A 144,179-nucleotide genomic window follows, 5' to 3' on the forward strand; every position below is an offset into this window, starting at 1 on the left:
TTGGGGGATATCCAACATGTTGCACAAATCGAGAATTTTCTTGATTTGTGCAACGGGTTGGATATACCCCCAACCTGGTTGAGGAGTATATCCAACATGTTGCACAAATCGAGAATTTTCTTGATTTGTGCAACAGATTGGATATACCCCCAACGTATTGCTTGAGCAACAGGTTGGGGGTATAATATACTCCTCAACCTGTTGCTTGAGCAACAGGTTGGGGGATATACCCCCAACCTGTTGCTCAAGCAACAGGTTGGGGGGTATATCCGACATGTTGCACTTATCAAGCAACAGGTTGGGGGGTATATCCGACATGTTGCACAAATCAAGAATATATCCCCCAACCTGTTGCTCAAGCAACAGGTTGGGGGGTATATCCGACGTGTTGAACAAATCAAGAATTTTCTCGATTTGTGCAACAGGTCGGATATACCCCCCAACCTGTTGCTCAAATCGAGAAAAATCATAAAATTTTGATTGTATTTTAGGGTTAGGGTTTAGGGTTTAGTATTTAGGGTTAAGGATTTAGGGCTTAGGATTTAAGATTTAGTGTTTAGGGTTTAGTGTTTATGATTATATTTTTAGGGTTTAGGGTTTACGATTCCGGGTTTAGGGTTTAGGGTTAAAAATATAGGGTTTAGGGTTTAGCTTTTAGGGTTTATGATTATTGTTTTAGGGTTTAGGATTTAGGTTTTGAGGTTTAGTATATAAGATCATGAGCTTAGAGTGTAGAATCTAGGGTTTAGAATTGAAAATTAGGTTTTAGAATTTAAGTTATAGGGATTAGGATTTAAGGTTTAGGGATTATAACTATTATATAAGTTTAAGAGCTTAGATTATATAACCTAAGATTTAGGAAACTTTAGGATTTAAGATTTAGGGTGTAAGATTTAATATATATAGACTATATAAAATATGCATTCTAAAGTATTTAGTTTAGATATATATAGACTATATGTTATGCTTTCCAAAGTGTTTTGTTTATAGGTACGATACATTGCAAAGGCTTTACTTTAAGTAAGTATAAGTCTACCTAGTCAAAGTATCCTACTGATAAGGGACAAGCACATAGGCTAAAAGCACACCGATTCATATTTTTTTACATTCATGCTACATGGTGTATCAAAAGGTACGATCCTTTGCAAAGGCTTTACTTTAAGTAGTTACAAGCCTACCTACTCAAAGTATCCTACTGATTAGGAACAAGTACATAGGCTAAAAGCACACCGATTCGAAGAAGTGATGTATGCACACACTGATTAGGAACAAGTGCATGGTGTATGAGAAGAAATGAAAAAGTATTTGATAAGAAATATTCGAAGAAATATATATTCCATATCATGGACATTCTAAGAAATATGTATTCCATATCATGGATACCATGGATATCTGGTGCTTGCTAAAGTAAAAAAAATGATATGGATGCAATGATACTGTAGTCTTCTAGATTCTATGGTTTTAAATACTTACCTTACAAATACATTATCTAATTTTGCATTCTTTTGACTAACTAACAAGTATTATACACATGAAATCATGGATATCTGATGGTTACTAAAGTAAAAAAATGATATGGATGCAATGATAGTGTAGTCTTCTAGATTCTATGGTTTTAAATACCTACCTTACAAATACATTATCTAATTTTTCATTTTTCGACTAACTAACAAGTATTATACACATGGAATAAAAGCATACATGCTAAAAGTAAGTGTATAAATTTTAATATTTTCTTAATTTTAAAATTAATTTAATTCTTTTATTGACTACTTTTTAAAATTGAAAGATTATTAGTATATAATCTACATAATTTTAAATGTTATTAATGTATAATATTAATTATTTATATATTTATTTAAATTTATATAATAATTAATTTATATTTATATTAGTTTTTAAGCTAATAATGTATAGAAGAGCAATATATTTACTAATTCTTCATTGTTTTAAGACTAAGTATTATATAAAGCACGTATGCTAGAAGATCTCCTTTCAACTTTTTTCTTAAATTAATGTATTTATATATTTATTTATATAATAATTATATAATATTTATATTAATTTATAGATTAATAATATATATTTTTAGCAAAATTATATTTTAACATTAGTTAATAAAAATTTATTATATTATGGGGTAAAAATATTATAAATGGATTTCTTATATTAATAAAGTGTAGTGAGAAGAGTTTTTTGAAAAGATTTATGATTAAATTTTGTTTTGAAGTTGTTGCATACGCAATAGGTAGGACATTTGAGTGGTTTTGAGGTTGATAGAGATATTTGTAATAAAGTGTAGTGAGAAGAGTTTTTTGGAGGATTTGTGATAAAATTTTGTTTTGAAGTTGTTGCGTACGCAATAGGTAGGGAGGTTTGAGTGCTTTTGAGGTTGAGAGAGAAATGTGTTATAGATTGTTTTTTTTTTTTAAGGAGTTTTTTGGAGAGATTTATGATTGAATTTTGTTTTGGAGTTGTTGCGTACGCAATAGGTAGGGAGGTTTGAGTGGCTTTGAGGATGAGAGAGAAATTTGTAATAGATTGTTTTTTTTGGTTGATGAGTTTTTTTGAGAGATTTATGATTAAATTTTGTTTTGAAGTTGTTGCGTATGCAATAGGTAGGGTTTGAGTATTAAGTTTTGTTTTGAAGTTATTGCATACGCAATAGGTAGGGAGGGATTGTGAGAGTTTGAGTTAAAGAGAAAAATTTGTGGAAAAAAAGAATTAATGCTTAAAATGGTTTTTAAAGTTGTTGCGTACACACAAGTTTTTGAGAAAAAGATCGGATTTGAAAAAAAATTCAAATTTATAAAAACTTGATTCTTAGAAGTTCTTGCATACGCAATAGGTTAGAAATGAACTCACCTCTTGCAACATTTTGAAAATTTTTGCGAATCCTGCAACAGGTTGATGAGAGGAGAGAAGCGTGGAGTGTAAACGAATGATCTTTGAATGAAAGAGAGAATGAAGAATGTTCTACTTATAGTGAACCTAAAAGAACTAAAAAAACCTTAAAAACTAAAAAAAGCTGACTTGACCTAAAAGCTATCCATTTCCTATAAAACTCTACTTCTCCTCATTCTATCTCACAACTCTCTTATTCTCTCTCACAACTCTCCTGGAGCTCCACCACCTCTCCACTCAGGTACTCCCTCCCTCCCTCTTCTCCAACTTCCTCTCTCCCCTCCCCTTCCCCTCCCTGCCCCTCTCCTCCCGCTTCTCCTCTCCCTTCCCTTCCCTTCCCCTTCCCCTCTCCTCCCTCCCCAAGGCCCCTCCCCTTCCTGCTCCCTCCTCCTTCCCTCCTCCTGCCCCCTTCCTTCCCTTCCCCCTGCCGCTTTTCGTCGCTCCCCCTTCCTCTGCCCCCCTCCCTCCACCCTCCCCCTCCCTGTCGTCCGCCCCCCTTCCCTCCCCTCCGCCCTACCCACGCCCCCTCCTTCCCTACCCGGTCCCCTGCCGTCGACCCCTCCGCCCCCTTCCCTCCCCTTCCCTCTGCCCTCCCCCCGCCCCTGCCCCCTGCCGTCGACCCCTCCGCCCCCCCTTCCCTCCGCCCTCCCCACGCCCCCCCCTTCCCTACCCGGTCCCCTGCCGTCGACCCTTCCGCCCCCTTCCCTCCCCTTCCCTCCGCCCTCCCCCCGCCCCTGCCCCCTGCCGTCGACCCCTCCGCCCCCCCTTCCCTCTGCCCTCCCCACGCCCCCCCCCACGCGCCCACCCCCTGCCGTCGACGGAAGGGGGCGGGCGCGTGGGGGGGACGTGGGGAGGGCGAAGGGGAGGGAGGGGCGGGCGCGCGGGGGGGGGACGTGGGGAGGGCGGAGGGGAGGGGGGGCCGGGCACGCGGGGGGGACGTGGGAAGGGCGGAGGGGAGGGGGGCGGGCGCGTGGGGGGGGGCGGGGGGTGGGGGGCTAGGGGGCGGAGGGAAGGGGGAGGGGGTGTGGGGGGAGCGTGGGAAGGGGAGGGGGGGCCAGGGCCGGGGAGGGGAGGGAGGCGATGCCCCCCCCACCTGTTGCGTGCGCAACAGGTGGGGGGGGGATCGCCCCCCTCCCCTCCCCGGCCCTCGCCTGCCCCCTGCCCCCCCTCCCTTGCCACTCCCCCCGCCCCCCCCTTCCCTGGCCCCTCCCCTCCTCACCACACGTCCAAGGGGAGGCGGGCGAAGGGCGTGGGGGGGGGGCGTGGGGGGCGAGGGGGGGCGGGGCGAGGGGGGGCGAAGGGAAGGGGGGGTTGGGGGGAGCGCGGGAAGGGGAGGGGGGGCGAGGGGCGAGGGGGCGGGCGAGGGCCAGGGAGGGGAGGGGGGCGATGCCCCCCTCACCTGTTGCGTGTGCAACAGGTGGGGATCCGCCCCCCTCCCCTCGCCACTCCCCCCGCCCCCTTCCCTCCGCCCGCCCCCCCTCGCTCCCCCTTCCCTTGCCCCTCCCCTTCCCTCACCACACGTCCTCGCCTCCCCCTTCCCTTGCCCATCCCCTTCACACGTGTGGTGAAGGGCGTGGGGGGGGCGTGGGGGTAGGGGGGCGAGGGGGGGCGGGCGGAGGGCGTGGGGGGCATGGCGGGGTAGGGGGCGAGGGGGGGCGGGCGGAGGGCATGGGGGGGAGGGGCAAGGGGGAGTGGGGCGGGGATGGGGGAGGAGAGGAGGGGGGGCGGGCGAGGGCAAGGGGAGGGGGAAGGGGAGGGGGAAGGGCAAGCGGGCGAGGGGGCGGGCGAGGGCGAGGGAGGAGGGGCAAGGGGGAGGGGGGCGAGGGGAGAGGCGGCGGGCGAGGGGAGGGGGAAGGGGAGGGGGGGCGTGGGGAGGGCAGGGTCGCCCCCTCACCTGTTGCGCACACAACAGGTGGGGATCCCCCACCTATTGCATGCACAACAGGTGCGGGGAGGGCAAGGGGAAGGGCAAGGGGAAGGGAAGGGGGTGCGTGGGGAGGGAAGGGGACAGGCGGAGGGAAGAGGTGGGCGTGGGAGGGCGAGGGGCAGGTAGGGAGACATCGCAAGGTGGCCGGCACATCGCAAGGTGGCGGGGTGGTGATTGTGGAGAGGGAAAGGGGCGTGGGGCAAGGGGAGGGAGGGAGCGCAGGTGGGGAGGGGGAGGGGCTCACTTGTTGCAGGGCAGCAATGCCCCTTCGCCTCCCCTCCCCGCCCGAGCCCCCTCCGTCTCTTCCTTGTCCCACGCCCCCTCCTCGTCCCCACCGTCGTCCCCTCCGGTCCCGTCCCCTCCCACCCCCCCTTTCTCGCACTTTCCTGCGTCCTTTAAAATAAAATAATTAAAAGAGAAAAAAAATTATTTTAAAAATTAAAAATAAATAAAACTTAAAAGAATATTTAATTAAAAATTTATTTAATATTTTGAGTTTGAAAATCATTGTATTTCTCATTTTATATTTTTGATTGTTTTTCAGAAAACTATAGCTTCCATGGCTTCCGGTTTTGGTTCCAAGGTGTCTTTCAAATACCTTGAACATGCTTAGTATTTTATGGAGTGCAAATCAAAGTATTTTTTGGTGATCACTTCAGAGAACATATCAAGCCCAAAATATTCTGCAGAGGCAGTAAGAAATGGTGGCATGGTATCAAACATCAATATTAAAGAAAACAATTTGATAGAAATTGTGTGCCAAGGAAAGAATGACGAGGTGGTTTACAAGTTACGAGTTACTCCGAAGCACTTCTTGAAGCCATTACCAGATTCAATTGAGGGATCCCAAGAATTACTTAATGCCTTAGAAGCATTGAAGAAAATGTGGGATGCATTTCCAAGTGGTGGTGTTGAACCTTCAACAGCACCAATATTTGTGGCGGTAACTCTGGTAACTCCAACAAGTGTAACTATAGTATCTCCAACTGTACCTATGCCATCGACTGCTGCAACTACAGGAACAAGAAGGAGTGATCGTGGAGTAGACTCAAGTGCTATAGCTATTCCCAGAAAGAGAGCAAAAATAACTCCTACTCCACGTGGAGATCGCTCAAGTGCAGGCTATTTAAAACCAGGCGAAAAATTGGATAGCGATGAAGAGAAAGATCAGCAAGAAGAAGATACAAGTCTCGAAGACTTTTCTATAAGTGTGGCGGACTTACATCCTCCAAAGGATGAGGGATACATTTGGGGATTTTCACAATTCAGCGTGGCCACAATGCTTATTGATCGAGCTTCATTGTTCACAAATCAAAGAAAGCTCGATAAGATATTTGCACGCAAATTGTATGAAGATACAAGGAAAACAAGAACTCCCGTTGCCACTAATATCACTCTTCGTCCTATGGCGTTTAAGAGACTTCAAGAAGATGATCCTACATTGCCTAATGTCACATTTCAAAAGCACGTGGATTTTCTTGATGCTTTTGAGAACTTTAGAAGGAGTGACTTTATTCGTGGAGAGGCTTTGTACCAAAGCCGATATGGGAGTGACATCGAGAAGAGATACATGCTGGCAAAGAATAGATTCTTAGAAAGATGCAGGTTTGAGCCCATTGATGGGCAACACTTTTGTGAGGCTTGCAGGATCGCCCTTGATGAGGGAAGAAAAGGAAACTTGCCACAGATTGATTGGATGGAAAAGTTTCAACGGGTCATTTGTCATATATGCATATTTAATGATGACTCAAAGTACATTCTAGAATCAGAGAGGCTGAATTCTGCTCCATTTAGGTTGAAAAAAAGCTCTTCTCCTTCTGAGATCTTGATAAAGGCAAGGGAGTTATGGATGGGCTGTGGAAAGCCACAAACAGTGAAGGGCAGGAGACCTACATCGGAGTACATGGCAAAGAGGACTCAGTTCTATAGATGCTTGAAAGGTGTTGTAAGCAATACGCAAGGCATACCAGGTAATAAGGTTGAGGCAAAGGATTTGAACACCGCCGTTGCAAGATACAGGGATGTTACCTGCATTGTCTTCCGTGAGGACTCAGTGTTTCAGAGCATCGTGGATGTTTGCCAAGCATATGAAACAGGAAAGATATCCTTTGAGGCACCAGAGCACATTGCAACTCAGAGGAAAGAAATAAAGAAACCGATGTCTATTGTTTGGTGGAGAGCTTTAAGGTTTGTTCCAGATGCAATAACAGAAGAAGTATGCAAGAAGATCCTAAGTGGTGACTGCTTCTTTGGAAAGAAGAGCAAGCATAGCAACTTAGATGAAGTGGTCACCCGAATGATTCAAAGTGAGGCTGCTCTCTCGGCACTATTATTTTTATTGAAATCTGATGATGAGTTAGCTGGCAAGTCAATTGATGTGGATAAGAAGAAAGCACTTAGCCTAGGTCAACTCCTTGATAAGACATGGGCTAGAAAGTGGTTGGCTTCAATGGATGCAGATGCCACACCATCAAAGGATCTAAGAGCTAAAATGCCAAAGGTTGTTGAGACAGAATATATGGACATTAAGAAAAAGGCCTTGCAGTCCAGTACCCAAGGTAGAGCAATTGGTGGTTTAGATGATGGTTCTCCATTCAGCTTCTCTTATGATATCCTGCTATCAGAGAATGATACAAAATTTGCACACATCAATGGCATTGATACGGAGCATTTCATAACAATGAGCGGTCATGCTTGGGAGAAGCCATGCGTATTTTTCATAGATGAATTGCAAGACCTTGCAGTGTCACGGATAGTTGAACTTGTGCAGTTTATTGTTGAAGGTCCTATGGCAGATAAGAAAAAATCAACGTTGGTCCTGTTTGTGACAGAATCACAAAGGGATGCCCTATATGCGAGTTTGACATCTTCATTTGGGTATTTACTTTCAAAAGTATACCATGGTATAGTCCTGCGTAATTATATGATTGTCTTGGAAGGCACTGCCATTCAAGTCTTGCAGCCTTTCTTAATGTGCTTCTTATCAAAGGGTGGTGGTTATCTAATCCAAACTCCTTTAAGGACTCTCGAGCTTTATTACTTTGAGGACCATAAGGTTAAGCTTGATGCAGCAATGGTGGATTATAGAAAGCCGATGGATCCTGATGTGATACTAGAGATGACAAAGAATTTATTGAATGATGGGTGGGAAGTAGCATTGTATCGAATGGGTTTTGCTGCTGAGAAATTGCTACGCCAAGGTAAAAATGTAAATGTCATTGATACCCCCCATCAAATTGAGTTCTTTGACACATATTACAATTGCACTACTTTCTTTGAGGAGGAAAATGTCAAAGAAGAGGGTAGTGAGTCTGAGGGTGATGATTCTAGCTCAGGTGATGATGAGGATGAAAGCTCTGCATCCGATGACTTACGGCAAGAAGAAATCCGCACAAAGAATAAGGGTGATCAATTGTCAACTAGAGTCAAGGAGGTTCCACTCATCATACAGGAAGGTTCGCGGCAGCAAGAAGTTACAGTAGTATAGCACGTCACAGGTAAAGGTAAGGCTAAAGAGGTGGAAGCACTTCCCTTAAAATTAAAAGTGAGGAAGGCACCCTTGATCTTGGATGAAGGACAGGCAAGTGGATCGATCTTGGGTGAAGGACAGGCAAGTCGATCAAGCAAGGAAGCCTTACTCAAAGAAGGTATGGACGAGGCAAAGCATGACCAGGAGGAGTTACCAAGAGGCATAGATGGTTCTTCAACCATGACCTTACAGACTCCAGAGCAGCCTACTAGTCAGGAACCTAGTAGCCAGGTCCCTACTTACCAAGAACTTGGTCATGAGACTCTAGAGCAGCCTACTAGTCAGGTGCTTGGAACTGAAGAGCAAACTAGTAAGGACCTTGCTACTGAGACTCCAGTCTTAGAGCAGCCTATTAGTCAGGACCCCGGTAGTCAAGGGCCTGGCATTGAGGACATTGGTACTGAGTAACATGTTGGCTAACGGCTTTGTAATCACAAGTTTTGAGCTTCTATGTAAAGCTAATATCTAATAAAAACTTTACTACTTTTTTGATTTCTTTGCTCTCATTATTGTGTATAAAGATTGTTTATGAGGGCCATTTTATACTTAACGGTGTTTTTTAATACCAAGTGTGGTGTATATGTACACTACTTACACATAAAAGGATTTATCTACACTACCTTTCTAAGGGCTTTATGTACACCACCTTTCTAAAAGAAATGGTCATAAAGGTGTGTGCACACCACTTATACATAAAGGTGTTTATTTACACCACCTTTCCAAGAGAATTGGTCATCTATTATTGGTCATCTATTGATGTTCTTAGGTGATTATGAAGATGTTTATGTAGACCACTTTGTAAGAGAATTGGTCATCTATTATTGGTCATGTATTGATGTTCTTAGATGATAGTTGCTCAATTCACAAGAAGTTATGAAGATGTTTATGTAGACCACTTTGTAAGAGATTTTTGTGAAGTTATGAAGATGTTTATGTAGACCACCTTTGTAAGAGATTTGGTTATGCATTGAAGTTCTTAGTACTTAATCATTAAATCTTTTGTTTTGAGTTGGCAAATCTAGTTCAAAATCATTAAATCTTTTGTTTTGAGTTGGCAAATCTAGTTCAAAATCATTAAATCTTTTGTTTTGAGTTGGCAAATCTTTTGTTTTGAGTTGGCAAATCTAGTTAAAAATCAAATCTTTTGTTTTGAGTTGGCAAATCTAGTTAAAAAACAACATTACTAGTATATTCAAAATTTTTGGACTGTTTTTTAGTCCATTTCTCAAATTGGACTTTACACAAGTCCAAAAATTTTGAATAGTGTGTTAAAAGAGATCCCACCACGGAGGTACCTACGGATTGTGTAGAGACCAACATGTGTAAATATCTCTCAATGGAATGAAGCTCCCACTCTTTGGGGTTCAGTGTTCAAGCTCACTATTGTGTTCATATGATTGATCTCCATTGTGTCCATGCTCTCTTACACTTTTGTGTTCTAGTATGCCCTTACCCTTGCACTCCTTACCCTTGTATTCTAGGCTCCTTCTCTCTCCTCCTCCTCCTCCTCCTCCTCCTCCCTCGTCCTCCCTCCTCTTCCCTCCCCCTCCTCCTCCTCCTCCTCCTCCTCCCTCCTCCTCCCTCTCCCTCCTCCCTCCTCCTCCTCCTCCTCACCCCCCCCTCCTCCCTCCTCCCTCCTTCCTCCTCCCTTGTTCCTCCTCCTCAACCCTTACCCCTCAAAGTAGCGAAGGAGACTAGCTCTCCACTCCTCAACCCTGGACTCCTCCTAAACCTTGCAACCCTCTTTGAACCCTAGAACTCCTAAATAGCTCTCTCAACCTTGTCCCCTTTCCAACCCTACAACCTTCTTCTAGACCCTTGAGCTACCGTGGAGACGAGAGACTCCATCCATCATTATGATCAAGCTACTTTCTCACCCAAGCATGCATGAGATATGTTTTCCATGCTTTAGCCTACATCTCTCATCGGAATACAACCTGAGGACCTATGCTACAATGAGCAACAACACGATTATCGGTGACCAACACCCTCGGAACCTGCACTTGGGAGAAACATTGACAACATTTTGGTGCCACTATCGGGAGGTTAACGCTTAAAGCAAAAGCGGAGCACATATTTGCATGTGTGAAAAAGAACCCCCTTCGAAAAACCATTCAAGAACTGCGCCGTCACACTCCATACTACACTCCAGTTTCTACACCACCACATTTTGAACTCCATGCCACCGCACTTCGACCTCCACCCCCGACCCTGTACACTGCACACCTGCCTCGCCACACTGTCGCACTCCGGCCTCGCCATGATGTTACACTCCAACCTCCGCGCTGCCACAATCCAGCCTCCACACCACTGCACTCCGGCGTCCGCACCCAACCTTGGACATTGCACACTTTCCTCGCCACTGCCACACGCCGTGCTGCCATCGTGCACTACATCCCCACTGCTCGGCATGCACTACTCTTGCAATGTGCCATGCCACCTCGAACTTTTCTCCCACCACCATTCAGAATCGGTGTCGTTGTCGATAATAGAGAGAGAGGGTAAGAGGAGAGATAAAGAGAGGAGAGAGAGATATAGAGAATAGAGAGAGGAGTGGTAGAGAGAGAGAGAGAGAGACGAGAGAGAGATTCTAACCTTAGTTTCATAGCAATTGACCACATCAGATTAGTTTGACTTCTTCCCCAAAAAAAAAGAGGGATCTAACTCATAGGTAGATAGGGACGTTAGATTAGGATAGTCTATTATTATTTTATTTTATTTTTAAAAAAAAAAAGAGAGAGAGGGCCTTCATGGAAAAATTACCTTCAAGGGCCTGCATCTTTGCCATTTGTAGGCCAAATGGCACCTGGTTTGAACCCAAATTTCACGCACGCAATGATCTATATCAAAATAAAATTTTCAAGTCATTTTACCATTGTTTTGGGTCTCAGTAGTCACCAGTATGTAGACATTGATTTCAACCCATCGATTGCATATTTTTTGCCATTTTTGGGCTACGAAGTTCAAAATCAATTGCGGATTTCAAAGTCATATGCGCTTACTTGAAAGATACAATTAAGCATTGTGTATGCACCTCAAACCTGGACGAAGACTAGCACCTGCATACTTTTGCGAACTTTCTTCTACACTCGACGCTCAACCTCTCACCATTGACAAGCATGGATTGAAGAAGAAATAGAAAACGACGATTTGCATCCTGAAGATTACTTCTATCAACAACACAACTGCAACAAAACAACAATGGTAGAAGACACTTTGGCAAATTGGAAATGCCAAAGTACAATGGACAAGGGGATCCTATCAGATTCCTTCAATGCTTTGACACACAGCATGTTGTGCTGGAGGTGATCAATCAAATGAAACAAAAGACGCCCAGTTTCCAATGATCTTAATGAATGAGGCCCCGGAATGGTACCTTGAACTTCTCGTGGAAGAAATAGCCACATGGGCAATGCTATCCAAGTAGTTCAAAAGAAGGCTCCAAACAGAAAGGCTACAAGATGACCTTGCATTGCAACTAGGAAATACAAAAATGCATAAGAAAGGAAAGGTCAGAACATACTTAGAAAAAATGAAAAGATTAATAGCAAAATGTGTTCCCTGTCTAGACGACAAGTACCTCATAGCATAGTTCATCTCTAGACTGAAAAATTCCATTCACAAGGACATGAAAAAATTCAGCAGGTATGTGCATTTTAGCGATGCTCATAAAGCTACAATCGACATTAAGGATGGCATGACCGATTCAGACATCGATAGTGATGACTATAAATCAAGTCATCGCGTGCCGACAAGAAATCTTCGAATAAGGGAAGCACTTACACCAAGGATCGCACCATAAAGGACAAAGTGGAAGCCAAAGAGTAAAGGACAAAATGATGCAAGCCATAGAGCAAAAGTTGTGCATCTCTTAGCCACCATAGTACCCACAAAGAGAGAATGTATGGTGCCCACAATGTATGGCAAACCACATGGCCAATGAGTGCCCAATCCTGAGGAACAAATTCAACCCACTAGAAGTGGCTCAACCCCCATGGTTATGGTGTGCCATTTGTAATATTGCAAGCCATGATGTAAATACCTATTTCTACAATATAAGGGTAGCACAACCCTGAACCCAACAGTACCAATAGCCACCAATCCCAGTATATATAGGCAGCCAACACTAGCACCTAATGCACAAGTGCTACGGCTCAACCCCATCTCCAGCAATTCTAGTGCAACAACTCCAACCTAAAGAGTTGGAACCTCACTATGAGTATGAAACAAAATACCCTATGTATTGCATGGATGGTGCCAAATGACTCATTCCGGTATATGCTAATCAAGTAAGGCCAACCACATATTGAACACCCATCAAGTGTTTCGGTTGTGGTAAAAACCATCGCATAGCAAAATGCCCACACAAGGGTAACTCCGTTACATTTCAACTTGTGTGCAGAGAATGTGGAGTTGGGCATACATGCATGGACTACCCACTCAGAGCAAATCCTCACCCAACCAATGAAGTAAGACCTGATGTACCCCTGGGATAATTAGTGTAGAAAATCACAGTGTTGCTATACAAAGTGTGGTATGACACAACCAGTCTTAGTCATAACAAGAGAACAAAAAGAACCAGCATGGCAATTTCCATTCAAAAAGCAAAGATCCCTCTAGCAAAGCAAGCCTTGCCAATCCCACAACTCAGTGAGGCCATGCCCAGCACATCTACGGATAGTGCCATCCAAGAAGCAAAGGAAGCCTACCCCAATGCTGAAATTGAAAAAGCTTGTTATCAAGGCTTCTGGCAACATTGGATGTGTTGTTATATAGTTATCTATTGTGGCCAATGCCTATATCCAATTCCTGATGTCACTTTGCATATCCCCTTCTATGGGTTTTAGTACATTTGCAGGTAAAGGGGATGCATGACTGGTGGCTGTGGTGGAAGAAGTGTCTTCAATATTTTTGGGAATAGCGGGTTTGATTTCCCCTGTTCCCAAATTGATCGATAGCAGTTTCTCTGTTTTGGATTGTGATTTGATCAGTGCTCGAATCATGGAGTACCAAAGCTTTGTGAAGCCATGGTCTTCCCAAAAATATCTGACATGCTATGGATCCCTTGGGAAGATCCAAGATAATAAACTAGAGAGTGAATCTAACTCCAGCAATTTTAGTTGGCACATTTTCAATGATGACTAGTGGCTTCATTTTAGTGTGGTCGGCTAGGCAGATGTTGAATATAGCCTTCTGCATTAGAGGTAGGGCCCATTCTTCATAAAGATCTCTTGCTAAAATGTTTACAGCAACTCCACTCTCCACTATTGCAAGGTATTGCTAAAGGCTTTATGCTCCAGTGGAATGGCTACATTTTTTATGTCATCCCTAGCATTGAAATTTCCTGAAATGGCCTTTTCTTCTTCTTCAAGTGGGGGGAAGTATTGTGAAGATTCTATCCATCCCTTGGAACTCTCCCACATTGTAGGGAAATTTCTCAATAAGGTTCCAATTGGCATCATGATGGGCTAGCTTATCAAGGTGGCTAGTGCGGTATCATCCAATTGCGGATGTTTTGTCTATTTCTCCATTACCCTTTGGAAGGTGTTGGGACTAATCACTGTGTCAATGTTGGGTGATGAGGGTGCTCTAACATCTACTGCTGCTATCTTGCCTGCCGTGGATACCCAAGTGATCCAACTAGAACCACCAATCTGGGATGATGAATTAGAAGAGATGGAAGTGCCAATTTTCATGGCAAGTGTCGAGTGGGACAGTGATCCTAGAGAGGCCATAATTGAACGTTACAGTGCAGACTTTGATTGGGACATAGAAACAGAAGCCGAGAATGCCACATTGTAAGGTCAAGTATTTGACAATGACTTAGCAATCCTACAGGGACTCATGGCCATAAAATACCCCAAGATAAACCCTGTAGCACTAGAAAATAGCAATTAATCATGGAAAAAGAAGAAGGGTGTGCAACACCAAAAGGCCAAGATAAAGCACTTTAATGAATTCGAAAGAATGTAGACCAAAGTGGTGGAATTGTCTTTGACTAGACCCACAAAAGCACCTGAGTCCCCAAATTTTCAATGGGATCCTAAAGGGCTTGAAGGTGCATGTATGGCCAAAGAACTGCTCCTTGAAAGTGAGGCTCCTATTGAAAATCCATCACTAGTCACACAAAGTAAAAAATTTTGCAAGTTCAAACCCAATGTGAGAATTAATAGTGAAATGGTGAATGCTAACAAAAAATAATAGCAAGTGGACACAATTGAATTGGACCAAACATCTTCCACAACATCCAGTGGAGCTAATAGCTAAGCAAGCACCTCAAAATACCATGAAGGCCTAAGGGAGGTTCTAGATTACGTCAAAAACCACACCAGGGGAGAAGCAACAATAGCAATGCCCAGGCTAGTCAAGGAATTAGAGCTCATAGGAACAGAGAATATTGGGGATACACTAGTGTATGAAGAACCAGCCAAGACAAGAAAATTGAATCTTGCCTTGGATGGAGAAGAAGAAAAGGCTATATATATCGGCGAGCAGCTCACTCTAGAAGAACAAAAAGAATTAAAAGCATTGCTGGTGGAATATAGAGATTGCATGGCTTGGTCCTACAAGGAAATGAAAGGGATTTCTTCTAAAGTTATAGTACATACCATACCAATTAGGGAAGAATCCAAACCTAAGGTATGTGGACCCTACACAACAAATCCCAAATATGGCACCCATGTCTATGAAGAACTAGAAAAGTTATTGGATGCCAGTTTCATTTATGAGATCGAGCATATCGATTGGGTGTCACCAATTGTGATTGTTCCTAAGAAAAATAAGAAGCTCGGAATATGCATGAATCTTAAGAATATTAATGCAGCAACAATCAGAGATCACTACACCCTACCATTGACTGAAACAATTTTAGAAAGTGTAGCCGGGTCTAAAGCATATAGCTTCTTGGATGGGTTTAGCAGGTACAAACAAGTCCAAATTGCTCCCAAATCAAGCAAAGACAGCAATTGCCATTGAATGGGGCATTTTTGCATACAAAGGCATGCCATTTGGCCTATGCAATGCCCCATCCACTTTTCAAAGTGTCATGTACACCGCCTTCAAGGAATTTCACAACAAGTTCTTACAAGTCTTCCTCGGCGACTTATGCATACACTCGGGCAAAAAGGATTACTTGCAATGCCTTGAAAATGTACTGAAGAAATGCAGGGAGTATGTAATCTCTTTGAATCCTCTAAAATGTTGATTCCTGGTCACACATGGAGTAGTCTTGCGACATAGAGTCTCTCGATATGGGATTGCAACTAACATGGACAAAATAAAGATCATCATGGAACTTCCCCCCCCACTAAATGCAAAAGGTGTCCAAGTTTTCATGAGCCATGCTGGATACTATAGAAGGTTCATACTTAGGTATGCCATGATTATAAGACCCCTATATAAGCTCCTAGTCAACTTCATCTGGATAGACGAATGTGAACAAGAATTCAAAACCCTCAAGTGGAGATTTATCACAGCCTTTGTCCTAATGGCACCAAATTGGGACAGAATTTCATGTATATACTGATAATTCCAACTATGCACTAGGGAGTGTGTTATGTCAACCTGGAAAACACAACAATGGCTACCCAGTATACTTTGCAAGCAGGCAACTAGATGATGCAGAGGTGTATTATGTACCACAACAGAAAGAGAAGCTTTGGCAATGATCTACAGTGTGAAGAAATCTTGACACTATCTTACTGGCTACTGGCTTCATCTTCTACACATATCATCAAGCCTTATTATATCTTGTGAATCAGCCATGCACCACGGCCGGATCACTCGATGTCTTCTACTACTATGCAAGAATTCAATTTCAAAATCATGGTGAGAAAAGGAGCTCAACATTTCATTGCCGATCACATGTCACTATTGAGGATAGGAGAAGAGGCAGAAGGAATAGAAGATGACCTACCAGATGCCACATTATTTCAAATTAATGATGTGCCTAACTGCAAACATTATTGGGTACTTAATGGCAGGAAGGTCACCCCTGAAATGAAAGTAGTGGATGCAAGAAAACTAATTCTAAAAGCTGCACAGACTAGCTCTCCACTGCTCAACCCTGGACTCCTCCTAACCTCTCAGGCTGCTTGCTCCTCCTACGCCTCTTCCTCCTCCTCCCTCATGCCTCTCACCCTTTCCTTCTCTTCTCTTGGGCTGCTCTTCTCTCCTCTCCTCTTCCTTTCTTGCCAAGTTGCTCGTTCCTCCTCCTCCTCCTCCTCCCTCCTCGTCCTTCTTCTCTCCTCTCTGGTTGCTTGCTCCTGGACCTCCTCCTCCCCCTCCCCCTCCCTCCCCTCCCTCCTCATCCCTCCCTCCTCCCTCCCTCCCTCCTCCTCCTCCCTCTCTCCTCCCCTTCTCTCGGGCTGCTTGTTCCTCTTTTGTTCCAGCCTTGTATTGCAACAAATAATGTCCTTACTTTTAAGTCACCCTATGGAGGTGAGATCCCATTTCTTCTAGGAATTTACCCATGGTGGGCCTACATCCAACCTTGCTTCCCTTATGGTTGCGAAAAACTACTTCAATCTTAGAAACCTTTTATTGGATTTAAAATGAATGTCAAAGGACTTCCCTATGGTGATGGGAAGACTAAAATTCCAGGCTATAGGTAAGTGCTAAGATAAACTGGCAAAGGTGAGACATTTCCCCTCATAGGCCCTCTCATCCACCACCCCTCCTCTAATACATAAAACCAAAACTCACAACCTTGCAATTACACCAAATGAACTCACTCAAAACCTCAGGGTCTAGGTCTGAATAAGGCCTAATTAAGATACAACTCATCCCACAACTTGTACTCAAACCCGACTAGAGGATAAACTTGATGAGACTTGTCAAACCTCCCCCCATGAAGTTCCAGTCCCCCCCTAGCACACAACGAGTACCCACCATTTTAAAATGCAAAAGACTTCAGCACTCTCCACTCTCTTGCGGTTTGTTAGGGGGATACAAACTAGCAGCTTTGAATTCAAAGCCTTCATGAGGTCTTCATAAACTACAAACACAAAAAAATAGCCTCTCATTCATCCATAATAGTTTCTTAGAGCTAAAAGACTTTAAAATAAGAATCATGTGCCATAGTAAGGGTAGTTCGCAAACACCTTGTACCCTAGCTAGTGAGACAAGCAAACCAAAAGCTATCATTTTTGCCACTTTTGAGTTCTTGAAAGAGCACAATCTTGGGTTTTGTCTTTTGACCATCGATAGACATCCTTGTTGCTTCATTTTGTCACAACAACTCCTTAAGTTGCTATATAAAATAGACTCCTTATATTGGATCCCTTGTGGTCCTCTACACACCAAACCCAAATTACTGTGATATAGAGACTTATAGACATCTTTAAAAAAGTTAAAGCGATTTACTTTTTGGAACTTCCACCCTTGGCCACATCCTTGATGTGCTTTGAAATACTATGGTCCTTCCTTTCTCTTCATGTGTTTGCTTGTAGTGATTGGCGCCAAGCATCTCCGCCGCCTAAGGTTTGCCATGGGTAGGAAGCTCTTGTGGTACTTGGCCCTCTTGGACACTTGAAACCACCATGATCTTTGCTAAGGACCCTGCCTAGGGTGTGGAGTCTCAAACACCTTAGTTAGGATTGAGAGATATTCACATGTGGAGGAAACCTTTGGAGGAATTAATAGGGATCCCGACTCCATCGTGGATTCATAGATCCCATATACATCTCAAAACGATAAAGCAGGTCTTTCATCGGGTCTGTTTTTTCCTTCACCACGAGCCATGTTCAATTAAAAACTAGCCTTTTTTCCATGGCTTTTGTCCAAGGCTCCAAGTGTGGTGAGAAGTTCATTGGCTTATTAGGGATTCCCTTTGGAAGTTTGTCACCTGATTCGATTTGAGTTGGTAGAGACTCTTGAGCATAGCATGCACTAATAATCACCTCCATGTGCATCTCTTTTGATGATCCCCCCATGTGTGATGTCATTTTCCCGAGTGCAAGGGAGGTTTTGGCTCGTTTTTTGGGATAGTTTTTGGTGAAGTGCCCCACATTTGTACATATAAAGAAAGCATCTAGGAAGGGACCAAATGTAACCTATTGAGCAATTGACAATCCATTCGAGAATTTGACCTTGATGAAATCTAGCACTTGCTAGATCCAATCCCCAAGGATCCAAATCGTCTTGCATCCCATGGTCAAACATGCAAACAGGGAACTAAGAATCAATTTACCCAAAATGTTGGCTAGATGTTCCACAGATTCACCAAGCCAAGGTGGGAGATTTGAGAAGTCAATCCATATGGGGCAGTTGTGGTATAGGAATTCATTAACACTAGAAGCTAGGCTCCATGGCATCACTAGCTCGCATTCATATGCCATGAACTGATCAAGTTCGTCCATAGATGGGATGTGGCCCGTGAAGAAAGAACAAATAGATACCACCTTTTGACAGGTGTACAAGTTTTGACTTGATGTCCTCCACTTGAAGCTCGCATGAAGAAACATGTTTCAGCTTTTGTGTAGCACCTCCTTCTTGTGACGCACCACCTCTGCATGTAGGATCTTCTTGGCATCCTCATAAGTAGTAGCAAAAAGCCAATGTCTAATTTTTTGGCCAACATCTTAGCATACAAGTGGGAGACCTGTGACTCACCATCTTAGCATACAAGTGGGAGTACTGTGACTCACCATCCTCCTACTCAAAAGTTGCAGCCACTCCTCCCTCCACCTTTTTTAAGGCCATCACATGCTTCTAACTCTTTGCACTCATACCACCTTCCTCAATGGTGAACAAAACCATAGTGTCAATTCGGCATCTCTTCAAACATACCCCAACCCCCATCCATGCAATTGAGCATGCAAGGCTAGATCCTACCTCACTCATCACTTGCATTAGGTTGTTAGCCACTAGCACATGTCCTTGTAATGTTTGTGATCTAGTCTAAGGCCAAAAATAACTAAAACATGAAAAAAAAAGGACTTTTGAAATTGAAACAAGGTGGCAAAATAACTATGGACCTACTTTAAAAAAGAAAGAGTAATTGAGGGAGTCCTCAAGAAAGGCAACCTTTAATGCCCATTATAACTACCTTTTAAAAAGGCCAATGGTTCTCCTTTAATGAAATGAAGAGTTATTGAGGTAGTACTAAAGAAAGCCAACCTTTAATGCCCATTCAAGAGTTATGGGTTACAGACCAACAAAATACTAAATACTAACCACAATTTTTAAAAGTACATGTTGACCAAATATAAAGGAAAAGGACGGCCAACCTAGATTAGCCGAAAATGTCCCCATCATTCCATAGACCCTTAGCACGGCCGATAACATCCTCAATGATCATAATCATTATCACCAAGTCTCTCTCTCTCTCTCTCTCTCTCTCTCTCTCTCTCTCTCTCTCTCTCTCTCTCTCTCTCTCTCTCTCTCTCTCTCTCTCTCTATCATCCGAACTCGATCACACTCCCTAGAAGTGGAGAAAAAAGCATGGGAAGGAGTATCAAGGGAACAAAGGCTCTGCCAGCTATGCAACTTAGATGAAGTGGAAAATGAGGCACATGTTCTTTTGACATGTCTGCGATATGAGCATCTAAGAGAAGATTTCAGCAATGTCACGCAGCATCACAATAGTTTGGAGAGCTTGCTTTCCCATCCTCACCTCGCAGCCTTGGGCAATTACATTACCAAGGTCCTTGCATACCGTGACCAATGTATTACATAGGTAGCAACATGCTAGCTGTCCACTCCACCCTTCTTCAAAGAAGGAGACTTTTTGTAACATTCCATTGGGTCCCATGGGTCGATTTCAGGCCCCCAGAGGATGATAATAATAGTTTCTTTCTCTCTCTCTCTCTCTCTCTCTCTCTCTCTCTCTCCCTCTCTCTCTCTCTTTCTCTATGTATCTATCTTTTATAATTCTATTAAGGAGAAACAATAGGGAAAAGGAAGGACATGAAATAATTGTCACTTAAGAGTCTTTTGTTAGGCATTAAATTTTTTTTAAACAAACATCTATGTTTGTGTCTTTAGCTTTGGAAAACATGGTATATCTTCCCCCCCTTACCAAACTAAACAATTCTAGCTTAACACAATTTGGGAATATTGGAACAATGCCATTGAGATGCCCTTTTACAAGAAGAAGCTTAAAAATGGTTTCGTGAGACAAACTGACATGTAGGGGGCAATCACCAATGGATGGAGTTTTTGTCCTACCCCATGGGGAAAATGTTCCTCTTGGCAAAGGAAAAATGCTTTTTGTAATCAATTGTGTGTTTGGGAGTTTGGAGAAAGGCACAATTGGTCCATGTGTTGTGAGTACTCAATAAATGCGATCGAATTCATCTCTTTTTTGTACACAAGGCTATATATATATCAAGTTGTGAATGTTGTCCACTTGGAGTTGTCCACTTGGAGTCTGAACTAGAAGATAATGCTTCTGACAACTGACCTGCAACATGCTACTTCATCATGACTCCTCCCCACATGCAGTAAGAAGCTTCTTACTGCTTCTTCTTATCGTCCTCCCCGCATGGAGCTCCACCACATGGCCTCATCAACTTCCTCTCACTCCTCCTAAATTATAGATCTCTTTGCAATACCTCCACTTTCTCGCCAGGATCTCAAGAATGGCTTCTTCTTAATAATGATTGGATGCATTGGTGTTCTAGGGTTAAAGGATCCAAGAAGGATCTCTTCTTTGCCCATGCTCTTTCTTGTGAGTGAGGTCTGTATGGAAAAGCCATTACTCGACAAGAGCTCAAGGACGTATAGTTGCAAATCTCCAATGAAACTTTTGATTATGGGCTATGAAACTTTTTTGACATGTAAATTTAGCGGGTTCTCTAGATTAGGCAACACAAGTGATAAGGTAGCAGTCCTTTCCTGCTCCTCCGACATTCTACTCTATTTGTGAGCCTTCCTTGTGTAGAATCAATCACTCAAGCTTCTAGACTAGTTGTATGAATTGTTTGATAATCGATGGGCAACATGCGATAGTGAAGACTTGGTACAATGTCGATTTGACTATGTTTCTCTTAGAGCTTCACTCAACCTCCTTTGTGGGCAGCTACCTCCTCCATGACAATTCATCACGTGGCTAAGTTGGCCTTTTCTTACTTAATAGCTCCAATAATTTCATTACTTTGCTCAACTTTGTTTGGCCATCAAGTTGTTCAAAAAAAGTCTACACCTCTTCTTGGTCATAAGTCTTTCTTCTTGGCTCTCTGTCGACCAGCTTTTCTCACATCTTGGCTATGTAGCTTCTCCTCAATCTATTGGTTTCTATAGCTGATCTCCTTCAGTTTGTCATGCCACAGTTCAAGCTTTGCATGTGCTTCCACATAGCTCTTCTACTCTAAAACCAATCTTTTGGCCATTCTACAACCTCTCTCCTCTTTATGCTAACAAGACCATGGTAGCAACCAGAATGCCGATAATGAGAGCAGCCACTATTTGGGTTTTAGACTTGTACACTTGAGTTGGTAGGGGGAGGGACTTTTCCCACAAGTAGCTGATAACAGTGATGTGCACAAAGGCAAATTGTTTACAAATGAACTTGAATTAATCAGACCAATGAGGTCATTGCAAGCGAAATTAAGGCTCGTCAGATTGTCAAGTTTTGTCAATACATTGTTGGTCAACTTGAGCTAACACAAATCCTTGAAACTACCAAGGAAGGAAGGGATAGATCCAAAGAAGACATTGATGTTCACATTAAGTGGTTGATGTTTTGTAGGGTTAAATCTTTACCGATCGCAGTGAAGGCCTTATCATATGGTTTTAGGAAACCATGTTCCCAAATGAGGAATGTTTTAAGTCATTGACTCTTAATAGGTATTGTGACACAAGTATCACATCTCAATGATCTCAATGTCAAAATGAACACATTAGAGACAGATCTGCCATAAAGAAATTCAACTTTGTTTCTTACTTGCAACCATCCTTGAATTAATTCGGTTTTTGAAACCCTAATCTCCAACCTTTCTGAAAAAAATGTTTTACGGATAGGGCATCTTAAAATTTCAACATTCAGATGATACAAAAAGCAAATGTTTAGCAGCTATAAATAATCATAATGCCTATGGAAGCTAGAATGATGAGAAAATACTTCTAATTGTAATGGTCTCGTACTGTTATAACTCAGTAATTAGTGGAATATAGAGTTTTCTTTCAAGATCGTAACAACTTTATAGATTTAGTCAACAAGTGCATATATGGTCAAGATGTCTGTACCTCAATTCATGTAGTCCATGGTGATGTTACAGGTTTGAACATACCATCTAGACCACTCTTCGGCATTGGGCAACCACTAGGTGTAGCTAGACTTAAGCAAGACATTGATTTAAGGGGAGTGATTATAGAAATGCAAAACTCTCACCACCTAATTTCTCTCATTATTCAATCATTTTAGGACAAATATGTTTCTTTTTTTTTTGGCAGGCCTAATGAATATCATTCGTCTTGTTTTTCCAAAGAAAAAAACTTTCTAGTAATGCTTGAAAAAGCAACCATACAAATTACTAGTCCTTGAGGGAGGTGATGGTAATGGGAAACACAATATATAAAACTAGTAAAGGAAATAGTGTATTTCTAGAGCCCAGCTCACTACCTAGGGAATCTCTAAAATAGGGGCTAACAATCAGGGAGGAGGACTATACATTTAGTGAATCCCTTGCAGTGTCACAATGTAAAATATGCATGTAGGGCAAAGACTTGTAGAAATGATCTCAATTTTTGTGGGTGGTCCAGATCCTAATGTCCTACATTCTCAAGTGGTGCATAGGGTGTGAATGATATGAAACCAAATGGTGAATAGAGTGGCTGTAGGTGGAATAAAGTGCTCATCCATCACCAAATTGCATTGCACAACCTAGATACTCCACATGGGAATGCTGGCCAATGTCTCCCACACACGGTCCTTTGGGGAGGGGAAGGAATGATGCCTGTGATTTCCATGTGAAGCTCAATCCTAAGAATGCTCTATTCGTGTATCATAAAAGCTAAGGAAAACTCATTGATTGGGAAGACATGGCCCCCCTCTATTGACTAGGTTGCCATGGTCCCAAGTGAAATCCCTGTGAATCATCTGCATTGTAGCCACAACCTAAATGGATCCCAACTAGATCCTTTGTGCTCTATGACAGCTCAATAATGAGTCAGGGATTGACTCAAGAACTCCATTACTGGAGCAACAACAATGACACCCTCCATCCACACATATTTGCTCTAGCCTTGCGCCAATGGGAAGAACCATGGGCAACCATCTTGAAGAAATAAGATATATTCTGTGGGTTGACAACTAGACCATGACCATGCCTAGAATCTAGATCAGATCTCAAGGGGCACCTACTACCCATCTCTCTCTCTCTCTCTCTCTCTCTCTCTCTCTCTCTCTCTCTCCCCCTCTCTCTCTCTCTCTCTCTCTCTCTCCGAGTCCATGCTGTCATCTCCCACTGAAGATGCCATACTATATGTGCCCTATAAGTGAGAAAGGCCAGCTCCTCCACATGCTCTGAGTAGCCTATTTTGGATGGCCAAAGCCACTCTCTCAAATCCCACTGCACCTCACAAGGGGATGACCCTTTCAAAAAAAAAAGAGGTGCATTCTAGTCTGAAATGCATGATGGGTCAAATCATCTATCATTGAAGCAATCCAGGCTTCCATTCATCTCTATGTCTTTGGTATACAATGGTTGAAGAAGCCCTCTCGGCCCCACTTTGAAACAATGGGCTTGGTCACTGTGCGTCAACATAATCCTTAAGGGTACCTATCATTGACTGCCAAAATATGGAGTCCTTCCCACCATGACTCAGGGATGGCTACATCAATCTCCCTCATTCACCATGGGAAATCCAAAATGGCACTAAGCCACACCTCTATCACCACCCATGGGAGCTACACCAAGTCTCAAAAGAGGTGGCTAGGCCACTATCTCACTATGACCTTCTATGTGAGTCAGCTATCCAAGCATGAGGTCACTGTGATCTCAAATCTCCTGATGCCAAATAAGAGGCTGATGCTTGCACTCCTCCTTGTAGCGAGGGTGATCTCGAATTAGTCCTCTTATTAACTACTACCAGAATCTGTCAAGACTCCTCACATCAATGGGGAGCCCTCAATGAAAATCCATTGATGAGACCTCTTGTGATAGAGCATACAACTCTAAATCAAGATACATAGTCGAACACTCTGAGCACACAGCAAAGAGAGGATGAGAGAGATCACATAGTTGGCTATACACAATGTAATTATAACCAAAAAAGAAAGATGATACAATATATATGAAACCCTAGGTGGGTTTCCCTAAGTCCATAAGAACTACTCATAGAAGGACTTAGGATTCCTAGAGAACTCTATGATCCTAACCATCTACCCATCTATACATCATATGAACATATATCCAACCATATATACATGGGTGAGACCAGCCCAATGACCCATATACTTCAACACTCCCCCAAAATTGGATGGTCTCTATGTCACAAAGAGATAGGAAGGATTTGAACTTCTTAAACTTCTCATGAGGTAAGGATTTTGTGAACATATTTATTGCCTAGTCCTCGTAGAAATAGTAAAATGGCTAAACAATTCCTTTTTCCACTTGATGTTTAAATGTTAGCAATTGTCAATGTGCTTTGACCTCTCATGAAGTTTTGGATTCTTTGCCAATGCAATGGCACTTTGTGGTAGGAGCCCTCTATGTTGTTGGTGATGTTTCAGTTGTCGTTGGCTAATCGATATACTCCTATAATGGGTAAATTTCTTAGCATACCTCCATCTCCTTCCCTAACTCCATCACTTTCCTTTGGGAGCTTTCCACTCTCACAATCTCGTCAATTGTCTTACTTTTCACTTTTGACATCAAGTCTACGTTCCCACACCAAGGGACTCTTTGGTCTCACACCAAGAAGGTCCAAAAAAAGTGATGTGAACCCTTAGGAGGGGAAAAAATACTATGTGGCTAATGAAGGCTGTGATAGGTTACTTGGAACAAACTTGTTGCTTGGTTCCAGTTTACTAGAAGTGTTTTCATCTTTTAAGTGTTTAACCTAACTACTTGCGGGAGTGGAAACTACGGCCAGTTTGCCCTTATAAGATACCCCAATTCTTGTATTTGGGGAGGTGACCAACCACTATTACAAGTTGGTATGCAAAAAAAAAAAAAAGAGACCCAAGGCCGAGTCAAAAATAACTCCGTCTTGCTGGATGCAAACGAGAAACATTAAATGACAATTTTCATAGTAGGCAGCCTAGAGGGAAGTTTTCCTTTTCTAAGCCCTCGTTAAGCCATGTGTCGTGATTATATGCATTGATCTTTATGAAGATCCAAGGGTTTGAAACATGCTTTCTAGAAAAGCAAACTCTCCTTAAGCCACTGTACAATTTTAGACCCTTGATTACTTGGCCAGCACTAGGACGTTTTTTCAAATTCTGAAATCCTGTGCTTCCACATGGCACAATATACACCCTTAGATTTTTCTAATTCTGAAAGCCCAAAAGCCCAAAAGCTTTTTTGAAAGCCCAAAAGCTTTTTTTTTTAATTCTGAAAGCCCAAAAGCTTTGAAAGCTTTTGAAAAGCTGCATAAAAAGCCATGGCAAAACCTTTAAATATAGGCGAAACATTGTAATTTCAAGTGTGTTGCTGTTTCTTCATCATTCATCATCACCATCAGGTTTGCTTCTACTTCCTTACTTGCCAATCCATGTAGGGAATACCTGTTTCGTAGACAACCATTCCGCAGCGAATTGGGAATCTTGCTATAGAAATTTCTGATTTTGCAGTTTTCATCATCTCTCAAGTCATGTAGGAGCGACCTCTTCTCTTGCAAATTCTTGATCGCACTTGTTCTATTGCTTTTTCACCACATTCCTGTGCCTCACTTTAGCCAACATCTCAACCTCTCTTCTGAAGCTGGCCTCAGCTCCCAAGGCAATGTCGTTGTTAAGCACTTTGATTGCCGCTTCTTTTCCTCCTGGTAGAAGAGCTCGGTAGACGGTGCCAACATTACCTTTGCCTAGTACGTTCTCTTCACTAAAACACCCAGTTGCTTCTATCAGCTTCACTAAAACACCCAGTTGCTTCTATCAGCTGATCATACCTGAGATTCAATGGCATGCCTGCAAAAAGGACATCGTTTAACTGTAGAGCTTAGTGCTTGTTGAAATTGCAGTACCGGCAAAGCCAAATCCGCATGCCAAACAAGAGCATTCCGCCCAAGGTCACGATCGCTGCCGCAACAACTCCGAATATGACCTTCCGATTCTGATGGTGCGACACCCGATTCTCGGTGTCACAGATTCGGTGCACAATTTGTCCACAGAGCCCTGGGTTTCTGTTAAATTTGTAACATATGCTTATTGAAGGGCGCTATCAGGCCCAGTAAACTTGTTGACGGAGAGATCAAGCACATTTAAATTCTTAAGATTTCCCAGGATACGTGGTAAGTTGCCACTGAGCTGGTTGCTCGCTAGGTTCAAACTGATCAATTCAACGCAACTGCTCAGGCCAGGGGGAATGTTGCCCGATAGCTCATTGTTCGAGATATTCAAGTATTCCAGGTTGATGAGCAATCCAAGTTCCTCTGGTATAGGACCGCTCAAGGTGTTGTGGGAACGTGACGAGCCCAGAAATGAAGCCCAAACTCTCAGGAATGGCACCTGTGCAAATGCGAGGCAGTTCTACATCATTAGCTTATCTGTAAGTGTCAAAGTAGTGCTATGTCGTTAGCTTTGTGGTATTGAAGAACCTGGCTCTCTCTCCTCTGTATTAGCCAGGGGAAGCCATGCAGGACATAATCTATTATGAAATCACATTGTCTTTAAAACGCGTTCGTGTAGATATTCTTCAGAATATTTTTGTCACTTGCGTCTGGCTTTGGGCTTCCTGTTCATGTTGTCTATTATATATACAGAATAGAAGGCTTATTTCGATGGGATCAGCAAGCTATATACAGAATAGAAGGCTTATTTCGATGGGATCAGCAAGCGCCAACGCTGATTTTATATTTCGTGGATTCTTGACCTTACTTCTCTAGTGCCCAGGTTTGAGACAGTGCTTAGTATCATATTTGTATCGCTTTAGCATTGCACTGTAGTTATATTGGAAGTTCTTGTGGCATGTATCCCACGAGGATTTCATTGTGCGGAATACACGTCTATTCTATTTCTTGATGTTGGCCATGTATAGCGACCAAATAGGACTGTTTGCTTCTCGAGACAGACAGACGGGTAAAACAGCAGTAGTTTCCATTGTAGGTTGCGCTGGCTTGCCACAACCTTGTTTCGTTGTAGGTTGGGATGTGAACCCCCTTTTACAACTCACAATTTCCAATCAATAGTGCATATAGGTAGATAGACAAAAGTACCAAAACGCTGATGAGAAATTTTGACATTCTCTAGGTCGCTACAAGCTCGCAGCATTGACAAATAATTACTAAAGGAACTAAGCCTCCGAGAGATAGATATCAGCACACGGACGATGTCTAATGTTGGATTGTGTATAGCTTTTCTGCTTGAATTTATCATCTTTAGGAAATTGCACATATGCTAACAAACATATCCAAACATGCTGAACACGAGGAATGCATATTGACTAATCATGATTGTTTTTCAGATTCCAACACTCCAGCAAAGAAATAGGCCACTTGTCGTCGAGCTGTGGACGTCAGAAAGGATACTCCACGTAAGTACAATGTATGGTCATTTCAATTCTGAAATGTTTCTGCACTGTCTGTTGCTCTGGTCCGCATTAATGCGCTACACCTCCAACACTGGAGGTGACTATTCGAAACGGGGGGATGGCACGTTCCCCTATGATATATAATTTTTGGAGAGACATGTGCCGGCTCTCCACCATACATTACGTATGGTTTTTTTTTTTTAAACTCCTCATCTTGAGCACGCACACTTCTTCGCACATTCTGTTTCCGCAAGGGAACATTACATTTGCTTGGTTCGACCAACATACTAATCATGTCTGCAACACTTCTGTTTTCGAGATGTTTGCAGCCTCCAAATGAGTGTCTTCTCCTAAAGGTACGCACAACAAAATGTATTTGCTTGATTCAAGTTATTTTATCAATTCTTTCACCTTCTAAAGATAGAGGTTCAGTCCATTTTGTTTTTCCTGTTGCGTTTAGACAAAACCACGTGAGTGAAATTGTAGCAAAGTTTCGGATGGTTTTTATTATTAATCCATGTAGGTGTTTAAACCCGAACATAAGACATCGATTCATGTCACGATGTAGAAATGACCACCGGAAACTCCTTCGAACATGACCATTCGTCAACGCTCAGAGCAGCCAGAGATCGAGCTATTCAACTTGATATAACATCAAGAAAGATGTCCTTGAGGCCAGCTACGTCATCGTGGTTGACCATCGCAGATAGATACAAGCAATGGGTTAGTAATTGCGCGGCTATTTTCTCTAGCCTTCAAATCTGCGGTGTCTGTGGCATAACCACGCTAGTGTCTGCAAACCAAAGGATCGTTTCTTCGCAAGGCATAGGGATCTCAAGCCACACCGCCGCACTCGGAAACATGATACTTTTGGATGCCTGCGAGAATATGGGCATGCAAGTGACTTACTGGAAATGCCAAAGCTGCACACGAGATGCCCAGCGGAGCAGATACATTGTGCGGTTGATGCCACAGTACTCTCGGCAGTTGCTTAAAACAAACCACCTCCACACGCAACTGCTAAGCATCATAGATGTATCCATTTCAGTTACCACGACTGCAAATGCGATTGCTCGTGGCACACTCGATCGAAGGTCACTTCTAGACAATCCTCTGATATCTTGGCGAAACGTCCCACTAAGCTCGGCTCAAGAAATCGTGACGAACGAGCTGTCAGGTGTGCTCGCATACAACATCGAGAACAATCCAATATTGCGCAAGTACAATTCTTTAGCAGAGCGTGCGGACATCAAGATGGGTATGTGCATCTTGAGTCCTCAAACCATTGCAGGTATCTTGGAACTACACGATGAGACAGCTCCCTTCGAGTTAATGTCAATAGCGGAATCTCAGCCTGAGCTCCTGCTTTTGCAAAACATGGTGGACCCCGCGAACCGTCACGCCTTTGATGCAAGGGACAAGCATGAGTTTGCCTCCATACAGCTACGGGGTACAGAAATGCTTTCAGAGAGGGTCGCTTTATTCCACGTCGACGGAGTAGCAGCAGCTGGCAGTGCGTGCGTTGACATAACCATGGAGTCAGCAGTGTTCCCATTCCTGTTCCCTTTCGGACGGGGCTACTATGATGGCTGCATACAGTTCAGCAACTATGTGAAAATGAGAATATGCACCTTATTCTCTATCTACACGCTCTACAAGCCGTACCTGTTGATCATGTTCCAGTTAAAACAGGCAGTGATGATTGCCAATTCAAGCAACTCTACATGCTTGCAACGAGACCTCGACCAATATAGGAAAGCCAACCCTGCCACGACCGATGAAGACGCAATGAGACACGTGCTTCGCTACAGCATGCCATCAACAATGCCGGGGTCCCCATCGTGGCATCGACGGCAACTGAAGGACCTCATAACGATGGTCGATGCTTGGGGCCTCCCAGATTTCTTTCTGACATTCACTGCAGACGAGGTCACCGATACACGGTGGCAAGAAATTAATGTGATCGAGAGCATCGCAACGCATTATAATGCGCAATTCACTTGGAAGGACTGTCCTGTTGAATGCGTGGCACTTTTCCACGCACGCTTCCACATGTTCATGCGCAAGCATTTGCTTTCATCCGACGGTCTGCTTGGCCGAATACAACACCATGTCGTTCGTTATGAGATACAAAACAGGGGCTCCCTACACGCCCATGTCATATTGTGGGTCCACCATGATGACCGTCGGCGAATTGCAAATGAGATTGCAGCTTACGTCCCTAGGGACGAGGCCCTGGATCCTCGAAACACAAGGCTGCGAGAACTAGTTCTCAGGAAGTAATCGCACGTATGCAGGAAAGCGTGCTACGTCGGACCGTCACACCACAGTTGCAAGCACGGCTTCCCTTTCGCAACACAGCCAGAATATGAACCCATCCTCGACCCTCTGACGCAACGTTGGTTGTATTACCTAAGCACCGAAACGTCGTCCCCTACCACCCTTCCGTGTTACTGTTGTGGGGTGCGCACATGAACATACAGCGGGTGACAAACTCTTCAATCTCTCACTACCTCCTCAAGTACGCGATGAAATCTGAACCAATGGGCAAACTGAACATCCGTTCAGAAGACGCCTCACGTTTGGGGTTGCAACATCTCGACGAAGTAAAGCTGAAACTCATCGCCGCGAGCCTCCTATCAAAACCAACCTCTCCAACAGAGGCCGCGCTAAACTGCATGCAGATACCAATAATCACAAGGAGCGAGACCGTTCACTATGTCGACTCCTCGCCACCATCTCTAAGACAACGCATCGTCTCGCGAAACAACAACGTCACCCTGCACCCGGTCGACATATACTGCGGGAGACCAAGCGTCATCGAGGAGAGCACGTTCTACGATTACCATAGGCAATATGTGATACGAAAGCCCAAGGAAACGCAACGTGGAACGGTCAGTCTTAACCTCTTCGGCAACAGGATCGCAAAATGTGAGCGAGTAGTCAGATTCACTGACTACCACCCTGGACATCAACCAGAGGGGTACTTCTACAACGTGCTCTTGCGAAAACTCAGCTTCAGGAATGAAACGGAGCTCATATCACCTGCCAACACAGCTGGATCCTACTTTGTCGAATGCCAAATGCGCGGCCTCATATTGAGCAACGAGGACCTCGAGATGTATGTGACCGAATACACGCAAAGGAACTTGCTAGCGACTGACCACACGGACCAGTTGATCAATATGATATTGCAAAAGGTTGCGATCATCCGAGACTGCCCGATGGAAGCGCCTAACATCGACCAGCAAACCGTCGAAGGGCCAACATGCGCGAGGATGTTGCAAAAAATGGCCGAGTTTCGCACCGTTGCCAATGCCGCATTGACAGTAGAACAACAAAGAGTCTTCGAAAGCCTGGCTTCAACAAGCTCGGGGCTACACGTTGTCTGTGGAACACCAGGTAGTGGCAAAAGCTTCTTGATACGATACTATGTTTCGCATCTGGTAGCGCAAAACAAAACGGCAATACTCTGTGCATCAACAGGGGCGGCTGCGACGCGGCTGAGCGGGATTGCAACCACTGTACACTACCAATTCAAGATCCCTGTGCGCAGCAGTCAATACCCACTGAACATCCATGAGACGGATGAGCGACACCTCGCAATCAAGGAAGCCAACGCGATCATCATTGACGAGATGTCCATGCTAACAAGGATGACTTTCGATCTCGTGGTAAGACAAATCGTCAATGTCATGAATGGCACATTGCATGAGCCATTCAGACACAAAATGCTGATAATTTTTGGAGACCTGGCACAATTACCACCAGTCTGCAAACACCGCGAGGATCTCTGCGAGCCGTGCCACATCACGTCCTCCGCGCACTGGCCTGCAGCGAAAATGTACCACATGCAATTCTCGGTGCGACATGCACGAGACATGCCGTTCCTGGCATTCTTGCATACCATAAGACTCAGGACGCCCACAACTGACGAGATTTCCGACTGTTTGGGGCAGTGCATTGTCGACAAGGAAGGTGCATGCCACTTCATCGATGTCGAAACAACCATCATTTGCACACACAGAGTTGATGTCGCTACCTTCAACGATGAGCTTGTGGAGAAATTCAACACTCCCGAGACGATTGTGCATGTTCAAATACACAGTAACGCCGCGAGCGAACCAGCTCTCAAAGAATGGTTGGAGGACAAAAGCTTCAACGAGATAGGAAAAATTTGCGTGGGGGCGAAGGCAATGATAACGGAAAACATCGACCTCGCAATAGGTGCCGCAAATGGAGCAATGTGCAAAATCAAGAGCATCAATGCAACTAGCAGGGGGGAAATCAACGGTATCACTGTCGTCGTGGACACAATAGCGGCCGTGCTCACATTACGACGCTCGAAGCATCAGCGAAAGGCAATAAATGGAAAATGGTTCCACAAGTCCACATTTCCACTGACCCTAGCATACGCTATCACGGGACACAAATCCCAAGGCGCAACCATATCCAACAAAGCGCTGCTCATATTCCGAGGAGTGTTTGCCCCTGGCCTGGCATACGTGATGTTGTCCAGAGTGACTGAGAGAACGAGGCTGTGCATACTACATTGCCCACATCCAGACATATTTAGACCAATTCCACGAGAGTTCTCACAGCCGACAACACAACCACGCGCATAAAGGTATTCACTACCAGAGATTGAAAAAGGCAGAGGCAAGTCATGAATATGTTGCGTCAAACATGCGTGCAAGGAAAATGGTTTTAATATCTTGTCTGTTGTCGAGAACAGGTGCAGAGAATCATAAAGCTCGGGACATTGCAGCATAAGACATGGACGCAGACAAGGTAAATTCCACCAGCGTGAAAGAATCTTTTTTTCTTGAAGATTTAAAAAGACGGCTCATTTGAAAAGACGGTGTAATAAGTCGTGCCTGCAAGCAGCTATTTGCGCTATACAAAAGTAACGCGAAGGCAACAAAACCTCCACCAGCAAAGAGGAGGTTCTTCCTAACCACAAAGCAATTCCGGCTAGCAAACAATGCAGGAGAACGTCCGGGAGCTTACATCAACGGCTTCAACACGTATGCGGAACTACGCGACTTCATTGACAACTGCAATAGGCGTTTGCCAGCTAAAAGAGAGCCGGGAGGCTTGAGATTCGCAAATGGTGCGTAATGCTTCCGAAAATTAAAAAAAAAACACAACAATTGAGAAAAAGAATTAACGAGTTGCAAGAACAACAAACTCATCATCGATTGCACTTCTCCTGCAGGACTCCTCAAAGAGATCCTTGTCGAGCTTGACATTGAGTTCGATGAGACCGATAGGATGATGGAAAGTTTGGAGGGGCAGAAGCTACTAGACACGAAGACGAAAGGGATCACAGCGTATGCGTGCGAGCTGCTGCATTACGGGTACAACGTATCCTTGGAGTTGCTGAGGGACACGACGTGCGATCAAGCAACGGCTATACTCGAACAATTCATGGAACAATTTGGAGGGACACACGACGCGATGCACCCGGTGACGACAATGGAGAAGCTAACGTATATTTTCGACAGGGACTTATACGAGGAGCGCTTCGGTATTGGAAACGATCCTTTCACGGCAACAGAGAAAAACCAGGGCAAGTAAATAAATGCATTCTATTATGGACGTCAAATGAAAAAAAAAGACCGAAAACCTCGATGACTAACGTAATTGTCAATGTTTACGCAGGTACGACATTGAAAGACGCGAGCCTCGAGATGAAGGAGGAGCCTCCACTAAAGCGCCCGCGCAAGGGAATCGTGCGAGCCTCGTCGTCTACTGCATCACGTGTAAGCCCAACAACAAAAAGTACATAGGGAGCACGACGGACCTGCCGCGGAGGATCAAACAGCACAATAAAAAACCACCGGCGAAAATGAAAGAGGACTTGCAACGTTACAAGCCCTTCGAAGAAAATTTCGAAATCAAAGTTTTGGAAACAACAGACACCGTAGACAAAGCACGAACTTTAGAGCAGTACTACATAAGGAGCCACAACACAGTAGGTCCATTAGGTTACAACACGCTCGAGGGCGGCCAGAGCGCGGAAGTACTATTTCCTAAAGCGTAGGAACATAATTTGACCCAAAAAATAAACATTTGTGCCTTCGAAAAAAGGGATCCAATGAAGTTGCAAATGGTGCTGGAACTTTTGTCGTACATGCAATGCAGCTTTGGGTTTGGATTTTTCCTGTCACAATTGCATGCTTCTGGCTCAATTTCGTTTTGATTTATTATTTATACATTTCTGAAATACATCTCCTCGTCGTTCGCTCGAAGTGGAATGACAATAGATTTGCTTACAATGCAAAGAATAGGAATTTGTCTTTCTCCGAAAAAAAGAAAAACTACGTTTTACTGTCGACATGAACAACATCTCTAAAAAAGGTTGCATGCAATTGAACATCAATCTTCTACATCATTTCTGACAACGTGACTCATGTGAACCTCAACAAGATAGCAAAAGAGAGAAGTATTCATCAAGAGCCCAGCTGGACAAGCACTCTAGTTTTAGATTGATCTAAAGGATTACTTCCAAATTTGACCAAAAAGCATACTTTTTTATTCATTCTTCCCTCAAATCTATTATATAGAAGGGAGATAATTGCATGTTTTCTTTCATGCCATCACTTGATTGAGTAATTGTTGGACAAAGCTCACAACCGTGCTACTGAAACTCAAATTGGATAATAGTGAGGATTGAGATCTAATTTTGGAGTTAGAGCCATGAGAGAGAGCCTGCCTACCGCAACCTAGTTGAAATTGAAAATTAAACGTGGAAATTCAAGGAAGTTCGTTCACAATAAGAGAGTGCCTCAATAAACAGGGAAATAATAAGAGAGAGAGATATAAATTTTGATATTGTGCAGGAGTTTGGCAGATCGGCAACATCAAACTTCGAAGCAGAGGACGATTCCTCACCAACCCATTTCTTACTCCATCCATTCCCTCACTTTGCCGCCATGTCAACCACCAGGTTTGCTTCTTTTTCACTCGATTCTCTACACTTCCCCATTGGGGTTGTTGCAGCTCTGTTTCCTTTTAGCCTACAGAGACTTTCCGATTATTCTGTCGATGATCCGTCAAAAAATGGAGTACGACAGGCTTACGGCCTTGACACCTTACAATTTGTCAAGTCTTCCGCCTTTGTTGAGTTTTCTCATTGGCTTCTCTGCTCATTGTGATTCTCTCTCTTTCATTCGTTAGCTTCTATCTGGATTTGCCTCGTAAAATCCCTTATAGGATGTCTCATTGTAAACCGGACTGCTGTAAAGCGAAAAGCACGTGCCAAGATAACAAATTGGATAAAAACTATGGCAGACCATATTTCGTTAACTATATGATAGAGCTGAGAGCATCTAAAGTCCAAAAAGCTGGTAAATGTGCAAAGGTATCTCCTGGGCCGTCCACAATATTTAAGAATGGGTGAGGTTACAAGCAACTTAGCCTTGCTACAAGGGTGTGAATTTTCCATGTATAAGACGATGGCTCGTAGGAGATAAAGCTACTCTTCCACGTGAATCGTTAAGTTTTCTTGACGTTCATTGAAAAATGACCCGCTATGCAACAAGTTTATTTGGTCGAGTGGAAGGATAGGTAAGATGAAATTGCAAAAGGGAAAAAAATTAGCGACATCGAGCAAAGGTATCGTATAAGCTTTTAGGACGTGAAGGGAAGGGAGATGAACCGAGTAGTCAATGTGGAACAAGAACTAAGGGTAGTGAGGGTGAGGTGAAGTTAGTACGCTAAGGATTCATAGTTATTGTGGTCTTAAGCCTATGGAAAAATAGCTCAGACAACCTTTGATGAAGTGCATCCCATGTGACACCTTACCAGTGCGAAGGAGTTCCCGCCACCTAAGTCCCTAGTACCTTCTCAACGTAGGAGAGTAGCGAGGCAAGGAAGAGATTGTAGTTGTATCCTTGGTTGGGAGAGTTATCTACAGTGCTGTTTGAAGACTTGACAAGCATCTTAAGTCACTGATCCTATGGAAACATCTTCACGAAGCTTTCCAAAAAATGGCTTAGTGGCCCCTTGAGACAAAGAGCTATTGAAAGACATTGACAGGCTTATGATGAAGAGTTTGATCTCGAGGGAATGCGTTGAGAAAGCAATCCCAACTTCGTCCATATACAAATATATGTATACAAATATATGTAAGGGATGAGCTATCGACTGCGATGGAGATATGAGTTTGTTTCCCTATTTGTCCAACACAGATAAGCTCTTGCCTGTGATAATAGATCTTTTGTAAGTGCCATGTAAGGCTTTGCCCGTCTTCCATCTTCAGTCAATAGAGCTGATCTCTCTATTTTGGAATCTTGGCTTCATTTTTTTCTCAAACAATTTTGCTTGAGAGAATGTTTCAACCTTCCCCAAAGGACTTGGCATGTTCATGGAGGCACCCTCCCATGTTTACTTACCACTTCTCATTTGTTCAAATTATCAGGTTCTTAATGCTCTCTTGTGATGTCTTAGAATTTCAGAGTATTTTTGTTACCTCTTTTTTCTTCTCTTTCGTTTTCGTCAATTGAACCAACAAAACTAGCTTTGGCAAGCATTCAAGAAGAGGATTGAAAAGCATCCAAACTCTAAAGTATCCATCTTGACCATTCCCAACTTGCACCACAAAGTCTGGAATGCAAATTTGTTCTAGATTTTTACAACAAAAGTCAACCAAATTATCATCATGTGCCACCCATCTCACCATTCTCTTCAGAAGTGTTTCTTTTATTTTCTTTGTAGAATATTGGACTTTAGAACAACAAAAAATCTAAATTTGTACGATTGGATATATTCTAGTCTTACAAAGGTATATTTCAGAATATGAAACTTTCAAATGACTCAAGGGGAATTGAGGAGTCTCTAGTAGGGCAACTGCCATGTCTAGGCATAGAGGTCATGGGATCATTGGCATGATGTGCGTTCAAGTCTTGTACTGAATGGGTATGGAAAAATATATCCTTGTTTTCAATTATGCACTGCAGATTTGTATGGGCAACATTAGAAATTGAGCATGATGCAGAGCTCAATCAAGTTCTTCTTATCACTATCCACAATTGGGTATATCCCATTGCATTGAATGTGAGTGTTTTCCCTTTTTGGGCTTTTCAGAAGATTGTAATGCATCACATTTCACCAAGCCTTGATTCAAATTGGAGTACTGGATACAAAATGAGGCCCTGGGCCTCTCCTTTTATAGGCCCGAAGGGCCCTCTGAAATACTGACTGGTCAGCCCCTTATGATGGCCGACTCAGTCTGTAAATGACCGACCTGGTTGGCTGCCCCTACCAGCCCAACCAGGGCCCTATATAAGGGTCTTTCTAGGCCCTTTTGCAGCCTTTGTTTCAGGGCATAGAGCCCTCTATTTTACTGCAAGGTCCAGCCCAACCTGTCCTGTTTTGGTTCAGTCCTGGTAGGCTGGCTCTGACCAGCCCTACCAGCCCTTCCTGTGGTCGACCAGGTTTCCTGGTTCCCCCTCGTTCAGCCATATACAGGTGCCTCTGCTGCCCTGCTGGTTCTGCCTCTTGCAAGGCTCCTTCCAGCCCCGTAGAGCCACATGGCATCCCCCGTACTGTTGCTGACATCATCGCCAGATCAGTGGCTCATTTCTTTCTCTGATGTCTACCCCCATGGCAGCCATGCTGCTGCTCATGTGGCATTCTCTCAGTTCCCAGGTTCACCCCCCCCATGCTCTCCTCGTATGGGGGCTTACAGATGGAGAGGTGACCTTTCCAACAATAAGTAGCCTTGCATTAATGTGTCTTCTCAGACATAGATAAGGGTATACTGTTACACTTAGCCTTGGTATGGCCTTATAGGCTTTGGTATTCTTTCATGCCTCTTCATTGTTATCAACATGCTAAGTAGACCGTAAAGAGCGAGTACTTCAGGAAGATTGATGGACTTGGTTGTCAGTAATCAGTGACTGTTGAATCATTATAAGAATTTGAGTAAGAGCTATCCTAGGCTTGTGACCATGCTTATTTTTCTTTATTGGGTTACGGGAAACATCACCTTGCGCTGCTGTCTACATGCTGTCATTTCTATGTATAAAGTTTAGAATTAGCAAGTGTTCAATGAACGTTAAGATGAACATTATTATTGCTGAGATTTTTTTGCTCATTATGTGTTTTCCATTTGCAGGGTCTTGTGCAAGTATTTTAAGCATGGAGCATGCTTAAAAGGGGATGCTTGTGAATTTTCCCATGATTGGAGGGATCAAGAAAACAATGTATGCACAACTGATTTTGGCTCACTGTGAATGTAAATGCATCTTTGTTGGCATTGTTATCTGGTGTATTAGGTTTCATTAATTCCATGTTTAGTATTGTCAGCAAAGTGGTGAAGTGGAGAAACTAGTATGATTACAACTAGGTCCAAAAAGGGAGTTGTAAGGTTGGAACTATGGGTATAGATGCACTAGATGCCTCATACAGGGAGTCCTTTCTACATGTGAGCGTGTTCTTTGGGGGGTGAAATTCGTCTGTTGAATGTAGACATTTCTAAGTTGGTCAGCTATTTAATAAGATTTCCTTGATGAAGTCTATGCTGTTGTAATCTTTTAAGTTCGTAGTAGTCCCAGGTTGCTAATGGGGTCTTCTTGGTAAAGAGTATTCTGGCTGCTGGGTTGATTTACTTATTATTATTGTGCCACTTCTCTCTTTGATGCATCCAATTGCAAATGCTGGCTATAATATAAGAATGAATATTATATTCATTACCTTCACCGGTCTGATTTTTGTTCTGCATGTCTGTGATGAAGTTGAATGCTTGCTTCACATTGTTTTATTATAGATAAAACTTTTAGTTTATCATTTGCAAGTAAATCTATCATGCTGACAAGTTTTAGGTGACATTGTTTTGCATATGAGCGGTTTTTCTTTTCTAATTTTTAGTTTTTGAGTTTTGCTCTGTGTCTACAGACCCCTTCTGCCCCCCCCCCCCCTCTCTCTCTCTCTCTCTCTCTCTCTCTCTCTCTCTCTCTCTCTTTTCCTCTGTCTCTGTTTGTTCTTTCATTTTCTGTTCAAGAAAAAGGTGGAATGTCATCGCAGAGCATTGCATAGACACATATGTTTGCATGTGAAAATTAAAAGTCAGTGTCTCTGCAATACTTGTTTTGAAAATCATTTTAATGAATGTGGGCTATCACAGGTTTGCACCTTTTATCAAAGGGGACTTTGCTCATATGGAAGCCGTTGTCGCTATGAACATGTTAAGGTTAAAGAGCCACAAAACATCGCTTTGCCAGTGCGCTTTGCTCCAGCTGGTCGTCTTGACATTGGAAATAGCCACACTACTGTTGAACAGCTGGCTTTTACTCATACAAGTGTAGAAGATCTCGAGCCTTCAAAGCAGCTGTCAGTAGGCCCATTGACTGCTGCCTGGACATTGTCACCTTCAGAAGAGTCTGTTTCATCAAACATTGAAACCAATATCATGGGATCAAGCTGTATAGATCCCAGTGAAGAGCCTATTTGTGCTCTGGCTGCTACTGGTAGGTGTACTCGTGGAGACTCTTGTCCTCAGCTTCATGGGGACTTGTGTGAGACATGTGGTAAGCTTTGTCTTCATCCATTTAGGCCTGATGAAAGGGAGGAACATCAGAGGCAGTGTGAGCGCAATCAAAAGCGCTTGAACTCTCTTCTACGCAGTCAGGATATTGAATGCAGTATATGCTTGGAAAAGGTTTTGTCTAAGCCAACAGTTGCCGAAAGGAAGTTTGGTCTTTTGTCAGGTTGTGACCATCCCTTTTGCATCTCATGCATAAGGGGTTGGAGGAGCAACCCTCATGCTCCAGGCATGGATGTAGATACTGTAGTCCGAGCTTGTCCTGTGTGTCGTGTCTTATCTTATTATGTAATCCCAAGTGTCATATGGTACTTGAACCCTGAGGGGAAGCAAGAAATTGTTAGTGGGTACAAAGCTAAGATCAGGTATGTGCATTGCCAGCATTTGATGTTCATTATTAAGTCATTTCTCTTGATTTGTTGCCAAATTTAAGTTCACATCTTCCCCTTCTGTGGTTGGAAGATCAGAGGATTTATTTGTGATGCATTTCAATGAACATGCCCACTTTGTTTCTCTTTCTGTTCAATGGACCTGACTATCTATCTTTTGGCAGTGAAATTGATTGCAGGTATTTTAATTTTGGCAATGCAACATGCCCATTTGGCACCAGTTGCTTTTACAGGGTCAGTCTCGTTGTGGCAATAGATGAAATTGTGTTTGTTTCATAGAGTACTGTGATCAGATACGTTCCTCTACACTGAAGTTGTTGCGTTCCATCTAACAGCATGCTTTTAGAGATGGCACAAGAGAGGAGACAAAACTGCGTCATCTTGGCACAGCAGATGGAAGCACGGTCATTGCCAAAGATGTTCGGTATGTTTTCTTCTTTGCATTATAAAGAAACACAAAAGGTTGCAAGCTCAGAGGTGGTGTATAGGAAACCACACTTATTTGAGTGCTTCTTGCAAGCATAAATTGTATATGCTTTACAGTTGATTTCGGTAGGCCTGTCCTTGGCTCACTTGGAAACTGGTTGGTCTGCAGTCTATCCGATTTTTTGGGAAGATTAAATATACGGCAATAATGTACTGTTACTGGTAGGTAATTACTTGGCTGAAAAGTATTGTAAAATGCCATTTGGTCCCACACTTTTTGTTAAGACTAAGGTCTAGCTTTTCCATTTCAATTACAACTTGTTGGAGCATTTTTTCTTTTTACATGATTTTGTGTAAGGGTCAATACCATAGTTTATTCAGGAAACCATGACAAGAGAAAACAGAATCACGGCAAATAATCTAGCCAGGATAGTGAAGGTAGTTGAAGGAATTGTCAACTGGGCCTCTATAATCAATGATGAAAATATCTATTTAGGGAAATTTGAAGGTAGGGCAGGAAATCACAGCAAACTAAAAGGTTTGCCTCATAAACTAGAAAGAATTACGATCTCCTGTAATAAGCTCAAAAGGAAGTTTTTGTTACTCAGCTTAATCTGCAGGAGAGGACCAGAGTAGGGTTGGAGAGAGTTCTCATTACATTTTAGTTTACTGTCCACAAGCTAGTGAGGCTGCACGTCTGCTGATTTTTTGATAAACTTACATTGTCCTCTTTGTGTATCAGAGGCCTCTCTCAAGAAGCGTATCCTTTGTGCAATCAATCAGCAGCAGCAATGGCCTTGAAGCATGGACGTATATACATCTGGCAAGCATGTCAAACACGGGCCTATATTGTCACAAGTGCATGCTGTCAAAAGTGAGTAGTATTTACCCAGAGAGATTTGTTCAGGGCGGAGTGCAATTGCATAGTGCAATTGCATTCTATGAAAATAATGTTTAGTGTTATTGAAGCAGTACTTCAGAGCAAATAGGGCCCCCCGTCGATAGTATGCAGTTTCAATTAATTAGTTCATGGCAGGGGGAGTGCAAAATTAACATAAGGTGCGGCGAATTAACGTAAGGGAGTAAATCGATCAAGAATGTTCGCTTCCAGAAAGTTCGTATTGCCTCCCTCAGTCAGTATATGAGGGGGAGGGGGGGCCAGGGGAGGTAGAGTGGGAGAGGGGGGCAGGGAGGAAAAAAAATAAATTCTATTAATGTCCATGGGAGACCAACAGGTCTATGGGACAGCAAAAGAACCATCTAGTACATCTGCTTTAGGGAGGGCATATGGCAGCTCCCAGGGAGGGCAAAAGCAACCCCAATTATTTAGAGTACCTACATAATAGTCTGAAAGAGTAATCAGCCATACATCAGTTTAAGACTGAGTCTTTTGGTTTGGATATAAACTCTTTGATTAATGCTATGCCTTCATGGTAAACTGCCCATTTTACATCCTTCCTAGCAGCCCTGACTTTAGCTAATTCTGTTGCCTTATCTTCAATTGAGCTCGTGTAAGTTCCTCAGCTATCCATATCATGGTCCCTTTCAACTTGTAAGATTGTCGAAGAAGCTTGATCTGTAAATCTCGCGACTTAAGTGTAAGGATAGCATGTCCTCTGGAGTGCCGGATATTAGTTGCTCTGTCATCATCATCATCATCATCATCATCATCAACTTTCCATTCAATATTAGGCATGGTGGCTTTGACATGTGCTAAAGTCTCACTGAAAGGGTCATCATCTTTGAACCATCCTTCAGGGAGCCCCCCACCTCTGATCTTCAATGCATTATTGTGTCTGGCTTCGTGTTCTTTGATCCCTTTTTGGATATCAGTCTTGTTTGCCTTTGTGTCGAACTCCTCAATGACTTCTTTCTTGATTGATTGTACTTCAGTATGAACCATATCTTTGACTGTAGAGACTAGTTGAGGAGTAGGAGGAGAATTCTTATATGAGTTCACAACCTCAGCAATTACTACCTGCTTGCCTGGTCCCTCTAGAACTTGAAGTTGGGCTTTTACTTCTACAAGCTCAAGCCTTAACTCTTTGACTGCTTGCTGCAAATAATAAATCTGTTCATGTTGCCCAATGATGGGTCACTTGGACCGTTCTTGTTGGTAATTGCGTGCATACGCAGAGGGTGTCATGGCTGCAACTGTAGAGTACCGAGTCCTGATAGGTGAGGCTGATGGAGTTGAGGGGAATTTGGAGGAGAGGGTAGGCCATTCCATATTGGCTATTGCTATAGAACCCTTTAGTTGAATCTAACCCCCGGGCTGGGCGGGGGGTTTAGCCCAACTCGGGGTTAGAGAACCTAAGAGCTTGCTGTGAAGTGAAAACAGGGAGCAGAGAACAATTGATCAAGGAAGGATTGCCGGAGATGTGAAGTGAAGGAGGTGTTGTTGTTGACAATGACGCCACTGGTGGCGGTTCTGTTGCTTGCGGCGCTGTTGGTTGGCTCCTAGCAGTGCAGCTGAGAGGGAAGGAAACCGGGAGAAGAGCAAAAGGGGGAGAGAGTGAGAGAGAGTGAGAGACTCAAATGTGCGGGTGTGAAGTGATGAGCCACACCACAAACTCATTAGTTTTATTAGGATTAGGTTTTACCCTATGACTGTCTTAAGACAGTCATAGATGTCTTATCTTTAATAAAGGGGTGGCAATGTGCCTTTACCCCAACAACCTCCCACCTAAAGGCCAATGTGCCTAAAGGGGAGAAAAGAATAAAAATTACAGCAATATACAGTTACTATATACAAGACCATAAAATAAGAATGGTCTTATCCTAATCCCATGATGTGGCGGCAATGTGCAAACCGCTCTGTAGGCAAGCTCTTAGTGAGCAAATCTGCAAGATTATCATCAGTATGCACCTTCACAAGCTCAAGTCGCTTGTCTTCCAGTACCTCCCTGATGAAATGATATTTCACATCTATGTGCTTGGTCTTCTGATGAAAGACCGGATTCTTTGCCAACATGATAGCACTCTGACTATCACAATGCAAAACTGGCATATCTCCTGTAATGCCCAAGTCTCCCACCAGCCGAGCTTTTTGTACCATTCTCTTGGCGCCTGCTTGAGTCCATACAAGCTCCTCTTGAGCTTACACACAAGCTGCTCTTTCCCTTTAACAACATATCCCTCTGGCTGACTCATATAGATCTCATCATGGAGATCTCCGTGAAGAAAGGCTGTCTTCACATCCATCTGACATAAATCCATGTCGTCATGAGCAACAAGAGCTAACACTGCTCTCAAAGTAGTCATCTTGACTACAGGGGAAAAGATCTCATCAAAGTCAATGCCCTTCTCCTGCTTAAATCCCTTGGCAACCAATCTGGCCTTATACCTCGGTAAAGCATTTGAATCCACTTTGACTTTGTAAACCCACTTGCATGGCAAAACCTTTCTGCGTGCAGGTAGCTGCACCAAGTCCCATGTATCATTTTGAAGTAGGGAGTCCATTTCTGATTGCATGGCTTTCTCCCACTTCTTTTTCTCTGTTCTTCCCATAGCTTCCTTGAAGCTGGAAGGCTCACCACAATCTGTCAGCATGATAAAATCAGCCACATTATTGGCTCCTGGAACAAACCTGGCAGGAGGCCGTTGTACACGGGTGCTCCTCCTAACAAAATGTTCCGGATTAGGCTGCTGTCCAGCCTGTTCGTCATGCATGACGGGTGGCTGTACCACCATATCTGGCTGTTCTACAGCCCCATCTGCTGGCATATCCAGTGGTGCATCATTGGCAAAATTATCTGGCTGATTTTCAGCCTGTATACCCTCTTGAACAGGGTTATCTGCAGCAGCCTGCTGCTGCATATAAATGGGCATTCTTTGCTGTCCAACATCATCATAAATAACCCTCCTGTATTCCACAGGTTGCACGGGTTCCTTGTGTACACTATCCTCTTTAAAGATGACATCATTCCTGCGTATAATCTTCCGTTTAACGGGATCCCATAACCTGTACCCCATTTCACCTTCGTCACCATAACCCATAAAGATGCATCTGATAGACTTTGGATCCAGTTTGGTGCGCAGTTCTTTGCGTACATGAGCAAAGCACTCGCAGCCAAATACACGTAAGTGCTTATATGAAGGTGGCTTGCCAGACCACACCTCCTCTGGCACTTTCAACTCCAAAGCCTTGTTTGGCGACCTATTAATAATGTGAACTGCTGTTTGCACGGCTTCTGCCCAAAAGCCATGGGGTAATGCAGCATAAGACAACATACATCGAACCTTCTCCTGAATAGTTCGATTCATCCCCTCACTTGCACCATTTTGAGATGCATTATGAGGGGCTGTGAGTTCCTGTTTGATGCCCTTAGCTTCGCAAAACTGCACAAAAGCATGTGACACATACTCACCCCCATTATCGGATCTGAGGCATTTCAGCCTACGACCTGTCCGATTCTCAACCTGAGCGGCAAACTTCTTGAAAGCATCTAAGGCATCGCCCTTATGCTTCAAGAAATAGACCCACACTTTGCGTGTGGCATCGTCAATGAAAGTAATAAAATATTTTGCACCCCCTAGTGATAACTGTGGCATCTCACACAAATCAGTGTGCACTAGATCAAGCGGTGCTCTATTCTGGGGAGTTCTCCTCTTATGAGGAGTCACAGAATGCTTGCCAAATATGCAATGATCACAAGTAGGCAAATCTGAAAAAGAAAGAGACGGCAGATAACCCAAGCGTGACAGTTCTTGCATTCCTTTAACAGACATGTGTCCCAATCGGCTATGCCACAATGAAACCTTTGGCAGCTCGGTTATGGCAACAACATGATTACCCACATTGGAAACATAAAGAGGGTACAAGGTATCACTCTTAAAACCCTCAGCCACTACAGCGTGGCCATCAGTAATCACCCATTTGGAATCCCCAAATGTGGTGTGGTAACCACTGTCATCCAATAAGCCAGTGCTAATCAGATTTTTCTTGATTTGCGGCACATGGCGAACACCATCAAGCATAAATGTGCGTCCATCAGGGAATACTATCTGTATACTGCCAATCCCTGCAATCTGACATGCATAGTTGTTCCCAAGATGAACAACTCCATAAGTACCTGTGTAGGAAGTAAACCACTCCCTATGAGGAGTAACATGAAAAGAAGCACCTGAGTCCAAGAGCCAGGTGTGCATGTCATGGCCATCAATAGCCAAAGCATGTGCTATTACAGCAGAAGAGCATAAAACATCATGTATGTCACTGTCACTGTCCTCTGCTGCAACATTCACTGCATCCAAGTCATCTGCCTTGGCCTTGCCTTTGCCTTTGCTTCCATTGCCTGCATCCTTTGTTTCAGCCTTCTTGGCTTTCTGATCCCGTATGAACTTGAAGCACTTAGACTTCACATGTCCCTTCTTGCCACAATAAAAGCATTCAATATCCTTTTTGCCACGGGATTGACTGCGGGATTTGGACTTACTAGCAGATCTCCCCTTCTGCTGAGTCCTGCCTCTATCCTGTACCTGCAAGGCATTTGAAGACTTGCTGCTCGCATTATTCTTCCTGCTCATCTCCTCCATAAGGAGAGAGCTCTCTACATCAGCATACATAAGAGTGACATTCGAATTTGACAGGGTGGTCTTGAAAGTGTCCCAACTCTCAGGGAGGGTACACAGCAAGAAAGTAGCCTTGAACTCCTCATCAAGGTTCAATCCTTGTGCAATAAGCTGTGTAAAGATGGCATTGAACTCACTCAAGTGTGAGGTCATAGCTGTACCTTCCTTCATGCGAAGATCAACCAGCTTCTTCAACCAATAAACCTTACTGGCTGAGCTGTTTTGGGCATACAACTCTTCTAGCCTCTGCCATAGGCCATAAGAGGTCTTTTCAGCCTGAACATTGAACACAAGAGTATCAGAAATAGTGAGCATGATAGCTGCCCTTGCGGACAAATCAAGCTCTTCCCAGTCATCATTTGTCATGTTAGATGGCTTGACACCCTTCACCCTTATGGGCTTAGAAATCTTCTTTAACAGAAGTACATTCAAACACTGTTCTGCCCATAATGCATAATTGTGTGCCCCTTCCAACTTCTTTATGTTCAGAATTGATGATTCACTTCCCCCTGATGCCATATCAGATAAGGAAAGTACCTGACTCCCTGTAAGTCAAGAAAGACTGAATAAAATTCTGATTTCTCAGAAAAAACCTGCTCTATCAAGAGCCAGGAGCACTCACAATAGTGCTGTTTTTTACTGTCAGAAAATCTGCAGCAAAACAGAAAATTCCCCCCAGTTACTGTACCTTCTGAAACACTGTACCGTGCTCAAATAGGCATAAAAACAGTAATTTCAGAATGCTGCAGCTGCTCCACAAGTGCTTTAACAGTGCATAATCAGCTGACAAAGCACAAACACTGCTGTCCTGATCACTTCTCCCACCTCAGATGAGGTATTGCACTGATTTAATATGCATAAACCACTTTGCATACACCAAAAAAAAAAAAAATCTGACACTTCAGCCTGTCACAAAACCTGCAACAGAAAATGGGATAAATCCCAAGCAATCACCCTTCTGCCAAGGGGATAAAATGCATCTGAAGATCTCTGTCGGTAACCCAAGTGCTCTCAAACAAAATCTGGGCAAAAGCCCCTTGATCTGACACCTGAACCAAGTGAAGAACACCTCAACACTGAGGTAGCATGCAATGTGAAAGTCTCTCTGACAAAATCAACCAACAGTGTAATGCATATACTGCCCTGTGTAGAAATGACATACACAGATCCCAACGTACAAACACTCAATGAGGAACCTTTTGAGCACTGTCAACGATGGACAGCTAGGGACCGAGTAAACTCGATGCGCCCTGGCCAAGCGTGGCTCAACTGAAGTTCTCTGAGTGTTGCACAAGAAATGTGACCTGCATGAAAATGTCACCTCCACACTGCGGAAATCGAGGCAAATGTGTGCTCTCTGGCACCACACTACCTCAAGGCATACAAAGCATCAACTGCCAGGCAAAAGCCCTATGATCTACTCACCCGGAAACTGAGATTCAAGCCCAGTAAAAGCATAAAAGTCCTCTGCAAAATCAAGGCATTTCCTTCACGAAAACAGATAACTGTGCAATCAACCACACACTGTGGTTCTCTTCACCTCAAGCACGAGGTAAATGAAGGTACTTGCTGTACTTTCAAGAAAACACAGTTTTGAGAACTGAAAGATGATCCTGAATGAAGAGCAGAGAGCTCTTTCTCCTTCTTTTTCTTCCAAAAAAAAAAATCCTGTGCCTGCTGTACTTCCCGTACCTGCGCACGTGTGCAGGGTACGGAATCCCAGAAGAGAAATTTTTTTTTTTTCGAAAGTTCTTCCCTGATGCAGCTTCCTGTAGGTACGGCCGTACGGACGGCCGTACGTCCGTACTGTTTTGTACGGCGCGCGAAAAGGCCTGCGCCCACGCGTGCGCCTGCGCGATGCGCTGCCGCTGCAGCCCGCACTGCCTCTGAGCTCACGCTGCCGGCGTCCACACGTGCGCGCCGCCTTGCTGCTCGCAGATCTGCTGCAGCCCGCGGGACTGTACGGGCGACTCCTGTCCGTACGGATGTACGGACGACGTACGTCCGTACACCTGCGCGTCGCCCTTGCTCACGCTGCCCCGCTCGCCTCCGCCCTTGCTCGCGCTGCTGCCCTTGCAGAGGCTAGGTAGAGATCGAGGGGATGGGTAGGCAAGGGTAGAGGGAGAAGAGGTAGGGGATGGCTCTGATACCAGTTGAGAGGGAAGGAAACCGGGAGAAGAGCAAAAGGGGGAGAGAGTGAGAGAGAGTGAGAGACTCAAATGTGCGGGTGTGAAGTGATGAGCCACACCACAAACTCATTAGTTTTATTAGGATTAGGTTTTACCCTATGACTGTCTTAAGACAGTCATAGATGTCTTATCTTTAATAAAGGGGTGGCAATGTGCCTTTACCCCAACAGCAGCTACTGGCTAGCTAGCTACGTTGCGAGCTACAGTTAAGGCGGCGGACTGACAGGCGGAGTAGGCGGGCGATGGGCGAGATGGGCGAGAGAAAAGTGACAGGTCGGCGAGACAGGCACGCGAGAGAGAGAGAGAGAGAGAGAAAGAGAGTTTATTAAAGTCTTCGGAAGACCGATGTGTTTATGAGATTGTGAAAAACCTTGTACAAATGAGTTGTGGTAGTGGAGCTACTAAATGAGCATCCACACCAATGCAAAATGCAAAAATGCAGAACGGTAGTACTAAGTCCTAAGTACAACATAGTCATGTCAATGGTCGACTATAAATCAATCTCATCATCATCATCATCATCATCATCATCATCGTCATCATCAGCAGTACATCAGGGTGGATGAGGCAATGGGGGCATGAAGTGTTAGAAAATAACCCAACAGAGGGTACACGCAGTGGAAGACTTATAGTAATGCCCAGGAGCTCACATAGTGTGCGTGTGGGATGTGGAATCACAAACTTCTTTACTTAATGTGCGTCGCATAGATGTGCAGACTCATCAATAGACAATGAACCAGCCAGATAGAGAAACCACCAAAACTTATATATTTCCGTCCAAAACTATGGACACAATACAAAAGAGATATAGATCCAGAGTCCCACCAATGGTGTGGTCCTCTGATCTTACCACAAGGTCCTTCTCCTATCAGCTGGCTATCTCTAGACTCGAGCCCGCGTGCTCCACCTCGAGCGTTTGTAGACTTTCCGTCCAGTGTGTTCTTCTCCACCTTACTGCCTGTGAATCAGTCTAGGTGGGCAGCCCCTGCCAAGCTTTGTCTGCAGCACATAGGTCCCTGTTCCACTGCTCCAACCTGCTTGTGAATGGCTGCTCTAGAAGGTATGATGATCACAACACCTTGCTGCCCTAGAAGACAGCCAAGGTCCCAGCCCTTAGGGAACTCAGTCTGCAGCACTCCTTCAACTCTCCTTTACCTCCAAGATGAGGCCAAAGGGAATGCCTTCAGGCTGCTCCTGTCTGCTCCACTTTTGCTGGATGTTGGATGAGGCCACAAGCCTCTCCTTTTATAGGCCCTAAGGCCTGCTGTAGAAAACCGACCAGCCAGCTTCATACTGGCTGACCAGACTGGCCGACCAGTCTGCTGCTGGTCCAGCCCTTTAAGGGCTCACAAAACTAGGCCTTTATGGCCCACACTTTTAGGGCTTTTGGCCCTCCAATCTAGGCAAGGGCCCAGCCTATATAAGGCATGCCTCTGCCCACTGGCAGCCCCATACACCTGCGCTCCTGACCTGCCATGTCAGTGCCTGTTTATCCTGTTCTCCTGATCTGCCACGTGTGCGCCTCAGTTCTGTACTATTCCGGACTGTTGGTGACGTCATCCATGGTCTCTTCTCTTGGGTCCCTACTGCTGTCCTCTGCTCCGCCTTATGCTCTTGCAGATCAGCCAGGTACCTGCCTCTCTTCTTTTGGGGCACATCCTGCCCTAGGTCTCCCTCCCCCACGCTCTCCTCATTTGGGGGCTTACAGATGGGGAGGTGACCTTTCCAACATGAAGTCGGCAATAGAGTGCTGTCAGCCACTCAAAGGTGCAAAACTGGCACGTCTCCTGGTCGTAGCTCTATGTCTAACCAGGGCTACTGTGACCCCCGTCGGTCGGGCTTCGACTCTAAACAGGGAGGGGATGTCCCCAAATGTGATCTGTGACGGCGGGTGGGGGTGAGGGAGAGGAGAGGGAGCGTAGTGATAGAGGCGGAGAGGAGTGAGAGGCAGGGGAGGCTGAGGCAGCGGAGGAGGGGAGTTGTCAGAGTGGCAAAAGCAAGGGAGGAGGCAGAGAGGAGTGAGAGGCAAGGGGGTTGAAGGTGAGGAGTGAGAGAAGCAGCGGGAGGAGGCAGCAAAGGAGGGGGGAGAAGGAAGAGGGAGCTTCGTAGAGGCTGGAAGAGGCGAGGGTGGCGAGGTCTTAGCTTAGTGTGAATTAAGGATGATTAATGGGAATACACCTTAGCTCAATCCGATTGAGGGGCGACGAATACTCAAACTAATTATTAGATTTCAGGCGTAGGAGCGATTAGGAGTGATTAGAAGCCATTATGTATGTATCTTGTAATTGTTGGTTAATGGCCTTAAACTTTCCATGTGTCACAAGGTGACCTATAGGTATTTCCTCTCTGTGGTTCCTGTTAAAAAAGTGTGAATCATAGGTAAGGTGGAATGGAAACATTTTCAATTTACTTTTTTCTTGAACATATGCAGTCAGAGATGTAGGCAAAGGGTACCTTCCTTTCTTTCATAAATTGAGAAAGAAATGCATAAACGAAGAGCTGCAAGGGTTAACGACCCTGGTGGCAAGCCTCTAAGGGGAGGTATTGGGTGACTTTTCCCCCCCCCAAAGAAGAGAGGCTTCTATTAGAAAATTGAGAAAGTGATACAGATCAGCAATCCATGGGACGCTTCACAAAACCTGGCGGCTGGCTGCTATGCAACCTACTTCTCAGGACCCTGGCTCACTGCCTGGAGTTTCCTAGAACCCGTTGCCAACAACCAGTGGTGGGCTATATGACCAGTGGATTCCCTGATCCCTGAGATGTAAAAGATTCCTGCAGGCTATGCCTTGCAGAATCTCTCCCACCTCTTGGCACCTTCGTTAGATCTCTCTGCGCTCTGCTTTCATGTGACCAACAAGGTGTAGATTATATCGTGCCATATGTTGACGAGGGTGGCACTTTCATTAGATCTTTCTGTGCCCTGCTTTCAGGTGACCCGCAAGGTGTAGATTATATCATGCCGTATGTTGACGAGGGTGGATGCTGCCCCTCCATCACTATGATGCTTGATATTCCAGGCTGTGATGTGGCCACCATCTCCTAGACTGTCCTCTGGCAGCTATTGTTCCTGCTGCAGTATGAGCTGTTCTTGTTGTCCCAGTTGCTGCTGCTGCTGTCGTACAGCATCTGCTTCTTCTGCTGACCAGGTATGACCTCTCTTTTGCTGCCCTTCTGGTGGCCACATCCGGCTGCGCTTTGCTTCAGCCTGTGTGCCCTCACCAAGAGTCTATTCCTTATTGCTGGCCAGGGTGGCCCTTTGAGGCTGCCATAAAATAACATCAGAGATGATTTCCGTCTGCTGCCCATGTGGCAGCCATCTTGTTGCCCACATGGCAGCCAGCCCTTGAGCTCTCCCAATTTGGGGGCTTGTAGGTGGGGCATTGACCCTATTTATCCAACATACTCCCCCAGTCACTTGCCCAAGGCTGGGTTTTCTTGTTCCCAAAAGGAGGAGACTGATCTGACATCCATCAGTGGGTGCCTGAACATAGCCTACAAGATCCTAGCCAAGGTCTTGAGCTTGAGGCTCTGTCCACAACATCCTTGACATGTTCTGTTCAGGAGAGGCACATCTTGGACAGCATCTTCAATTCTTAGCAGGCCTTGGATTGGGCACGAGAGGAGGCCCAACCTCTCCTACTGGATTTCGAGAAGGCGTTCGATTGGGTAGACTTTGTCAGTGTTGTGATGTTGGGTATCTTGAGATGGTAGTTCATTGCCTTGGACTTTTCTAGGGGCTCAGAGGATTTGGCGGTACGTCACATTTTGGCCACCAATGTGAGAGTGCTCTAGATAGGACATGACAGCTTGGTTGACAGAGGTACGATATGCTTTCCACATTGAAATGGTCTCTCCAGCCTACATGATAGATGGTCTAAGTGTCGTTGGCTTGGATATTCAAGAGGTGGGCCATGCTGTTGCTAACAGGAGCAGCAACAAGTGCTGCAAATGGGCAGGCTTGATAGGTTTGCAAAGCAGCAATAGACTGGTTGGTAGAGACAGGTTTGTGGTCAGCCAACAACAATTTTTGGTCGGTAGTAGGTTTGGTTAGGATAGGTGGTAGATAGTTTGCCCCACCAGTTGGCTATTTTTGGGGCTATCAAGCCCCATAAATAGGGCACATTGCAGGGCTCCTTGCATCCCAAGAGTTCCTACCTGCAAGTCACATTTCAGGGTGAGGAGCAAAGGGATCAAACGATCAACACGAACAGTTCTTGCAAGGCAGAAGTTCTTGACATCCACAATACACGTTGGTGCAGACCTACACAATGTAGGAGAGCATAAGGTGGTGCAATGGAGGAAGCTTTGTCTGTAGAGAACTTATTAGCAGATTTTTGCAGGAGTAATCAACCTAGAGCAGCCATTGAAGTCTAATAGGAGACACATGGTGATCTAGAGTCTACTACAAAGGGATCGGCAAAAGGTGCCTAAGCTTGGTGCCCCATCTTAGCGGATGTTTGCTGAAGGTGTTGGTAGCCTAAGCCAAAAGAGTCTTGAAAAGCTGGCTAATGTGCTCCCAAAAGTAGCGAGTTATCATCAGGGACAAACCATCCTCCCTATGGGGCCTTTGTGCACAGGGAGAGCCTTGAGGGATTTCAAGCATAGTTACGCTGAAATGTGTTTCAGAGGCTATTTTGCCCCAAAACATTTCAGTAGAAACATTTCTAGACAGAAAATGGCGCTGGAACATTTCTGAAGGAGGTGTGAAATGTTTCAACCGGGCTGAAACAGGCTGTTTCAGACTATCCCTATGCGATTTGCCGCCGCCTCTTTTGTTTCGCCGTTTTCAGCTATTGGAGGATCTTGGAGCTTGTCTCAGCCCTCCTTGCACTCCCTCCAATGATCCCCAAAACAATCGACCGCTTGAGGCACCCTATCACCAAGTTAACCAGTACGAGGGAGGATATCATGCCCCCAAAGTATCAAGAAGAGATTAGCCCTACTGGCCTAGCCCTTGAGCTCCCTCAAAGATTTCGGCTGCAAGGACTCAATCCAAGCTAAGTTTGGGTGAGTGTTGACTTGTGACAACCATGCAAGGTGGCTTGCAAGAAGGGTATGGTAACATGGCTGAAGTGGTAGATGAGTGGTGAGCAGGGTGAGAGCAAGAAGTGTTAGAAAAGCAACAACAGACTAATCATGGGCTAGGAACTTGAGGGGGCCACTCAACAACATATATGACTGTCATATAAAAGCAGCTTGGTATGTCATTGGGGCCTTACCTTTAATGTTGGATAGCAATGCCTCTATTTGTTGAGATATGTCGGGGGGGGGGGGGGGGGGGGGGGGGCATGGCTTGTGGGGATCAGCTAGCTAAAGAGCAAGTTCATCCTAATAGAAATGCCTCCATTTGTTGAGATATTTCGGGGGGGACATGCCTTGTGGGGAGTGGCTAGCAAGTTTGTCCTAATAGTTCTGCTCATCAATGGGATCTTGTTGACGTTGTTGCTATTGTTCCAAGACTTAATAGCTTCGCAAGCTGCATTTGTTGCTCCTTTATATTCAGATTGTGGAGATGATAGGGCAACAATGCTCTAATCCTTGCACTCCTTTAGGTTCTTCAGCCCTCCTTCAAACCATCCACTCCTTCCACTCCTACAACCATCCTTCAGGCTCCACTCCTTGAATCTCTCCTTCAAAATTTAGCCTCCACTCCTTCAGCCCTCTTTCTAAAACTCCTTGACGTGGCGTTTCCTCGTTTGAACCTCCAAAAGTCCTGAAATGTTTCCGTTTTCCCCCATTCCCCGTAACTATACTTCCAAGAGCTCCTCATCCATGAAGGGGGGCTTGTAGCTGTGCCATAATGCGCGTGGTGACCAGAGATCACTGCTAGTACACATATTTGTTTGTGAGTTGGAAGGTGGTGTTGTGACCATGCACTAGGCACAATATCCAACCTGCTCGTCTCAGCCACTCCTCGAGGATCTCCATCATTTGGTCCTTCAACATAAGGTTGAAGAGAATTGGAGTCCAGTCCTCTCCTGTGGCCACAAAGTTGAAGCCTCTAAGGCAATGGTTGGCGGCGAGGTCTACAAGGAGGATGGATTACAAGGGTGATCAGAGCCGGCAGAGAGGGAGTGAGGGATGACGAAGATGGGTGAGAGGATGGAGAGGTGGTCTAGTCTACTAGTGGGGGGGGAGGGGGAAGGCGGTAGTTCAAATGGAGGGGGTGGCAACAAGGGTAAGGGTGGGAGTGGAGGTGAGGACAGGTGCAAAGACTGCGAGGGAAGTATGGAGGAGGGAGGGACAGAGGAGGAACGGATCTCTTGTGTAGGTCTTGAAGTTGTCTGACCCTATGTGGGAATTTGCCGTATGTCTTGTGGCACCAACTCTAGTGGCTGATCAAAGAACTCCTCCCTCTTGGGGAAAGCCTGGCACTCAGGGTGAGGCACCTATGGCCGTGATCCCTATAGGGATGCTTTGGCTGAGGTCCCATCCTCGGTTGTTGCCTCTGGCATGCCTGTGTCCTTCAATTCTTTGCTGCGTGCTTGCTGACTTTCTTGCTTTCTACTCTAATACAATCCTTTTTCAAAATGGGGCAACTCATGGGGTTTGCGATTGAGGAGGCTATGGCTCCCAACTGTTTTTTTGGAGGGGGGGGGGGGGGGCAGTCCCAAGGGGCACTTTATTCCCTTGTTAGAGGTTTTGTTGCCTTGGGCTAGTTAGGGATTGTTAGGGTTTTTATTATGTGTGTGTGAGGGTACATAACCCTAAGTTTTTGAGTTGTACTTGACTCTTTGCAATATCATCATTTCATTTTCTTTCATCCCTCCACTCTCTGTCCTCCACCCATTTCTGACATTTGGTATCAAAGCAGGTTGCTCTTGTTCTCGCACACCTGCCTGCTCCATTCCAAGCCTGGGAGCAAAGTGGTGTTGTGAGGAAAGCTCTTAGTCGGCTCTGTTTTCACCAGCCACCATCAGTTTCAAGCTACCTAAACCAAACCGCCTCCTGTTCGGGTTTTTTCCAGTGAGGCCGCCTTTGTTTCGGGTCTAGCTGCCACCTTCAGAGGTCATCCCCTACCTGTTCAGCCAGTTTTGGAGGCGTTTCAGACCTGCACATTAGGGTTTCAACCTGGGTGCCACCTCTTCTGCTATACTTGCTGCTATTCTGCCCCTAGGCTGATGATTAAATGCAGTCATTGCAGATTTTGGCAGTTTGGGTTGATGTGTTGGCAAATTCAGTGAGATTGGTAGACACTTGCATGACAGTGCATAATTTACAAGCAGATTCAGTGGCATTTGGGCATTTGCAGATTTTTGTTGTTGGGCATTTTTGTTTCAATGTGAAGCACGTCTTTGATGATGCATCATAATCAAAATTAGAATCTGGGAGGTGTGTTTGGGGTTTGGGCCCAGGAGGATGAACTAGATGCCACCAATTATTCCTTGTGGAGTTTTATGGTGAAGATTCTGTTAGTTGCTAAGAGTCTATGGGGCTATGCCATAGGTGATGAGGCCTGTCCTCCAATGTAGTTATTGCTCCTGCTACACCTTAGTAAGGAGGTAATGCACATGATAGGCAGCAAGCTCCGATAAAGCCAAATGCACCTTCTGTTCCTACGAAGGATAAGAGGAGATGGGATGCTAGGGATCAGGCTATGTCTCTTATTGCCCTGTTTGTTAAGAGGCTCATTATACCTCATATACGTTCTTCCAAGACCTCCAAGACCTCCAAAGGAAGCTGAGGATGCTTTGGAGATTGATATTAGGCAAGGAACGAGGCCAGATTTCTTACTTGACAAGACAAGTTAATAGTATCAGGATGTAGAAGAGTGATGTCACCACAATGTAAATATCCTAAGTCAAAGTACAGTTGACCATTTATTTGATCATAATTAAAGAGTTTTATATGTGTTAATTACGGTCAAAAAGTTATTTTAATGGTCGAAGTATTGACTATGGTCAAAGATACTTGACTCCAGTCAAGTAAATCTGACTGCAGTCAGAGAGTGTTGACTTCGGTCAACAAGACTTGGCATGCGCCAAGAGGGTTAACCCCGGTTAACCAAGATGTGCCAACTTCGGTTGGAGAGACCTGGCTATAATTAAGGTGCCTTGACCTTTGGTCAAAGCTCTTTAATTATAATCAAGAGTGTTGACTCCGGTCAACCAGAGAAAAAATATATATTTATTTGTATATATATATTTGTTTAAATGTGCACATGTGTTCAGTGGGGACGCCCACCGTGACTAGGATTAGTCCACAGTGTGTTATTTGCATGCAAAGCGCTAACAATTAATGGGTACCATGGTGGTGCGCTTTAATTAATTGTTGCAGGTACTAGCAAGGATTTTTTTTCCTAAGCGAAATGGGAGCCTGACAAGCATCTAGGAAGCAGTTCGTGTGACCGAGAGCTTTGAAGACTCCAGAATGGCCCTTAGTGGCTTGTAATAGGATTTAGTCTACATTTTAGACAAGTGGCATGTTGCCAATTTGAATGGAGCTTGAAGCTCTTGTAAAAGTAAGGATTTTTCATGTTTTGAAGGGGGAGACTTACGAGACAGCTCTAAGCTGAACTTCTGTAACAGATTTTCTGCAAATGAATAAAGACCTTCGGGGGGGTCCAGCCCGACAATTTGTCCTGGGCCCTAGTGTATGTTCAGAGAGAGGGAGTGAGGGAGAGTTTTGGAGAATAAAAATTCCGTCGTTGACGTGAAGCCATAGCTGTCTTTCACCCTCCAGTCTGGTTTTATTGGTATCAGAGCCTTGGTTCGTTGTCTTTCAAGGCAGCGATGGTCTGAAGAAAAAAAAAAAACGTGGGAACAGGATGAAGCAATTGCAACGAATGGCCGTCCCAAAAGCTTGCACGAAGGCCATGCTAATGGCGAAGGAAATACCTATGGGATGCTTCTAATGAAGAATTCATTGGTAACGTTAACCAAGAGCTGAGCCGGTTGCACAGGCGCTGAGGCCTCGTTGACTTCAAGGTGTAGACAGATTGAGGCGAGGCAGAGGCACCTAGACAAATGCGTGACGTTTTGATACATATCCAGGAACTGACTCGATTTAGGAAGCTCATCAGCCGGCCGTGACTCACATGAGTGCTTGCTACAGTGGCTTGAGGTCGCAGTCACTCATGGTGATTCCAGAAAATCAGGCGGACATATGGCGATGGTGCGACGATAGACGCAAAAGGATTGTTCCGCCGTTGATTTCCTTGCGTGGGTGCTAGCTCCACGTAGAAGGTTTTGTGGGAATGTGCGTTGGAGATGCCCTGAGCAGATAATTGCTTGACGCCTAGTAGGGATAAAAGACGCCTTCACGCAAGCGCAGGTCTGTTGTTTGACAGAGATACCGACGGTGATGATCAAGGCCTTTACACGAGAGGTTTGACAGAGATATCGACGGTGATGATCAAGGCCTTTACGCGAGAGGAAAATGCTAAAGCGTTTTGACAAAGTGACACGTTGCAGCGTGGGGGATCTGTGCTGACGTGGCAGGCCTAACCGACAGGTGACGTGGCAGCCAGGTGGCGTCCGCACTTGCAGGCGCTGACGTGGCGGATGGAGCGATGGGTTGATGACGTGGCACTGACACGTGGCAGACAGCTCAGAGCTGACGTGGCACACTGACACGTGGCAGCCAGGCTGGCAGACCTGTGGTTAGTGTGACCTTGTTCAAGTTAACTGCAGTTAGCTGACCCTGGTTAGAGATCTGGTCAGAGGACAGTCTAACTAGACTAGACTGGTGCAGTTAACCAGTTTGGTTCAGTTAGTGGCCAAGTTACAGACATCTAACCAGACCAGAACAGGACTGATCTGGTTAATGTAACCAGCAGTACCCTTAAAAAAAAAAAAAAAAAAAAGAGAGTTGCAGAGACAGTTTTTGCCATCAATACCCACCTATCTGGTAATCATTTTACTGTCAGAAAATCAGCAGAAAACAGAGAAAATCAGAGTTTTGCAGAAATAAAAGAGATGCATGCCTTTGTGCACAGAGAAGGGGAAACAGATGCCTTTTGAAGCCATCTGCAGCAGCCAGAAAAGGGCAATATAAATTGTTGATGCTTTGGCAATTGTGTGGGTATATGCCTTGAACTGACAGCCAATACTGGCATAGATTGTAAATGCAAAACACCTCTTGTTGAGGTACTTTTTCTGTTGAAAAAGCAAAAGTAGAGTGCATCAGTTACCCGCACTGTCTGAGAAATCTGCAGATCTCAGAATATGGATCAATCACCCATCCAGTGGGATTCACAAGATAGGGATGTACATCCAGGACAGAGAAATGTGCCGCAAACTCAACAAGAATTTGAACAGATGGTACGCACTCGTATACAAGAGCTGGAAAATCTCAAAAGGGATCCCAGGGCTCAGTATTTGTTTCCAGCAGAAGCTATGCCTAATCCAGTATATGACGTGCCAATGCCAGAGGCACACTCTCGTGTACAGTTTGAGAGAGAGAGATCTCATAGATCTCATAGGAGACGGTCCCATAGTAAAAAGAGATCGAGGCATCATCACCGATCTCCTAGTCCATCACCGTCTACCTCGAGTTCGACTTCTGTGTCTTCTTCTTCCTTATCAGATAAACCATCCAGGAAAAGAAGGAAACACAAGAAGTCTGGGAAGATAAAGTCTTCCAAAGCGACAAGGGAATTTAAAGAGGGAGGAAAATCTGTCAAGTTTATGACCTACAATGGACAGTATGGTCATACAGACAAAGCATTGCAGTTTATCAGACAGTTTGATGCTGCATTCGGTACAGAGAAATTTTCAGAATCCTCCAAGTTAAGAATAGTCAGTCTACACTTAACAGCAACGGCTAGTGCATGGTGGAGTGCACTGACCACAGATGGGTCAGCCCCAAGAAAGTGGAAGGGCTTCAAGAAAGCCTTCTACCAGCAGTTCATGCCTAAACAGTTTAGAGACCATGTTCTTCAAGATTGGGACAACTTGCACATGGATGCAGGAGATACAGTGGATGGGTACAACCAAAAGTTTTGGGATGCTTATTTGCAGGTTGCACCGTTCAAAAAGATCTCCAAAGGCACCTAGATGAGGAAGTACAGAGCAGGTCTCACTCCAAGAATTCAGGCAGTATTGAATGCTTTGGGGGCAAAGAATATTCAAGATCTTATGCATTCAGCTTCAGTAGCGAGTCTTGTGCCGCTACAAGATCCATCTACAGTGCCATCCTTGCATGCAGGACGTGCTGATAAAAAGAAAACTGATTTTTCAAAATCAGAAAAGAAAGAGTACCCTAAGGTTGAAAAGAAAGGGTTTCAGCCTCAGAAGCCGAGGGGTACTCAAATGCTTCAGGTGCGGTAAAGAGGGGCATGTGGCTGCCCAGTGCCCAGAAAAGCCTTCAACATCGAAGGGAAAAGAGGCAGAGAAGCCACAAGGACCGCAAAAGCCAATGGCGGGGGGAATTCCTGATATACTGGGTCATGCTTTGAACCCAGAAGAACGAGAATTACTGCTATCATGGGGCAAAGTTAGAGACCAGCAAGCGCTAATTCTATTTGATCCAGGGGCTACTGATAATTTCATATCAGAGGATCTAGCCCTGAGGCTGGGAATAAAGACGGAAGAGTTAGGCAGGGCTTTGGATGCCGATCAAATGTTTTGTGGGAATCCTGTGCCAGTTACTTCCTTGATAGGGAAGCTCCGTCTTCATGTTCAGAGTTATGTGGATCAGGAAGACTTCTTCATTTCTCCACTGAAACATTATGATGTAGTTTTGGGAATGCCTTGGTTTCACCGCAAGGCAGTGAAGTTGACTCTTCCTGAAAGAGTGATGGAGTTTGTGCATAGGGGGGAAAATCAGCGTTTAATTGCCAGGAATAAAGGGGACACTATCCTCATTGTATCTGATGTTTCATGCGGTAAAGCAATAAAGTCTGCAATTTCTGCGTACATGGTTTTTATAAAAGAAAAAGAGAATGATATGCATGCTGAAATGAATGATGCAGACAAAGATAAGTTTCAGTTTCTTGTAAACTTTAAAGATTGCTTTTTTGATGTTTTGCCAGGGGAGTTACCCCCAGAGAGACCAGAAGATCATCAGATAGAGTTAATGCCTGGTAGTGAGCCACCAAACAGACCCCCTTATAGAGTCAGTGCGACTCAGAGAGAGGAGATTATGGCTCAGGTACAGGACTTGCTGTCCAAAGGGTTGATTCAGCCCAGCTCGTCTCCTTTTTGTTCCCCTGTACTATTAGTACAGAAGAAAGATGGTTCATTCCGTATGTGCGTCGACTATCGCGCACTGAATAAAATGACCATCAAGAATAGATTCCCTATTCCGCGTATTGATGATGTCCTGGATCAGTTAAATGGAGCTTCAGTTTTCAGCAGGATAGACTTAAAGAGTGGCTACCACCAAGTGAGGATACAGCCTCAGGATGTGCATAAGACAGCATTCCGCACAACATTCGGGTTGTATGAATACTTAGTGATGCCTTTTGGGTTGACAAATGCTCCAGCCACATTCAATAGAATGATGGATCGTATCTTCCGGAAGTACAGGCATTTTACGGGTACTTTCTTTGATGATATCTTAGTTTTTTCTAAGACAGAGGAAGACCACAGAGAACATCTTGCTATAGTGTTTCAAGAGCTGAGAAATCATCAGCTCTATGCCAACAGCAAGAAAAGTGAATTCTTCCTGGAAGAAATCCACTATCTGGGGCATATAATATCCAAGAATGGGATACAAATGGATCCAGCGAAGATCCGTGCCATTCAGGAATGGCCAGAGCTGAAAACTGTGCATGAAGTTCGAAGCTTTTTAGGCTTGTGTTCTTACTACAGAAGGTTTATTAGACATTTTGTTGATATCGCCGCTCCATTACATGACCTCACTAAGAAAAATGCAGCCTTCACATGGGGATTATCACAGAAGAAAGCATTCAATACACTCAAGGAAAAGTTGACTACAGAGCCTATTCTGGTAGTTCCGGATCTGTATCAGTCTTTTGATGTGGATTGCGATGCTTGTGGAGAATGTGTTGGGGCTGCATTGCATCAGAATGGTCATGTAGTAGCCTATGAAAGCAGGCGACTTCGGGATGCGGAAAGATATTTAGGAATCTATGAGAAAGAGTTATTGGCTGTAATTCATGCCATCCATACATGGAAACACTATCTTTTGGGTGCAGATTTTACTGTCAAAACAGATCACCAAAGTCTGAAATACTTTTTGACTTAGACCAAGATTTCAGAGAAGCATATGAAATGGGCAAACATGCTGTCAATGTATCATTTTCAGATTGTCCATACTCCAGGAATTCGGAACAAAGTGGCAGATGCCTTGTCCCGAAGACCCCAGGTCAATAATGTAACTATTGCTTATCATCAGGACCTGGAAGGCATGAGGGAACAATATGCTCATGATTCTGATTTTGGTGAAATTTTACAGCAGATGCAAGAAGGGCAATCCACCAGTCACTATTCCCTGAAAGATGGGTATTTAATGAAAGATGATTGCCTATGCATCACCCAAGAGATGAGGAAAAAGATTTTGGGGGAATGCCATGCACCTCCCTATGCTGGACATAGAGGAATCACAGCAACAACTCTAGCCCTAGAGAGGTATTTCTTTTGGCCAGGAATGCGGAAAGATATACATCAGTTTGTTACTGAATGCCTTACGTGTCGGAAAATAAAGTACGATAGACGGAAGGCACCTGGCCTACTTATGCCTCTTCCCGTGCCTCAGGCACCATGGGAAAGCATTACAATGGACTTTATTTTTGATTTGCCGAGATCAAAGTCAGGGAATGATGGGATTTGGACTATCATAGATAGATTCAGCAAGCAAGCTCATTTCCTTCCGGTTCGCAAAACCATAAAGGCAGATCATATGGCTAAGCTGTTCATGGCACAAATCTTTAAACATCATGGTATGCCTAAGTCCATTGTTAGTGATCGAGATCCCAGAATGACCAGTCTATTCTGGAGAGCTTTATTTGATAACATGGGGACGAATCTGAATTTTTCTTCTTCTTTCCATCCCCAGACAGATGGTCAAAGTGAAGTAGCAAATTCTACCATTTTGGATATGCTGAAATGCTACGTGGGTGACCAAAGTTCAGACTGGGAAAAGTACCTACCGTTAGTAGAGTTTGCTTACAATAATACAGTACATAGCTCTACAGGGAAAGCTCCTTTTGAAGTCATATATGGGAAGGTGATTTTGCCACCTATATTGAGGACTAAAGATGAAATATTTGCAGCTGATCAGTTTGTAAGAGACCTCCAGACAGCTTACAGCCAAGTCCGGACAGCAATTGAAAGGTCTCAAGAGAAACATAAAAGAGCTGCAGATAAACATAGGAGACAACTAGATCTCAAGGAAGGGGACTGGGTACTTTTGAGGTTTGAAAAAGCTAGGCTCCACAAGTTTAAAGGCAAACAGAAAGTGTATGCAAAGTTATCTCCCAGATATTATGGCCCTTTTAGGGTTACACAAAGAATAAATGAGGTTGCATACATATTAGCATTGCCAGAGCATTGGAGGATTCACAATGCATTCCATGTGAGTCTTCTAAAGAAATTCGAGGGACCAGAGCCTACAGAACCAGTATCAGAAGATCCACCAAAAGTGGATGAGCTGGAGGAAGTCCTTCAGCTAGAGCAAATTGTGTACCATACTGTATGTAAAGGCCCTCAGGGTAAGGAATTTTACAGATATCTTGTAAAATTCAAGAATTATACGGCATTAGATGCCAAGTGGATGGACGAAGACATGTTATCCGATCATCCACAGCTTTTGGGTGTTTACAAGGAAGCTTTTCAGTTGAGGTCAACTGAATAGAAGCCGAGGGGATGTCACCACAATGTAAATATCCTAAGTCAAAGTACAGTTGACCATTTATTTGATCATAATTAAAGAGTTTTATATGTGTTAATTACGGTCAAAAAGTTATTTTAATGGTCGAAGTATTGACTATGGTCAAAGATACTTGACTCCAGTCAAGTAAATCTGACTGCGGTCAGAGAGTGTTGACTTCGGTCAACAAGACTTGGCATGCGCCAAGAGGGTTAACCCCGGTTAACCAAGATGTGCCAACTTCGGTTGGAGAGACCTGGCTATAATTAAGGCGCCTTGACCTTTGGTCAAAGCTCTTTAATTATAATCAAGAGTGTTGACTCCGGTCAACCAGAGAAAAAATATATATTTATTTGTATATATATATTTGTTTAAATGTGCACATGTGTTCAGTGGGGACGCCCACCGTGACTAGGATTAGTCCACAGTGTGTTATTTGCATGCAAAGCGCTAACAATTAATGGGTACCATGGTGGTGCGCTTTAATTAATTGTTGCAGGTACTAGCAAGGATTTTTTTTCCTAAGCGAAATGGGAGCCTGACAAGCATCTAGGAAGCAGTTCGTGTGACCGAGAGCTTTGAAGACTCCAGAATGGTCCTTAGTGGCTTGTAATAGGATTTAGTCTACATTTTAGACAAGTGGCATGTTGCCAATTTGAATGGAGCTTGAAGCTCTTGTAAAAGTAAGGATTTTTCACGTTTTGAAGGGGGAGACTTACGAGACAGCTCTAAGCTGAACTTCTGTAACAGATTTTCTGCAAATGAATAAAGACCTTCGGGGGGGTCCAGCCCGACAATTTGTCCTGGGCCCTAGTGTATGTTCAGAGAGAGGGAGTGAGGGAGCGTTTTGGAGAATAAAAATTCCGTCGTTGACGTGAAGCCATAGCTGTCTTTCACCCTCCAGTCTGGTTTTAAGTGATTTAGGTGAGGTCACTTAACTTAGGTACTTAGAGAATAGTTGCTGATATTGATGAGGTCATACCTGACATTCAGCTTGTGTCCACAACACCACTTGTTAGAGTCTTATTTGTCTTTTCTTACTGCTGTGTCCATGAGTTATAGTACAGCCCTGCTTACTTTCTAGGAGGTAGTGGGACTGTTATTTGCAAGAACAGACAAAGAAAGAATAGATCTGTTGCTGTGCATGAGGGGGATCGATTGTTGGCAAAAGGCAAGGGTAAGCCTCATTTTGGTGGCCATCAATCCAGGGCTGATCAGCAGAGACATCAAATGATGCACGTCAGCCCAAAAAGAAGGTAAGTGCCATTATTGAAAGAATCCTGGACACGATATCAGTGAGTGCAGTAAAGGGTTTGGAGAAACAAAAGAAAAAGGAAGAAGCTGGAATGACAGTCTCGGATTCCAATACATCAAGTGCAAACACGGAGAACGCTCCAGCAAACTATGTGGCTGAAGATTGGTCCTTCTTGGTTAGCAGATTGTGTGAGTGATGTTTCAGTTGTGGTCTAGTAATTTGGCGGTGAGCTTCCAGGCACATCAGTTATAGGAATAATGTATTTGTTGATTTACAGCCTGCTCTAGTTGGCAAGAGAGTGTCTTGTGCCAGCAATTCTTCATACTTTTTTGAATTGGGAGGAAGGTTATGCTGTCATTTTTGAGGAGGATAGATAAGTGCATTGTCAGGCTAGAGAAAATGACTATCATATTGTTACTATAGGCATTTTGAATCAGGGTTTGTACCAGCTGGAAAAACACGACGGTAACATTTCAAATGCATGTGTGGCAATGGCTACTTCTGAAAGCTGCAGAATTATGGCATGCTAAATTTGACCATGTCAACTATGGAAGTTTACATTTATTGGAGAGATATGGGATGGCACATACTTTCAAGACTTCAAGTGAAGGGTGGGAAAGGATGAAATTCTTGGAGCTGAATTAAAATTGCATCTCATACACAGTGATGTGTGGTCCCATGAGGACACCTATTTGGGACAACATTTGTATTTTGTGACCTTCATAGGTGGTTTTTCCAGATTCTTATGGGTTTATCCCTTACAAGAAAAATTAGAGGTCTTCCAATGCTTCAAGCAATTTCTGGCTACGATTGAGAATGAGTTAGGGTGCAAAGTGTGTACTTTAAGAATAGACAGAGGAGGAGACTATATGTCCGATGCCTTCAAAGATTTCTTGAAGGAGAGAGGCATAAAGCATTAGTGCACAGCTCCATATACACCTTAGCAAAATGGTGTTGCTGAGAGGAAAAATAGTTCTCTGGTGGAAGTGGTTAGATGCATGATTAAAGGTAAAAGACTGCCACATATTCTGGATAATATGTGCAGGAGACAATTTGAATAGATGCCCAACCAAGGCCTTAAAAATCCAATACTCCCTTTGAGGCTTGGTATGACAAGAAACCCAAGGTTGACTACCTCAAGGTGTTTGCCTCCACAGCTTATGCACATGTGCCTAACAGTTGAGAAGCAAGTTGGATTATAAGGGAAAGACTGCCACACAGATTCTGGATGGAAGCAATAATGTGTGCAGCCGACATTTTGAGCAGATGCCCAGAGACTCGGTATGATAGAAACCAAGGTTGACACCTCCAAGTGTTTGGCTGCATAGCTTATGCACATGTGCCTAGGAACCCAGATTGAATCTAAAGCCATAAAGCTCCCTTTTCTAGAGAGGATAATGTGACTTTTTATCTGTTCAAAGGCCCACCATAGAGTTTTCCAAAGCTGGCTCCCTTTGGTTGTGCATGGTTCTAGATTCCCTATGGCTGAGAGAAGGGGATAGTCCTTCCATCTAAGGGCTCTGTATGGTCTAACATACTTGAAGTTTCTGAGAAGGAGGTTAGCCCAATCACTTTCAGGAGTAGTGATGGCTTTTATTATCCAAGTGGCTGCTAATTTATAGGCTGCCAACTGTATATTTATAACTCCCAAGCCTCCTTCCTTTCTGGGTATGGTGCAGAAAGCCCATTTGACCTTGGCTATTCTTCTTCTAGTGTCACTCTCTCCTCACAAGAAGGATCTGCAGATTCTTATAAACTTTTCTAAGCCTGTTCTGGAAGGACACCAGCATACAATATGACTTCCTAGTTTGCCTGCAAACCCCTGAGTTTGTCTTTTTTTTTTGGAACCTTTTTAGAAACCAATCCTATCTGTCTTTCATCTTAACTTTGAAACCCATAGGGATACCCAACAGTCTAAAGATCTGTCCATGAGGAATTCTCTTGTAACCCATCTGTTCCAGAAGATTTTGGGGGTCTCCAAATATCAGGGCATAACCAGTTTTTGAGTGATTTATCACTACCCTTTAGGATTAAGCAAGCAGCGTGTGTCCCAGCAAGAGGATCATTTAGACAGTTAGGATGTATCTGCTGCACCACGCGGTGGTTTTATGGCAGATGCTTGGCACTGTTTTGGCTTTCATCCTTCCATAGGGATTCTCTTGGCTTTGAGGGCACATCCTTTGCATCTCGAGGTATTTCCGTGCGAGACATTTGCCAGCTTGGAACCATTGATTTTTGGATTCTCCACTTGTGTGGATCTTTTGTTTACACGCCTCCCTAGCAACACCTTTGGTCTCTACAGTTGGGCAAATGACATGCCTGGAGAGTCGATGGATCTCTACTGTAGTTCACAACAACGGGAGTGATGCCAATCATCAACTCATCCTTTTGGTTTGCAATTTGCACACCGTGATGCATTTGACAGGGCTATGCAGCCAAACGTTCATGCTTCTATCTTACTACAAGTGAGTACGTATAGCCATACGTAGCGCGTGGAGCATACGAGAGGCTCAATATCTCAACAGGGCACCTCCAATTTGACATTGATGACTGCTATCTATGCAATTATGTCCTGGAAGGCATTTTGGGCTTCTCGTGACATACCGAACACTTTTGCCTTAATGTTTACTTCTTGATCGACCATTCAAAGCATATGCGATGGTCACAATACTTTGCACACATCTCAACCTAGATGGTATGGACTTGCGCGCAAAGTTGCGCACCCATACGATAAGTACTTGTTTGAATAACACACCTAGGAGTATGTTTTTTTATGATGGTGCATAACACTAGGGGGAAAACAATGTGTAATGCATGATCGACCATGTAAATCTTATGCGATGGACACAATACTTTGTATGTGTCTCAACCTAGGTGGTATTTACATTCTTGCAAAGTGGCGTGCCCATCCAATAAGTACTTGTTGATATACACCTAGGACCATGTTTTTATATGTTGTGCATGACACTAAGGCAAAAACGATGTTTAATTCTTGATCGACCATACAAAGAATATGCAATGGGCATAATAATTTTCACGCATCTCAAGCTAGATGGTATGGACTTGTGTGCAAAGTTGCGTACCCATACGATAAGTACTTATTCGAATAACACACCTAGGACTATGTTTTTTTATGGTGGCACATAATACTAAGGGGAAAACGGTGTATAATGTGTAATCGACCATGCAAATCATATCCTATGGACACAATACTTTGCACGCGTCTAAACTTAGGTGGTATTTACATGCTTGCAAAGTGGCGCACCCATCCGATAAGTACTTGTTGGAATAACACACCTAGGACCATGTTTTTATATGGTTGTGCATGACACTAAGGCAGGTTAAGTTCGCTTCTATCCCAAACTTGATGAGGAGCGTATCATCGTTGCTTGCATGCATTTGGAGGATTATGCTCATACTTGATGGTGCTACATGAGAGATTCCTTGCATAGACCCACCACACGGGGACAGTTAAGAGTTTGATGGTCACCACTTTTGTGTCCTTGCTCATCCAGGAGCAATATTTGGCTGATTTTAATGCATTGACATAGATTCGCATGGTCCAAGGGTATCTTAGCAGTTCTGGAGACTTTGTCTCTTTGTGCATGACATATCAAAAGGGGATTTTTTCTGCGATATAACTAGGGATTGCACCCTTCCTTTGCATCCAATGTGAGGGCTCACGACAAAGTCCATGATACCGACATTTTCATAAGACATGCAGACAGCTCCAAATGTTTTTTTCTTGAGGATTTCCATTTGGGCAAACATTTTGACTAAAGCATGCAATGATGAACATTAACACTAGTTCCGTAATAGGACACTAAGTTGTCCTAAAAACCAAGCAACTTGATAGATCATTTTGAGTTGGTAAAGACATTCTATTGCCTATCTCTGTACTTTTCCTAATAGCCCTAGACTTGAAAAAAAGGCACAAAATTTCTTTGGTTTATTTAGACAATATGAAACCATTTCTTTTCCATAATCTTAGAAAGGAATGAAAGTGTAATGTTAATAAATGATATTTGCTTTTATAGCAATAATTATCCCATGTAGCATAGAGTATCAAGATTAGCAACACATAGGCGAATTCCCAAAGTGAATATTTTTCTTTTGTGTAGATATTTTACAGTACATGGATACTATTATGTCCGATTTTGGACCATAATAGCTTCAAGAGAACTGTTGAAAGTTTCATTTATTACTTTTTCTATGTCTACTATTTTTTCCGAAAACCTTATCTTATGTATCTATCATCACTGGAAGGATTTCATCATTTGAATTGTATGAAAGTGTCCTGTTTTGGTACAACCTAGTGTTAATGCATAGAGGGAAAACATACTGTGGTCCACTATATGGTTGCTATTACAACAAGCCAGATACGTTCCTGAAGTGCCCACCAGACTAACGACCTGTTGAATCTCTAGATCCTCATATCCATCAGTATCTTTAATCGTCTCACACTTGGCCTGAAGATGGCATTCTTCATCCTCTTCCTTCTTGGTGATAAGAATCCCGTTCTCAGCATGATCGAAGCAACAGGTGCTGTCCTTCATGTTCACAAAGGATTTGAATCGTGTCACCGCTGCTCTATATTGGACATCCTCATCATTATACTTGGGTCATTGAATCCTATCTCGAGGCTACTATGTATAACCACCAAGAAAAAGTCATCAACTCCTCTATTTGCCTTCTTTGGTCCATACTCTTCTTGCTTGGTCGACTTCTCTTTTTTATGATCCACCTTCTTCTTCCTACAATCTTTCACAAGATTTCCTAGTTTATCACAAGAAATATCACTTTTCTTTTTTTTGACCTCATCGTTAGAAGTGCCTCCATGTAAAGTATATTTTGGCTTAACTTGACCGGGCTTGCATACCCTTCCCTTTGTTAGAAGTGGTCTCTACCATATTGAAAGCACCCACAGGCTGCAATACCACGTAGGAATCTCGACACGTGTCTCTAGCCCACAACTCAGACACTATCTAAGAACAAAAATGACCTGAACACAAGTCATCTAATGCGGAAGTTGGATGCCAGGATACTACACACCACCTTATCTCACTTCACATGTTTGCACACAATTGCCTCAAGAAGCACGTCATATCTCAAAATAACACACACAGACGCACATACAAAACTCCATGTTTAGATAGATGAATCAAGTACAAAATTGCAACAACAGTGTACCACTCCTTGCGGCAAGGTACAGCCAAGTATGGCCTACTACAGGCACTGTCTGCTGCAGCTACTGCTGTAGAACTCTTTCCTATTGCCGCGTTCCTCTTTGCAGCGTCAGTAGCTGCTCAAGGATGACCTCTTACTGCACAATATGCTTTCTGTCTATGCGCCCACAGCTGCTCCTCCTATAGGTTGTAGGTATGAACACTATGGTGCACTAGAATGCTCAAGACTTACTAGAATGAGCTATTAAGGACCCCCAAGGGGTCTCCTTTTTAGGGCTAGATGCTTTGAAAACTGGCTGACTGGGGATTAGGGTTTAGCAGACCACATATGTCAAATTGACCCGTAGTTTGCGAACTTGTCCTGTATAGCCGACCATACAGGTGTATGGCTGCCTGTTGACTGTCACGCTCAAGTCGAGGTAACATGACCTCGGAAGGGTCAGTTGACATTTTCCTTTACAGGATCAATGTTTGTATTATATTTATTGGGCTTCATGTAAATGGGCAAAAGGATTTATGTCGAGGTCCTTGATGAGGGTGACAAGGCACTAACTAGATGGGTCTAAGGCTGTGGGTCTTGAATGCATTAAATGTGTAATGTGCCTAGGGGAATTGAAAAATGGTATCCCGAGAGAGGGGTATATGGTGCATTTAAGAGGTATCCGAGAATGAAGACATGTGGCATACTAGATCCATCTAGGGAATTGGGGCTTGGTGGATTTTTGCAAGCAGGAGCTTTCACGTACGTTTATGATCTAGAGAAAGAGAGCTTGGGGACACCGAGAATTGGCTGGGAGTTAAAAAACGTGTGCCTACCCCGTGACTGATAGTAGACTCAAGAAACTTGGAATAGGTTGTACGTGGAAGGTCACATTTGGTATTAGAGTATGGGACGGTGGTTGGTCATCATGATACTCAACGGAAGACCTGCTGGAGCGTAATGAGTAATAGACCTTACAAGGAATTATCAGGCTCAAGAACCGACAAGCCTCCAACATCTCTGTTTCGGTAGCGCAGCCTAACGGCAAGAGTCCGTCGCTTGATGTGCACAAGAAAGCTCCTGTGCCGGCAGAAGTCGAGCGCATGAAGCTCATCATATCCAACGATGCCCAAGCGGGTTTTTGCAGTTAGTCACGCCATAATGGCTACAGCTCCTTGACTAACCGGTCGTTCGTGTCTGGTGCATCAACGTGGGATAATGAACGTTAACGAAGGCGTGCATTACGGGTTCCGTTGATTAGCTGACGACCTTAGAGAACCTTTGTGTGGTGGCTCAGCAAATCGGAATCAATTATGGTTACCTCGACGTGATAGTGGCTGTGACGAGTCTTTTGGTGGAGCAGAAGTTTTTTTTTGGGGTCCGCTGGTGACGGAGGTCACAATCCCGTAATATTACTGTCAGGACTTCAGATTTCAGAAATATTGGTTTTGTGTGTTACATACGCAGGCTTGTTGACGATTGGGTGAAGTTGAATTTCATCGTAATGAGAATTCCGTCCATCAGTGACGGAATCCCGTTTTTTCCGTCCATATATTAACGGAATTGGACGGAACTTGACGGAAAACCAATTTGGAGGTGCTTTTGAGTGGATTTGGATGTATTGAGGTGGCGTGGTGTCGAATAGAGTCGATTAGGGGCTTGAACACTGAAGTTTGGACCAGGGACTTTTGTGAAGTTGTAGTTGTCTGGATTGCAGGCATTCCCTAGCATAGGGAAGTTGTGACAGCTGTATTTACAGTTTATATATAGTGTTTAAAAAAAAAAGAACTCCAATCGGCCTAAATGGAAGTTGAAGAAGAAGCTTCTAGGGTGGACCCCGTAGAATTGGGAGTCCGGTCGACCTTGCAGGTGTCGCGTCCAGCAGGCCATACACTGTTTGGTAGAATTGCATTATTGGAAGATGCCTTGCAACAGATTTTAGCTCAACAATTGCAAGCAAATGTAGGGCAATCCGAGCTCAAAAAAATGGTTCATAGTATGTCTACTAGAGCATCTCATGACGAGAAAGGTAAAGCTTCAATGGAGCTTGAAACCATTGTTCATATAGTTGAGCCTAGGAGGGCTAAGGTGCCTAATATTGCCAATTATAGGCCAGATAAGTATTCTGGTCGGATGTCTGACCGTAGTTCCGATATCATAGAGACTTCGTTACACAAATGGGACGAGGCCTTTGCCATTTGTGAAGTCAGGAATGATATGAAGAAAATCCGCGAGGCCATCCACATGTTTAATGAGGCAGTGGATAGGTGATACTCATCAGAGTGTGCGAAGGTCAAGGTACCTAATATTGCTAATTATAGACCGAAAAAGTACGCTGGTCAGATGACCGAGCGCAGTTCTGATGTTTTGTGAAATCAGATCTGATCTAAAGAAAATCCGTGAGACCACTCACCTGTTTATTGAGGCAGCGGATAGATGGTGGATAAAGCAACAGAAAGATTAAGTTGCCCCTACCACCTGGAAAGGGTTTAAGGCTGAATTTAAGAAACACTTCCTTCCACCTGACAAAGAGTCCCGAGCTTGGGATGCTTATAGAAACATTCGCCAGAGGAATTTGTCGGTGGCAGAGTACACTGACAAGTTCAAGGAATGTGTTATGAAAATAACAGACCCTCTCCCTATGTCGGTTCAGTTGAAAGACTATATCTATGGACTGAATGACAAGATTTAAATGGAAGTTTGGGCTAAATATGTGACTACATTAGATGAATCTATTGCAGTAGCCGTGAACTATGAGGATGCGAGAGGCAGACCTAGTGGGTTTGTGTAGGTAGGGACTCAGCATGAGTACTCGAGAAAAGGGGGATTTCAGAGGAAATGGACTTCAGAGACACGTGTCTCGCAGCCAAGTGGCCAAACCAAGCAGGTGAAGCCGGTTGAGAGACAAGCAAAGACAAGTACTACCGTTGGGGTGAAAAGAAAAGTAACTCCAATGGCAGCCCGGGCTTGGTCAAAGTCCTCGTTGAGCCCTGAGTAAAAAGAAAAAGCTAGAAAAGAAGGATTGTGCTTCGGCTGCCTTCGGCGACATCAGTGGAAAGATTGTCCACTAAACAAAGACCGTCGCATGGCCAATATGATAATATCTGAATGCGACGCGGAAGTGCAAGAGAGTCCCAATGCGGATCATATGCAGATGCAATTGGCGGGACCTTCTCAGAGGTTAGTACCTGTGTTGTTAAGTGTGTCTGTTACTAAGTTAGTAAGCGGTGCACCTGATAACATCCTTTCAAAGCCTGCAACAACGGGGTATACGGTTTTCAATGAGCCCGAATTTATTAAAGTGAAAGGGCAAGTAGCCAATCATGATGTGATTGTGTTGTTTGACTCAGCGTCAACGCGCAATGTAATTAACTCGAAGCTTATTAAGAGGATCAAGTTGAAAACTAGTCCGTCTGACTATGCTTATACGGTCAAGATGGCGGACGGAAGTTCAATTCAAGTATGGGACCAGAGGGTTATCAGTTGGAACTTCGAATACAAGACTATGTTGAGAAGCTGGACTTTGAGTTGACCAGGCTTGCTCACGCAGATATAGCCCTAGGCATGGCTTGGCATTTTTGGAAAAATCCAGCCATTGATTGGAAAAAGCATATTTACCAGTTCAAGATGAACGGGGTAGAATATGTTTTGCGAGGTGAAAAGGATTTACCTCGAGGACCATTGATTTCAGCCATGGAAATTCGAAAGACTCCGAAAGAGTTTCTGTGTTCGTGTATAGCATCGGTAGAGTCGATTGATGATGCATCGGCTAGCACTGAGGCTACCCAAGATGGGGGAATGGCCGAGTTGGCTAAAGAGATATCGGAGAAGTTCTTTGATTGTTTTAGGGATGAGTTACCTTATGGGTTACCTCGAGAGCGGAATGTTCAACATAAAATTGAGCTTATCTCGGGGGCAGAACCTGTAAATAGACCTCCCTATAGATTATGCTTTACAGAGGAAGCTGAGGTGCGAAGACAACTGGAAGAATACCTTAAGCTGGGGCAGATTAAACCCAGTTTTTCACCTTTTGCTTCGCTAGTGATATTAAAGAGGAAGAAAGATGATACTTTTTGCCTCTGTATAGATTACAGAGCATTGAATAATATCACTATTAAGCACAGGTATCCGATGGCTTGGATCGACGATTTGCTAGATGCATTACATGGGGCCGTAATTTTCAGTAAGATAGATCTTAAGTGTGGCTACCATCAGATCCGTATTAGAGCCGAGGATGTGCATAAAACCGCTTTCAGAAGCAGGTTTGGTCATTATGAGTTTTTGGTAATGCCCTTTGGACTTACCAATGCTCCAGCTACATTCGTCATGCTTATGAACGATTTACTACGTCCGTATATTGGAAAGTTTGTAGTACATTTTATTGATGATATTCTGGTATTCAGTAAAAGTATTACTGAGCGTCACGAACACTTAAGAATAGTGTTCAGTACTTTGAGGAAAGCCAGTCTTTATGTAAATAAAAAGAAAACTATGCTGTGTATGGTTAGACTTGAATATTTAGGATTCATAATTACTCCAGAGGGGGTAGAAATGGATCCAAAGAAAGTGGCTGCGATACTGACTTGGCCAATCTCTTAGAGTTTGACCGCTTTGCGATCATTCTTGGGATTTGTCTAATTTTATCGAAGGCATATCAAAGGATATTTCGAAATAGTATCGCCATTGACTGATCTGACCTTAGATAAAGTACCTTTTATATGGGGACGGAATCAACAAGAAAGTTTTAACACCATAAAACAAGCTGTGGTCTCATGACCGGTGTTAAAAATAGTTGATTCCCAGAAACCGTTGTTCCTTGAAACTGATGCAAGTGGCATTGCCGTAGGAGCAGTTCTCCTCCAAGAGGGAAGGCCAGTAGCCTTTGAAAGCAAGAAGCTTTCTCCCTCTCAAAGGAATTGACCAACTCATGAATTAGAGTTGTATGCTGTTGTCCATGCTTTGAAAACATGGAGACATTATTTGTATGGATCAGAGTTTTATGTAAATGTTGATCATGATACTCTGAAACATTTTTGTAAACAACCTGACTTGAGAGGCCGCCAAGCTAGGTGGGCAGAGCTCATGCAGGAGTTTAATTTGACGATTCGGTATCGAAGAGGGAAGGATAATAAAGTTGCTGATGCGTTGTCACACATTTTGCATAATATGAGTTTCACGGTGTTAGAGAGTGCTCTAATGGCCGAGATTAGAGAAACTCAAAGGGTGGACGAGTTTGTCCAGAGCCTTTGGCCTAAGGCTCATGTATTGAAACCCGAGGAAAAGGATGACCTGGCATCCAAAAAAGGCCGAACTTATGCAAGATATGCCATAAGGGATGGTATGCTGAAAAGAAATGGCAAGGTAGTAGTACCTAATCAGAATGATCTCAAGCAGAGAGTCATTCGACAGTGCCATGATAGCCCATGTGCGGGACATCCAGGAGTCGAGAAGACATATGATCTCGTGAAGCGAGATTTCTTTTGGCCAAAGATGAAAAAGCATATTCATGAATATGCGACACGTTGTTTTTCGTGTCAGGTAAGTAAGGCACAGCGGGGGAAGCCACCCGGACTTTTACAGCCCTTGGAAATACCACTAAGTAAGTGGGAGAGCATTTCCATGGACTTTATTGTAGGACTGCCTACGACACAAAGTGGATATGATTCTATCCTTGTGGTGGTTGATCGTCTTACCAAGATGGCTCACTTCATTCCAACTAGAGAGTCTTTTAGTGCCCCGCAAGTGGCGGATTTGTTTATTAGACATATATTTCGTCTGCATGGATTACCCAAATCCATAGTGTCGGACAGAGATGTCAAATTTACCGGTCATTTTTGGACTGCGGTATTTGAGACACTAAGGACTGAGTTGGGAATGAGTAGTGGGGATCATCTAGAAACGGATGGTCAGACTGAAAGAATCAACCAAATTTTAGAGGATATGCTCATTGAGGCAACATACATGGGACAAGTGATTGCCATTGTTAGAGTTTGCCTACAATGATAGAAAACATTCCTCTACAGGGTTCAGTCCGTTTGAACTGAACTATGGTTATAGGCCAGCGAATCCAACTATAGTTGGGATACCTCAGAAAGTGCCTAGTGCCACAAACTTTGTGGTTCAGATGCGGGAGATGCTAGCACTTGCGAGAGCTAACATCCGCCAAGCTATGGATAGAGTTAAGGCGTATGCGGATGAAAACCGATCCAATAGAGAATTTAAGGAAGGAGAAAGAGTTTTTCTCAGAGTTCCTTCACACTCTAAGTCTTTGACTGCAGGAGAGTGTGCTAAGTTATCACCTCGATATTGTGGGCCATGGTTAATTCTAAAAAGAATAGGCAAGGTAGTCTATAAATTAGAATTACCACCAGTGTGTAAGGTGCATCCAGTGTTTCATGTTTCTCGTTTAAAGAAATTTTCGCATACTGGTGACTCACTAATCGAAGGTGTTGTTTTGTTTAAAGAGATAGAGGATAATGCAAGACGCAAACCAACAAGAATCCTGGACCGAGGAACAATGCAAGTGCGCAATCGAAAGATACCCACGGTGTTGGTTGCATGGCATGGTCTACCTCTATCGGAAGCTACGTGGGAATCCGTATACCAGTTACGGAGAGTGTTCCCAGATTTCATCATCGAGGACGTTGATGCTTGAAGAGGGAAGGATTGTTATGCTCTAGCCGAGATAGCATGACCTCGGAAAGATCGGTGGGCATTTTCTCTTAGATGACCGACTTTTGTAATATTTTATGTGCGTAAATTAAATGGTTAAGGGAAGTAACTGCCAAGGTTCTAGGTGAGGGTGTATTGGCATCGACTAGGTGGTTCTGAGTGCTCAGGCCTAGGTGCACCTAAATGTGTAAAAATGCCAAGAGGCAAATGTTTTAATTGTGCCCTAAGAGAGGGGTAAATGGTGTACCAAGCTAAAGGTCTAGAATGATGACATGTGGCAGAGGGAACCATCTAGGGAACTGAGGGCTTGTGGATAGGCATGAAGGAAATAAAGTTACGTATATTTTGTGTACATGCAATCCACAAGGAGGCTGGGAGGATATTCGGGATGCCAACGCCTGAGAATTTCGTCCGTGAATCAACAGAAAGAATGTGAGACCAGATGTGAATGTACGAGAAAGGTTGTACACAAAGTTGAACATGTGTTACTATGGTCCTTTCCAGGTTTCTGAAAAGATAAATGAGGTAGCTTACAAGCTGAAGTTGCCTCCGCATTGGAAGATACATAATGCCTTTCATGTGAGCTTGTTAAAGCAATATCATGGAGATGTTCCTGAGGATTTACCTGATGAGGTACAGCCTGAAGTGGAAGAACAGGATGAACTTTTGGTCCCGGAGCAGATTCTGGCACACAGAGATAGAAAGCTCAAGGGTAAAGTTATCCGTCGCTACTTGGTAGAATTTCAAAATTACCCATCACTTGATGCGAAATGGATGGAGAAAGGTGAATTGGTAGATTCACCTGGGATATTGCAGCTTTACCTTGATGCTTTTCAGTTAGAGCCGACTGCGGTCCGGGCTCCTACAGGTAGTTCAACAAAGCGAGCGTATGGAGCATTACCTGGTGTTAGAGAGATAGGTAGCACCTCCACTGTCTCAGTACAGACGGGCTCATCGTGATTTCATGAGGTCGCTTGATGACGCTGTATGTTTCATCCGAGATACTGAGCTGACAGTATTTCTGCTTTGAGACTTCATGATATTGATGCATCTTGACTATTAATTGCCGAGGATCACATAGATTTTGAGCAGTGTATATGGATGGATGCATGCCTCTCCTAGCCATATTTTCACTGTCTCTGTATACTATAGCTGCGGCTTTCTTGCATACTCTTTCATGCTATATTTCATGCTCGCTCCTGTGTTTTGGGGCAGCAAACAGTGGTTTGCTGTTTCAAGAGAGGGGTATGTCACGGGGGCGTGAAATTCTAAGTATTTTAATGTACTACAAGACCGTGACAACTTTGGTTTTAAAAGTCCAAGCGTGGGCTTAATAATGTGTAATTAAACGCGGCATGGTGCCTAGCACATAAGCGTAATTAATCCCTAGGCCCAAAGGGATTCCAAGGAATTAAAAGAGTGGTTGGTGGGAAATGGGTCCCTAGAGGGTCATGTACCTTCAGTGGCCCCCCTGGAGTTCCAGGTGGCTCTAGTGCCTTCTACATCCCTTGCCATTCTTGGACCTTCCTGGGCCTTCTAAACTTCACATGTGTGGTTTTTTCTCTCATCTTCTCCCTTTGTTGAGATTTTGACTGGTTTTTCAGCCTCCTTCAGCTCAATTCCGTTTTTCTGCATAACTCCTCACCCGTTTGGATTCCTCGACTTCCGTTTGGCCCGATGGCTTCCCCTCTGCCTCCCCTTCGCAGTGATATGCTTTTCCCTCCGTGTGTTTGGTAGAACGGGCAGAGTTGAGCACTTCTTTTGCTGGTCGAATTTGCAAAAGTGGCTTTTTTTTTTACCTTTTTGCTTCTACAGCCTCTTGGGCCTCTCCTCTTGCAAAGCTACAGCTTTTTGTTGAATTTCGAGTGTGGTCCCACGCGCTGGTTGACTGGTTTTTCTCAGTTTTGGAGGACTTTCCGGCAATGAAACTTCTCCAAAACCTTCTCAATGCATTTCTCTTTGAAGCACGCTTCTTTTGAGCCCAAGAACTCCCACTTCTTAGCGACAAAAGTGCTTCTTTTCGTGTTTTTCAGTGAAATTCTTGCTGGTCGGCTCTTGTAAATGCTCTTTCTTCATGCCTTTGCAGTCCTCTTTGGTTGAGAATGCAATTGGGCATTGGCTACTATGTCCTCTTGGCGATTGAGGACTTGGTTCGAGCTTTCAGGGCTTGGTGAGTTGTGATTTTGCTGCTGCAATTTCTTTTTGCCATAAGCTATTAGGCCTCGTGTGCCGCCTCTTTCTTGGTTCATAGGTGCTCAGGTAGTGCTACATGAGTCATTCTTTGGTTGGGTACTTTGCTGATTTTATTTTGGAGCTTTGAAAAGCTTTGTGAATGCCATCTGGAAAGCACTCAAAGAGAGTGCAGCTGGGGTGCAGTGTGATTGCATCTGGACAGCCAATGGAATTGCACTCGGAAAAGAGAATGCCTTTGGATTGAGCCTATGGGTTAAGTGCACTTATGTGATGGTGTTCTATGCTTGAAAGCCTTGCGAAGGCTCAGTGAATTGGGGCTGCGTGCTCAGTTATAGGGAAGGTCTTCCAGATGCAACTTGTAATCATTTCACTATGAAATATAAAGAAATACCAAAAGGGGCGCGACGGTGTTTGGGACCAATTGAGTGCACTTGTCTATGCTTGTTGAGCATGGGCATTCTAGCCTCCATCTCTTTTTCAGTGGTTTTGTTTGTGAACAAATGGGTAAATGCCAAATGGTGATCATGCAATGGTTAATGGTTGTGATATATGCTTTGTGAGCTGTAAATAAGTGCTGAAGTGATTAAAGGTTTAGCTCCACTGTCCTTTGAGTGATTAGAGGTCGGTTTCAGTCCCTCCAAGCGCTGCTCTCAGGGTCCCAAGCTCCTCTAAGAATTTGGTGGGGGCCTAAGATATCCTAGTCCAGGTGGGAACTGGATCTCGAGAGGGGTTGGAATGAAGGTGGGCTGGTGAGGTTGTACTGAGGGTGGGGACAGCGTGATCTGGGCGGGGGAATGGTGTGTAGGAGTAGCGAGGCCAGACAAGGCGATGAAGGGTGGTTGACTGAGAGGTAGAGGGGATACGAGGGAGAAGTACTGTGGAGCTGTGGTTGATGGGGCTACTGGGGAGGAGGCTTGTGAAGGTGGATTAGCAAAGGGAGTGCCTTACAGTCTAGTGGTCAAGCCAAGCAGGTGAAGCCAGTTGAGACTCCTAAACCAAGTACCACCATTGGAGTGAAAAGAAAAGTAACACCAATGGCAGCTCGGGCTTGGTCGAAGTCTTCTTTGAACCCAGAGCAAAGAGAAAGGAGAGAAGGCTTGTGTTTTGGATGCCTTCAGCCTCATCAGTGAAAAGATTGCCCACGAAACAAGGATTGTCAGATGGCTTAGATGGTGATCTCAGAATGTGACGTGGAAATGGAGGAAAGTCTCAGAGCAGAACAGCAGATGCAGATTCAGCTAGCGGGATCTTCTCAAAGGTCAGTACCTGTTTTGTTATGTGTGTCTGTTGCTAAGCTAGTAAACAGTGCATCTGATAATATCCTATTAAAGCCCGCAGCAACGAGGCATATAGCCTTTAAGGATACGGAGTTAATTAAGATGAAGGGACAAGTAGCCAATCATGACGTCATTGTGTTGTTTGACTCAGCGTCAAAACACAATGTAATTAACTCTAAGATTGTAAAGAGGCTTAAATTAAAGACTAGGCCATCTGACTATGCATACACCTTCAGAATGGTAGACGGAAGTTCAATTGAAATATGGGACCAAAGGGTTACCCAGTTGGAACTTCGAATTCAGGACTATGCAGAGAAGCTTGATTTTGAAATAACAAAGCTTGCTCACGTAGATATAGCCCTGGGTAAGGCTTGGCATTCTAGGAAGAATCCAGCCATAGATTGGAAAAAGCACATTTATCAGTTCAAGATGAATGATGTGCTGTATGTCTTACGAGGTGAAAAAGATATACCTCAAGGACCGTTGGTTTTCGTAATGAAAGTTCGAAAAGCTCAAGAAGAGTTTTTGTTTCTTTGTATAGCATCGGTAGAGCCGATTGATAGTCCTTCGGCTAGCATTGATGTTACCCAAAATCGAAACAGATGGTTAGACAGAGAGAATGAATCAAATTTTATAGGATATGCTCAGAGCATATGTTTCATTGAGGCAACATACATGGGACAAGTGGTTGCCACTGTTAGAATTTGCCTACAATGATAGAAAACATTCCTCTACAGGGTTCAATCCGTTTGAGTTGAACTATGGTTATAGACTAGCAAATCCAACTATAGTTGGAGTATCTCAGAAAGTGCCTAGTGCAGTGAACTTTGTAGTTCAGATGCGACAGCTAACATCTGCCAAGCTATGGATAGAGCTGAGGCGTATGCGAATGAAAACAGATCTGTCAGATCCGTCAGAGAATTTAAGGAAGGAGAAAAAGTTTTTCTCAAAGTTTCTTCACACTCTTAAGTCTTTGACCGTGTGAGAGTGTGCTAAGTTATCATCCCGATATTGTGGACCGTGGTTAATTCCAAAAAGAATAGGCAAGGTGGCCTATAAATTAGAATTACCACAGGGTTGTAAGGTGTACCCAGTGTTCCATGTTTCTTGTTTAAAGAAATTTTTGCATACAGGTGACTCACTAATCGAGGGTGTTGTTTTGTTTTAGGAGATAGAGGATAATGCAAGACGCAAACCAACAAGAATCCTGGACCGAGGAACAATGCAAGTATGCAATCAGAAGATACCCACGGTGTTGGTTGCATGGCATGGTTTACCTCTATCAGAAGCTACTTGGGAATCCGTATACCAGTTACGGAGAGTATTCCCAGACTTTATCATCGAGGATGTTGATGCGTGAAGAGGGAAGGAATGTTACACTTAAGTCGAGGTAACATGACCTCGGAAGGGTCAGTCGACATTTTCCTTTAAAGGATCAATGCTTCTATTATATTTATTGGGCTTCATGTAAATGGTCAAAAGGATTTATGTCAAGGTCCTTGATGAGGGTGACAAGGCACTGACTAGATGGGTCTAAGGCTGTAGTTCTTGAATGCATTAAATGTGTAATGTGCCTAGGGGCAATTGAATAATGGTATTACAAGAGGGGTATATGGTGCATTTAAGACGTACCCTAGAATGAAGACATGTGGCATACTAGATCCATCTAGGGAGTTGGGGCTTGGTGGATTTTTGCAAGCAGGAGCTTTCACGTACGTTTATGATCTAGAGAAAGAGAGCTTGCGAACACCGAGGATTGGCTGGGAGGAAAAAAACGTGTGCCTGCCCTGTGACTGATAGTAGACTCAAGAAACTTGGAATAGGTTGTACGTGGAACGTCACACTGACCAGCTGCCAACCATGGGCCACGACCAGTTCTGTCAAGTTGACCTGCAGCAGGTCTATTTAAGGCACTGCCCAGGATCCAGCCAGGGTCCTGTTCTGGCCATATATATGCCCCTAAACCAGGGCCTATGCCAGCCCTTAAGTAGGGCCTATTTCAGCCCCTGTTGCTTTCCTGGGAAGGATGCTCTGTTGCTTCCCACATGGCAGCCTCTCTCAATCCCTTCCTCCTACAGGTCTGACTCCCCCTTGTGCTCCTCATGTAGGGGCTCACAGGTGGGACCTCTGCATTCCAACAAGGTCGAGGTGTGGAAACTCTGAGCCAAGAACGTGAGTTGAGGGCTGGCCTCTTCCAATGCAGCGAAGTGTCCTAGGAGCCTAGGCCTGATGACTAGTGGGATAATGCCTTTATGTGCCATGAAACCGATGGGCGGGGAAGAGTATGCTAAGTGATTCCCATGTTGTTACTGACTGCTCAATCCAAGCATCTGCCATAACACTACCTCATGGTACAATAAATGCATCACAGCTCTCAGAGTGATCTCCATGTGGGGTATAGGCTGCTTGTCCTGGAGTACAGTTGATATAGTTTGACCAATGCTTGCTAAGTATGTCTTCTTTTGTTTTTCAAAAAAGTTTTGTTACCTCTTCTTTCTTCTCTTTCGTTTTCTATCTTATTTTCTGTATAGATTTTTGTACTTTAGAACAACAAAAAATATAATTTATATGATTGGATATATTCTAGTCTTACAAAGGTATATATCTCCCCTCCAATTCTCTCCCCGACCATTCCATTTGTTGGCCAAGCTGATGTCCAATCTGCAAAAGAGTGCTTTAGATGATGCCGCCAAAATCTGAGCTTGTGCAACTGCTGATGTAGAAGACATAGGATGGAAAGACATCCCTGTGCCACTCGTGGGTGCTACCATTGATGCAGGCACTAGTTATGCTGAGTAGCCTCCATTTACATGACTGCCTAGCAAAGTTTCATCAGTCCGTGCCTCTTATCCCTTCTCCTTATGTTGAGACCTGCTTAATCCCTATCCTATCCACTAGCAATATCAAGGTGGTGGCTCTATATGCCATGAAGTCTACAATCTTATGCCTCCTGGAGTGGCTAGGATTGTTACCATATGAACTACAGATGCTGCACATATACGAATTGGAGCCACTGAACATGTTTTTGATAATTTTGTCACAATAGCTTGTTGCGGTGGACAAAGCTGTGAGGTTGTATATGTCAGTTTTTTCAAGCTGCCCCTCGAGATACGGGCTCGACTCCTTGAATTGTAGCCTGGGTTTTGTTCTGGGCATATATGGGTCCTTTTTTCAATTGTAGATATACAGGCTATGTATTTTTCCCTTATGGCACACTCGCGGGGGAGAGGGAGGGGGGGGGGGGGGGCTGCATTCTGCTGGTATGTTTTAAGAAAAAGGGCAGGTAGGGTAGTGTCATAGCTCTGAAAGACATGTGAAGGTTTATGATAGATATGAGTCTTTGGTAAAGCCTCTAGCAGTTCAGGGAAAAATTAAGACCTTTAGGAGGGCTAGTATAGGAAAATGGTGTAGCACTGTATGGCCCTGTGGGCGGTTTCTTGCAGGCTGCTGAGCAGGTGTCTGTGTGCTGCATCTAAGTTGAAGACAGTGGAACAGAATATGCCGAGAGAGAGAGAGAGAGAGAGAGAGAGAGAGAGAGAGAGAGAGAGGCCAAAAGAGGAGCAGGAGCTAGAAGTAGATTAGGAGGATAATGTGTCAAATCAATAGCTGAGTACAACAGAATGGATGTTTAGCATTTTGAGTTCTCCCTCATATCCTCATTTTGAGCCCCTAGTTGCTAAATGTCCGCTAATGCTAACCCCAATAACGTAGCATATTTTTCTGCTACGTTACAGACAAAAGCAGTCAATGATGGTCACAATAGAATATATATATATCCTCTACTGATGAGCTGATACACTTCACTTGGAGAAGAAAAGATATTTTTTTGATTCTAGCCCTTTTGTCTGAAATTTTGCTGCAATCCCTGGAGACAAGTTTCCAGCTTGTTTGATTCTGGGGGCGTGAGTCTGTTAGTTCAAAAAGCATTCAAACACTTCTTAGTAAGAAATTACATAATTTTTCAAATAACATGATTATTTTTCCGTCCAGGTACTTGTCAACTAATGGTGTGCAAGCGGTGCTTTACAGATTTTGCAAGAGGCTGGCAGTGTCTTGAAGATCCCAGTCAAGAAAATTGAAAAATTCTCAGAGAGTTTTTAAAGTATATGAAACTCAAATGTCTTCTTTGAGTGTAAATCTTTTATTTCATGAACGCTAGCCTGAAGAATCAAGCTGTCAATGGGAATTGACACATCATTTCTCTCTATAAAGCTATCTTATGGCAGGATTTTGTATGGATATCATATACTTTAGTACTAGAAGATCATGAAGTCACCCGGAAGGAAATGGTTTCTTCTCAGCCTGCAATAATGAAGCCTTAATTGATGTTAGCGTGCTATAAACTTTGTTGTTAGTATCGGGTGTCAGGATCATCTCTTTCCAAAAGTTTCTAGCAATGAAATTCCCAAACAAAAAGGAATTTGTCTACTGTGAATGGAAGACCATTCAAACATTGTCTGTACTTCTAGAATAAATTATGTGAACCTCAACATCGTGGCTGTTAAAAGCTTCAGTTGAGAGCATGTATTTGTTTCTAAATCAAATGATAAAAATGGGTGTTGGAGTTGTTCCCTTTTCATTGGGGATACACCATTTAACCATTTGCTCGTTTTTGCATGTGGGTATGTAACACTAGAATGATTAACCATAGGTAGGAATTCTCCCTTCCGTCCTCCCTCCCCCCCGTCCCCCCGTCTTTTTTCCTTTACCTTTTCTCAGTAAGTGGTAGCCTATTGTGTGGAAAAAATTTGCCTCTAGTTTGACCTCCGTCTCATGCTCCCTAATAGAGTATTGGCTTTGTGTTGTAATATAAAAAGTTCTCCTCCCAATATTCACTGTCTTGCAGGCTACCATCATGTAACCAACTTGCAATAGATAGTATAGTCATTTGAGGGATTAACAATGTTAGCAAAAGGATGGTGTCCTGTTTTCCAATACAAGGATAGCTCGTTCAGGTGTTTGGTGTGGGTTCAATCTGTGGTTCATGCTTCCCACAAAGCACTGTACAAGGTAGGTCATTTGCTTCCAAGGCATCCATTTTTTCATCCATGGCTTTCTCCCATTTTTCTTTTCTCATGGCTTGCTCAAAAGAAGTGGGTTCTGGTTCTTGTATCACTTTGATCATATAGGCATAGTGAATGGTTGTAAATCCATCATATTTCAGCCTATCCAGAGAATACTTGACTCTTTGGTTTTTTACCAGCAATTCATGCATTACTTTTCTACTCTCTAAGAACCTTGCTTACTAGGATCAGGAAAGGAGAGAGAGGACTCTTTTAAAAGGAATGCATTAAAAACAATCAAGTATCAAGACTTCAGTCAAAATCCTCAAGGTTGTAGTATAGTAAAATTTCATTTGGGGTTTCAGAGCCTTGTTGGATAGGGGTATGGTAAAATGAAAACTTGTCTATGTAGCAATCCCTTGTCTAAAGACTCTTGGGTCCGAAGGCAATCCCATGTATGACCAAGAATCGACATTTGAGAGGATTTAGGGATATGCCATATTCTTTACATTTTATCAAAAATTCCTCTGATCCACTTTATTGAATGTATGTGTAAGGTCTCTAAGAAGACCGTGTAGAAATTGGTTGAGGAATGCCTTGAAAGCTGTTTACAATACCAATTGGAAAGTGGCCAAGGCATTGCATAGTCCAAATGACATGACTTTGCATGCAAAGATTTCTCATTTTGTTGCAAATGTTGTTTTTGTTGATCCTTAGGAGATATTTGCACTTAGTTGTATCCAATGGACCCTTCGAAGAAGCTAATAGGACCCCCCAATTGGTGAAAATATCATTAATTTGTATAGGAGAAAGTAAGAGGAGTGAAAAGGAAGGGCTCATAACTTAAGGTACAATGCAAAAATCAAAGATGTTTCTAGATTGGAGGTTCAAAGCTAAAAATCTACCGACTCTTCTTTTGTCTCATCGCTCTGTTCTTCCATCTTCTACGCGCTGAACCTCCATGTTCTTCCATTTGTCCCTTCCCTTGTCCCTTTCACCTGAGCTCCTCTCGGTTCTCCTCTCTCCACTTCCCCTTCCATATCTGTGCTCCCCTCGATCCTTCTCTCTCCGCTTCTCCTTCCATATCTCCGCTTCTCCTTTCGTATCACTCAGCCAAATCTACTGTCCACGTATTTTAAGTTTAGTTTCGCAAGCCTTTCGATTCCATTCAAGAGATTGTGGACCTTACATTGAAGAAGTCACAGCTTTTGTACAATCGAATTTTTTAATCGTCTCCTTGAAATTGTTCAACAGTTGTTGCTTAATTAGAATTTTTGAATCCCCAAGGAATTTATAGATGAAATTATAAACTTATTGCGACAAATTCCACGGAAATCCGATCTTGGAATGTAGGGATACATATTTTTTAAATTAAAGAGACCCATTAGAAGAAGCTATAAAGTGTTGACTTTGCTACTCATTCCAAAACTCCTTTTGTTAGTGATATATTTAATGGTGGCTGCATATTCTTAGCTTTACATTCTTCTTTGGCACAATTACGATTGGGGACGCCAGTCCCGATTCCAATAAAAGTGATACCTGATTGTTGTTTTTGGTTTCATTGATGTCCAATAAATTTCTAGCTCTTTATATACCATGGTGCCATACCTTGGTTTTGTTTTGTAGGGTCCACATGCCCTTTGGCACCGGTGGCACCTTTCCTTTCATTACCTTGTAGGACCAAGCCATACAATCCTTGTATTCCATCAGTTGCTTTTAATTCATTTCCCCTTGGACAACTAACATGGTGGAACGACAATGTAATGAAGGAGAAGTACAAAAAGATGCTGATTCTAATAATGTCTTCAATCAATGATGTAGCAATGCTAACAATAACAATCAATAATGATATTTTGGCAAACTAGATATGCCAAAGTATAATAGATGGGGAGATCTTGAAAGATTGCTCTCCAACCCTTTGACGTAGCATGCCATGCTGAGAGGGACCAATCGGATGAAACAAAATCGGCTTGGTTTCCCATGGTCCTCATTGGTGTGGTCTCTGGATGGTACCTAGACCTTGTAGAGAAAAGAGCCATGTGGGATCTTCTTTGTGATCAATTCTAAAGAATATTTCAACTCGAAGGTTACAAGTGCCCTCCAACTCATAAATATCTAGCAAGGCAAATAAGAGAAAGTTAGAACACACTTACGACAAATGAAGAGGTTGATAGCCAAGTGCGTACCCATCCTGATGACAAGTATTTAATTGCATGAAATTTTTGGACTCAAGAATCTTGTTTAAAATGAAATGAGGAAAGTCAATAGCTATGAGCATCACACGACGCTCATGAAACCACAATTGACATCGAGGGCGACATGGGGGAAATCTTTTGGCGAGCTTTTTAATGTGAGCTTTTTTACCATTTCCTTTGTTTTTGCGAGCTTTTTTTAGAAATCCATACATGTTTTTGTTATAAGAAAGATGGGGAGGTTAGAAAGAGGGGGAGAGAATATAGGATATGTTCATTTTCATAGCATGTGGGAGGGGTGGAAGAGTGTATACTATGCACAAGGGGAGGGGAGGATATGAGTGGCAGTAGGAGGCAAAAAATTATGGAAGATATGTCCATATTCAAAGTAGAAGGGAGGAACTATGGGAGATATGTACATTTTAAAAGTGTATAATTTGAAACTTTTGACCTCATATTTGGATTGCTCGTCGAATTCCGGTCATTTTGAGTACCAACATGACCATATTCTGATAAAAATTGGAAAAATGGTGTTTTTGTCATTTTGGCCTGTTTGGGGCCTGTTTTGAGTCAGCGCAGACTCAAAACAGGCCCCAAACAGGCCAAAATGACAAAAACACCATTTTTCCAATTTTTATTAGAATATGGTCATGTTGGTACTCAAAATGACCGGAATTCGACGAGGAATCCAAATATGAGGTCAAAAGTTTCAAATTATATACTTTGAAAATAAACAAATTTCCCACATGCTCTCCCTTCCCCTTTACATTTAGTAGATGAACATAACTTTCACATTCCTCATCCTCTCTCTCCTCTTTGCACTCCTCTTTGCATACCTTATAAGTTCCCCCTCTACGTTCTCCACTATGATAATGAATATATGTTCCAACTCCCCTTCCCTCCCTTCTCCATGCCACCTTACCCATGCGCCCGTCCCTCCCCCTTTCCTTTATCTCCCCTCCCCCCCCTCTCTCCTCTTAACTGCAACCACAACCCAAACTTTCAACCCACCCCACTCCATGACCCCCCCCCTCTCTCTCTCTTAGGTGAATGAAAAGCTCGCAATATTCATGAAAATTGAAAAAAAGCTCATGACAAAAAGCTCACCAAAAAATCACACCCGGGCGACATGACTAACTCACACACTAACAATGATGACCATAAATCAAGTCATCATGACAGTAAGTGTTTGAGGAAGGGAAGTACTTCCTCCAAGGATCACATCACTAAGGACCGAGTGGAATTCATGGCCTCAAGAGTGAAAGAAGAACTAATGAAGGCCATAGAGTAGAAGCTATGAGTCTTTAAGCCATGATACCCAATGGAGAAAATGTGTGGTGTCTACATTGTATGGCCAACCAGACTACAAATGAGTGCCCAATCCTAATAAGTAGACTCTACCCGCTAGAAGTGCCCCACCAACCACTAAGGTTAAAGCCTTGAAGTAGTGGGTAAGACAAGAACACAGGAGTGCTTTGAGGTAGATAGGATAACAAACGCAAGTGCTAGGTACCAATGCCACGTAGTGTGGACACACTGATTAAACCCATCACCAACCAAAGGCCAACACATCTATATGCACTTCATTCCTAATTGGAAGGTGCTGCATTAGCCATCATAATTAGTTGCATCATCACAATCTCAATTCGAACTTTATTAAGAAAATTCCCTACAATGTGGGAGAGCTTCAAGTGGTGGATTGAATTTGCACAAGGTCCCTCATCACTCGAGAGGAAGATAAAGATATCTCAGTCAAATTCAATGATAGGGACGACATAAAAAATTTCACTATCCCACTAGAACATAAAGGCTTTGGCCAATACCTTGCAATAATGGATGGTGAGGTAGAGGTAAACATCCTAGAAAAAGAGCTCTATGAAGAATGGGGAGGAATGACACACTCAACATACACCTAGTTGACCATACTAAGATGAAGCCACTAGGGATGTGTCAAAAAAATTTATTGGAGTTAGATTCACCATACAATTTACCATATTGGTGAGAGTGCTCTCAACGGAAGCAAGAATGGAAGAAGGAGAGAGAGAGACAGAGAGCCACACAAGTTTGGTGGGTGCAGAACCACCCTAATCTTCTTTTTCATTCATTTATATATGTGTTTGAGTATTGTACATAACCGGGGTAAAGGCACAGTGACCTTTAACCCCCACAACCTCCCACTTAAAGGACAATGTGCCTTTAAGGGAGAACAACCAGTGAGCATACTATCCAATGCCCATCAATACACGACAATACTTAAATCGCTGACTAGGTAGACTCTTCGTCAGCATATCTGCAGGATTATCATCTGTATGAACCTTGACAAGCTCTATGCGCTTGTCCTCAAGTACCTCCCTGATGAAATGGTACGTGACCTCAATGTGTTTGGTCTTTGCATGAAAGACCGGATTCCGTGCTAGCTGAATAGCACTCATGGAATCACTATGCAATGTCGGTACACCTGTATGAATCCCCAAATCTCCCACTAGCCGATCAAGCCATATAGCCTCCTTGCAACCCTCTGTGGCTGCAACATACTCAGCCTCTGTGGTAGACAAAGCAATGCACTTCTGTGCGCGAGACATCCACGACACTGCACCACCTGCAAAGGTGAACACATAACCAGAAGTGGATCTCCTACTATCCACATGCCCTGCATAATCTGAATCTGTGTACCCAAGTACACGCATGTCTCCTTTACCAAAGCAAATGCACATCTCCTTGGTACCCTTCATGTACCTCATGATGCACTTAACTGCCTCCCAATGCCTCTTTCCTGGATTAGCCATATACCGGCTAACAACTCCCACTGCAAATGCAATGTCTGGTCTAGTAGCTATCATAGCATACATAAGACTCCCAACTGCTGATGCATAAGGAACCTTAGCCATCATGGCCCTTTCCTCATCTGATTTTGGACTATCTGTATGACTCAGTTTCACATATGGAGGCAATGGAGTACTCACTGCCTTCCCCCCCTCCATATTGAAACGCTGCAATACTTTTGTAACATACTCTTTTTGTGAAAGCCAAAGGAGTTTCCTACTCCGATCACGCGTGATGCGCATACCAAGAATATGACTTGCAAGTCCCAAATCCTTCATATCAAAGGCCTCATGCAACTTGGCCTTTAATGCATCTAGCTCATAAGTATTCTTGCTAGCCAATAGCATATCATCCACATATAGTGCCAGGATTATTAGGCTATTATCCTTAGTCCTTTTAGTGTAGAGGCAGTGATCAATTTCACTCCTTCTAAAACCCTGGGACCGAATGAAAGCATCAAACTTCTGATACCATTCTCTAGGTGCTTGCTTAAGACCATAGAGACTCTTCTTCAGCTTGCAAACTAAATGCTCTTTGCCCTTTTCTTCAAAGCCTTCCGGCTGCACCATGTAAATTTCCTCATGCAAATCCCCATGCAAGAAAGCTGTCTTGACATCCATTTGCATAAGCTCCATATCCTCTACTGCCACTAGTCCAAGCATGCATCTAAGTGTGGTCATCTTCACAACCAGAGAGAATATCTCATCAAAGTCCACACCCTTCTCTTGCTTGAACCCTTTAGCAACCAAACGGGCCTTGTACCTAGGCACATCATCACCTGTGACCTTCATTTTGTAGACCCATTTACATGGCAATGCTTTCTTTCCATGTGGCAAAGAAACCAAGTCCCAAGTCTTATTCTTCATAAGTGAACTCATCTCTGATTGCATAGCATACTCCCACTTGCGTTGATCCTCGTGCATCGTAGCCTCTCTGTAGCAAGAAGGCTCCTCGCAATCAGTAAGCATCACATAGTCTACCCCTGGAACAAACCTATCAGGCGGTCTAGACACTCTAGATGATCTTCTCAAGGGCATTTCAGCTTGCTGTCCCATTTGCATATCAGCCACATTTGGCTCATCATTTCCACCAATAGATGATCCATCATCTACCCTCGATTGTATACCTATGGAAGTACTTGGTGGCACCATTTCTTGCACATTTGGTGCATGGACAGCTTGCTGTCTATCAACATATGCAGGTGGATTCACATCCTGGAAAGTGATTCTCCTCATTTCCACATCCCTCATGGGTGCCTTATGCATCTTCTTCTCATTAAAGACCACATCATGGCTGCGTATGATCTTCTTTGCTTCTGGATCCCAGAGACGATAGCCCATCTCTCCACTTTCACCATAACCCAGAAAGATGCATTTCCTAGACTTAGGATCTAGCTTCTTTTGAAGCTCTTTTGGCACATGTGCATATGCCTCAGACCCAAATATACGCAAATGAGAGTAAGAGGGCTTCTTGCCACTCCATGCCTCTTCAGGAATACCACCATCCAAACTCTTACTAGGTGATCTATTGATCACATGCACTGCAGTCTTCATTGCCTCAGCCCAAAAACCACCAGAAAGACTTGCATTGGAAAGCACGCATTGCAACCTTTCTTGAATGGTACGGTTCATATTTTCTGCAATTGGATTTTGCTCTGGAGTACGAGGGGATGTAAGCTCCCTCTTAATCCCACGAGTATCACAGAAATGCTGAAAGTCAAGAGAGAGATACTCTCCACCATTATCAGTCCGTAGGCATTTAAGCGTTCTACCTGACTGATTCTCAACCAAGGCCAGCCATTTCTGAAATACCTGGAACACATCACTCTTCCGAGCTATAGCATAAGCCCACACTTTCCTAGTTGCATCATCAATGAATGCCACATAGTATTCAGCCCCGCCTAATGACCGTGTAGGCATGGGACCACATACGTCTGAATGCATCAAATCAAGCATTTCAAACTCTTTCTTTCCCCTTCTTTTATGGGCTGATTTAGTTTGCTTCCCATAGAGACAGTGCTCAGAAAATTCAAAATCAGAGAAACTCAAATGCGGTACATAACCCAAACGGCATAAGAGTTTCATTCCATTCTGGCTCATGTGCCCCAACCTGCAATGCCACAAAGCAGTGCTTGGCTGCTCGGTTATTGCAACAACATGATCAAATACCCCTGATACATGTAAGGGATACAAAGTCCCACACTTGGCACCCCTGGCCAAAAGCATAGAGCCCTTTTGAATTTTCCAACTCTGAAAGCCAAAAGTTGTGTGAAAACCAGCATCATCTGGCTGACCCACTGAAATAAGACTCTTGGTCAACTTAGGCACATGTCTCACATGTTTCAAAACAAATGCAGACCCATTTGCAAAAGAAAACTTTATCACCTGCTCCCACTATGTCACATGCATAGTCATTTCCAAGATGCACACAACTTGTCTTTCCACTATCATAAGTGGAGAACCATTCCCTATGGGGAGTAACATGGAATGAAGCACCAGAATCCAAAATCCAATCCTAGGAATATGCATCATCTGAAGTGGTAAGCAACTCTACAGATAAACTAGACATGAAGAGAACGTCATTGTCACTATCATGTGTGACTGCATTGATCTCCTCGATCTTCACTTTTTCTTTGTCCTCCCTTGGACTCTCTTCCTTTTGATTTGCACCCCAATTTGCATTCTTTTTCTTATCCTTTTGCTCTCTTTTCAGCTTGTAGCAATCCTTTTTCATATGGCCCTTCTTGCCACAATGGTAACACTCAATGTTCCATGCCCTGGATTTGCTACGAGACTTCCCTCTTTCTTGGGACTTCCCCCTGAACTGTGATCTGCCCCTTTGCACATTTAAGGCTGCATCCTACTTGTTGCCATCCATAGACTTCCGTCTAATCTCCTCGGCCAACAAGCTACCCACAACATCATCAAATTTCAGTACTCCACCAGGTGCAGAGTTACTGACAGCTGTACGGAAGGTATCCCATGAGGATGGCAATGAACATAAGAGAAATATTGCCTTAGTCTCCGCATCAAAATTCATTTTCTGAGCCTAAAGCTGGCTGAAAATAATATTGAATTCATTCAAGTGAGAAGCAATGGAGACCCCTTCCTTCATTTGCAGCTCAAACAACCTCTTCATGAGGTAAACTTTATTAGATGTAGTTTCCTTTTCATAAGTGGCACATAGTTTCTTCCACAAATCTTCCGTAGTCTGCTCATTTACTACTGTGAAATAAACTGACTCTGCAAGATGAAGTCTAATAGTAGACTTTGCTAATGCATCCAACTCATTCCAATCATCCTCAGACATATTTGCAGGCTTAGCTATAATACCTGCCAAGGGTTGAATTTGCTTCTTTTGAATAAGCACATCCCTTATTTGTTCTTTCCACAAAGAAAAGTTTGTCCCATCAAACTTTTTAATGTTGAAAAACTCCTTTTCAGACATGGAAGAGGATGCCATGATGCAAATAAAGCAAAATCCCAAATACTAGTGCCTCAAGAGAGAATCACACCAAATACCAGGTGCACCCAAATGTGTATGCCATAATAGAGTGAAATATCACCAAAATTCAAAGCTCAAAGCATCAAAAGATGCATCTGACTCATGTGCATATACTATGCATCCATATGAGCAAATCTGACCCAAAAGAAAATGCCAATAAGTGCCAAATGACTCAAGCATAAACACTGTCCACTAGCATATGCATCAATAATATCTCATCGAAGAGAGCATAGCACTATCAGTGCATCACCAACAATGTGTCAAAGCTGTCCCTCAGCATAAAATAGCATCCATGTGCAAAGCGTCCATAAAAAAATAGCATCCCACAAGGCAATTTGGGCCTATCAGCGCATCCAATAAGGACCGCAATGCATCCAAATGGCCTATAAATTGTGAAGACACGTTTTGAAAACTATCATTTTTTGTATAGATTTGATAAAATGTTATAGATGTATATTTTTTATATTAAAAATATGAAGGTACCTCCCACATATAGCACACGCCTTATGTGGGCATATAAGGCTTGAGCCTTATGTGTTGCTCACATAAGCCTTGAGTGTTATGTGGAGGGGGGTCTTTAAGTTGCCTCCACATAAGGTGCACCCCTTATGTGAGGAGAGGGTCTCTCCCCACATAAGATGTGCACCTTATGTGAGGGGAGACCCCCCACATAAGGCTTTATATTGTATTTTAACTCAAAATGAGCTATATGTCTTTTTAAAAGAAACTTGAGATGTGGTATCTTCATTTTGGTTTTTTTCAAGAATCATGCCTTAAGTGGGAATCCTTCTCCTAGAGACTAGCATGGGAACAATGAGGACGAAGAGAGGTTTAGCTCTCAATATATACATATTTATAAAATTTTGAACTCTCCCTCCAAAAACTCAATCTCTTATGTTGAAAATTTAAACAAAAAACAGCATAGGACTCCTACCCTCTCACTCCCTCTCCTCCCTCCTCATTTCGCTCGCCTCTCCCCTTCCCTCTCTCACTCACCTCCTCCCTCCTCCTCCTCCTCCCTACTCCTCCTCCTCCTCCTCCTCTCCTCCCTTCCTCCTCCTCCTCCTTTCACCCGCTCGCCCCTCTTAACTCTTGATCCTCCTCCTCCCTTCCTCCTTCTTCTCCTGCTTCCCTCTTTCTTCTCTCCTCTCAGGATGCTCGCTCCTCCTACACCTCTTCCTCCTCCTCCCTCATGCGTCTCACCCTTACTTCTCTTCTCTCGGGCTGCTTGTCTCTCCTCTCCTCTTTCTTTCTTGCTAGGCTGCTCGTTCCTCTCCTCCTCCTCCTCCTCCCTCCTCGTCTTTCTTCTCTCCTCTTAGGTTGTTTGCTCCCGGATCTCCTCCTCCCCCTCCCCCTCCCTCCCCTCCCTCCTCATCCCTCCCTCCTCCCTCCCTCCCTCCTCCTTCTCCCTCCTCCTCCTCCCTCTCTCCTCCTCTTCTCTCGGGCTACTTGTTCCTCCTCCTCCTTCCTCCTCCTCCTCTCCTCTCGGGCTGCTCGCCCATCCTCCTTCTCCTCCCCCTCCTTCCAACTCCTCCTCTCCTCCTAGGATGCTTGCCTCTCCTCCTCCTTCTGCTTTCCGCCCCCCTCCTCCTCCTCTCCTCCTCTTACTTTTCTCCTCACGGGTTACTCATTCCTACTCCTCCTCTCCCTCCTACTCCTTATCTCCTCTCGAGTTGCTCGCCCCTCCTCCCCCTTCTCCTCCTCCTCCTCTCCTCCTCCTCCTTTTCTCCTCCTGGGCTACTCATTCCTATTCCTCCTCTCTCCTACTCCTCTCCTCTCGAGTTGCTCAATCCTAATCCTCCTTCTCATCCCCCTCCTCTTGCTCCTTCTCCCTCCCTCCCTCCTCCTCCTTCTCTCCTTTTGATGGGCTGCTTGCTCCTCCTTCTCCACTGTCTCCCTCCTCCTCCTGCTCCTCTCCTCCTCTCCTCCTAGGCTACTCGTTCCTCCTCCTCCTGCTCCTCCTCCCTCCTACTCCTTATCTCCTCTTGGGCTGCTCCTGCCCCCTCCTCCTCCTTTTCTCCTCATGGGTTGCTCATTCCTACTCCTCCTTCTCCCTCCTACTCCTCTCCTCTCAAGATGCTCGCCCCTCCTCCTCCTTCTCCTCCCCCTTCTCGTTCTCTCCTCCTCCTCCTTTTGTCCTCCCAAGCCACTCTTTCCTACTTTTCCTCCCTCCTATCTGTCTCCTCTTTGGCTATTCGCCCCTCCTTCTCCCCCCTCCCCCCCCTCTCCTCCTCCTTTTCTCATCCCAGGTTGCTCGTTCTTAGTCCTCCTCCCTCCTACTCCTTCCCAAGTTGCCTGTTCCTACTCCTTCTCCCCTACTCCTCCTCCCTCCCGCTCTCCCCCTCTCCTCCCACCGGTGGGCGGCTCACTCCTCCTTCTCCTCTTCTCCCTACTCCTCCTTCTTCTCTCCTCCCAGACTCTTCGCTCCTGCTCCTCCTCCTCCTCCTCCTCCTCGTCCCCCCCTCCTCATTCTCCCTCCTCCTCCTTCTTGGCCCTCCTCCTCCTCCCCCTCTCCTCCTCCTCCTCCTCCTCCTCCTACCTCCCCCTCCCTTCTCTTCTCGCCGCTCACTCCTCCTGGACTCCTCCTCCTCCTCCTCCCTCTTCTCCTACCTCCCTCTTCTCCTGCCTCCCTCTTACTTCCTTGGTGGTGGTGGGCGGTGATGAATTGGTGCCTCCAAAGGTGCCCCCACATAAGGTGTAAGCCTTATGTGGGGGTGGGCCCCCCCACATAAGGTGCTCGCCTTATGTGGGGGGAGACCCCCGCACAGAAGGCTCAAATCGCATTCCTTATGTGGGGGAGACCCTCCAACATAAGGCTCAAATTTGTGCGCCTTATGTGGGGAAACTCCTCCACATAAGGCTCAAGCCTTGCGTTATGGGTGGGGGGCCACATATGGCTTCTTCCTAGTCCTACACCAGTGATTGTGCTCTATTTGGCACATTGGTTTCCGTGTGTCCTCCAACCGCTATCTTGAATAGCCGAAAAGTTGTCAATAAAGAGGTCAAGGTTCTTGCCGCCATCTAGTCGAGATGGGTAATCGGCCATTGTGTGCAAACTACCTGGAGTATGAATAACAAGGAAATCAAATTCTTATATTAACAACATCCAACAAACAAGCTTACCTGCCAATTTAGTCTTGTTGATGAGAAATAGCAGTGCCAAATGATCCATGTGAAATATAGAGGGGCTCTCAAGCAGGTAGTATCAAAACTAGTTGATGAAATAATTCATCCCAAGCGTCTCCTTCTCGTCATCGAATAATTCTTCTGGGACTTGGTGGCTTACTTAGTAAACTAGACAGAACCACTTCTTGGTCCTTTCTTGCATTAGCACCACACCAAGTTAGAGGCATCAACAACGAAGACATGGAAGGGAAGATTCCAATTGGGTAGTAAACTGAATGTTACCAATTCTTTGTCCTTTCTTGCATTAGTACCACACCAATTACTATGTCGCACATGTCAACAAAGACATGGAAGGGAAGCTTCAAATTGGGTGGCTGGATGACCAGGGCTTTGGCTAGCATCAGCTTGAGAAATCAAAAATCCTGTGACTATATGAGTGGCTTCATGTTGAGGAGCGCATTGAGAGGAGTGGCCACATCAGCAAGGTATCAGAGCTTGTGCCTATGCCACCCAACTCGGCCAAGAAAGCGGGCTAAGTGCTTGTTAGTCACGGGTCGATCTACCTTGGAGATGTGCTCAACTTTATCTAGATCTAGGGCAATGCCGTCTTTCAAGATGATATGGCCAAGCAAGCATTAGCTATTGACTGCAAAGGCACACTTCACCACATTGAGGGATAGTTGCACAACATGGCATTTGGTAAGGCACAGTTGGAGGTGACTGATATGCAGGCTCTGCTCTCCAAAGAAGATGAAGTTGTCTAAGAAGATTCTCATGAAATAATTGAGATACTCATCAAACACTTCTTGGACTAGGCATTGGAATGCCGTTTGTGCATTTTTGAGGTCGAACGTCACTACATTGGAGGCAAAGCCCCCCCATTTGGTCTTTCCAGATGATATGGTCAAGCAAGCATCAGCTATTGACTGCAAAGGCACACTTCACCACATTGAGGGATAGTTGCACAACATGGCATTTGGTAAGGCACAGTTGGAGGTGACTGATATGTAGGCTCTGCTCTCCGAAGAAGATGTTGTCTAAGAAGATTCTCATGAAAGAATTGAGATACTCATCAAACACTTCTTGGACTAGGCATTGGAATGCCGCTCGTGCATTTTTGAGGTCGAATGTCACTACATTGGAGGCGAAGCCCCCCCATTCAGTGATGAATGCTATTTTTTCTTGGTTTTCAGCCATTTGGACCTGATTATACCCATTTTACCCATCAAGGAATAAATACATTTCTTGCCCAGTGACAACATCCAGCATGGAATCCATGAAAGGGAGAAGGAATGGATCAACAATTGCAACATTTAACATATTTACAAATTAATTTGTAGATAAAACAATATTCTTTCAAACAATTGAAGAATACACTGTCGATGGGGCATATAAAGCCCACTTGCAGTAATTTATCAATCTCTTCCTTGACCCATTTTGCATAGTTCGGGTTCATCTAATAATGCTATTGCCGGATCATTGTGCTTAAATACAATCGTATGTTGATGAAACTAAGGGTCCATACCTTTCATATCTGTATAGCTCCGTGCAAAGTCATTGACAAATGTCTCGAAGAGGCATTGCAGTTCCGTTTGGAATTTGGAACTGAGCCGAGTGCTGATGCGGACCATCCATGGATCATTCTCAGTGCCCACGTTAAGGTTCACTAGGGCATCCTCGGTCACCCTTTGAGAGTGTTGAAATTCCCTATCGAAATCTTGTTTTTCTTGAATGAGTTTTAGGATATCAGTAGGGGTATCTTTGGTTGCTTTAGGGGTATCTTTAGGGATATCAGTAGCGGGGGCAATCTTTTGCTGAGGGAAGTGATACTTGTAGAGTATGGAAACTCTGTCAACCTTGAAGAGAGTAACAATGTCGGGGTTCTTTTGAAGGAATTCCTCCTCTTCATTGTCATTAAGTCCTTCGGTCATGTTGACTCCCTCAGTAACCTGTGGGTGGACATGTGTGTGAATTGCCTTGCTAATTAATTTCACCTTTTTCTTACCATGCTGGATCATGATCCGATCATAATGCTAATCTTGTTTCACACGTGCTTATGCCGTAACCATGGCCTGCTGCCAGAGCAATATTGGGTAGGCACTATTGATGTCTTCCATCCAAAGAAAGATGATGGCAACCACGAACGTTAGGTTTGCTACTATAAACAGAATGCTGTGGAGGAGGCCCATCGATTGTACATGTCGTTGATCCACCATCCAAACCGCAAACGGCATTGATTCCCGTTCCGAGAATCCAAGACGCTGGCACATATCATCCGATACCCTTGAACCTCCCATTGATCAATGTGTCCAAAATCGCTTGGCCCTTCAGTGTCACTGTAATCATAGCAATATTTTCGTTTTGTAAATTGGTGCTTTTGGTTGTGCTGACTGTAGTTCTGGGGCTGGACAGCTCACACCATCGGATTAGGCAGTTGTAGTTCTGGCTGGGCGGTGCATACCATTAAACTGGTTCTGGACGGTCCTGTGATGCACATGGGATGAATTGGTATTACCAACAAAAGTGGAATAGTGAGATGGTGATAAAGCTACTAGCGGAAGGTTGGCACCAAATCCAATAGTTTCTTCACTGACATATTGATTTGTAACTCCTTCAACGCAATCCAAATGTCAAACTCAGCCTTAGCCGACACTTGCTCACCCACACTGGGGTTTTCCACCACTTTTTGGGGCACACTCAACCCGATCTCAGGGAGTTCCTTCTTGTCTTAAGGAATTATATCAAACGGGGCCTTTATACCCTTGTCTCACGAGCATTTTTCTTAATCCTTGTTGATGTATTTGGGTTATACGTATGAGAGTAATTTATTGTGGTGAGTGACATGGCTGTTGAATAGTCAAAGGGATAAGGGTAATTCCATCTTGTAAAGAGACTATGTGGCGGTAAGCTCAAGGATTAAGCAATGAGAAGAAGAAGAAGCTTGGCTGCCCTGTGTTCCTGTGTAAAAGATCGTCTTGTGCTCTCAAAGTGGAGAGCCAGTGAGCTGCCATAATGATTGCCAAGCTGTTGTGAGAGCATTGGAAGCTGGAAAAGAGGACTAGCATTCCAATTTATCGTGTTGACATTTGAAGAAAAAGGATCCAGATTGAGTAGAGCAAGCATTGCTGCTTCTTTGGTTAGTTTGCAGTGTTCGAACTTGTGATGCAGCTTGTAGAGATAGAGAGGGATAAGAAACGAGGGCCCAGCTTAGCCAAACCAGCGAAGAGCAATAGATCTGCTTACTACCCTGAGGAGGGAGAAAAGGAGCGGCTACTAGCCGTGCCAAAGGAGGAATTGGAGGACCTGCGTTAGGAGCTGCTATGGGGCCATGCAAGGAGATGCCACGTTGACCCTGTGGTTGGAGAAAAGCTAGGGAAGAGGGAATCTGGTAGCTCACCACGAGGGAAGAGAAAGAAGCAGCAAAGGCTACTCAGCCAACTGAGTAGCTTACGAGACAAAGCAACCAGTAGATGGAACGCAAAGCAAGAGGTACCCGTGCACTGAGCAGCACACCAGCTAAAACAAGCCACATTAGACGCAACGAGCAGGTTGCAACAACTAACAACTAGCTAAGGGATTCTACAAGACTAAAGATCTAAGAAGTAGCAGTTCATCCAAAAAGTAGCTTGCTCCTGTGCATGAGCGCATTCCCTGCATAGAGCACATGTATTTTGTGCCTTTGCACAAGATTTTTGGCTATGAGCAATATCAGCAACCAAGAACCGAATGTAGACCAGCACGAAGCCCCATCACCCACTCAGCCTATAGGAGCTTCTTAGACCTGCATGGACGTAAGAGAATGCGTTGGAAGAAAATGTTCACTCTTGGAGCTTTGTCATTGCGCAGGTTTGTCAATAACGCAAGGTTGCAAGGTTTTGCAGGAGTTTATGAAGCTTGAGCTACAGCTCTTGAAGGAAGAAAAACTGCTGCTTTTTATTTCAAAACTGCAAGACAGCTATTTCGTGGAGTGAGTAATTCTCAATCAGTGTTGTCGAATTGAGATTGCTGCTGAGTAGGAAAATTGGAGGTTGTTGGATGAGCTACAACTTTGCTTTTGGAAGCAACCCAATCCAGATTATATATCAAAAGATATGTGGCCTACAAAATAGTAAAAAAATTGTAGTGCAATGTTTGAGACCAAGTACCACACCATTTTAGATATTGGCAAAGCTTGTGGTGAGCAAATGCCTTGATACCGAAAGTGGTGGTATGCCTAAATTGTGATGTTTGGATGCCATATGCCTCACATGTTGTGAGAGGAAAATCGGTGACAGAAAATTACAGTTCATTACCTTGAATTGCGGCATTTGCTTATGTTATGATGGAGGTGTTAATTCCCGATTTATTGTGGATTGATGCCCCCATTCCTAATGTCTTGTGAAAGGGAGGTTCATGCTTCAGAAGGAGTTTAAGGGTTAGAAGAAGGATCCAAGGTTCAGAGTAGACTACATGGTGGAGAACTTATCTCCCTCGTAGATCATGGAGGTCAAGGGTTGAGGGACTAATCTAAGGGAGAAGGGTTTAGGAGAGAATAGGAGTAGGAGAGGAATAAGGTGTGGGGGAAGAGAAGGGAAGAGAGAGGAGAAGGGAGAAGAAGGAAAAAAGGAAACTCATTTTGGGCCTTTTAGCCTGGAAGGAAAATAGCCCTCCACCAATCAAAGGGCCAACGTAACGTTGAAAAAATACAAAAAAGGAAGATAAAAGAAATATTGTCAAGTTTGCATTCAATGAGGATACTTGAGCTACTTTATTATGTCTGACACACAGTGCATAATTCGGTACTTTTGACATCACCGGTGCATCCAGAGTAAGCTAAAACTTTTTTTAAAGGCCTTTTTGACCTTTTTCGGGCCTTTGGGGACCCATTTTTAGTGTTTCAAATGTCAATCCGGGGGTTTGGTCCACTTCGGATGCGTCGGTAATGTCAAAAGTACCGAATTTTACACTGTGCATCAGAATTCAGTACCGTGTGTCAGTGGAGTTATGTAGTATTTTAGTGTTTTAGAGGAAAGAAAAATGAAAAAATTATGAATTTCTCTCAGGGCCCATAATCATGATATGTATAATAATAATTTTTGTGTGGAGGTTGTAATTGTTTGTGCCGATGTTAGGAATGTTTTGTTCCAATCGATTCCATCATTTCACTGAACGTGTCCACTACCTTCGACGACATGTTCATATAAGGGATTAGTTTAGTGGCAGTGTGCATGTTTGGCATCACACTCTTCTAGACTTTTCCACTTCCAGCTCACGCAAGTTTTTCTGAGCACTTTCAATTGTTGTTGTTCTTTGTGTCAAAGAATGTCCTTGGCACATAGCAATCTTGCTCAAGGTGCAGAGCTTTCATCGTCTTGTCTTGAGCTTGAATTACTTTCGGTCGGCAACGAGTAGAGAAATTGGTTGTAAATCGACAGATGCCCCATTGAAGTAAGCAAATTCAAAGCGAAATAAAGTCACCCATAGTGAAAGTTGAAGAGCTTTCAAATGGTTTGGCCAGTGAGTCGGATCCACTAGTAAAAAAGCAACAAATCAGTGATAATCCATCAGTATTCCAAGAATCAAAGGTATCTCTTGACCTAGGATTACATAAGAAATCATTAAAAAATATTAGGCTATATGATTTCGCATGTCTTCCTTGGGTATTATGGAAGGATAATCCAAATGTTCTCAGTCAATTTCAAGTATCACAAAGAACAAGATGAGAAATTGCTATGGGAGTGAAAATTGCACCAGAATTAGTTGCAAGTATATTTTATTTACCTTATTATTCAGAGGAGGTTCAATTTGATCGATGTTCAAATGAGATAATGATGGTGGAGTTTGGAAATCCAATTTTGTCCAAATTTTATTATATGATAAGTAGGGGATCCAATTAGAAAGCAATAGCTAGGTTGGTTTGTAGAGAGGGTTGTACTACTGGTTTGGAATGATTATATGGCCAAAGAAAATTATTCTTATTTATTAGCTGTAGAGCAAGGTGAAAAGATCTCGTGGGCGATGCTGGTGTACACGTGCAGGAGATCTCAAGGAAATAGCCTTGGGCTCTGAATCAGTTTTCTAGGATCATACTATATATTAACCTTTGTTTACTCGAGTCTTTGAAAGGACTCCACAGCTACTTCGTCGACTTCCTAGTGCATCAACTATTGCGGTGCTCTAGAGCACTAAGCAATATCAACTAGTACGCACCCAAGCAACAACCTCATTTAGCAGCCACGCTGCTCAATGTAAAGGTTGCTCTAGCCAAATATCTCCTATAGATAAGCCACTAGCTTCTTCTCTAACTTCACGAATCCAAAGCCCAGGTGATGGCTTAGCCTCTACAACAAGCGTATCAAATATGGCTCCAATCCTCGATTGCAACTGTGCCTCTGCCTGCAAGGCAATGACCACGATTCTCCACAAGCCTTGACCAAATGGGCAAGCAATGCCTAAATATGCCTTTATGGAGAGAGCACCTCTATGCTATGCTCAATGCTGATAGCTCACAGGAAGGTGGCCCAACACTCCCAATAGACTCCACGGTGAGCACAAACATCATGGCTGAATAGTCGTCACACGTCCATGACAAATGAGCAACTCCAACAACAGACAACTTCAAATATAGACTCAGCTAAGTATCAAGCAGAAGTGCCATAAAACATGCATATAGGTGGCCATACCTTGTCATTTGTACAAGCCTCTTTATCATCAGAGTAGCGTATCATACCTACACCTTCGGCCTTGGATTTTTAGCCCCTGGATCACTCTATCCACACTGACTATGTGGTCTTCTTTGACCATCTCAGCTAGCTTGACTCTTCAACTATCTCTAGCGCAAGCCAATGCAGATGGGGGCCACTCCATGCAAGCGACTGTCACAACACTGAAGCATCTATATGGCCTTCCTCAATGGTTCGCCAACAAGCTTCAACCAACAACCTTCATGGCACTAACAATGCTATAGTCGACATCTCTAGCCACTTCAAACGGTGCCTCTCTAGTGCATCACGACCACCAACAGTAGTAGTAGTGACCACAACAACGCTCTCAACAAGTGCTCCTAAGCTCCAATCAGCCGACCAACCTATACCAATAAACATGACAACTGTGCAACTCCAAACAACAAATGACAGCAAGCCCACAGTGCTCCAACCCATGGCAAAGCAACATAGACCAACCTCCTATGCAGAAGCTAGCTCTCTCTCTCTCTCTCTCTCTCTCTCACTATGACTTGAGAGCTCCACAAGCGGCCTAGCTTCAACCTACATCCTTGAGTGATTTCTCTCTACATTGGCACAACTCCTCTGCTGCCCTAACAGAGTCTTTTAGATTTCGGTGCATTCGGGAAGATTTCAATGCTTATCAATGACTCTCTGTAGTGCAACATCACTTCCTTATTCTCCAGAACCACCCTAATCTTCTTTTTCATTCATTTATATATGTGTTTGAGTATTGTACATAACCGGGGTAAAGGCATAGTGACCTTTAACCCCCACAACCTCCCACTTAAAGGACAATGTGCCTTTAAGGGAGAACAACCAATGATCATACTATCCAATGCCCATCAATACACGACAATACTCAAACCACTGACTAGGTAGACTCTTTGTTAGCATATTTGCAAGGTTATCATCTGTATGAACCTTGACAAGCTCTATGTGCTTGTCCTCAAGTACCTCCCTGATGAAATGGTTCCTGACCTCAATGTGTTTGGTCTTTGCATGAAAGACCGGATTCTGTGCTAGCTAAATAGCACTCATGGAATCACTATGTAATGTCGGTACACCTGTATGAAACCCCAAATCTCCCACTAGCCGATCAAGCCATATAGCCTCCTTGCAACCCTCTGTGGCTACAACATACTCAGCCTCTGTGGTAGACAAAGCAATGCACTTCTGTGCGTGAGACATCCACAACACTGCACCACCTGCAAAGGTGAACACATAATCAGAAGTGGATCTTCTACGATCCACATGCCCTGCATAGTCTGAGTTTGTGTACCCAAGTACATGCATGTCTCCTCTACCAAAGCAGATGCACATCTCCTTGGTACCCTTCATGTACCTCATGATGCACTTAACTGCCTCCCAATGCCTCTTTCCTGGATTAGCCATATATCGGCTAACAACTCCCACTGCAAATGCAATGTCTGGTCTAGTAGCTATCATAGCATACATAAGACTCCCAACTGCTGATGCATAAGGAACCTTGGCCATCATGGCCCTTTCCTCATCTGATTTGGGACTATCTGTATGACTCAGTTTCACATATGGAGGCAATGGAGTACTCACTGCCTTCCCCCCCTCCATATTGAAATGCTGCAATATTTTTGTAACATACTCTTTTTGTGAAAGCCAAAGGAGTTTCCTACTCCGATCACGCGTGATGCGCATACCAAGAATATGACTTGCAAGTCCCAAATCCTTCATATTAAAGGCCTCATGCAGCTTGGCCTTTAATGCATCTAGCTCATTATTATTCTTACTAGCCAATAGCATATCATCCACATATAGTGCCAAGATTATCAAGCTATTATCCTTAGCCTTTCTAGTGTAGAGGCAGTGATCAATTTCACTCCTAAAACCCTGAGACTGAATGAAAGCATCAAACTTCTGATACCATTCTCTAGGCGCTTTGCTTAAGACCATAGAGACTCTTCTTCAGCTTGCAAACTAAATGTTCTTTGCCCTTGCACCATGTAAATTTCCTCATGCAAATCCCCATGCAAGAAAGCTATCTTGACATCCATCTGCATAAGCTCTATATCCTCTGATGCCACTAGTCCAAGCATGCATCTAAGTGTGGTCATCTTCACAACCGGAGAGAATATCTCATCAAAGTCCACACCCTTCTCTTGCTTGAACCCTTTAGCGACCAAACGGGCCTTGTACCTAGGCACATAATCACCTGTGACCTTCATTTTGTAGACCCATTTACATGGCAATGCTTTCTTTCCATGTGGCAAAGAAACCAAGTCCCAAGTCTTATTCTTCATAAGTGAACTCATCTCTGATTGCATAGCATACTCCCACTTGTGTTGATCCTCGTGCATCATAGCCTCTCTGTAGCAAGAAGGCTCCCTACAATCAGTAAGCATTACATAGTCTACCCCTGGAATAAACCTATCAGGCGGTCTATACACTCTAGATGATCTTCTCAAGGGCATTTCAGCTTGCTTTCCCACCTGCATATCAGCCACATTTGGCTCATCATTTCCACCAATAGATGATCCATCATCTACCCTTGATTGTATACCTATGGGAGTACTTGGTGGTACCATTTCTTGCACATTTGGTGCATGGACAGCTTGTTGTCTATTAACATATGCAGGTGGATTCACATCTTGCAAAGTGATTCTCCTCATTTCCACATCCCTCATGGGTGCCTTATGCATCTTCTTCTCATTGAAGACTACATCATGGCTACGTATGATCTCCTTTGCTTCTGGATCCCAGAGACGATAGCCCATCTCTCCACTTTCACCATGACCCAGAAAGATGCATTTCCTAGAATTAGGATCTAGCTTCTTTCGAAGCTCTTTTGGCACATGTGCATATGCCTCACACCCAAATATATGTAAATGAGAGTAAGAGGGCTTCTTGCCACTCCATGCCTCTTTAGGAATACCACCATCCAAACTCTTACTAGGTGATCTATTGATCACATGCACTGCAGTCTTCATTGCCTCAGCCCAAAAACCACCAGAAAGACTTGCATTGGAAAGCATGCATTGCAACCTTTCTTGAATGGTACGATTAATCTTTTCTACAACTGGATTTTGCTCTGGAGTATGAGGGGATGTGAGCTCCCTCTTAATCCCATGTGTATCACAGAAATGCTGAAAGTCATGAGAGAGATACTCTCCACCATTGTCAGTCCGTAGGCATTTAAGTGTTCTACCTGACTGATTCTCAACCAAGGCCAGCCATTTCTGAAATACCTAGAACACATCACTCTTCCAAGCTATAGCATAAGCCCACACTTTCCTAGTTGCATCATCAATGATTGTCACACAGTATTCAGCCCCACCTAATGACCGTGTAGGCATGGGACCACATACGTCTGAATGCACCAAATCAAGCTTTTCAAACTCTTTCTTTTCCCTTCTTTTATGGGCTGATTTAGTCTGCTTCCCATAGAGACAGTGCTCACAAAATTCAAAATCAGAGAAACTCAAATGCGGTACATAACCCAAATGGCATAAGAGTTTCATTCCATTCTGGCTCATGTGCCCCAACCTGCAATGCCACAAAGAAGTGCTTGGCTGCTCGGTTATTGCAACAACATGATCAAATACCCTTGAGACATGTAAGGGATACAAAGTCCCACAATTGGCACCCCTGGCCAAAAGCATAGAGCCCTTCTGAATTTTCCAACTCTGAAAGTCAAAAGTGGTGTGAAAACCAACATTATCTAGCTGACCCACTGAAATAAGACTCTTGGTCAACTTAGGGACATGTCTCACATGTTTTAAAATAAATGCAGACCCATTTGTAAAAGAAAACTTTATGTCACCTACTCCCACTATGTCACATGCATAGTCATTTCCAAGATGCACACAACCTGTCTTTCCACTGTCATAAGTGGAGAACCATTCCCTATTGGGAGTAACATGGAATGAAGCACCAGAATCCAAAATCCAATCCTGGGAATATGCATCATCTGGAGTGGTAAGCAACTCTGCAGATAAACTACACATGAAGAGAATGTCATTGTCACTATCATGTGTGACTACATTGATCTCCTCAATCTTCGCTTTTCCTTTGTCCTCCCTTGGACTCTCTTCCTTCTGATTTGCACCCCAATTTGCATTCTTTTTCTTATCCTTTTGCTCTCTTTTCAGCTTGTAGCAATCCTTTTTCATATGGCCCTTCTTGCCACAATGGTAACACTCAATGTTCTGTGCCTTGGATTTGCTACGAGGCTTCCCTCTTTCTTGGGACTTCCCCCTGAACTGTGATCTACCCCTTTGCACATTTAAGGCTGCATCCTGCTTGTTGCTGTCCATAGACTTCCATCTAATCTCCTTGGCCAACAAGCTACCCACAACATCATCAAATTTTAATACTCCACTAGGTGCAGAGTTACTGACAGGTGTACGGAAGGTATCCCATGAGGATGGCAATGAACATAAGTGAAATATTGCCTTAGTCTCTGCATCAAAATTCATCTTCTGAGCCTAAAGCTGGCTGAAAATAATATTGAATTCATTCAAGTGAGAAGCAATAGAGACTCCTTCCTTCATCTGCAGCTCAAACAACCTCTTCATGAGGTAAACTTTATTAGAGGCAGTTTCCTTTTCATAAGTGGCACACAGTTTCTTCCACAAATCTTCTGTAGTTTGCTCATTTACTACTGTGAAATAAACTGACTCTGCAAGATGATGTCTAAGAGTAGATTTTGCTAATGCATCCAACTCATTCCAATCATCCTCAAACATATTTGCAAGCTTAGCTTCAATCCCTGCCAAGGGTTTAATCTGCTTCTTTTGAATAAGCACATCCCTTATCTGTTCTTTCCACAAAGAAAAGTTTGTCCCATCAAACTTTTTAATGTTGAAAAACTCATTTTCAGACATGGAAGAGGATGCCATAATGCAAATAAAGCGAAATCCCAAATGCTAGTGCCTGTAAGAGAGAATCACACCAAATACTAGGTGCACCCAAATGTGTATGCCACAATAGAGTGAAATATCACCAAAACTCATGTCTCAAAGCATCTGACTCATGTGCATATACTATGCATCCATATGAGCAAATCTGGCCCAAAAGAAAATGCCAACTGCAATGGCAATCCAAAATGCTAATAAGTGCCAAATGACTCAAGCATAAACACCGTCGTCCACTAGCATATGCATTAATAATATCTCATCCAAGAGAGCATAGCACTATTAGTGCATCACCTGCAATGTGTCAAAGCTGTCCCTTAGCATAAAATAGCATCCATGTGCAAAGCGTCCATAAAAATAGCATCCCACAAGGCAATTTAGGCCTATCAGCGCATCCAATAAGGACCGCAATGCATCCAAATGGCCTATAAATCATCCACTACAACCCAATGCACACCACAAATGAGCGCACACTGCAACCAGAGTGATCTGCATAAGGTATGCTCAAGAAATCATAGTCCCACAGTAATGACTGCTACTGAAAATAGAACCTGAGATGCCTCAAAACATGGGCACCATTGCATAATCGGACTCAGCAAAAAAATCTACAAATATCTCTCTTTTGTCGGAACTCCAAAATCCCAACCGATGAGTGAGAAATGGGAGTCAACACTTATCCACTGCAATGTGGCATAAATCTAAGGTTTCAAAACCTTAGAATGAAAAATGCATAACAGAGAGATGAAATCGAATACACAGAGGTCTATAACTCTGAAAATCCTCCACCGAATCGACAGGTAGGGGTTTTTGGGCATCCAGAACGCAATGGGATAGACGGTTTTGAAAACCGTGGTCTCAATCACTGGGTCCAACACACGGACTAAAAAATTTTTTTGGAAACAAAGCTATTTGTAAACTCCACCGGAGTGTGAATGATGAGCAATATAGAAGTTTTAGGACCTCCTGAGTCCACCAGAACTAATAGATTTGCAAATGGTTGCTCCAAACTTGAGTTCTAACACCTGGGCAGAAAAATGCAAAAACTGATACAGTGAGTCAGAAATCCAATGAAATGATCCTAGATTCAAGAATGAAGGTGTTTCCAAGCTCCTGAAGTGAAGTGGACACCAACAGCAAGCAATAGTTGCCTCTACAATTCAATACGGAGTCTCTGTCATCAAACGAAATAGGGAAAAGCTCAAAAAATGACTTTTTCTTTGAAAATACTTAACAGGCTCTCAAAACCACTTCGCAAAACCAAAGTGACTTTTCCAAAGGTTCCTCCAAGGTCTCTACACACTCGGATGCAAGTAAAGTCACCCACAAAGTTTTCCATAGAGCTTCTCCTTCCTCCCATAGAGCTGTTAAGCTTCAAGCATTCACACACACTCAGCTAGATCACCCGGGCTCTGATTCCAGTTGAGAGTGCTCTCAACGGAAGCAAGAACGGAAGAGGGAGAGAGAGAAACAAAGAGCCACACAAGTTTTGGTGGGTGCAGAACCACCCTAATCTTCTTTTTCATTCATTTATATATGTGTTTGAGTATTGTACATAACTGAGGTAAAGGTTCAGTGACCTTTAACCCCCACAGGATCCACGACTATAGATAAGTCCCTACATAACCTTTTGGCACCTCGTATGCCTCAGGGACATCATATGCTTTTTTAGTAATATTCCTAGCTTCTAGGCCTTTATACTGTTAGCTCCTTCTTGATGAGCCTATGACAAATGCTACATCACATGTTGATGGATGTTTAGTTATGCACACATCAGGTGACCTTTAGCTCATGACAGTTGAGCATACAGTTTGATAGGTTGCCATACCTTATTAGTTTTACGGGCCTCTTCTTCAACAGAATAGCGTATCACACGTGCACCTTTGGCCCAAGATTTTCAGCCCCTGGATCACTCTATCCACATTGACTATGTGGTCTTCTTTGACCTCGCATCATTCAACAGAGATTACATTACTGTAGCATACCTCACACATTGCTGTCAGTTCTTTTGGGTTGTTGACACCCTTGTATGTCACAACTTTCCAGATCACATCTAGATTGCTACATCGACTAGCCTCACATCCGAATGCCTCTTTCACAGAGAATTTGCATATTCCATGGTGACTCATGACATGTTCAGCTTTGACATGTTCAGTACACAGCCATACACATTGTTGTTCACACAGTCATCTTTTGATCAACTAGTTTTTGATCTAGGTGGTCTTGACTTTCTGCATATTTCCTTCCTCTTCCCTTCGGCCTATTTTTTGGGTTTCGTTCCCAAAGGCAAAGGTTCCACAACTTAAGAGGGGAAATCCACATTATATATAGGATCGTAAGTTGTACATTGTACATGCCTTCGCTATGTAGTCACTGTGCTCACATATGTACATACTACTCTGATTTCTTTTTCAATTTTCTTTTCAGTTTTGGATGCTATTGTATGCACCAAACTAAATTCACAAATAGGTCTTGTACATGCACCTTCTACTTACCTAGTGCAATAAAGATTGTGTAAATTGCACTATCCACATAGGGCATAGGGGCAAACCCTAACCCTAACCCTAAGGGGTTCACAAGTATATCTTCATGTTCATTGTCAATACACTTAGTGTACAAGTAGCTATATCATGTGCACTCCTCTCTCTCTCTCTCTCTCTCTCTCTCTCTCTCTCTCTCCCCCTCTCTCATTTTCACTATGGAATTTGGTATTCAGTCCCTTACAAAAGTAATCTCCCAATTGCTCTTGAGGCGATCTTTGAGGAGTGGCTAGCCTCTGGTTCTAATTGTAGAACTTCTAGGTGTAGTCTTCTACCAATAGATCCTTCTGTTTCAACTATTGGAGCTTTTTGAGAATTGCTTCTAGTCACTTTCTCTTGCCAAAATCGTGCAAGAAAAGCTTGCTTTAAAGCCTCACAATGTCCCATGCCATACTAAATGAACCAACTCATTGCCTTACCTACCAAAGTGGCTGCCAATTGTTCCTTCTTCATGATGTCATCAAGCTGTCTTTTGAAACCACTTGCTACCACCATTGGGTCTCAAATTTCCCAATGTGACTATCAGGGACTTGTTTTGTTTTGCCATTGAACTTAGTAGAGTGGACTTTGGGGTTCTACATGTTGACTACAGGGAAGTTCAAAACAACCGGTGGTATTATCCTTCGGGGTAGAAGTGGATCATACAACTGCCTTCGGGCTCTACATACAATCAAAATGCTGCATGATAACCATAAGTTGCACGAATAAAAGCTTATGTGATGGATACCATGAATTTCAAAGGACTTTGGGATTATCTGCATCGTGGTATTCAAAACTGTCACCCAGACTAGTGGAAGGTTCTTCCCTTGATGCTGTGTAGCCAGGAGCCCAATCTTCATCCTCCAAACTACCAATGATTTTTTCCCACCTTGTTGGCATTTGGATGCTTCCTCGACCTCTTCACAACCTTGTGCCTGTACCCTTGGAGCCTAGAAACCTATTTAGAGGCACTTGTTTGACCTCTAGCCCAAGCCCTGGTGAAGTATGGACGGCCAATTCATCGAGGATATGTCTTAATGCTTCTATGTCAAACATCTACAGCCAACGCCTCCATGAATATGCTATAAGAACTCATTGATCCCATAATTTGCTGTCTTCCACCACGAATTGGATACAATTCAATCCTGATTGTCAGATTTGACAATTTCACATATCATCTGCTAAAAATTATGAATCATATATTGAAAATTTATATTGGTGAACTGAATTATGCGGTGCGTGGAGTCTTGAAATCCAATGTTTGTTGCATGGACTTGAACGCTTGAACATTGCCTCACAAGACTTGTATTTGTTGCTATAAACATTGGACTCTCTCCTTCTTTGATTTTGGTAGAACCTCCCTACCCTTCATAGCATGTGCATTATCCCCACAGTGTTGGCACAGAGAAGACATGCACGCTCTTCGTGCATCTCTCACAATCCAAGTGCCTAATTGATTTGCAGGATTTCTAGTGTAATAGGTAGAGGCATATTCAGGAAAACTACCTATTAGAATAAATAGAATACCATTGACTTTGGAACAAGTAAAGATAAGGATGAGTAATACTGATTGATATCCATTCCATTACTATTGAAAACTTAGTACATAAGATAGGAAACATAGTTGAAACTAGAAAAAATAAATTTATGCAAATAGAGAATGTTTCCTCATTTGGAACGTCTGAACTTCTGAACCAACAACTACTAACAGAGAACTGCTATCCCATCTATATAACAGTTTCAACTACTAACATACATGCTTTAGAAGTGGTTGCTTTCTAACTACACCTACTAAGGTTTTGCATATGAATTCTATTACTTATCAAAATAGATATAGTCCATGAGTACCCAAGAAGCATTTGGCTACATCATCACAGAAAGTTGGATGTGAAGTTACATAAATGCATCATGGTTATCTACAGTGAAGAAAGAAAAGCATCAAGTTGTATGATCCCATCAACTGCAAGGCCATCATCTCTAGAGATGTAATTTTTGATAAAGAATCAGAATCGAAAACATAAAGTTCTTAGGAGATAGACACAATGATTACTCAATCATCTACAAAAAAGGTTGATGAAGAACATCAAGAATTGGCACAGACACCTTGAGAAGTGCAACAACTCAGATAGTCTATGAGACAAAATAGACCGCCATCTAGATTGACATACGTCAAAAAGAAAAAGGAATTTAGATTGAAACCACCAATTATTCTCTTATGACTACCATCATGACTACAGAAGAGCCAAGGTGCTTCGGACATGCAATTGTTGACAAGCCAGAATGGAAAACTGCTATGAATGAAGAAATGGAAGCTTTGTACAAAAACAATACTTGGAAATTATGTGATCTTCCACTATCTAGCTTGTTGCAAAAGGTTTTGCATAGAAATATGGTCAAGACTATAATGAGACCTCTGCTCCAGTAGCAAAGATGGATTCCATATGGTTCTTGATATCACTAGTGACACTCAGTAGATGGAATGTATACTAGTTAGATGTCAAGAATGCTTTTCTCAATGTACTTAGATGAAGAAGTCTACATGCAACAACCAGCAGTTATGTTGAACTAGGAAAAGAGCATCAGGTTAAACATCTCAAGAAAAGTCTCTATGGCTTAAAGCAAGCACCCAAAAGTCTATATAATAGAATCAATAAGTATTTTGCTAATTTGGGATACATGAATTCCAATGGAGATCATACTCTCTACTACAAAGTTCAAGGGGGATACATTACTATTACACTTTTGTATGTAGATGATCTGATTGTGACAAGAAGTAATGATAGCTTCATTAGCAAGATAAAACAAGACTTATCTGTAGAGTTTGACATGAAATATCTTGGACTTATGCACTATTGTCTTAGAATTGTGTTTTGGAGAGACTCAGATAGCACCTTCATGAGCCAGCAAAAATCTATGGACAATCTCTAGAAGAAGTTTCATATGGAAGATTACATACATTCCCATGAAGCAGAGTTTGAAACTTACAAAAGCTCCAAACTAGCCTACAACCAATGACAAGTACTATTGGTAGCTCATCGGATCTCTTATATATCTAACTATCACAAGGCTAGATATTTGTTATGTAATAAGATCACTAGCACAGTTTATGGTTGGCAAATCCAAAATAGTCTCACTAGAATGCAGCCAAGAGAGTCTTAATGTACATCATAGGTACAAGATATTTTGGAATAGAATACAAAGGAAGTCATCCAAGGTTGCATGGATACTGTGACAGTGACTATGTAGGAGATCATGAGACTAGAAGATCCACACAAGGATATGCATTTTTCCTTGGTCAAGGGGTTGTCAAATAAACAACCAACTATTTCTTTGTCTTCAACTAAAGTAGAATATAGGGCACTCACAACAAGTGCATGTGAGGCTATATGGCTCAGAAGACTATAGTAAAAAATAGATTAGTTTGATGAATCAAAGCCAACAACAATCTAACTATGATAATCAATTAGCTCAAGCATTGGCCAAGAATCTATGTAGAAATACAATGCAGCAAAGAGATCGTTTGACAACAACGATAGTACAATAGCCAAAGGATAGGCACAATAGAGCAGAATAAAAATTTCATATCAGATACAACTGATGGTGCCGTCCACCCGTGTGCTCTCCAGTAGAGCTTCGATGGTGATCCAGACAAACTTTGGATGGAGAAGAACTAGAGGTAGGGGTATTGGCATTCGATGTTGAGGCTTGATAAGTTGCATCCTTATATAGCTCTTCACAGTAGACCAATTCCACCACATTGGTGGGTTGGCAGTGGCACATGCATATTGACTTAGTACAGTGTGACTAAGTGTGAGGACGGTGCCACATCTTTGCTTGACTTTTGCTACCATCCAGAGACTATTGACCATCGACCATCGATCATGCACAAGGGCAAATTCACATGCAAATGATTGCACGCATGCAACAAAGGGCCTCGAACCTTGTCATTGGGGGCGTTGCCCCCACACCTCCATGGGGGGCATTGCCCTCGAATCCTCACTGGGGGTGTTGCCCCAAACCCTAGGATCAAGGGCATTGCCCCCGAACCCTTGAGGAGTGCATTTATCCTTCTATCATCTCCTAATCATCAAACGGTCACCATGAGACCTCATCTAGTGTCAAAACTAGGATTCTACCAATGTCCAATGCTCACACCATGGCTTCTCCTCATAATGAGGGCCTTACAAAAGGGAACTATGGAACATTGGTGGTTACATATGAAAGGTGGGCATTGCACATATTCCAACAATCTAGTATATATATTTTTGTTATCATGGCTAGGCTACTGATTTCATGTTTGTATGCTTCTCCAATTGATAGATCCCTTCTTAGAGGGACTCATGATCTCCCATGTGTTCTTGCACTACTATGCATACGCTTGGCATTTGATATTCCAACAAAATAGCTAGCTCAACTCCATACACCAATTGAAAAGGCATAAATCCTATACTAGCTTTGAGTGTGGTTTGATATGCCCAGATGGCTATATTTATCTTTTGTACCTAGTTGCAAATGGGCTATCCATCAAGATGCAAGGCATTGATCAAGGGCTTCAAAGAAAAATTCAACAGAAACTCAGTGTATAACTGATGTATGATCTTCATTTCTTTCTCTTTTTTGTTTTGGTTTCTCAGATGTAGTTGTCATCATAACTTCATGTGATTATCTGTCTTTTGAGACATAATATAAAATCTTTTCTTTTTCTCAAAAAAAAAAAACTCTTACAATGCCCTTTTCACTTCAAGATTAGAAAACTCGCCATTTTCCTAATCACGACCTTATGAGACCCTAATTGACTCCAAGCTTCCCCTAATGCTATTATCCCTAAGGTAGTAACGAGGGTAATAATGACAACTAGAGTCCACCAACAAAATACTTTACAAGTGTGCCAACCTCATTTTCCCCCATTGAACACATTGAGTATCCATGCCGTGTAATAGAGAAATGCTAGCAAAGTCATTTCTTGTTGGATCCATGTAGGGTAAAACGAGGGAAAAACATAGAGAGACAAAGAGAGAGGGACAGAGTGAAAGAGATAGATGTTGAATCCTACTCTTTCCTACCAAACTATTTCTTGCCCATGTCCAAAGATTTTTGATGAATCTCAAATTGTGCACTCATAGCCAAAAAATTATAACTATATCCCTCATGCACGAGAGAGAGAGAGAGAGAGAGAGAGAGAGAGAGAGAGAGAGAGAGAGAAGAGAGAGTCTTTCATTTTAGTTCCTTGCACGTTGTCATTCAAATTTAAGTGAAGTAGGATGTGCTATGTGTCACTAACAATCTTGGTTGAAAGTCTTTTAGTGACTTCATAGAACAGGTCCTCGGGCAGGAAAGGGGGAGTGGGAGTGGCAATAGTAGAGCTAGAGCGAGGGGTGGTATTGCGAGCACTTACGAAGCGAGGAGTAGGAGAGGGAGTGGGAGTGGGAGAGGGCAAGGGACCTGAATAGTATTTGGTTTCATGACCAAGTGGAGACCTATAGGGACATGAGTGTGCTGACTCGCATCTACATCCCTCGAGTCACCACAGTAGCCTCGACCCTTCCTACTCTTCCTTCCCTTATGATGGTGTGACATGAAGTTGGGGGTAATGAAACTTTATGCACCTCTTAGCTTCCTGCTCTTCCCAATCTTAATAATAGAGACCCTTATCACTTGCAAAGAGAGATGAAGAAAATATTTTCATGCAAAGAAAACCACAACATCTTCTCCTAATGCTAGACTACAACGTCACTTGGGATGTTACCATATTCATTCTCCTCTAAGTGAAGCAAGGATAAAGAGAGGAAAAAAAAGAGGAAAAGAGAGGAGAAAAGAGAAGGAAGGAGAGGAAAAGAGAGGAGAAAAAAGAGGGAAAAAGAGATAATGAAAGAGAGGGGAAGAGAGGAAAAGAGAGGAAAAAAGAGAGGAAAAGAGAGGAGAAAAGAGAAGGAAAGAGAAGAGAAAATATAGAAGGAAAGAGAGAAGGAAAAGAGAGGAAATAAGAGAGGGGAAAAGAAGAGAAGAAAGAGGATGAATGAGAGGAAGAGCGAAGAAAAAAGAGAGGGGAAAGAGAGGGGAGGAAAAGAGGGGAAGAAAAGGGAGAGGAAGAGAGGGAAAGAGAGGGGCAAATCAACTCTAACAAAATGTTCACGATTCTGGAATGCCTAGTCATCTTGAATAGTATTATCAAATACCAAATCCGCTACCTTTGATGTGGATGGAGTCTCATCTACAATGCATGCTTTCTCTTTTGCCTTTTGGTCTTCCTCATATTTTTGTTTCTTGTAGCATTGACGTTCGAAGTGTCCAGGTTTACCCCAGTAACTGCAAGTCTTATCTCCCACATCCTTTCTTTATCTTTCATGGCATAGGCATGTTCTCCAAGTGAGAAAATCGAGTCTTCATGCTTCTCCTCACTCACAATAGCATGGTCATGCAATCGATATAGTCTGCATTATCATCAAGCCTTAGAATCTGAACTGTTTCTGCATAATTTGGAGGGAGACTCTTTAATAATATAGCTTTTTGATCTTCATCTTCGACCTTGGAGCCTAAATTTTAAAGCTGTGTCAACAGCCTACATACAATTCAAGAAGACTCCAAGACCTTCAGTTACTCCCATTCACAAGTCGTACAGCTCTTGCTTTAGGAGAGCCTTAGAGTGTCTCATCTTGATCCCAAACAATGTTTCTAGTGTCTTCCAATTCTCTGCTATGATCTTTGAGATGTCTAAATGAAGAAAGTACTCTGCTCCTAAAGCATGAACCAGACTATAATAACAATGAGTGTGCATGAGGGACCATTTAATTCACAGGTTTAGATTAGCATTGTGTCGGAATCAAACTATAATAACAATGACTTTGCATGGGGTACCATCTATTTCACAAGCTTAGATTAGCATTGAGTCAGTTCATCAGACTATAATAACAATAGTTCTCGTTCTTATGACCAAGAGTATAGTTTTATGAACTGACTCAATGCTAAATCTAATGTCCTATTTTGATCTTGCCTTTCTTCAAGGAAGTTGCTTGTAATAACAATGAATTTGCATGAGGGACCATCTAATTCACAAGTTCAGATTAGCATTGAGTTGGAATCAAACTGTAATAACAATGACTTTGCATGAGGGACCATCTAATTCACACGCTGAGATTAGCATTAGATTGTAAGAACATATCAGACTATTAGAATTTTAGAATTTCTACTTATAATGTCCATTGAATTATTATGATATTGGCTCCGATGCGACTAAGAAAATTTCCCGTGGCAACCATGTAATCACACATCATGGCTAGATGATGATGTATATGACCGCCTATGCTAGGCTAGGCTAAAGCTGGTTGCATGTGCCACCGCTCCTCCCCCCTCATTCCATTGAATTATTATGATCTTGGCTCTGATGTGACCGAGAAATTATCCCATGGCAATCATCTAATTGCATATAGTGGCTAGACAATGATGTATATGACCACCTATGCTAGGCTAGGCTACCAGCAAGTTGGGTGCATGTGCCACTGATCCCCCCCCTCATCCCATTGAATTATTATGATCTTGGATCCAATGACCAAGAAATCATCCCATGGAAACCATCTAATGACACATCATGGCTAGACAATATTGTATATGACCGCCTACACTAGGCTGGGTACTAGCAAAATCCAGCCGGTGGATTTTGTTCTCTTGACAGTGATACGTACCCAGAGTTGCACAAGTTGACATAAGAAATGAAGGGGAAAAGAGAGGGAGGGTGGCAATTCTACCTATATAAATTCCTTAAGGGTAGAGAAACAATTCATTGCACCAAGGAAAATCCCTCTCCTACCCCCTTCCATGCTCTCCAAGCCCCCTTTCACCCTGTGATAAATCTTCTGCTACAACCTTGACACCCTTTCATAATGCTACCTAAGTCATGGAATCCATTGTTTGCCTTGGATTTCCATCCTGGAACATGCCACCAAGGATCAAGGGAGTTGCATGATGGGGAGCCAAGGGAAATAGATCTAGGGGGGGATTGTAGAACATATTTCAAGTTTGTCACATTTGATCTCAGTCTCATCTCTACGAATGTCCTCATGTTGGAGACCCTTCTAGGATCTCATTTTAGGGTCTCAACCTGTTCAAGTAATCAAGGTTTTTTCAACAGTGTGCCCTTCTAGTTAGTAAGCTCAATGGAAAACAAGCTGGTATTGTTGCTGTGTTTGGAGACAACTATGAAGAGGTGGAAACCCAGCCTATAGTGGCAGAGAACCAGCTCCTACCTAAGCACACAAGCCCTTTTCAATGCCTATCCATGGGAAGAGGAGAGGAAAACTCAACTTGGCACCATATCATCATTGTTCGGTCAGGCACTGGGAGAGAACTCAACTTGGTGGAGAGCCGCTCATAATTGAGCACAACCTTCAGCACTGGGGGAGGAGAATTCAATCTGGTGGTGAGATCTAACACACTGAGAGCATCAGTGTGCTGGAGCTCACCACCACATTGAGTTCTTTTGCCCACTGTCAAAGGTTGTGCTCGATTACAGGGAGCTCACCACCACTAGGTTGACTTCTCTCTCCCAGTGCCTTGAAGAAAGTTGCTATGAAGAAGGTTACATTCAATTATGAGGTGCTTGTATTGTCCCCTTCATACGAAGAGTTATGGGTCAAAATTGTAAGAAAGTGCCAACTACGAGGTGCTCATATTGTCCCTTCTATATGAGGCACTAGGTCAAAAGTGTAAGAAAGTGTGAACAAGGGCAAAAAGTGACTCCAAGTCCTACCACAGTGGTGGTGTTGACAAGTGCTAAAAGTGTTTAAGGATGTGTCACAAAGACAAAGTGCTTGCATCTTTGGATGTAGTCACTTTTGTTAAATGTTTCCTTTGGATGTAATTTCTTTTGTTTCAATTTCGATGTAATACTATTATCAAAAAAACTATTGGACGTAATCTCTTTTGTTTCGATTTCAATGTAGTACCATTATCACAAAAACTATTATTGTTGCTACTTCGTAGTGAAAGTGGCTCTAAAGAAGCACAAATGGGATATTTCTACCCTCATTTATATTTTATTGCAACCATAGGGATCATTGCACAAGAAACTGTTTAAAAAATTGTTGTTACTGTAGTGAAAATGGTTCATAAATGCCCTCATTTAGGATTTACTACAACCAGTGTAGTTGGTGCGATTGTTGCACAAGCAATTGTTGGCAAAGGACTAAAATAGCTCTAAAATAGGACTACATTTTCCTTTGCTCGGAACTAAAATAGCTCTAAGAAATAGCAAAAATTGTTGCAAAAGGGCTAGTAGGACTAAAATTGCTTCAAAATAGGAGTATATTTTCTTAGATTACAAATGTCTACATTTTCCTTATATCTTGAAACTAAAGCAGCTCCAAGAACCAGTGCGGTGGTTGAGAAATTGTTGCACAAGGACTAATAGGACTAAAATAGCTCCAAAATAAGACTATATTTTCCTTGGTTTAGAACTAAAATAGCTCCAACAACTAGCACGGTTGTTGTAGATATGGACCTTGAGGGGTCCCCTTTGGGGATATATATGCCACGGTGGTCTTCATGCCAACGTGGTAGTCTCTCCATGCCAACAACATTGCTCGAACCAGCACAATGGTTAGCACACAATAAAAGTTTGTGTTGTGCATCGATAGATGGCGAAGTTGTGCAATGACAGGTGGCAAAGGTGCTCATGAGTAAATGTGGTAGTGCCATGTGTCGAGCTCTGCGCTGTTCACAATGATAAGATTGTGTCTCATTATTACTCAGTGTAGCAATCATGATGCCAAAAAACTTCCCATGAGAGCGTGGGTCTGCTGAAAATTCAAAATCTCACCCATCAATGCATCGCAACCCCAAAATGGCCCTAAAAATAGTTTTGCAATTGGCTACACCCAAGCAAACATTAACCCTTCCTTTTTTCCTCTTTTTTTATTTGCCTTGTCTTTCTTGATGTCTTTTTCTTTAATCTTGATTTTTTATATTTTTAAAATAAATAATAGAATAAACAATAAAAATCTTAGATTTAATTCGCATATTGCAATTTTGCAAATCCAATTGAGGATGCATGAATAAAACACATGGTTGTAAAAACAATGCATAGCTTATCGACTATAGTACAATCCATATAAAATTTGGAGATTTAACTAGAGTTCTAATTTACAAGTATCTCTAATTGTGCCCAAAGATGGCAATCGAAGTTTATTTAATTTAAATTTGAAATATTTTACCTCAAGACTTTGCTTTGGAGAGAGGATAATATCTAAAAAGAATCAACAAATTGAATGTGAATGACCACCATTGAAGGGTTTCAATAGTAGCAATGAAGACACAACCAAAGTACACAAGGCTTAAATGAGGCTAAAACTAAATTCAAATAAAGAAGGGAAGTGGTGACCAAGTGCAAAACAAAGAGAGGTTTAAATAAAGGGAGGAGTGATCCATTTACTTAGGCTAAAATAGTGTGGACTGAATCCAAATGACCATTATAGCTTCATGCACCAAGCTGAACAACAAGGGCCACCTATGTCAAAAGTTTTTCAATACTAGACTTGATAATGATAGATAATTATTGCTATAAATTGACAAGGTAAGATGGCAAGGGCTGAACATTATTAGAAGATTTGGTAGCCATGTCGCTAGGGGACAAGCGTGGTAGGATGTACATACTATTGGTCAAGAGGTATAGTATTGGGACAATGATTTTTATGTGTATGGAATGTAAAGAATAAGGGAGAGAGATAGGAGACTCAAGTTCAACTTTCTTCACAACACTCAAAAGAGAGAGGACACAAGGTTGGAGGGTGAAGCCTTTCTTCACTTTTGCACACAACAACAATACAATAGAAGAGGGAAATACCCTATATGTCAAACCTAGAATACGTGGTTCATATGTGAACCCAAACCAAAAACATACGTGGTAGTCTAACTACACCACGAGTACAACTAACATAGGCGGTGACATAAATGATAGTCATCCAGGAGATATATCGGGGGTAGAGCTTGATATATCAACACTCCCCCTCAAGCTCAAATCCATCTCACGTACACCAAGCAAGCTCCTAAATCTGCGAAGCTTCTCGGTACCCAATGCCTTCGTAAAAATATCAGCCACCTGCTCCTCAGTGCTGACATAGACAAGATCAATCTCACCAGCTAGAACCTTCTCTCTCACAAAGTGATAATGCACCTCAATGTGCTTCGTTCTAGCATGATAAACTAGGTTATTAGCAAGCATGATGCTGCTAATGTTGTCACAATGAATGACAACTGCTGCATGAACTGACTGTCCCATATCTGCAAGTAGCTTCCGTAACCAAGCTACCTCACATGCAGCCATTGCTGCACCCCTGTACTCAGCCTCTGTGCTCGACAAGGCAACTGTTGGCTGCTTCTTGCTGCTCCAACTGATGGCACCACTCCCAAGGGAAAACATAAAACCACTAGTAGATCTCCTGTCTGAGACACTACCAGCCCAGTCAGCATCTGTGTATCCATGTACCTGTAATACACACCCAGCTTCATAAAACAGTCCATAATGCAATGTGGACTTCACATACCGCAGTATGCGTCTAGCCGCATCCAAATGTGGCTTCCTCGGTGCCTGCATAAACTGACTCACCAGCCCCACAGCATAGCTCAAATCTGGTCTGGTTATAGTCATGTAAATCAAGCTACCTACTATGCGCCTGTACATAGTAATATCTTCAAGAAGCTCACCTGTCTCTGCATTGAGCTTCACATTCTGCTCCAATGGAACAGAAATAGGCTTACAGCCTGTCATCCCATATTTGGACAGCATGTCCAAACCGTATTGCCTTTGCAACAGCCATATCCCACTCGGGGATCTAATAACCTCAATGCCCAAGAAGTAACGCAGCTCTCCCAAATCCTTCATCTCAAATTTCTGCTTCAACAGCAGCTTCACTTCATTAATGTCTGCATCACTATCACCTGTAATAATCAAGTCATCAACATAGATGACTACAAGCACAATCCCTCTGTTTGTCCTTTTCACATAAAGTGAAAAATTTGAATTGGAAATCTGAAATCCAATAGTGACAAGATATTGCCCTATCTTGTCTGACCATGCCCTCGGCGCCTGTTTTAAGCCATACAAGGCTTTGCGCAACCTGCATACAAAATCGGGGTGTGCATTATCCTCATAACCTTCTGGCTGCATCATATAAACCTCTTCCTGCAAATCACCATGCAAGAAGGCATTTTTCACATCCATCTGATGCAAAGACCATCCCTTTGCAGCAGCCATAGCAATTACTGCTCTCACGGTTGCCATCCTTGCAACTGGGCTGAAAGTTTCCTCATAGTCAATTCCATATGTCTGTGCAAAACCTTTGGCAACCAATCTTGCCTTGTACCTGCTAACAGACCCATCAGCATTGTGCTTTACTTTGTAAACCCACTTGCAGCCAATAGCCTTCTTATCATGAGGCAAAGGCATCAAATCCCAAGTGTGGTTTGCATCCAAGGCAGCCATCTCTTCATCCATAGCTGCTTCCCAATTTTTATGCCCTGCTGCATCCTCAAAACATGTGGGCTCTAGCTCCTCTAGAACCTTGACCATATAAGCATAGTGATGTGCTATATACCCATCATATCTCAGCCTGTCAACTGGATACTTAATACGAGTGCCCAAGTTCCTCATCAAGGCTCATTTCAGAGCCACTTGACTCTCCATCAACATGAGAGCTACCAGCAAACACATCAAACACTGGAGCATGGTCCACTTTTTCTTTTCCCTTATGTGATACCTGCACAACACTATCAAGGCTGCCATGTGACGATTCACTAGATCTCAATCTCCCTGTCCATGCATTAGATCCACTAGTAGAGGACTCTCTAGGTCCACTCAAGGCTTGAGATTGCTGCTCTGCATTTATTGCAGCATTCCCATTTCCTGCATCTGCATCTCCTACCATAACAGTTGGTGCATACCAGCTGCTCATTTCATCAAAAACAACATCTCTGCTCACTTGCATTTTGCGGGTGGAAGGGTTATAACAGCAATACCCTTTCTGGTGCAGAGCATATCCAATAAAGATGCATTTTTCTACCTTTGGATCCAGCTTTGTTCTCTTCTCATCAGGAACATAAGCGGCACTTATTTTTCAAGTCCTCAACGAAGCATCCATCAGGATTAAATCTAACCTGCAGACCTTGCTCAACCATCTGGCCAACTGAAACCAGGTTCTTAGTGATTTTTGGAACATGAAGTACATCTACCAAGTACTTCGTTTTGCCATCCTGCATAGCCAATGGCACTTTACCAACCTGCGTAATTGGGTGCACAGTATCATCACCTGTTTCAACATAACCTGGCTTATCCAAATTTCTAACATCATGAAACCACTCACCATGACTGGTCATGTGGTTAGAGGCACCTGAATCAACATACCAAACATCATTGCAAGCTGCAGCATCTCCTGACATGGAGTTAACCATATGCTGCATCACAAAAAGGTGCTCATTTCTGTCGTCACCATGCCCACTTGATGATGCATAGTTGCTTTGCTGCAACTTCCCACTTTTGATGTCATTCTGTTTTTTATAGCATGTATTCTCCTTGTGTCCAGGCTTTCCACAATAATAACATTCAGTGCTGCTATTTACTTGCTGGTTTCTTTGCCATGAACCACGGCCTCTTTGGCTCCCCCTGCCTCTAGAACTACCACGTCCTCCTCCATAGGACTGGTTTTCCTGTTGTTGCTGTTGGTTCTGATTTCCTGCACGGCCACCAAAACGGCCTCTTCCTCTACCCCTGCCTCTACCTGTATTCGAGTAGAAAGCAGTCTCTTGAGAAGTCGAGGTGGCTGAACCACCATTCCTTTGCTCTTCACTCAGCAAGAGAGCAATAAGTTCCTGAAAATCAGGAAATGTTTCACGGACTCCAATGGATGTCCGAAACTGTGCATAATCTTTCCCAAGACCATTCAAGGTCACGGACACTAAGTCCTCATCATCAACAGGTGCTCCAATGGAGGCAAGAGAATCTGCAAGGCCTTTCACCTTCAAGGAATACTCATTTATATTCAGATTTTTCCTTTGCACATTGTGCAACTCCTGCTTTAGCTGCATCTTTCGTGCTTTGGTATTTGTGCTATACAGCTTCACCAATGTATCCCATGCCTCCTTAGGTGTCTCTACATCCTGTATATGCACAATCATAGAATCTGAAATGCTAACAGACAGCCAATACAAGCATTTTCTGGCTTTTTCATGCCATTCTTTAAAGGCCTTCAATTCAGCAGGAGTGGGAGCAGCACCCAAAACTGGTTCTGTAGTTTCACCACTGATGTAATCCCAAACTCCCTTTCCCATAAGGAAGTTTGTCATCCTGAACTTCCATGCTTGGAAGTTGTTCTTGTCAAGCTTCTCACTGACAATGGTAGACAGATTCTCAGACATTTTACAAATCACGAATTGCAACAGCAACCTGTAAACACAGCAAATGCCTCACAAGGGCAAATAGCAAAACTTCTGCAAAAAGCCTCACAGGGGCAGATCTGCAACACTGACGAAAGTGGTATTTCACCACACAGTCACTTCCTAGTGACGATTTTGCATCAACAGGCAACAGGCATGAATCTACAACTCCCAATATCTCTGCACACAGGCATACGATGCAATTTCTATGGCACCTTTCCACCGACTCGCCGCGCGCAGTGGTCGCATAGCAAAAACAGGGCCTTTTTCTGAGTGCCTGCGAAGAACTTGCGCCTTCAAAACGGGCCCCGAAACGGCCTCAAATCAAAAAAATAAAGTCACCAAGGGCTTAGCCCTCTCCCGCAGCATATACTGCGCTCTCGCCACACCGCGAAGGGCCTCTCAATCTGAAGCAGTGCACTCCTGCACTTCTGGCTGTGCTACCTACAGAGATTTGCTCCCAAACTCGAAATAGGAAAGCAACATTGGTCCTCTTACCAGGACACCACAACTTGGCTTTCTTTCTTGAGCTCCTTACCACGAACAAAGCTCTGATACCATGTAAAGAATAAGGGAGAGAGATAGGAGACTCAAGTTCAACTTTCTTCACAACACTCAAAAGAGAGAGGACACAAGGTTGGAGGGTGAAGCCTTTCTTCACTTTTGCACACAACAACAATACAATAGAAGAGGGAAATACCCTATATGTCAAACCTAGCATACGTGGTTCATATGTGAACCCAAACCAAAAACATACGTGGTAGTCTAACTACACCACGAGTACAACTAACATAGGCGGTGACATAAATGATAGTCATCCAGGAGATATATCGGGGGTAGAGCTTGATATATCAACATGGAAGTCTTTTAAAGCTAATGTGTCTCTTGATTTAGTTAGGAAAGAGTAGGTAGTAAGTAGATTCTAATGCAAATCATCAAAGAGGCACGCACAAAATCTCTGAGGAAGTAGTGCACATTTTGAAATTTGCATGCAGCTCCAATTTGCAGAGTAGAGTCAGATTAGTAGTATGTTGCCATTTTGTAGTAGTATATCTTTAGCAATTTGCCATTTTGTAGTCATATACCTTCGGGAACTTTGCCATTTTGTATTTACTATACCATCAGCAATGTTTCCATTTTGTATCTCCCCTAAGGGGCTTTTTGTGAGTGTGTTGAGTCTCAGTGGTGACTCACGTGTCGTGGGGTAGTTGAAGATATGCCGACGGAGTCTCCACTCCTAGCTACTCCTTGTGGGAGCAATGCATAACACAAGCCATCCGCAAGTGTCACTCAAGCGGCCTCCAAATTGTTGCAATGTGGTTTCACACGAGAAAGGGGGAAGAGAAAGAGGGGAGAGGGAGAGGGAGGAGGGGAGGAGGGAGGAGTAAGGGAAGAAGGAGATGGGAGTGAAGGGGGATAGAGTGACAACCACAAAGGCACTATGAGGAAACAAGAGAACACCCAAAACACTCTCTTGGAAGAGAAGAGGGAGCTTGTATTCAACTTGGTGCAAACAACAATGAAGACCAAAGTCAACCATTTGGTCTTTTATACATGTCACCTTTTGAAGGGAGGGCCAACCCTTTTCCTTTTTAGCACTCTCCCTCACTTTACAACCAAGGGCTCTTGGGCCTGTAGGGTGCTAAGCATATTTCTATTCTTACAGTCCCTCCCTACTAGCAGAAATAGCACTTGTATTAGCCATATTAGAGTGCTTGGGACAAGCTTAGCATTAGGAGGTGTTCCTAACCGGCTCTCGAACAGCTCTTGTGTTAGCGTTGTGCCTCCTAGGCTTAGGTGATTTGGGGCTCAAACTCCCTGAGTTTGAGATGTACTCCTTTCATGGCTATTTTTGTTGGCATGGCTATTTTCATGGATGTGGAGTTGAAAACTGCAAGGCGCTTGCACTCCTCATGCTTCTATGGATGTGGCCCAGAAGTATGCATCTCCTTGTTCTTGGAGGTGGTAGTTGGAACATACAACCTGTGCATGAAATCCTTGAATCCTTGGACTTTGGAGCGGACTTTGGGTATTTGGGGATCAAACTCCTTGATATGGAGATTGATTTTGATTGTGTCATCTCCCTGGAGGTCTTCAATGAGAATAGGCTCTCCTTGAACCTGTTTGCCCTTATCTTGAGGACCTGCCCGCTGGAGGCGTAGTTGTTGCATGAATTCGTGCAATTGGTGGTCCTCATAATAGTCAAGTGGCTGACTTGTTTCCGGTTGCATTTGAGTGACTGGAGTGACACTTGGTGTTGTCCTCTCTCTCTTGAGCCTTGTCTTTGTCTCTTCTTGCTCGGTTTATATAGGACCAGTGGTAGATTTCTCAACAAGGTCGAAGCTGACTGGAAGATGCTGACTTTTCAAGTAATAGAGGACCGGCATGTACAACATGGGATTGCTGACAATGACGTCCTCGTGGGTGCTGAGATCATCTTGCATTTGGCTGCAAAAGTAGTGAGCCCAGTTTGTCTCTTGGAAGTTCACCATTCTTAGTAAGATATTGGGCACAATGGAGTGATGATGATCCGTGTGCTTAAATTGAGTGATACATTACAAGGCTCTTGCTTGTCACTCTACTTTGAGCTTGTGGATGGCCAGTGAACTAGATGTTGCCCCTGGACTTGTGGCAGTCGTAGTGACAGACCGTCTTGATGGCATTGAGCTTCTTCTTTTGCTTGGAGTATTTCTCCCCTACCACTGGTAGGTTGAACGCTATCCGCACCATGTGTTGATTGATCTGGTAGTGGTGGGGATTGTCTATGCATCACGCAAAACACCAATGCTGGTGTTGTTGTCATACGCCTTGAGGAATTTCGCCAGTAGAGTCATGTCTAGGTGGCATGGAAGACAGGCGACTATTCTACCCAAGCCTGCAAAGTTGAGCACCTCGACGACTGCCAGCGGGTCTTAGAGAGCGGTGTATGCTACTGCTGTGTGGTAGTGGAAGGTGTAGTCATGGCCCTCGTATGTGAATTGCGAGTGTATCATGCAAGCGTTTAGCTCTTGGAACAATGCTTCTCCAAGTGGCAAGTGTGCTTGTGAATGCACAATCTTGTACTCGCCTGCGGTTAGCATCACGGTTTGCTTTTGTGCCTTCATGGGAGGCATGCCTACTGTAGCTGGCTCTTCTTGAGTGGCATGCATGGTGGAAGTTTCTTTGTCCTATAAGTCTTCCACGAGTATCTCAATCAACATGCAAATTGTGGCAGAAGGGGGGCTTTAGGAATCTAATGGGCCAGTGGCCTTAGGGTTAGGGCAAGGGAGGGGTGATGGTCAAGCACAAGGTGAGCTTCGAACTCAAAGAAGCTGTGTTTGGAATCAATTGCAATCAGGAGTGGAAGTTGAGTGATGAGGGAGTCGGTGGATGAGGAGGAGTGGGAGGACGTAAACTTGCTATTTGGAATGTAGTGGAAGGGGGTAGGAGGAGGCAGGAAACTATCAGATTTTTGGGTAAAATTTGATAGAGTTCTGGGGCAACAACCATGGTGAATGACCCGATAGGGTAGGCCTACTTTAATAGATCTCCTATCCCCTCGACCGATGGGATACTCGTATGTCAACAGTTGGTGCTAAAACTTCGATGGCAACAGTGTGGTGTGATTTGGGATGGCAACGAGAGGTGGTGTTTGCCTTTGGCATCGATCGATGGGATATCGGGATCGTGATGGTCGATGGCGTACTTTATGGTGACGATCGGTGTTAAACTTCAATGGCAACAACTGGCGCTGTACTGATTTGGTGACAGTCGGCGGCATACTAGTTTAGGGATGGCTGGCATGGTAGTGACTATGTAAAAGAGAGAAAAGGAAGGAGGGAGTGGGGTGTGGGGTGGGGGGAAAAGGGTGACCGAGCAGAGTGCTTTTGTGTGGTGCAACGTGATAGTGAGGTTAGCATGCAAGAGAATGAACACTTGTAAAAATGCAAGAATGGACTCTAATCACCTGGTGCTGACTGTGTGTGTGTGTGCGATGTGTTCAGCAAGGACTAGTGGGCTGCGGGTGAGTCAGATGAGATGCCTACTGTACTAACTCACCTAGACTTGGACATGATGATTATGATGCTTGTGGTGGAGGCGGACACCATATTGCATCATAGCGAGTAAGGAGCCATGTAGAGTATGCATCTAGCTTGTTCTTTACCTTGGATGCCAGGGGCACATTTGTGTCAGACTTTGTTGTTGCTGCTGGGTTCGTCCTCTTGGGGGAAGCAAGATTTTGTGAGTCTACCTATGGGAAAGACCCTTGCAATCGTGAGTAGGATGATGCCATTACCTTCGAGATTCATTCTCAGGGGGAGGTTCTTGTGTAACTCTTTGTGGGATGGAATTTGATTTGCAAAGTCCCTTGATTGGTTGTGGCCATACTTGTGTTAAGTCAAACTACAGTGCGTATTCGAGACCTTGAGGCTAGCCTACTATGTCCGGTTTGTTGGCAGGTTCTTGTGGTGCTGTATCTCAGAAAGACATAGGTTCTTGTGGTGCTATCTTTGGTGCCTTTGGTGCTATCTTTGGTGCCTCAAGCACCGTCAATTTTCAGACCCAGGCAACTCTCTTGCCTTGGTCGCCCAAGCGAGTGGTGTTGATCGAACTATTGGTGATGTGTGGTGGTGGATGGGGTGGGAGCGCTCGGTGTGACTTTCTTCAAGTAGTGGCCTTATTACGTTGCTTCATTGTCGTGGATCGGCGAGGTCATGGATCGCCAGGTCCTTGTTCTTGAGGTTGCAGTCAAACCATTTTTTTCATCGGGCCTTTTCTACTCGGAGAGAGAAGGCTGCATGCAACCTTGTCTCTTCTAACACTTCAAGGTCGACTAGCTGTTCTGCTACCACATTTTCTATGAGTCTTTCTTTAACAGCAAGACAGGCTAGGTACTATATACTCCATTGGCATTACTACCTCTACCCCAAAGGCTAGCTTGAATGGGGTACAATGTGTTGCCACTTTGTAGGAGGTCCTATAGTCCCATAAAACTACTATGAGCTTATGCTCCCAGTCGGTACGACTAGCTTCTACCGTACATGTGATGATCTTACAGCATGTTTTGTTGGAGCTCTCAGCCAAACCATTTGCTCTGGGGTAGTATGGCGTTGGCTTCCTATGAATGATCATAAACTCGTTTGCCAGGATTGCTATGGTGTCATTGAAGAAGTGAGTTCCTTAGTTGCTGACTAACTCCAACGGGCATCCAAACCATGTAATGAATTGTTCATATAAGAATTTGGTGGTAGATCTTGCATCAGCCTTTACCGTTGCTCTTCCTTCTACCCACTTAGTGAAGTAGTCGATGGCCTGGATGATGTATCATGCCCTGGTCCCCTTAGCTATTGATGGACTTATGGGACCAATGAAATTGATGTAGGGTTGGTTGGCTAGGATTCCAGTCGGGGGCATCATGTCTACTTTGTGCGGGATTTGGATATGCTGGTAGGGGTCACACCGTTTGATGAATTCGGCTACATCTCCGAAGAGTGTTGGCCACGAGAGACCAACTTGCAGCATTTTACGTGCTGTAACATCAGTGGCAAAATTACCTCCTGCGATTCTTGAGTGGGCTTCTTCAAGCACCTCGATGTATTCGTGTTCGCACACGCATCTTCACAATATGCCATCCTTGCCCAAGCGGTGTAGTTGGCTTGCAATTAGCTGATATGGCGCTACATCCTTAATGAGTTTATGGGCTTTATCCTTCTTAAGGTCCTAGCCTGGGGGTAGTCCGTTGGCCAAGGAGTGATCGATTTCGGCGGCCCATTCGAGAATGACATCGAGGAAGAACAGGGAAGCATTGGGGAGATCGTCTTCTACTCTCATTGGAGCCTCACCATTTGGGATCCTCGATAGGTGGTCAGCTAGAACGTGGATTTTGCCCTTGCACACACTGACTGTGAAGTCAAATTCTAGCAGGATCAGCATCCACCTAGTGATGTGTCCCATCATACAGGTTTTGTTGACCAAGTACAGCAATGCTTGATGGTCCACAAAGAAGACAAACTTGTTAGCTAACAAGTAGTGACTGAACTTGTTTATTGCATAGACCATGGCAAGACCCTCTCTCTTGATGGTAGTGTAGTTAACCTTGGCCTCATTTAGTCGACGGCTCACAAAGTATAATAGGTAGTCCAAATTATGCTCCTCGGGTTGGGCTAACACACATCCAATGGCAAAGTTAGAGGCATCAATGGGGACATGGAATATTAAATTCCAGTCCGGTGACCTCAACAATGGTGTGGTGTGGCTAGAGCTAGTTTGAGGGTTTTAAAGGATGTTTGGCATTCTTCGGTCCACTCAAAGGATACTAGTAGTTTGTATAATGGGCGGGCTATGTTCACATAGAACAAGATAAATCTCCAGTAATACCCCACATGGCCAGTAAATCATTGGACTCCCTTGGCATTGGTGGGGGGTGGTAACTCCAAGATGAGTTTGATTTTATTGTGGTCCATAGAGATTCCATTCCAGGACACTATGTGGCCCAGGATGACACCATGTTTGACCCAAAACTGGTGCTTAAGGGGGTTGAGGGATATCCGGTATAAGCGGAACTTCTCGAGGACGAGCCTGAGATACTTCAGGTGATCATCCCATTTCGAGTTCACACAGATATCATCCAATAAGACTTCCACAAAGTCCCTTAGAAATTCCTTGAATACCGTAATCATCATAAGTTGGAAGGTAGCAGGGGCATTGCTTAATCCAAATATCATCACCCTAGCTGCATATACACCCCATTCGGTTGCAAAGGTGGTCTTGTGTTGATCTTGGGGGCACTTGGTTGTTGTAACCTAAAAATCCATCTAGGAAACTATACGCTTCCTTTATGGCTGCCCTTTCTAGAAAATGTTCCATGAATGGTAGGCGGTAGGTGGTAGAATTGACCTTCTTTAAATCCACGCATAGCCTATTTTTCCATTTTTCTTCAGGACTATCACAATGGGTGATACCCAGTCTGTATGCTCGATTTCATAGATGAGTCCTGCATCTATGAGTTTCTAGATTTCTTCCCTCACTATGAGTGCGTATTTAGGATTCATAGAATAGGGGTGTTTTCGTACTAGCGTGACATCATCCATCATGGGGATTGTATGTTGCACTACTGCGGCAGGCATCCCTTTCATGTCCGTGTATTTCTAGGCCATGCAATCCTTCTATTCCCATAGGAGAGCTATTAGGGCATTCTCCTCATTGGGAGTAAGGTCATCGGCGACAAATACAGGTTGTGGGTCATGCCATTTTAAGGCTAGGTTTACCTCTTCGATCAGAGCCAGCCCATATTACCCTTGAGAACAACCGTCCTCTAGAGATCTTTTGGCCTATTGATATAAGATCTTATGATCATGAATAGTATAGGCCTTGTAGTGGGTTGGTATCTGCCGTAGATCTTCTTTATCCTCAATCTCCTCCTCTTTTTCTGTCAGAGCACTGGACTTTTTGGCCTTAGCCTTGCCTTTGGATACAAGGGATTTGGGACCTGAAGGGGATTCTTCCATTGTACTTATAGAGCCAACGGGGGTGGTTACCCTACTTACCCTATTTCTCCAGTTAGAGGAGAACTCGTGGTGGTGAGCATTCATGGCACCTACATAGGACAGTCAGTAAAAATCTGATTTTACCCTTACAATTCCCTTTCTTACCTCTCAGGGTTTGAGCATGTTAAACATCCTTAGGGACTACCGAGGTCAGACCCTCAAGCTCTGGGACATCTATGTTGGCTAAGATGTACATCCAGTTCTACGAAAATTCAAGCTCGGGGAAAGGTGCATACCAGAAGTCATCAGACTCCTTCTCATCCTCTTCCTTGTCATAGGGTTGGAATAGTTTTCGGAGGTGGTTCGGGCAGTAGTGTCGAACTTTGCGGTGGCAAAAAGTTGTCCTGCCAAGGGGTGGGCCTTGTACATGTGCAGGTCCACTCTATTGGTCTGCTCCTCATGCCGTAAGTAGATATTATCATTGTGCCATACATGCACGAGTCCAGACATTTGCAAGAAGGGTCTCCCTAGGATAACTTCATATCCTGGGTGGCTCTTGAGTGAAGCCCATGACCACAAACCTGACGTGGTACGTGAATCCAAACACCTTAATGTTTATGCCAATCAGCACTCCCAGGGGTTCAGCGGTTCCTCCATTAGCTAGCTTTACTACTAGATGGGTCTGCTCGAGTGCGGGTTTTCCCCATTTCTCCCAGTATTCCTTGGTGCAGACACTCACTCCTGCTCCCCTGACTTCCACCTTCTAGTTTTGGTAGACTATGGGGATAGAGGCATTTGTGTCATCACCCTTGAAATACTCGCCTAGCTTGTTGATGGGAATCTTGGGTAGGTTTTGCCCCTTTTTTAGCCTTGATTGGTTGGGATTAGGGCTGGCAGGGGTTGGAGGTAGGAACGATTTGTTCATCTAGTGGGACAGGTCATGCCATAGGATGGGATTTTCTCTTAGCAGAGAAGCAATCGGCATTTTCATCTCTGTCGATAGGAAAGCAGCCAGCTTGGCACTATTGTAGGGTTTTGGTGAAGCTTCTTCCTCCATGGACATGTCATCAAATCCGTATAGGTCTCCTTCATCTTGGAGGTTACACAACACTGGGTCTTCTTGAAACATCTTCTGCATCAGATCCGGAGCTAACCAATCTAAGGCGTTCCTCTTCCTCCACCCTTTCTGGCACCTTAAGCGATTTCTCCCCTTGGTGGCCCATCAGGTGTGTTGGATGGATAGTATCTAACCCCCTACTGGCCTTTAGTTGATGCTCAAACTTATCTTGGCAATCTCGTACCAAATTCTGGGCATCCTTTATGTATTGCTTTTCTAAGACCGAGTCAGGGTAGGCCTCCTTATAGGTGGATGCAGGTGCTAGGCCTTCGGCCTGTACTAGTTTGCTCACTTTTGGGATTAGGGGTACCTCAGGGTCACCCTGGGTGGAAGACTATTTGGAAGTAATCAAGAGGTGGCAAGGGTAGCTCTCTCCTCATCGGAACCATCTTACATGAGCACCAATGCGGTCCCTTCTTGTGTGACATGTCGGCAAAGGGGTTCTCCATGTCCACCGACTCTATTCGCCCTAAGCGGCCGAACATGTTAGAGAAGGTACCTCGAGCCTGGATGCAACCGAAGGTGTAGGAGAGTTGGGAGATGCTACACTTGTGAATGGAGCCTCCGAGGCCCTTGGACCCAAGCGGTCTTGCATCACTCCTTCAAGATTCTCTGTTTTGTCTGAACTAGATAGGGTATCTGGATGGGGACCTACGAACGAGTGGACAAACCTGCATAGAAGCCCTCAAGAGACAATTTCCAAATCCTAAAGGGTTTGAATCGAAACAAATGGAATGCTTACTCACATAGAGGAGTTGTTGAGATATCGAGCTCCCCACTCGTGATATGCCAGGGTGACCGTTGTGCATTTATGTCATTGACTTATTAGTTGCAGATGTAGTTGGTACACCGCCCATGAATAATAGCTGGATGACATCTATCCTTATGTACTCTAGTTCGTGGCTCAGTTAGTATGGTACCTTAGCTAGCTAAGTTTGGTTTGAGACCCACATATACATTTCTTTTATTTCTTTGTACTAGAGTTCTTTTGGCTTTCACAACTAAGAAGAGGAAAACTGTTTTCAACCTCCACCTTTGTGTGTGTTCCCCCATTGTGTATGTGAGAAAGATGCAAGTGAGACTCCTTCCTTCTCTCCCACTATCTTCACATGGTATCAGAGCCTGGTTCATGGTAAAGAGCTCAAGAAAGCAAACCAAGTTCATGGTGTCCTAGTAAGAGGACCAATGTTGCTTTCCTTTTTCGAGTTTGGGAGCAAATCTCTACAGGTAGCACAACCAAAAAGTGCAAGAGTACATTGTCTCAGATTGAGACGCCCTTCACGGTGTGGCGAGAGGGCAATATATGCTGCGGGATAGGGCAAAGCCCTGGGTGACTTTATTTTTCTGATTCGAGGCCATTTCGGGGCCCGTTTTGGAGGCGCAAATTCTTCACAAGCACTGAGAAAAATGCCCTGTTTTTGTTGTGCGACCACTGCTCTATAGCTCGATGAAAAGTTGCTGTAGAAATTGCATCATATGCCTGTGCGCAGAGATAGTGGGAGTTACAGAATCATCCTTATTGCCTGTTGATGCAAAATCGTCACTAGGAAGTGACTGTGGTCAAATACCACTTTCGTCAGTTTTGCAAATTTGCCTATGTGAGGCAGAAGTTGCGTTTTTTGTAGTGACAGAATATTTTGCAGTGTTCTATAATGGCGTCTGACTCTCTTTCACAGATTGTCACTGAAAAGCTTGACAAGAACAACTTCCAAGCATGGAAGCTTAGACTGACGAATTTCCTTATGGGAAAAGGCTATTGGAAGTTCATTATAGGAAATGAAGAAGAACCAGTTCTTCCTAATGTTCCCAATCAATAGGAAATGCAGGCATTTAAAGGATGGCATGAGAGAGCCAGAAAAGTTATGTACAGGAGGTCTATTAGTATTTTAGATTCTATGATTGTGCATATTCAAGATGCAAGTATGCCAAAGGAGGCATGGGATACTTTGGCAAAAATGTACAGCACAAATACACAAGCCAGGAAAATGTAGCTCAAGCAAGAGTTGCACAATGTGCAAAGAGAAAATATGAGCATCAATGACTACCACATGAAGGTGAAGAAAATTGTAGTTTCTGTGACCTTAAATGGTCTAGGAAAGGATTATGCACAGTTTCGGACATCCATTGTTGTCCGTGAAAAATTTCCTGATTTTGAGGAGTTGTTTGCCCTTCTAATTTCTGAAGAGCAGAGAAATGGTGGTGCATCTTCTTCAGGAGGAACTTCAAAAGAAACTGTCTTCTACTCAAATGTTGGAAGAGGTAGAGGCAAAGGTAGAGGAGGCCGAGATCTGGAGGCCGTGGTAGAAATCAAAATATGTAGCAAACTCAAGAAAACCAGTCCTTTGGAGGAGGACATGGTAACTCTAGAGGCAGGGGGAGCCAAAGAGGTCGTGGTGGATGGCAGAGACGCCAAAATGCAAACAGCAATGTCGAATGCTACTATTGTGGTAAAATGGGTCATATGGCTAAAGACTGCTACAAAAAGCAGAATGACATTATGAATGGAAAATTGTAGCAAGGCAATTATGCATCCTCTAGTAGACAGGGTGATGATAGAAATGAGCATTTGTTTATGGTGCAGCACACTGTCCATTGAAAATGCATCAACAATCTCCATAGGAGTATAAACCTATGGAATACTCGAGACATCTGACCATCTCTGACCAAAATCAAGAAGTAATCATGGCTGTCCCAACTTTATAACCTACTCATTGTGGGTAAAACCTCCCACTCCAAGGGATATGGGCTGCCCTTGCAAAGAATTCGGAGGTATCAGTGCACTTACACCCTCCTGGAATACCACTCTCCTGCTATCCACAGTCCTGGACTATCTAAACATAGCATCCTCTCTGAAATAGACATTATGGCTGTGTATCAACTCTCTAGTTGAAGAATCCCATAACCTGTAGTCCCTATTGGAGTCACTATATCCAAGGAAGATACACCTCCTCGATCAGAAACCATGAGCATAAGCCTCACAACCAAACACACGTAAATGCTCATAACATGGTGCCCTGCTTGTCAAGAAGTCAAATGGCACTCTACCATTCAGAGATCTCCTGGGTGACCTGTTAAGCAAGTATGCAGCTGTCTTATATGCCTCAGCCTAATAGCATTCGGTAAGACCTACATACCATAGCATGCTACCAATCCTGTCCAATAGAATCCGATTTATGCCTTCTGCTAAGGCATCATGAGCAAAAAAATGAGGAGTGGTCAACACCCTCCTGATACTAAGTGTATCACATAGATGCTGAAATCTAGAAGAGGTAAACTCTGCATCACCATCAGTTATCAAGCTCAATAGCTTCTTTCCTGACTGATTTTTAGCATTACCCAAGAAGTGCGGAAATGTATCATATACATGATGCTTCTGCCGAATCATATATACCCATATGTACTTTGCAACAGCATCAATAAATGTCACAAAGTAAGAGGCGCCACCCAATGAAACGGTAGGCATAGGCCCACAAACTGCACTATGAACCAATTGCAATGGCTCAACATATCTCTCACTGATTGTCTTCCTCACAAAAGAGGATCCTGACTGCTGACCATCATCACAATCATGACATAACATTTGAGAGACATCCATAACAGGAATGTATCTCAATGTTGTAAGGGCTTCCATACCTACAGTAGACATATGTCCAAGTCTGACATACCATAAACTAGCTGATGGCTGCTTACTGATCATAAGCATCTTATCCTGGACACCTGATACATGCAATGCATAAGAGAATCCAACCCGTGATCCCCTAGCCATAACCAGATTGCCTCTAGCAATCTTCCATGCATGATCACCCAAAGAGACATGATAACCTGCCTCAACCAACTATCCAGTACTGATCTTGCTCGTAGCAAGTCCTGATATATGTCTAACCCTCTGTAGAACAAGAATAGAGCCACTAGACATAACAAGGTGGATATCCCCATAACTATAGACATCCATAGAATGATCAATGCCCATCAAACCACTCTCCACAATGCATTCCTGATATGCACTGAACCATGACCTATGAGGGGTCATATGACATGAAGCACATGGATCTAACATCCAATCACCGAGAATGGGTACATCAGTGGCCAAGAAGGAGGTGTCAGACATAGACGAAAGAATGCCTTCATCACTATTACTATCAGTGGAAACACTGGCATCCATGCCTTGAAGCTCAACATGCTTCTTCTCCTTCTTCCTGTCATTCTTATCCTTGCTCTTCTTCTTGTATTTTCTCAGCCATTTCCAGCAATACTTTTTCATGTGGCCATACTTTCCACAATAGAAACATCTAACACAAGTCCGAGAGCTAGACTTGCTCTTGGAATTCCCCCTTGAACATGACCTGTTTCTACCAATAGATCTACCTCTGGAGTGCATATCAAGGCTGTATTTCAGCACATCAGGGCATTTCAACCCATCATGCTGTAACATAACACTATCGTGGTCATACATCCGGCATATACGAGTATAGAACTCATATGCATGGCAGTCTACACCTTGTACACCATCCTGTACCTGCAAGTAGACTGACTTCGAGAGTGATGACTAAATGATAGAGCATGCTTCTCATCCATGTCATCCCAATCACTTTGTTTAATGCTATTAGGCTTGACACCTTTGCATTGAATGGGCTTATGCTGCCTTTTCTGCACTAACACATCATAAATCTGCTCTTTCTAATACTGAAAGTTTGATCCATCCAACCTCTCAATATCAAAGAGGGCACTACCAGCTGTAGATGCCATATTTGTGGCATAATAGCTCATCAAATAAACTGGCTGATCCAATGCTCAAATGCACTCAACCATAAAGAGGCATAAACAAGAATATATGCAGCCCAGTAACCTGCCAATGCCTGGCAATCCAAGTAAGAAATGCACTGAACCAAATGAGCAATGCCTACTCAACCAATGGCAGTAGGAGCCTAGATCAACTATCCATAAACATTAGTGCGGCATCCACCAATGCAAATCCATAATGCATCGAAATGGCATTTACTACATCACCTCAAGTGCGCAATCGTTTGGCAACAAAATCAAGCATTCACCACTTGCCAAATGTGCCAAAGTGACTTGCCAAAATGCCAATAATGCCCTTGGACTGAAGTGAGATCCCAATCACTTTTTGTAATTTACTGTGAGTTCCCAATTCACTGTTGTTCAAAAGAAATTCCTACAACAATACCTCACAGCCACTTTGGGCAAAATAACACACTGTCCCTATCTTTGAACAGCGATATCTTTTCACTGAAAGACCGGATGCCAAAGCTGTAAACAGCAAAGTTGTAGCTTGTAAAAAGATCTACAACTTATCAGTTGAGCTCAAGAGCCAAATCCTTGTGGATTCTCAGATATTCTCACCTGAAAAACAGCTTTCTGCACATTGGTCACAAATAGACAGTAGACTGCAACTTTTTGTGGTCTTGCAGAGGCTGTAACTCCTGTAGCTTATACCGGATCAACTTGCTTCCAAAAGCAAAGTTGTAGTATGTCCTGTGAGCTACAACTTTCTAGTTTGGCACAAAGTGCAATTTCACACCAGGAAAGAGCTATTCAGTCCTGAAAATGACTGTTTTGTCATAAAAAACAGCAACTGTAGCAATTGTAATGTCCTGACCAATGGCAAACACAATGCCATAAAATAAGGTAACAAATCAGCCCCAAAATGCTGACAAACCAGCCCTGAAACAGCTCCAAATAATGCTAATCTGACAGGATCTCAATACATCACCGTACCACCGTATGTATCCAACATAGGCAAATAACCATGCATCCAATGAACTGTTAATGCATCTCAACCAGGCATGTACCACTGTCAAAGCATGTGTCACTGCCACTGCGAAAGTTCCTACAACCCATGAGCAGCCTATCTACTTGGCCTATCTACGTAGGTGACTATTCGAGCTACACAAAGCACCACTTTCAAAAAAAAAAAAATCTCCAATGGGAGAGTGCATAGTCAGCTTGCAAGAGCGAAGCAAAGATGACTAGCAAGAAACTCGAACTATTTCCAAGTACGGCCAGCTCTCCAAATAGCGCAACATCTCCCTACAATGGCTCCTGCAACAACTGCATCGACGTCATGCAACAACTCCTCAATGGTGACTAGCAAAGGTCCAAAGGCTTAACGACCTATACAACTGCAAGCTCCCATGCTCCCTCATGAACTCAACACTCCTTAATGGCCTGCCCGATGGAAAATGCCTCCAAACGAGCTCTCCATTGGCATCCATCAACAACCAAATGACAGTAGCTACATGACTTGCAGCAAACATGCAATCAACACCTCGTAGATTCCACAGATTCTATAAACTATCTCCCGCAGCAGAGAAGATCCAAGCCTCACTCTAGCCCCACCCTCCAACTCAAGCGGCTCAGCTCTCCATGCAACGGAATGCCACGAATGATCCGCAACAGAGCTAGCCATCATCAACATTGCAACGCCCATAGCTCTTGCTCCCAGGCACTCAGCCATCCATGGTCGCTTCAAGCAAAGCTTTAGCACATGTTTGCCTTCAACGTGAGCAACTCTTCATGCCTCGGCAAGCAAGCTGACTCGACATAGCTCACAACACAGTCAACCCTCCATCGGCCAAGTCCTCTGTTCAATGGGACAAACCAGTCCGTAGCTGCACCTCCACCACACACGGATGAGCAAACTAGTAGCCCCGGCAGACAGTTAACCATACGGGCAGCCAAGCCATATCCCTCAGCTACTCTCTCATGAGCGCCATCTCCATAGCCCTTCAGCAGTGCCATAGCCTCTACTTTGACACTCAGCCTCAACATCCATTGCTCCAAACCCATCGACGGCGATTCGTAGGCCAAATAACAAACGGCTCTAGCATCGACAAACTCAGCAGCGACCTCTCATGGCATCCCTCGAATGTCACAGCGGATCTTATCCTCCACGCACAGCAACTCCAACAACCTGCAGCCAAGAGCTCCTCGTAGATCGAATGCCATGGGCTCTGATACCAGTTGTGGGAGAGGAGAGCACACATAAAGGGATAAGGAGACACCAAAAGTGGTGGAGCAAAAGCTACTCTAGCTTATTCCTCTATCATATATATATGAGTATACATGGGCACTGTACAAGTGGGTGGGCACACTACCCTTTACCCCAATAATAGAGTACACTGATTGGGTTTCACCCATATCATTGTGCCTAAATGCAACAAGAAGCTCAAAATATGCGTAAACAAAAAAAATGTGAATGGCATGTTCAGAAATATATAGCTTCTTGGATGGCTTTAGTGGCTATAACCAAGTGCAAATCACTCCTAAAGACCAATCAAAAATAGCATTTGCTACAGAATGGGGTATTTTTGCATATAGAGTCATGGTATTTGGCCTTTGTAATGCCCCGGCCACATTCCAACGAGTCATGTTTACAACTTTCAAGTCATTTATGAATAAGTTTTTATAGGTATTCTTGGATGATTTGTGCATCCATTCAAACAAACAAGACCACAGATTATTACATACACCCTCACTGGCATATGCATGTTTTTGCACATTTAAGAAGACCTAATCAATTTCGTATTAGGGATGATTGAGTCTTAGTTTCCCTATTAAATCCCACAAATAAGCATATAGTTAGACACATCACATACACTCACACGATTTTGCATAGACACATAATAGATTGCCTAAATAATGGTATCACACACACTTTCATTCCATACTCTCAAAGCATGCAATGAATTTAGAAGTAGGACAAGAAGCTATGCCAAAACTCAAGATGAATTGGCAAAAGAGTCTGCAGCCTCAGCAACAAGACCCCCGCCAAACATCACAGCTGTCTCCTATATGCAAAAATATCAGACTTGCATACAAATTATCTACAAGCTCAATGATACAGGTGCATCGCATCCAACATGTATGCAAGATAGCAAGAAATGCCAGCCTCAACAAGGAGATCCCGCCAAACCTCTTCCCAAGAAGATTCAATGGTAGATTTCGCAACCTCAGCAACGAGATCCCCTCTGAAATTCACAGCGGTCTACCCCTCCTTAAGAGGAGATAAGCTTCCTAACTACTGACCACAAATTGTATGGTGCAAAAGCATTACAGCAGGAATAACTCGCATGCCACAAGCTCAATAGCCACTGGGTTATGCACATGGCATCCTAACTCTGAAATCAAAATAAGCCATAACCCGAGGACGGGTAATAAAATGGATCCAGGAGTATGTTGTCTATGTGCCAACATGGACTTAGGTAGAACAGAATGTGTGTATAGAGTAGCGGCAAAGCTCCACTTGTACTTGCATAAGGCTAGATATAATCCCTCTTAGAAATCCAACTTGCATGTTCTACATGCAAGTTCTACATATGATTCCTACATGCAACTCCTACATGCAACTTCTACATGCAACTTCTACATGGAACTCCTACATGCGAGTTCTACATGCGAGTTCTACATACGAGTTCTACATGCAACTCCTACATGCAACTTCTACATGCGAGTTCTACATGCAACTCCTACATGCAACTCCTACATGCAAGTTCTACATGCAAGTTCTACATACGAGTTCTACATGCAACTCCTACATGCAACTTCTACATGCTAGTTCTACATGCAACTTCTACATGCAACTTCTACATGTAGAGAGAGAATGTGTTACAATTCCTACATGCAGAGAGAGAAGCTCTCCAACTTGTATAAATACCCCATAATGGAATGAAGCCCACACTCTTTGGGGCATTGTGTTGAGTTCTACATTGGTATTCCAAGCAATTGTCTCAAGTGTCCATGCTTCCTTGCACTCCACATCCAAAAGCATGTCCTAACCTTGTAACCCCTCCTCCCCTCTCCTCCAACCTTGTAACCCATTTTCTCCCTCTCCTCCTCCCTCTTCCTTCTCTTCCTCCCTCTTCCTCCTCCTCCTCCCTCCTCCTCCTCCTCCTCCTCCTCCTCCCCCCTCCTCTCTCCTCTTTCCCCCATGCTCTTACACTTTCTTCCCCACTCCTATGCTCCCCCTAAACCCTTAGCTCCTCAATCCTTAATCTCCATGATCTACAAGGGAGATGAGTTCTGCACCATGTACTCTACTCTAAACCTTGGAACTCCTTCTAACCCTGGAACCTCCTTCTAAACCTTAGAACTCCTTCTAACCCTAAAACCTCCTAAATCTTGGAACTCCTTCTAACCCTGGAACCCCTTCTGAACCTTAGAACTCCTTCTAACCCTGGAACCTCCTTCTAAACCTTGGAACTTCTTCTAACCCTAAAACCTCCTTCTAAACCTTGGAACTCCTTCTAACCCTAGAACCCCTTCTGAACCTTGGAACCTCCTTCTAACCCTTAAACTCCTCCTAAACCCTGCCACCCCCAATGAAGGTGAAAGCCTTCATTACCTCAACCATGATGATACACGTTCCTTTTACACATGCATGCACTATGTTTGCTTACCACACTTAAGCCTACATCTCTCAACGGAACACGACTCGAGGTCCTAAGCTGCGCATATACTACAAACGACAACCCCAATATATATGTAGGTGACAAAATGCCTCGAAACCCTGCATACTGGGAATACCCCACTCTTCCTACAAAAGCCATGGGAAAGAGCCAACAACGAGGAACACAAGCTTATCTTGAAATTGCCGAAGACTACATCCACATCTTCTTGTCTCCTCATTTCAGCCTTCTTGATCGATTCCATCTTGCGGGCAAAGTTTCCTTTTTCTTTCAAATTTGAAGATCTTACATTATTCATCATATCCACTATACATTAAATAGAAATTTCTTAGTTACTAAGGAGGATTTCTTAGATGTGCAACACTCATGCCATTTTGTGGTCCTATCAACAAAGCACAATAGAGAATTTCATCCAAACCTTAGGTCCACTTTACATCTTATAGGCTCAGATGTAGTTGAGATCTTGTTCAGTAAGATTGGAAGCATGGTGGGACATGAACATGCTTATCACTTGATGGATATGCTACATAGTGGTGGTAGTCTGAGCAGGCTTGCACACTTTGAATGTAAAGAGGATAGTCATTTATTTACAAGGGCATAAAAGAAGCAAGAACATGTTTGGAGGGAATTGAATCTCAAAGAGGACATGCCAGAAGCTAATCTAGGAGACTATAATTGTGTGTCAATAGATGTTAAAATCATTGAAGCTTTAAAGAAAAGGCTGAAAAGCTCTTAGGAATTGTGTGAATGTTTGCATATGAAGCCAAAGGGCAAGGTTATGAAATGGTGGGTAGAACCTTGATCACAAGTGTATTTGTACATGCATATGCACAAGAATTTGATTCTGAAGATGAAGACACAACAAGTAGATTGTGTGTCAGAATAGAGGAAAATGAAAATGATTCCTCCATAATTGAAGTTAGACATGTGATGTATTCTCTCCTAGCTGAACAAGAAGCAGTGAGGCTAGTTGTTACCATTGATGGTAATACTCTCTTCAAGTCCACATTGGTAAGTTAGCTTAATGGAAATCGCTAACTCTATAAAGATAGACTTACGAGGGTTTGGCAAAGAGTATACTACTCTAAGGAAGAGATACCTCTTGCTACATCAAATGAAAACCTTTTTGAAATAGGTTTTGATTGTGAGGTATACTTTCAAGAAGAGGAGAAAACAAGAAAAAGCAAAAGGAAATGCCATCCAAGACCATTGCAAAGTCTAAAAGAAGAAACAAGCTATATGGTATCTTCGATGAGTTTAAAAAATGAGAAGAAAGGCTGGTGGGTACTATGTGGAATATAAGAGGGTTCAATTTGTTAGATATTAGACCTAATATTCATGTAAGTTGATATTGCATGGAATCGAGTTTTCTTATCAAAACTATAGAACATGAATAGAGTTAGAATAGGAGGAAAGGCAACAGAATAAGCAACCCAAAAATGATCTATTATCAGGACAAAATGACTAGAGATCAATCCCTCACCCGTACTCGTTTGTTGGGATACAATAGTGTACCCATGTAAAGTATTTCCTATAGA

General features: G+C 43.6%; 1 protein-coding gene across 5 annotated transcripts; it reads left to right on the forward strand.

Moving 5' to 3' along the window:
* Nucleotides 1-34,608: 34,608 nt before the first annotated feature.
* On the forward strand, nucleotides 34,609-83,952 carry LOC147891813 (zinc finger (CCCH-type/C3HC4-type RING finger) family protein). 5 transcript variants are annotated; one of them, XR_015542461.1, is made up of 8 exons: nucleotides 34,609-34,946; nucleotides 38,118-38,205; nucleotides 39,126-39,907; nucleotides 40,096-40,165; nucleotides 40,267-40,355; nucleotides 40,527-40,583; nucleotides 41,100-41,231; nucleotides 83,452-83,952. XR_015542461.1 is itself a non-coding variant. In XM_087388329.1 (7 exons), exons 1-6 carry the CDS (start codon nucleotides 34,933-34,935, stop codon nucleotides 40,564-40,566), a joined length of 1,083 nt encoding a protein of 360 aa, XP_087244455.1. In that variant the 5' UTR covers nucleotides 34,609-34,932; the 3' UTR covers nucleotides 40,567-40,579; nucleotides 83,452-83,952. The 5 variants fall into 5 exon arrangements, 2 of the variants coding, with proteins under 2 accessions (XP_087244455.1, XP_087244456.1); XR_015542459.1 differs by having other exon boundaries at nucleotides 40,527-40,579; XR_015542460.1 differs by having other exon boundaries at nucleotides 40,527-40,579; nucleotides 83,491-83,952.
* Nucleotides 83,953-144,179: the final 60,227 nt, after the last annotated feature.

Source organism: Dipteris shenzhenensis, chromosome 17 (genome assembly GCF_047967505.1).
Source record: "Dipteris shenzhenensis isolate YYH24624 ecotype China chromosome 17, Dip_SZ_1.0, whole genome shotgun sequence".
Taxonomy (NCBI): domain Eukaryota; kingdom Viridiplantae; phylum Streptophyta; class Polypodiopsida; order Gleicheniales; family Dipteridaceae; genus Dipteris; species Dipteris shenzhenensis.

What these genes read in the sequence shown, in the direction of transcription:
- LOC147891813 (XM_087388329.1), top strand. An exon ending in GGAGGGATCAAGAAAACAAT is followed by an intron (nt 38,206 to 39,125) that starts GTATGCACAACT and finishes GGGCTATCACAG; the next exon opens with GTTTGCACCTTTTATCAAAG. An exon ending in GGGTACAAAGCTAAGATCAG is followed by an intron (nt 39,908 to 40,095) that starts GTATGTGCATTG and finishes ATCTTTTGGCAG; the next exon opens with TGAAATTGATTGCAGGTATT.